General features: G+C 42.8%; 1 protein-coding gene across 1 annotated transcript; it reads left to right on the forward strand.

Annotated features, from left to right (window-relative positions):
• Nucleotides 1–3,586: 3,586 nt before the first annotated feature.
• LOC132830335 (TNF receptor-associated factor 4-like) lies at nucleotides 3,587–97,161 on the forward strand. The gene is made up of 7 exons (XM_060847951.1): nucleotides 3,587–3,935; nucleotides 67,905–67,956; nucleotides 84,886–84,990; nucleotides 86,017–86,178; nucleotides 87,807–87,968; nucleotides 91,826–91,981; nucleotides 95,048–97,161. Exons 1-7 carry the CDS (start codon nucleotides 3,736–3,738, stop codon nucleotides 95,678–95,680), a joined length of 1,470 nt encoding a protein of 489 aa, XP_060703934.1. The 5' UTR covers nucleotides 3,587–3,735; the 3' UTR covers nucleotides 95,681–97,161.
• Nucleotides 97,162–144,179: the final 47,018 nt, after the last annotated feature.

The raw sequence follows: 144,179 nt of genomic DNA on the forward strand, positions 1-144,179 counted from the left end.
CAATACTCTGATCAATAAAGGAAAGCATACCAAACGCCGCATACACTATCCTATCTACCTGTGATTCCACTTTCAAGGAGCTATGAACCTGCATTCCAAGGTCTCTTTGTTCAGCAACACTTCCTAGGACCTTACCATTAAGTATATAAGTCCTGCTAAGATTTGCTTTCCCAAAATGCAGCACCTCGCATTTATCTGAATTAAACTCCATCTGCCACTTTTCAGCCCATTGGCCCATCTGGTCCAGATCCTGTTGTAATCTGAGGTAACCTTCTTCGCTGTCCACTACACCTCCAATTTTAGTGTAATCTGCAAACGTACTAACTGTACCTCTTATGCTCGCATCAAAATCATTTATGTAAATGACAAAAAGTAGAGGAACCAGCACCGATCCTTGTGGCACTCCACTGGTTACAGGCCTCCAGTCTGAAAAACAACCCTCCACCACCATCCTCTGTCTTCTACTTTTGAGCCAGTTCTGTATCCTTGTTTCTAGAGCTTTTTGTCTTGCCCCCACCAGGAAGGGTGCAAGAGTGTCAAATTTCACATAATCACATCATATTATAATATTGAAGAAATGATGCACTTATTACTGTACTCTAATTATCTGAGGTATTACCTTGGAGAAAGCAACATAAAATGAAAAGCTTCTGGATAACTCAGAAAAGGCAGAGCTTGAAAATATTCCTTTTGTTGGCAGAGCTCAGATCATATATATAAGATATGTTACTTCTAGCAAGTGTAAAGCAGCCAGATTTTGAGTTTGACTAGTTTAGTTTTGGGTAGTATTCAGGATTGTTCGGCAAGTATTTTCCAATCATGAAATCACATCTACAGTAGGAATGCTGTGCATCCCGATGAAGAGCTTATGCTTGAAACATCGATTCTCCTACTCCTCAGATGCTGCCTGATTGGCTGTGCTTGTCCAGCACCACACTGTTTGACTATGATCTGTGCTGTGCTAATTTACAACACCAGCAGAACATGGTATTAATATGAACAGTTAGTTGTTGAGACATACAGCATATGTATGTGGTGTGACATCCACACTGACATTCATACACTTTGTGCTCATTTGTATGTTGGGCAAAATGTACCTTCAGTAGCATTTTATTCATAGAGCCTTTGGTACCCTGGTGCTTTCTTCATGGTAATATTTCAGCCAACTGGAATCTACTTGTCAACCAATCAGCACTGTCCTTTCTTTCCTTATTATGGTGATTATTTGAGACTTGGTATTTGTCCTGCTGCATGCAAACTAAAATACTCTGGTAGCTCTTATTTCTCTTTTCAGTAGGAAAAATGATGATGATACGAGGCAAACAGGGTGAAATGGGACAAATTAAGAACTGATGGGTGTATCTACCTGAATCATCAGACAACGCTTTCTCTGCTCTACAGTTTTCAAAAGGAGATACTGAACAACTTGGCACTCCCTTAGTATTGCCCTAAATATTCCATTTAGAGGAAGAGACTCAAACATCATAAGGCCAAAACCTTCTGACTCAACAGCAAGTGACAAAGTGAAGACCGCATCAAGTCCATGACTGCAGATGTGATCATTCACCTCCTTCCTATCATTTCTCACCTAAACACACAGATTTTATTTATTGATTCTTGAAGAAGAATCTATTGTGGGATTAAGGGAAAGAGTAGAGGAATGCGGTGACTTGGTTTTCTTTTTCAAAAAAAGTCAACACAGACCTGACGGGCCAAATGGCCCCGTCGTGTATTGTTCTGTTGTGTGATTCATCAAAGCCAATGCACAGCTTGTAACTTAAGTTGGAGATGAATCTATTATGCTTTAGATCATACTTTAAGCAGCTCCAATTGCCCATGAACCCACCTCAGGAATTTACAAGTCCAGGCCCTTGCTGCTTTGAACATGTTAGACAGACAAACGAAGAAACATCATGATGAAGTAATGAGCAATGCAGTACTAGGTCCCCTGGTGACTCCACATCAGTAACAGAAAGAAAACCGTCTACAAATAACACACGAGGAAAAGGCAGGAGATCTGTTTTTTTTAAAGCAGGAAATGCTCAGCGGGTCAGGCAGCATCTGTGGAATTGTTTGAACCTTACTAATAAAACTGCGATGTAAACCGTTGTCTACATGGTATAATTTTCAAAATATGATTGGGGTAGCTGTAGCAACAGCCACAATCTGATGATAACATTCCTGAGTATTATCTGATGAAACCCAATTTCCAGCCACGCCCTGTGCAGTGAATGGTTGTTGAACAGTCCCACCCTATCACGCAGTGCTCCAGATTTACATAAGAAGTTTCAGCCTTGTTTAATTGTACTCGGCCTTTTCGTATTTAAAGTGAGCCTGTTTGAAAAAGTGAAACGCTTGGGTTTTCCCTTTCAGTACAGCTCGATGTACTACATGCCGAGGTTCTAGTTTGAACTGTTTTCACTGACTCGGCTGTAATCAAAAATACCCCCTCCCTTCACTACCCTCAAATAGAGAGTTGGCTCCCAGTTGGATGGCAATATTTATGCTGTAGAGCTTCACTGTTTCCGATACCTTAAAGTGCTGAGTTGGAGTAATACAAATTAGCAAATCACATCGCTCCCTCAGAGGATAAGAAAGAATTTTGAACAAAAAAAACACACGCACAGCGGTCCCTTGATTCACCATGGTCAGCACACTGGATCTGCAGTCTCTCTCATGTTTATCAGCAGAAGGGACTGAATAGATATATCCGGTTAATGTACAGTAGTTTTGTTTCTTTAAAACAATATAAAGAGATTTGGGTTAACGAGTTGGCACTCAGCACTGTTCACAAAGGAATGGCTTATTAGAAAGAATCTTTTAACCTTCGTTAGTCTCTGTCTAGTTTCTGAGCAGGGTGAAAGTTCGGACCACAGCTGCCGTTTTCTCTCTCGCTTGCTCAATGTGGCAGGATATTCCTGGACAAGAAAGAGACTGTTTTTGTGCGCATTTAACTCCGGAACAAAGCCCCCGGCTGTCCTCTTGCTGACTAGACAAGTGAGGGACGAGTGTACAGATATATAGTTCTAATCCTTACACCACTTCCTCAACAGTGGATCAATCATGTATACAGCTCTGACTATTGTGAGTGCGTGAAGAGCAACTGAGGATGAGAAACTTGGGGAGGGACGTGTTTCTGTGATGAAAAAATGATGTATATCCCTCATACTTCCTCACGTTAAAATCTTGATCCATATAGAGAGAAAGGTGTGTGAACGCAGCGATCAGGATATATGCTGGTATAATCTATTTGAAGATAGATGTACATAAAACACACAGTTAATTAAATAAAGGTAAATACTTGATAGAAAAGGGAGATGATAGGTCTTTGTTGTTAAAATTTCAGTCTCATTTTTATGTGGAAAAATATTGCAACCCACCCCGTTTTGAATATATAAGATTTCAGATGGTTATAATGAATTTATAATAATTAATTTTTAAAATAACGAATTAATTCGGCCGGAAGGTTTGTGGAAGACTTGAAGTACAGTCTGAACTGTCACTAGGACCCAGTGCAGCAGTGGTGTTGGTGAATCTCCTCCCCTCTCTTAACACGTGAACCTTCCCCAGGAAAATCACCTCCAAACATCAACACAGCAGCGAGTTTCCTTCATTCAGAGCTAGCCAGACTGCGGGATAGAGCTCTGGAGTTGCCAGTTCGTGACTGGAGCCGGATGCAGTAATCTCAGCTTGGCTCAGAGACATTGTTTAGGGATTTGGTTTTGTTTTCAGTGAATGCTAACTGGCCGTCGGCGCACTTTTTCCACATCGCTTCGTCTCTTTCAAGCCATCATGCCGGGCTACGACTACAAGTTTCTGGAGAAGCCCAAGCGGCGCTTTCAGTGTCCCCTATGCAACAAGCCGATGCGGGAACCTGTACAAGTCTCGACCTGTGGTCATCGCTTCTGTGACACCTGCCTCCAGGAGTTTCTCAGGTAAAAACAAAAACTCGGGGGAAACTCCCGAAAACCGGGCAGTCAGCAATAAGTATTCACAATCCTCATCTTAATCTGTTTGTCGTAGGTTCAGTTCCCTGTGTCTAATACCTCAGGTGACAATAAAGCTAATTCAATTCAATTCAATTCAGGTATGTAAACTAATTTATATTTATAGAGAGGAGGGTGTGTGTAAATAAAACAAAGTTATATAAAAACGTACACCCTTTTTATATCCATATAGAGAGAAAGGTGTGTGAACGCAGCGATCAGGATATATGCTGGTATAATCTATTTGAAGATAGATGTACATAAAACACACAGTTAATTAAATAAAGGTAAATACTTGATAGAAAAGGGAGATGATAGGTCTTTGTTAGTTATTCCAGAATACAGGCACTAATTACCGGACAGAAAGTCTAGTCCTAATGACTTCGTCCGGAGGTCTGGTTAAATCTAGAGTTGGATTTTCAAGTGCTCTGTCCGTTTACAATCCCACCGATGCTCGCTGAGAGAAACACTGGATCTATCAGCGATTCATTGCATAGAAACGCAGCGCTCAAACACACCATTCGGTCCCCACCGGTCTTTCCACGCCACTCAACTTGATTCTAAAGTGGAATCTGTAAATGTGGGGTCCACCAATAGCAGCGGGGGTTGAATTTACACAGATTTTGTTTCTGTATCATTGACGGTTTTGATTTGGCCTTCACCAGAGCTCTGCCATTTTTTTAAAAAAAGAAACAACAATAATATTTTGAGGTTGGAGACAGTTGTGCTTTCCCTTTTAAGAGTGTGAGTGGGGCCCGGTGCTGGGAATATGAAGAGGGAATATCCCAGTCTCTCCAGCTCTGTCTGCAGGAACACTGCACTGTACTGTCCACCACCTTCCTGCAAACAGTACATCCTGCAACTCCTCCAGGACCTGTCCCTTCGCTTGGACCTGGAATTGTGGAAAACGATAAATGGCAGTCTGCAGTTTGTACGGAAACTTGGCCCAAATAAACCATTCATCTTCAAAGGGAAACGCACCACAAACTTGTGCAGCCTTAATTTTATTTGGAGTCCAGATTTTTAAAAAATCTAAGGTTTCAACTGGGTTTTGTTCTCTAACGAATCTGACTGTACATTATTAGCAACAAGAACTGTGTCCCTTATTGTCCAACTCGGGCCGGTCTAAGCATAAATGTCAATCACTGAAAAATAATTGAGGGAGATTACAATCTCTTTCTTTTTTAAAAAGAAAACCTGCCACTATACTGCCCATTTCCTTTTTAACTGTTCTGAACGCTGTCGAAATTGTTAATGATTCGCCCTGGGGCTAAACTCCAACCAGATTCGCTACTGGCGCCTGAGTCCATTGACACATCTCCCCGTGAACCCCCGTCATATCATCTTCACATCAGAGACTGTCGCCTGGTCCAGGTTCCTGAAAAAAAAGCCCTACACACGTTCTGTTTGCGTGTGTGTGCCCTTTTATAACCGCGACTGGCTTTCATCAATTATGTACAGTGCACAGCTTTGTGGATCAAGGCTGTCCAATTGCTTGCGTGTCTCTGGGTGTCTGTCTCTCTTTCTCCTCTCTTTTCCTCCACCTCTGGCTGGCTGTTTGTCTCTCTTTGGGTGGGTGCCTCTCTCCCCCCACCCCCCACCCCCAACCCCCAATCCCCAATCCCTTCCCTCCCTTGATGCCTGTTCCCCAGGCTGCCACTCCCCTGGGTGTCTCTCCCCATGTCTCTTCTCCCTCTGACTCTGTCCTTGGCTCTCTGCCTGTATATTTGTGAATGGCATTACTTAGTGCCTGATAGGAAAATCAGTTGTTAGCTTTAGCAGCACAGATTTCTGCTAGTTCCATGATCTACTGGTATATTTTCTGGCTTAAAATCTTGACGATCATTAAAATCCAGTATTCTTATGATTTGATTCTGATATATCTTTTCTGTTGTTAATTTACTCATGAAAGAATGTGAGGGAGAAAGTTAAATTGGCAATTACTTTTCTTTAGAGAAACGTACTGCTACATTTTATTCCCCAAATTTAGTGGATGAAGTTTCCTGTTGATAATCCTTGCCCTTAGTTTTTATCAGAAATGTATGAACAGCAAACGCAGAGCTGTCTCCTCAAGTAGCTGGCTTTGATGTAAATTATGTTCTGTACATAAAAGCAACAGAAATGGGCCGTCAATCTCGTCAGGCAGAGAAGTGAAGTGCTTGGAACAAATTAATCCTCTGAACAATGACTTTCTTTTGCTTCCTCCAGCATGCCGTTGAATAGTTATCGACAGTTTTTAAAATACAGCTTAAAGGATCTCAAACATTAACTCTTGCCTGTCCCCCTCACTGTGCCTGTCTAAATAGCTGTCAAAATCCAGCCACCATTTCCGTCAAATTGCATCAGCTTGTGAATGGGAAGGGAAAGAGAAGGTTTCACTTTGGTTGCTCTGAAACCAGATGTTTTTCTTCGTCATGAATGTAATGGAAATTAAATTGTATTCATAAAAATGGCAGGTTTCAAAGTCCTTCATTCACACAGTTTCAAACACCATTCATTCTGCAGAAGTGCACTCATTTCCAATTTTGTTTGGCTCAATTTCCCTATATTATAACAGTGGTAACACTTCATAAAGTACTTTTTTGTCTGTAGAACACTTTGAGATGTCCTGTGGTCATAAAAAGTGCAAAATAAATGTAATTTTTTTTTAACTGTCCCATCTTCAGAGATGTAGATCTAAATTGAGTACAACTTTTTGAAGATGCTAGAGATCTGAAATAAAGGAAAAGCAGAAAGCTTTGGAGAAACTCAGCAGATCTGTCAGTGTCTGTGGACAGAATCACAATTAACCATTTTATGACTTTCTGGTCTGATTCTCTATTATGAATAATGTCTTTCTGTTCAAAATATTGTTTGGCTTAGAAGTGCCCTTTAGATTCATGCAGTTCATATGAAAAATCAATGTCTATTCAATAGTTTTTTTCCCTAAAAAAAATGGAATTTCTGGACTAATGATGAGGATTTTGTTTGGAGGACTTGCTTTCTGTATGTAGTGAATTGCCAATACAGCCTTTGCAAAGTTGGGACACACTGGTAGCTTGGGCATGTCAAAATATCTGAACAGTCATTCCAAGGGAAAGAGTGAGTGCCACAGTTTAATACAACTAGCTGGATTATGAAAGGACATCATTCATTCATTCATTCATTCATTGCATTTATAGAAGGGATAGCATGGAGGCAGGGAGGGGAAAGGAGTGGTGGTGACAAATGTTGTACTCCATTCATGTCCCATCTCTCACTATCAGACAAAGGCAACGTGGAATGGGAGTGGAGCCAGTATTCAGTCAAGGAAGTAAAGGAAATTGAAGCAAGCGGCTTCAGTGCAATTTGACTGGAATCAGCCATTCTTCTCTTTGTCTGATGTTCTGTTATACTGGAATCTGTGCAACTGCTGCTGGCCTGGCTCCTAAGGCAGTAATTAATAAATAGCTTGAATAAAGTGAAGCATGAAATAAGTTTTAGTTTTGGAGCCAGTGGCAGCTTATAAATGGTGATGCATTTATATTTATTTATTATGAGCTAATGGACTAAATATAAATACTTACTAGTCTGGATATCTCAGTTCGAGCTTTGACCTGTAAATGTCAAGTTACAAGCCACTGCTTTCACAGAAGGTGCCTGCAGCTACAAGCAGCTGTTTGTCTATACTCTCCAAGGATTAAAATCTTTCCATAGTCGATATGCGCACCCGCTTATCTCTGCAACTAACCAATTTAAATTTATACATTTTTTTTGACCAGAGTAGTCGATGGTATGTGGAAAAAATATTGACCTGCTATTAATGATGGTTTGAGGCTGATTACCCATCACCTCACAATGATTTACAGTACGTCAGCAATCAGTTCAAATTCAATTTAAAAAGAAACATATTCTGACCCTCTTTGTAAGTGCACAGACTTAATTGATGGTCTTGCTGGTACATAGCCAGCTAAAATGGGGTGACATTTGCAGTACTGACAAGAAGTCAATCGGATACTTGGAGATGGTTTATTGGTTGTTTTTTAATTGAAGCTTTGCTGGGCTGATGGAAAGTTTTATAAATTGCATATGGGTATATGACTATTTTTGATCATTAGCTGTGACTTCTGAAGGCAACACCAAATGTGACTTTTAAGTCTTTGATCTGATAGATCTCCCTTTGGACCGTTGGGCAAATGGTCAATCATTTTGTTCAGTAAGCCTGAGGATTTCTATCAAAAAGTAGCCCTTGTGCCTTCAGCATATTGTGGTGAGAGCATGCTCGCAATCAAAGGCCAAATTGTTACATACTCAGCAATATACTGGGCACGCTCAATTTGTGTTAAACGCTGAGTTCTCACAGGGACATCTCAAGTTTTTATGCGTTTGATTTTATATTGAACTGAGACCCAGGCATGCTCAAATACCTGCCTGCATCCACTAGTAATATTGCTTTATTTTAGAAAGGCAAACAGCTTGGAAGGCCCATCGTTTAAGTAAATCTCTTTGGCAAATCCCAGCAAGGCTGCAGCTGGTATGCAAGTCCTTGGCTTCGGGAGCTGGTATCAGTGTCCGGGATATTGGCTCTGTACAAAAGTAGCTTCTTTTTAGTGAGACAAATTCTCCCAATGCCATGACTAATTGGATCATTAGCATTTCAGTAACATTTAGCCGCTATGTGTGAAACTTTGGTGTCTGCTTTTTGTGATAAACACCCAGCAAGATAATTATAGATCTGATCCTTGCAAAACTTGATTAGTATCTGGAGAGAGTATTTAGAGCTGTGTAACATTAGAGTACATTTCCAGTAGTTGCAGGCTGTGAATGCTGGTGAGAGCAATTTGAAATGATAGCTAGGATGATCATGGATCATTATCGCTGAAACATTGAATCCAATGAGCTTTTTCCTGAAATGCATTGATACCAATTCATTATGTACGCCTCATGACAATATTTCTCTTTCGGTGTTGAATGCAGTGAGGAGCGTAATTATTAGGTACCACTTCAAGATTCTTGCATGTAAATGTATATATGAAGTGACTCGTTTATTGAGTCATAGTGATGAGCTTGCCTAGTCATTATCAGGCATTAAATGCGACCAAGTGTATACTCCAACTTGATAGAAGAAGTTTTATAAGCCAATCATCTACCTTCACGAGTCAGGTGCAGTCTGAGTTGTGAGGAAGAAGGTGCTGTGTAAGTGTTAATACAGACAGGGAGATAATGCCCAGAATGTATTGAGAAATTCAGGCTTCATAGACAGGGGTCATAGAGATGTATAACATGGAAGTGGATCCTTCGGTCCAACTCATCCACGCTGAACAGAGATCCTAATCTCTTCCCATTTGCTAGCACTTGGCCCATATCCCTCTAAGCCCTTTCCTATTCATATACTCCTCCAAATGCCTTTTAAATGCTTTAATTGCACCAGCCTCCACCACTTACTCTGGCAGCTCATTCCAAAAAACACCACCCTCTGTGTGAAAAAAGTTGCCCCTTAGGTCCCTTTTATATTTTTCCCCTCTCGCTCTAAACCAATGCCCTAGTTCTGGACTCCCCCACTCCTATCCATGCCCCTCGTGATTTTATAAACTTCTATAAGGTCACCCCTCAGCCTCCGATGCTCCACAGAAAACAGCCGCGGCCAACCAGCCTCTCCCTCAAATCCTCCAACCCTGGCAACATCCTTGTAAATCTTTTCTGAACCCTTTCAAGTTTCACAACATCCTTCCAATCGGAAGGAGATCAGAACTGCATGCAATATTCCAACAGTGGCCTAACCAATGTCCTGTACAGCCGCAACATGACCTCCCAACTCCTGTACTCAATACTCTTAACTAATAGAGGAAAACATACCAAATGCCACCTTCACTATCCTATCTACCTGCGACTCTACTTTCAAGGAACTATGAACTTGCACTCCAAGGTCTCTTTGTTCAGCAACACGAAGTTCCCCAGAACCTTACCATTAAGTATATAAGTCCTGCTCTGATTTGCTTTCCAAAATGCAACACCTCATTTATCTAAATTAAACTCCATCTGTCACTTCTCAGCTCATTGGCCCATCTGATCAAGATCCCATGGTACTCTGAGGTAACCTTGAAGAAGTAACAAAGAGGATTGATGAGAACAGAGTGGTAAACGTAATCTGTGTGGACTTCAGTAAGGCATTCGACAAGGTTCCTCATGAGAGACTGCTTAGCAAGGTTAGAACTCACGGAATACAGGGAGAACTAGGCATTTGGATATGGAACTGGCTTGAAGGTAGAAGACAAAGGGTGTTGCTGGAGGGTTGCTTTTCAGACTGGAGGCCTGTGACCAGTGGAGTGCCACAAGGATCAGTGCTGGGTCTACAACTTTTCGTCATTTACATAAATGATTTGGAAGTGAGCATAGGAGGTATAGTTCGTAAGTTTGCAGATGACACCAACATTGGAGGTGTAGTGAACAGCGAAGGTGGTTACTTCGGAGTACAACGGGATCTTGATCAGATGGGCTAGTGGGCTGAGGAGTGGCAGATAGAGTTTAATTTAGATAAATGCAAGATTTTGCATTTTGGAAAAGCAAATCTTAGCCAGGACTTATACACCTTGGTGAGGATTTTGTTATATGTTGAATCGTTTTTGTGGTTATTGCTGATCTGAGGGTATCCAATGTTTTGCATGTTGCAAATCTAACCTCAGAAATGTAACCTGTTTCATAAATAATCATCCATATAAGTGTGAAAACACTGTAAAATTGGCTTTGTGATGTAATGTCAATTCTAATCATTTCTGTCAGCAATAGTTGTAATATTCCATGAACAAGTCCAGATAGGAATTCATCTGAGAGCTGTAGTGCCTTGGTTGGACAATCTGTTTTAATTGGTGTACATTCAATGGTGTTCAGTAGGTTTACCATTTATGTTCTATTTCAAAAAGCTGAGTGAGGGATAGTATTGGGGCCAATCTTAGTAATGTATCTATTTAGACTGAAACATTAGTTGTTTATATGCAGTCAAGTGAAACTCCCAATTAAACACCATTGATAACTCAATGTGGAAAGTTAAGCGTGCATGACACACTTTGTCTAGTCTATAAGTATACATTTTAAAAATAATATTGCGAAAGTCTGAGTAAAAACATTTGGGCAGGTGTTGGTGTGTGGTTCGGTCTGTAAAGCAACACTGTGCCAGTGAAAGCAAAATACTAAAAGCATCAGATTTGGAAATGAGCCAAAACATCGAGAGGATCTGCATTAGTGTTGCTGTTGACGCATGGTTTTGGTTTAGTTTAGTTTCTATCAATCTAAAAGTCACTGAAGGACAAGCTTGTTCTTGCAGGAGGTTTGCCTCCAGTCAGCTGGCCTCTGTGCTTCCTTAGCTCATTCAAGTGTGACATTCCTTTTAATTGGTGTTTATAGATTTTACTAGCAATTAAAAAAAATCATAGTAATTTACCCACCATCATATGTATTTACATTCAAGCTTTCAAATCAACTAACAATTTGTGTGGCATGTTTTCACATCAACCATCCTAAAACACTTACAGGAATGTTATCAAACAAAATGTGACACTGAGCTATTTGTAATGTTAGGGATAGTAACCTAAAGGTTGTTAAAAAGGTGGGTTTTAAGGTGTGTCTTAAAGGGAAAGAAATTGATACAGGGCTAATGGTTTAGGGAAGGAATTCCTGAGTTCGGGCTCAGGCTGTTGCACGTACAGGCACCAATTCTAGAGCAATGAAAATTGAAAGTGTACAGAAAGCACGTGTGTTTTACTTGATGATTTTTACATCGAGCAGGAGTTAAACCAAGGAGCTCACTGCATAAACTGGAGAACACCAATGGAAAAAGTAACTAGCTTTTTTTCTTCCATGTATAGCTTTATTTACACTTTACAAGCAGGGCAAGATCACATTCATCACTCTGGGTTCAAACTCAGAAGGAAGGAAGTTAAAGGTAGCAAAGACCAGGTGCCAGAACTGATGTTATTATTGACTGACATTGATATTGCTGGGCACTAAACTCTTAGCCCACGAGGTATTGGATTGGCCTATACATTAATGCAAAACTGATTGAACAGGGTTCAAGAGCAGACAAGGTACCTGTCTTTTTTTTGTAGATCGCTGTTAGTGGATGAGAAATAGGGCTGTGTTTTAGCATGGATCAACTACTTTCAGTTGAGCAGTAATTTATCCCCTTTGCAGTTAAAAAAAATGTGGCCTCACTTTGGGGCAAATATAACCTAATTGGATACACTCTGATATTACGATTTGGGGACAGGAAGGTGTTTGGTGTGTGGAAGTTTGGCCTTTAAAATGCTACGATGGCTAATATTGGCTTTACTGTATAAGTTGTTCCTTTCTTTCACCCCATGTAATGAATGCTGAATGTTTCCTTGTTTCCCTACAATTGGTGCACTGTCCTGTGGCAATCTAACGCGGCAGAGGGTGTGAGATTTTAATCTGCTGATTAAACATTCAAATGAGGGCCTTTAAATGTAATAAAAGCAAGATTCTAACTGTGAAGTCTGCTCAGAAGCGTTGGTGTAGGTTAAACTTTTTACAATATTCGCTACTGTAAATGTACTGTATTCTGACTGGTGGCAGCATTTTGCCATCACAACTGATTTAAAGCTTATTTAGCAGTGTGTTTTTGATTGAAATGCTTATTTAGCTTGTGGGAGCTGTGCAGCCTGTAGTTATTAATGGTTTTTAACCCACTGGCTCATTTGTCATCAGAGTCACTGTGCTGGTGGATGTGCCTGTTTGTGAGGCATTAACTTCAGCATGAAGCTGTGAGCTTTGAAGTTTTGTGGTCTGATTGAGAGCAGTGCTCAGTGCTGTGAAGGGAGTTGTTTTTGACTGGAAGCAAGACCTGTCCTGTCAATACAGAGACATGTCCAGAATGGTGGGTGGGTTCGTCATGCCAATCATTGTTCAGAAATTTCAACTCCCTTTTTTTAAAAGAAATACTCTTGCCTGCCTTGGCATTTTCGAGTACACTTTGCTATTCTATAACTGGTCCTGAAGTATGAGCTTGCCAACTCTGTCTCTTCTCCCATGACCCCGTCTCCTTTTTTGTTACAGAATGTTAGCCTGTAAATCTCACTTTGTTGATTACATTCACAACTGTGTTTGTTTTGCAGAGGTCTCCTTTGAGATAGCTGGGGCTTGAGCCATTACTGGTTTCCTGCAGGTTGGATTGATAAACAATTGATTGCTTGTTGCTGTTATGAAATTAGATTCCTCTTTTCAGAGACTTAATTGGAATTTAAAACTGACACCATCCAACAACTAGAACTTGTGTTAATAATATCACCTTTTACCAATAACCATCCTCTCATCATGCTCCACAAGAGTATTATACAATAAAATTAGAATCCAGTGAATTTAAAAATGGGAATGAGAATTGTGGGTGATAAAACATTGAGAGAACATTAGCCATGATCTCGTTGAATGGCCTACTCCTTCTCTGTTCTGGGTTCCAATTTTGGTTCACTGGGAACTGGTGTAGGTCAATGAACATAAGAATGATAAATGTTAAGGAACTTGGTGTGAATCAGGCCACTGGAAGAGTTTGGATGATCATGCTTGTGAAAGGTAGATAGAGTATGGGAGACCAGTCAGTGGTATATTGGGACCGTCAAGTCTGTAGGTATTGAAGGTTTAATGAAAATTTTGGCATTAGATAAGCTGAAGTAGGAGCACAGTTACAAAGGTGGTAATGGGTGGTCTGAGTGATTGTGCGGTCAGAAGCTCATCTTTGGGTGAGAAAGGACCCCTAAGTTGCAAATGAGTATGTTCAATCTCAGACTGTTGGCTGGGAGAAGGAAGACGTTGGTTGCTAGAGGGCAGCATCTTGGAGCTGACGCCAAAAACAATGGCTTCAGTCTTCCCAATATTTAATTGGAGAAAATGTCTATTCAGTAGTTGTTGAATGTCAGATAAGCAGTCTGATAATAAAACAGTAGAGTGAGAGAGTTGCGACAAGTGTCGAGGTCTAGCAGAGTGCACGGCAAAACAACCACCCACTGCTTTCAAATGATGTCATTTCAGATGTAGATGAAAAATAGGAAGAAGCTGAATATTAGATGCCTGTATGGAGGGGAGGGTGGTCACAGCAAAGATAATGAAGGAGAAGCTATTACTAATGATTCTCTGACGAGAGCTGAATCAGGCAAGAGCCATCCCATCCAGCCAACAACAGAGTAACATTGTAGGAGACACGTGGGTCAAAAGCTGCAGGCAGGCTAAAATGGACTATTGAGTATGTTGACCCTTGGCATAACCACATGGGATATGTGACTTTTGGTAAGAACTGTTTTGGTACTGTGGTAGGGAGAACCTTGATTGGACAGATTCAAACGGAGGGTGGAATCTCCTGGCAATGTGCCAGGACAAGTAAACTTTTGAAAGAAACATTCGATGAATGACAAATTTGTGTGACCACCTTGATTGTTGGGCGCTTCCATCTGTTCAACAAACTGTAAAGTGTGGTCTTGCACTGTGTTTTTAGATGATACATCAAAGACAGAGGGAACTTCTCCAGATTTCTTTTTAGCCCTCCTGTCCGTCAAATTCTGTCTCCAGGTTTCATCTCGTCCATGATTGATAGGGGCTGTATTGGGTTAGAGGTCTGGACAAATGAGGTAGTTGTTCTACCTGGACTTGCTTTACAGCAAGTGATGTCCAGGTGAGTCACACTAAGGAATCTCATTCTCCAGCACCCCAGCATGTTGTTTCAGGCAGCCTCAGTTACAGTGTGATATGCCCAGCCAACTGTTTTTCTCCTTATGGTGGGCAGTGGCGGTGACCATTTGTTCTCAGTAAGTGGGCTGCAACATGAGCCCTACTCGAGATGTTTTATTTCAGTATCATGAGGGATGGTCTTTGTTTATGAGCCCCTCGGGCCTTTCTTTTAACAGCACATTGACCTTTTGAGAGTTGTCTGCCATTCAAATCAATGTCAGCGTTTTATTATAGGATTAGAGGTGTTAATGGGTATCCAGTTTAAAGGGATTGTCTGCAAAAGCTCAGTGCCTACATCGTCTTCAGTTTTTACTGAAAGACTGCATGGAGGAAACAATTTACTCATCAGGAGGATTTAATTTTCAGGAAAATTTAACATGTCATTAACAATTGTTTTACCAAACTGAGTAAGGCACCCTAAGATCTGGCGAAGGGTCGCTGGACCTGAAACATGAACTTGGATTCTCTCTCCACAGATGCTGCTGCACCTGCAGAATTTCTCCAGCAATTTCTGTTTCTGTCTACGAACATCTCCAGTTCAACTCCTAACCTGGTTAGTTGTTTGTGATTGGGGATGGTAATGAGAGTTTGGCCACACTGCCCCCAGTGAGTTAAGGAGGGGAGAACCAGTGAAGAATTAGTGAGGTGGGGTGGTATTGAAACTGGGATATAGCCATGTCCTGCAGCTATTAAAGAGCATATCCCCAACTGCTGGAGCACGCAACTTAGCTCAATGCTCCCTGTGTCCCTGGAACCATAGGAACAGGAAGACTTGATACATTACAGGGCAGCTGGCAGAAAACTAGTGATTGGGGGAAAGAATAGAAGCTGTCGGTGCTCTGATTAATTATCTCTATTACATTTTTAAGTTTATTTGGAAAGGAAATACCGTAAGCTTGAAAGTGATTCGTGAAAAGTGATGTATTGGTAGATGATGATCTATTCATTGACTTCTGGCACCAATTTGTCTAACTTTTGTATTAAAAAGCTGTTTTAGTTGACAGTGTGATCAACCAATAAGGTTTTTTAATTGGATGTGGACATGTCTGGCTCGGCCAGCATTTATTGCCCATTCCCAATTGCCCAGAGGGCAGTTAAGAGGCAACCAAACGTTGCTGTGGGTCTGGTGTCACATGTAGGATAGACCAAGTTAGGATGGCAGTTTCCTTCCCTAAAGGGCACTAGTGGACCAGGTGGGTTTTTGTGACCGTCAATAGAAGTTACACCCTTAATTCCAGATTCTTTATTGAAAAATCAAATTCAACCATCTACCAGGGTGGGACTTGAACCGGGTCTCCAGCACTTTAGCTGAATGTCTGGATTAGTAGTCTAGCATTGCCTCCCTAAAGGTTGAGTGGGACTTTGTAGCCATGTGCAAGTTGATGAATATCCCACTTTTGTTTTGAAACAAGAAAAAAAGTGACTTTTCCAGACTATTTATATTAAAATTTGATTGTAGCATTGTATAATCATAACAGCTTTACTCCCTGCTTAGGATGAAGGTCAGGAGAGTTTTGAATGCTCACAAGTGCCTGAAAAACTTCAAGTGCAGTCGGGAATGTGATTATATACAAAGACAAGACATGGGTGCAAGAGTGCTTTTGCTTTGAAGCTTTGCTTTGGTCTTTGTTAAAATTCATTTTAAACTTTAAGAGGAAGTGTTAGTTGCTTTTGTGTTCGAATGATCCAGTGCATTAGAGGATTGCTTAAGCTGCAGACGTTATTGTAATATGTTCAATAGTCTACCTGAATAGAATAAGTCATTGATTAATAATTATCAAAGGTAAAATTAATAGGCCAGCGCATATGGATATTGAAACAAATTGCAGGCTAGTAAAAGTTTTAAAAAGTGCTAGTAAAGTGTTACAACCAGCTTTTACTTCTTTTAAAATTGGAGCATTGCCTTACATCTTCACTGTTGAAACAACAGCTGCAGTAAAAGTACACTCTTTTACAATTTGGTTCCTTTATTGTTGTTGACCTTGAATGTAAGTCAGCCTCTAGTTAAGCACCACAATCTACCCCATGTGAATGCAGGCTTGTATTTCCGAAAGGGAGTTGGTGGGTGGTGGGGGTATTTGAGAGGAATCCAGTAAAACCTTCCAATTTTTCTTATTTCGGGAGAGCTGCAGTTTTCAAAAGTGCCTTCTGGCCTGGTTTATTTTATTGCTGTGTACTGAGGTAACTCAGGCATCTTGTCAGTTTCTGCTGTTGTTGAATCACATCTTCAAGCTCAACAGCCATTTGCCTCTCTGGTGCACCATTTGTTTCTTCCTGTCTTGAACTACTGTTGAGGCCACAGTTATCTCATCAAGTAGTGAGGTATCTTCTGTTGCTTCCTTTCTCTGAGAATTGTACAGTGGAAATTATGGTCTTTAGGAGTATATTTCAGATCTATAATCTTGAAGTGTTGCAGCTGCATAACCATAATGTATTTGGTATTTTTGTAACACTACAGCACCTATCTATTATGCAGTTCATAAGTGGAAACAAATGAATAGGGTCGTTCATTTTATTGCAATTAGCCCACTTCTATGTGGTGAGGCCTGACCCTGCCATGAGACTTTGTGCCACACTACTATAGCTTTGTGAATGTTACCATTTCAGAATAGGGCTGTGGGCCAGCCCTGTTAGAAGAGGGTTAAGAGTTTCCTCTTGTGGAAGAGAGTCATTCTCTGTTCTGGAGAGTGTGATGCACCATATTTGCAGGAGGTTGAATCCTCAAAGGAGTGACTGAAAACAGGCATTTTAAGAGATTACATTTTTTTCTCTCACAAAGTTCTGCATTCCAACCTTGAATGTCATAGTATCATTTCACTTTCTAAGCTATTTTCAATTCTGCCAATGTGCCTAATAGACCCTGAGTACCTGATTTGGAGCATTATCTGTCATACCTTTGTGCTGACTGCTACAGTCATTGCTGATTTTAGTTTTAATGTTCTTACCAGAGTTTGAACCCTTAATTTCAGCTTTTAAAATGTTGATATATTCTCAGGAGTTAAACAAGTCATGGACTATGTCTTTTACTCTTACTCTTTTTCAAATTGAAGTGAGCTGGAAAATGTGGAGCCAAGAACAGTATAAACAGAGCCTCTCTGCTGCCTGCTCACAAGTGGATAAGTGATACTATATACTGTCTGCTCCTAATAATACCAACTGTTTTTGTGCCAAACAAAAGTCAAACTCTCCAATAAGTACAATTAAACAATGCAAGAAACGCAAGAAACTGGAGACTTAATTCATTCTTTTAAAAAACCTTCTAATTATTGGGTCAGAGCTTCTGAATGGGGGTTTAACCCTTTCTGCACCCCGCTGGCTACTTTTGCTGTATATGTCATGTAGTTTAGGACATTCTGCGGTAACTATAGAGTATGATGTAATTATGGTGAGGTATTCTTTAGGGTGGATACCTGATCTGACATCCATCCTTTAAAGCTTGAGAGCTGTTCCACACACAAAATAGGCTCTTGAAAGTTTAGTGCAGTAATATGAATGCAGAAGTACACTTTTTGTGTTTTGTTTAAAATTGATTTATTTCACGTTCTTGTTCACTGCCTTGGATGGCTATGTCTCCTTCTGAGTGTTGTGTTAGAGAGGGGAGCAGTGTGCAGGAGTAGACAAGAACCCCATTTATGCTCTTGGCTGACCCAGTAATCCAGTGCCTGATTATTGAGGCAGTCTACATCAGCTAATTGGAACCAGGCTGCCACAGTTGTTAATGATGCAACTGAGAGTTCAGATTCTTCCAAATTGTTCACATGAAATGTGGGTGTCACTGGGTAGGCCAGCCTTTATTGTCCGTTCATTGTTGCCTGTGAGAAGATGGTGGTGAACTGCTACCTTGAACCCTTAATTGCTCATGATAGCTCTACAAGCCAGTACCTTGATGAATAGAGTTCTGCAGTACTAACCATGGGAATTGAATTGTAAACTTCTGACATTGTGTAATGCAGGCCATTTGGCATATCAAGTCCACGTCACCCTCCGAAGAGCAGCCCACACAGACCTCACTCCCGATGCTATTTCTGTAACCTTGTAATCCCAATGGCTAATCCACTTAAGCGGCATATCTCTGGACTCCATTGGCAACTTCCTATGGCCAGTTCACCTAAACTGCACATCTTTGATCTGTGGGAGGAAACCATGGCACCCAGAGGAATCCCACAGAGGGAGAATGTGCAAATCCACACAGACATTTGCTTGAGGATGGAATTGAACCTGGGTTCCTGGAGCTGTGAGGCAGCAGTGCTAATCACTGAACCACTACCACCCTATTGATGCTGTAATTGAGGCTGCACAAACTAGAGCAATGTTAACTAAAGGCCTCTATAAGCCTTTGTCTTTTGTCAACTTGTAGCTGAGCTTTCGGTCAGAAGCAAAGAAACAAAAGGATGGTGAAGAAACCATACTCCGTATTGAGCAAACGGAGTCTCTACCCGTGTGTTATTCAGCGTCGAGGTATGGAGATTTGTCTTAACAAAAAGTGATTTGAAATTGGTATACTGCAGTTGCAGGGAATCAAAAATCTTAAAAAAAAGAACATGTTCAGCACTGTGACTTCACAACTAGGTAATGCTAGAAATGTAACTGGTTTTGACCAAGCGAAAGGGGAAAAGCTGGGAAGAAAGAAAGAAGGTGGGTGGGGGGGAGCGGTCAATTGAAGTCCCACAAGACAACTATCCTCTTTCTCTCACTCCTATCGAGAATCATCTTTGCTATCCTATCCTCTACATCTCTGGAACTATTCTGAGGCCTACAGAAAACTCCCAATAGGGTGATCTCTCCTTTCCTGTTTCTAACCTCCGCCCATACTACCTCAGTTGACGAGTCCCTAAACATCCTTTCTGCAACTGTAATACTGTCCTTGACCAACAATGTGGTGTAAGGCCAAAGGAGTGGTACTGAGATGAGTGAAGAAACAAAAGGTGTTTCTCAAGGAGATGTGAATGACAGACATCATTAATACCTGTCATTTGAAAAAGTAAAGAAAATAAGAGAGAGTTGAACAACACAAAATGGAGACAGAGGTTGCTAACAAAAACCATTGAATTGTCAACAGGAATAAAGGGATGGTAGCTAAATTTGCAGGTGGTTGAAAACATAATATTTATTTCTGAAAAGCTGAGCACAACAGAAGCATGGATTTCTCAGGCCAGACTGATAGGTCAGTAGTTTTATATCTTTTATGGAGATGGGCACTTGTTTTAAAAATTCCCTTCTCTAATCAGACAGCAGGTGTGGCTGACAGAGGCTGCTGGCAAAGTTCTGAGTTGGTGGCAAGTTTAAAATGTGGGCAGCTGCAAAGAAGCCTGATGAGCAGGTTCACTTCTCGAGTGTGGAGACGGCAGTTGTTACCAGTGCAGGCTGGCATGTGCCAGTGAAAGGCCACAAGAGTAACTGGGTTCAGAAAATGTTGAGACTGTTCTGTTGCATGTTCTCTGCTGTGACATATTCTACATGTGCTTCCATCTACATTGGTAATGGCTGGTATACTTTTATTTTTTACAACAAGCAGTTTCAGTATGATAGATTTCCCTGTGAGGAAGCTATGAACAAACAAATGAATTTGATTTCATTATGAACATCATGCTATTTCCTGCAGTCATGCTGCACTGGGAAATTAATTACCCTTCCCAATGGAATTTGGGGATAGGCAATAAATGCTGGTTTTGCCAACAATGCTTTCATCCCATGAACTAAATGTATTCTCATTAGTATGTAGGGAAGCACTGTGTTAATATATTTGTTTTTCAGAGTACTTATTTGAAAAACTATTATTATTGCAAGTTATCTATGCTTATTGATCCAATAACACATTGTTGGTTGGGGACGTGGTTATGTGCAGCTGACACTTTTGTTCATCGCCAAGTTTTAGCTGAATTAGACACAGTTTAGGAGTCACTTTGATTAAACCTCACAATGTACCTTGAACCCAGTCTCTGAGCACCCACTCATTGTGCATAAGTCAAGAAAGTTCTATGTGCAAACTTTCATACTTTCTCTTTCTTGGGCAAACAAATATGTCTGGCAAAAACAGGGTGTACTTAAAGGTGAGTCATCAAAATCTGTAAATTCCTGAATGTATGTAGGTGAACTGAAGCAATAATGTACCTTTTAATAATAACGTTAATATAGGTGGGATAGCAATAAGTAATATTGAACTAGGCAGCATGGACTGAGAAGATGTAGGAGGGCTGAAATCCTCAGTTTCCCTCTGAATTTTCAGACTAAGTAATCTGTGAAGTTCAGATATTTTCCTGCTTGTAGTAGTTTGAATTTTATGACACTCTGCTCTGATGCCGTTCAGGCGTTGACATAGATGATTGCATATTTAATTTGAAGTTATATTTAAGTTCAGAAGTGTGACACTTTTAATGGATAGATTAAAACTAAACTGCTGCATGTGTACAAATGTAAGCTTGATTTCAAGAGTTTTCCCAAATTTGGAATTTCTGTAGTGTGTGCAATGTTGCCTGATCCCACCTTGGCTATGGTAACATTTCTGTTGTTGACCTTGATGCTTTGGATCTAGCTCTTGGGTGCCAGCATTTCAACTGGTGTCAAGTGTTCCTTTCTCAACCATGGACCCAGGATAACAGCAAGCTATTGTAAACCTGCAGATCAGCAGTATTGGCGTTGATTCTCTCTTCCCATGTCACCCATCCTCACCTATAAAAACAGAAATTGCTGGAAAAGCTCAGCAGCTCTGGCAGCATCTGTGGAGAGAAATTAGAGTTCATGTTTTGTGTTGAGTGAGCCTTCCTCAGACCCGTTCCTCATCTGCTGTCTTGTCTGAAACACAGGACAAAGGTCCACAGGGGAAGCCTTGGGTTTGCAAACTCTGCTCAAGGAACTGGACGGTACTGTTAATGACAAGACTTCGTGACAGCGGAGATCCACTGTCTGTTTTCTGCCTCCCTAATTTATTTTTTATATATCACTGTTGATTTGAAAATAAATCCCTGCATGAGGAATAATAATCAAATTAGATTTAAATTTTTTCGCTGGAAGTGCCTCTGTATGCTTTCATTAAGTACACAGGTAGGGCAAGAAAGTTGAGTGGGGCCAGAAAATTCACTGAAGGGCAATTCTGGTTAACCTAATCTTTTGCATTACTTGGAAAGCAAGCCTGCACATCCATTCCAATTGTACTTGCCCATCCACGCCCCTCTCACACCCAGTGTCTGCATTGTTATTGCTTTGTTAGCATATGTGCATGACGTTATCATTTATTAAGGTTAGATTAGTTTATTGTATTCATCTGTTTGATTACTCAATGCACTAATCATTTCTTCATGTTTAGCAGTTTGTGGCTTTTTATTTTAACAGCTGAAGGGCGCCACTAACTATTGTTGTAATTCTTTACTGGTAGAACCATCAGGTGCTGCTTGCAATTTAATTCTACCCCAAACCCTGTGCCAAGCCCTCTGTAAGATTATTGCAAATCTGAAATATCATTTCTGTAAAGTTGTCTAATGCAGCTTTTGCAGAGAATCTAGCTTGGGGTTTATTGCCTGGATTTTAAGTAAATGAGTAAAGCCCAAAAACAAGAAGAGTTGGAACTGCTGGCAGTCTCGAGGGATGAAATGCTCCTGAGGCTAAAATGAAACAATGAGCTAATATCGTTGACCAACACAATAACAACGCATATTCCAGCTGTATCTGATCAGCATGGGCATTACGTTCCTTCTCTTGGGTGCTGCAGGCGGTGGGGATGAGAGAGACTGGTGGCAAGATTATTGAACTCACCTTGTCGGCTTTCTCACGTAATATTTCAGAAATTGTTAGTAATAGCAAGTTTATTACTTTTAAATTCTGGTACTTCAATTTTTTTAATTATGTCTCCCGCTGAGTAAGAAATGGATTGAAGCATGCGGAGATGTTTTTAATGATGAGATTCTAGATTGTTTACAGCTTCTCTTTTGAAGTCCCAAGTGGGGTATGTGCTTACAGAGCACTGTTAGGCAATGAATTTAGATTATAAAATGATTAAATTCAGAGTCTGTGTTCCTTTGCTACGAAATCACTGATGGCTGACAGCAGTTGCATTTCCAGTTTGGTTGCTTGGTGTGTCATTGATTTCAGTGAAAAATGGGAATGCTGTGAGCTGCAAAATTACATTCTTTGCTATTTAGATTTGGTTTTGTTTTCTTCAAAAGCCTCTTTGCTACCTGAACCCAGTCCAGTATGGCTTCCTTACCCAGTATCCTTCAACACAACTCCACATTGTGTGAACGTTCCTTTTCTTGTCTGAAAGCAACAATGACATCTGTTACTAACTAGTTACCAATATAGTTATTTTTGACACTGGCAAGTTATGGTCAGGAGTGGGTGGCATTGTGGATACCCAGTTTAGCATAACTCGGCTGTCATTGATAACCACACATATATAGGCAAGTGTTAAGGAGAGTGAACCCTAGCTGAATCTATTTACGTTCTGTCACGTCCTACAATAGTTAACTCAACTGTAGCGTGCAGCAGCTGAAGTTAGCGAGCTAAACATGGATGGAATCTTTTTAAAATTAAATACTTCTTGCTTGAAGTGACTCAATCCTGTAGTCAGAGAGACAGGAACCCTTAAGGCATTTAAGAACTGTATAGATGAACACCTGAAATGCTACAGCATACAAGGCCAGGTGGCTGGTGAATAGGCATAATAGATGGATGGGCTAAAGGGCTAATGTCAGTGCTATAAAACTCTGATTCAATGGGCCTTGCATTATGAGGTGAGAGATGTGCAAGTACCACATTTGAATGATCTACTTTTATGTAAATCAGTAATCTGAGTGTCAGGAAGGACATTACCATTCAGTGGCAGACCTGTCACCTTGCGCCAGAAGGTTGGGGTTCAAGTCTTGCTCTAGGTACCCATGTTGTAAAGGCTCATGATCTCCTGTATGACTTGGCAGTTTATGGATAAAATGTGACTTCCAGGCTACATCTGTCCTCTGGGATGAATGGAAGGGATTGCATGAGACTATTTGAGGAATGGTAAAGGAGTTCTCCAGACCAACTATCCTTGTACACCATCGTTAAGAGCTGACTGTCTGGTCAGTTCTCTCCTTTGCTGTGTATAAAGGAGTTGCGCTGTTGCTCTAACTGACTACTGTGAGCATGTGTTAAGTAGTTATTGTCAGTGTTTCTGAGTTCCTTAGAAAGGAGTATAATTGTGTTTATTCTGAACAGCATAAAAATGAAACTGCTGCACAAATTAGTCAGCTATGAGTTTAAATATTTGAGGTTTAAGAAGATAAACAGTTTCAAAAAAAAGAGCTGCTGTCGGTTAAGCAAGATACACTGTATTAAAGCTTGTGACAACTTACTTCTTTTGAAAATAATAGTGACGGAAATAACTTGGCTAACAAGACCGAACTAATCTGAACTTCAGAATAAACCATCTTTATCAAATGAGGTGACGGCTGTCAATCCAGGCATACTTGCCTCTCCCACAGAGCTGTGGGTTGATTGAGTGTTCAGAGTACTGCAGGCTCCAGCACACAGCACTCATTCTTTGAAGGATTAAGGGCAGAAAGAACATATCTGATGATTGACTTAAAGCTTACTCTTTGTTCAGTGAATCTCTCTTGAGTGGGGCAGGTTAGACTTCAGTCTAATAGGTCTATAGTGCCGGTTAACCTAGTTAAGCCTGGCTACTCCCATTCACGAGGATTGGGGATGTCAAATACATCCCATTATAAAGTTGGCTGACAGTTCTGTCGTTACAGTTGACAGATATGTGCAATGACATGGGACCATCTGGTTATCTGGGGGCAAACCACTTCCTGTCATTTGCAATTTGCTTCACCTCCTAAAAGACTGATAGGATTAATCAAGAGCTAAATTTTTTTTTAAGTCCGAACTGATATGGTCAAGGTCCATTTACACAAAAAAAAATTGGCAGCAGTTTTCTTGTGTCCATCAATGTAGATTCCAGCAGTTCAACTGTGCCTGTTGTTAATGAGAGTCTCAACAGAATAAAAGTTTATGCCAATCCTATCTGTATGTGCGGATGTGTGTTTACTGTATTATGATATCAAGTCCATGGGCAGAAATTGAGAATGGACGTGTCAACTAATTTCCTTCCTTACCCAGTGTTAGTAATCCCATTTGTGCTGCCAGTGTTGTTGCCCCTACTGAGCTTTAGATAAGTCAACCCTGGCAAGAGATTGGAACTAGTTATGGATCTGGTCACTTTCCTCCACAGGCTTCACAAAGGCTTTGAGGCCAGAATATTATCACAACCACTCTGAGAGCTGAAGTTGGGCTGAGTGTGGGGAGACAGGCAGACTGTGAAAATGGATGTGGGAGTGTTGGTGTGGGAGAGCAGTTGGCATAACTTAAAGATTGTTACAGCATGGAGATTGTTACAGGCTTTGGGCTTATGACCCCAGAATTCCACCTTGGGAAACACCGAACCTCATTCTGGGAATTTCTGCGCTACTCCTTGTCCCGCCAGCTGCCTCTTTCTGAACTGATTCATCAGGAGGGCTAATTTGACAGTAGAGGCAACACCTCAAAGCTAGGCCTGGTTTCGATTTCACAACTGAAGCAGAGTGCCTGCACTGTGACCATGGCTTGTCGATTACTGGAGTGGGCTTGTAATCCTTTGCCATTTTTCCACCACTACTTTTAAACGTGAGCTGTGATGACCTGTCTCGGATTCCACCTGAGATTTTATTGAAGTGCGTTTTCCTCATTCCAAAATAAAATTATGCTCATTCTTTTGTTTATCCTTCCATACCCATTGGAGCAAATATTAATCTTTTATTTTTAATCGAATGTGTTGGTCAGATCAAAAAACTGATCAGATGCACTTATGTCAAATCAGGCCTATGAGGAAGTAGACTGACTGACTGTTTTTAGCTTAGTGATTAGGTGTTAGGTCAACAAGTATGGATCTGATAAGTTCTGAGTTAGATAAGTCTAGTTGAGATTTTCTTTAAAGAAAACCTTCCATTTAGATAGCATCTTTTATGAGCTAAAGGGTGACCCAACATACCTTACAACCACTTAAATATAATTTGTGGGGGGGGGGGTCAGCAAGAGGACGATGTAGTGATCTTCCTTAAAGATAACACATCCGGCAGGGGCAACTTTAATAAAAAGCTTCTCCTTATTTTTAACCAGTGTTACATTTCATATAGTCTTGAATAATTCACCATCATGTGATTATGGAATGAATGCGTGATGATATTTGATGCCCAATCTACCTTGGAGACTGTTGATGCATTTTTATAAAGTCTAGGCCAAGCCAGTAGATCAGGTGCCTCATTGTAGTCGAGGATCCCTCGACTCTGCATCCTTGGGTTTTGTTAGACCTGGTGACATTGCTAACTTCCTACCAGGCTGAGTAAATTAAGAGATTACTTGTGCAGTTTACTTATCAAAGGAGACCATTGGTCGGTACCATCATTTGGGTGAATGGCTGCTTTCCCTCATTTTTGTTACCAACCAACAAAATTGGCATTCTTAATATTTCTTGTATTCAAATCTTTCCCCCACCAGTAATGAAAAAAATATATATAGTCCCTTTCTTTAATGGAGAAATTTTAGGTCCACTGCTGAACTTTAGGTTGTTTGGGGAATGGAGACAGATGTGGAAACCACTTTTTGAATATAAAGATCATGAATTAACTTATGGAAGCCAGTTGTAAATGTTATCTGACTGTTTTTACTGCAGGACAGAAACAGTGTGGGTGCAAGTTCAGTTTCTATTCTGAGGGTGTCAGTTCAGGCCCCATATATAAAAAGGGTGAATATACCTCCTGCCGACACATTTGAACAGACGGTTGGTGTCATAAATGTGCATCCGCACAGCACCAAAACCAAGTGTTGTGCTTATGTTGACACTCCCTTTTCAACTCACCAGCCCACTCTCTCTTCCCCATGCCAGCCAACTTATTGCTCTGTTCTCTGCTTTCTTGCTGTGTTCTTCCCTGTCCTTGGTGTGTACAAGGTCCATCCCAGCTCTTGCAGTTGTACTTTGTAATTCTCACACTCTTTTAACACTAGCTGCACACCTACACATTTCAAAGGCTGGTGAGCAGGGGTGGATTGGTGTCCTCAAAGCATTTTCACAATGATAATCTCCAATGTAGTCATGTTAGTACAGCGTTTCTGGTGGATTGTGGAGCATTGCAACTGCAAGTGCAGTGAATGCTCAACTGTATTGGCACTAATGCAGCCAAATAATAAACTAGTTACTATTCAAACGTATTACCTCTCAGCAAATTAGCTAAATGTATGGCAATGCCCAGGCTGACGTCTGACCTTTGCCTCCTACACTATCTCAACAAAGGTGAACATAAGCTCAAGGAGCAGCACCCCATCTTTCTATTAAGCATTTCACAGCAGTAGACGTGATATTGAGTTCAACAATTTCAGCTCATAACCTATGGCACAGAAAGTGCTGGAGAAACTCGGGTCTGGCAGCACCTTTGGAGAGAGAAACAAGAGTTAACATTTCAGCAATAATATGACTATATTTTGTAGCCCTTGTTCATATCCCCTGCTCCCCAGACCTGCCATCTGTTTGTTTAATTATGCCATCCCTCCCATCCCCCACCCATGGGCTCATACTTGTTTAAAACCCATTGCATTATCAAAGTTTGGCCACACCGATCCGATAAAAGGTCAATGATCTGAAATGTTAACTTTGTGTTCATCTCTCTAGTAGATGCTGCCAGACCTGCTGAGCTTTTTCGAGCATTTACTATTTCCTTTTCAGTTATTCATGGGAATGTTGAGTGTTCCTTGTTAGTCCTGATCCTTGCTCTTTAGCATTTGAGACATATAATACCTGGGTAGCAATGGATGAAGAACTCATTATGTATTAAAAAGATGAATTTTATAGGACTTCTCGCAGAGGCATCATGGCAGTATGCTTTTTACTGTACAGGATCCCTTGACATTTTAGCGCTACTTTATTTGCACCAGTCTTTTATAAATATGCATGTTTATATGTTTGGAATTGAATTGATTTTTTATGACTATTGTCATATTATCTTCACAATGATTCTTTTTGAAAATATGTGAAATATGGCAAATATTCTTCGTTCAATGACAGCACCATTATCATCACCCTGAAGGCATTGAGAGCAAGCTAATTCCACAAAGTAGATATGGCCCAGATCCCATATTTTACTACAGAAATTTAACATGCAGGTTCTGGTGTGATATTGAGGGATGAGCAGTTTTGAGCGCATGTGTAATAAGCTTTATATGTGTCTCAAAAGTAATTTTTAAAAGATGTTTCTCCATCCTGATCCTTCCCAATTGCAATATGAACTATTGTCTTTGAAATGTCTCCCAGAGCTGTTTCCTCCACTGTCCCATTGGATATTCTGTTTTTGTTTACACTGCATAAGGAGGTTATGCTGCAGCTGTACAGAGTGCTGGTGAGGGCACACCTGGAGTACTGTGTACAGTTTTGGGTCTCTTTACTTGCGAAAGGATGTACTGGTACTGGAGAGGGTGCAGAGGAAGTTCACTAGGTTGATTCTGGAGTTGACAGGGTTGACTTACGAGGGCGGATTGTGTAGACTGGGACTATACTTGTTGGTATTTAGAAGAATGGGAGGTGGGAATCATACAGAAACATATAAAATTATGAAAGGAATAGATAAGATAGAAGCAGGGAGGTTGTTTCCTTTGGCTGGTGAAACAAGAACTAGGGGGCATAGCCTCAAAATAAGGAGGGAGCAGATTTAGGACTGATTTGAGGCAGAAATACTTAACCCAAAGGGTTATGAATCTGTGGAATTCCCTCTCCAGTGAAGCAGTTCAGGCTACCTTGTTGAATGTTTTTAAGGCAAAGATGGATTTTTGAACAGTAAGGGAATTAAATGTTTTGGGAGTGGGCAGGTAACTGGAGCTGAGCCCACAAAAAGATCAGCCATGATCTTATTGAATGGTGGAGCAGGCCCAAAGGCCAAATGACCCAATCCTACTATTTCTTATGTTCACCATTCTTTGCATTAACAACCTTTTATTGCAATTGATCCAACGTTTGCCTTTCACCAGCATGAACCTGTGTCCTTTTCTGTTTCCATGACTGACTTTGAAGCAAAACTGTGGATTCACCTCTTTTGCTGTCTACTTATTATCTGGTCTAATCATTGACAACAGAAGTCACAGAAGCTCAAGATAACTAAGAGACAGCAATTGCTTCTGCTGTAATAGACAGAGACATGGGCCTATTTAAAAGATTAGCATAGTGTTTTTTAAAAAAGTGGCAAAGTCAGAGGTTGATAATCAGATGTCTGTCACTAAGTTTTACTGGCACTGAGACTTTTAATATTATCTTTTGGACTTCCTGTTGAAATTCTCATTTCTGTAAGTACTCTTTAGGTTTCATTTCGGCAGATTCCCATTGAAAATATTATGTAGCTCCTATTGATTCAAAATTGTGAATTTCAAATCGAATGCAGCAAAGTCTGTTACTGCTCAGCCTGCTGACCAGTTTAGCCTGGCAGTCTTCATTTAATGGAGCAAATATTTGCACAGCAGGAGGTCAAACTCTTGTTTTAATCAAATAATAGCTGGCACATGCTTGAACTTTCCAACTACTGACCATTAGCCTTCAGAGGCCAGTGAACCATTATCTAAATCATAGGTGCATGCAGAGTAAAGTTGCTGATGCAAAGCTAACTAAAATGAACGGGGGCAGTATCTAATGAAGAGTCATCTAGACTCAGAATGATAGCTTGCTCTCTCTCCATGTTTGACCCACTGTAATCTTCGGCATTTGTTGTTTTTCAGCACAGATTCCAGTATTTGTAATAATTTTGTTCCCAGTGTATTTGCTTTGGATTAAAGGACAGCCTAATAAATTAATTTGTGATTATTAATTGGTCCTATTACTTTTACAGAAGTCTGTCAGTTTGAAGCCTGTTACTGTGTATGAAATAAGAATTCTGATCCTCCTGGGAGAGATTTTACCACTGCACTTTTCTTATACTGCAACTTCTTAACTGCAGTACTGTTCATCATCAGAATATGACCCCTATCTCAAGATATTGTGGTTAGGTTTATTTTTCTGAATATGGTTGCTTTTGTGACCTCAACAGAAGTCTCAAAGTGTGTAATGTTTGGCCGAGTCAAAAGAATTTGCAAAATTTTGGCCTTTCAGGGTCTGCATTTAAATTAAGTTTTAAGAATCTAGTGCTACATCCTAATGTTCTTTTTTGAAAAAAATGTTGGCAGTCTCCTCCACTTTGCACTGAGCTTGCTCAATTTTAATGAGACTCTTGTCTAAGGTACAAATGGGAATAGAAGAACTAGGGCAAGATCGAAATCTGTCGTCAGTCCCATGAGCCTTCAAAGTTCACGTGCTGACCTCTGCTACCAGGGTAACCATTAATCCAATAGGTGCAAGTTAACCCAGGTGACATTGGGACTTGTTTTTCCCTGTGGCTTAATAGATTAAGGCCCGAATCACAGTGGTACTTACAGTACTCTGCTGTAGCTTAACTGAACCATCAGTCTCCCTTATAAATGTGGATTTAATCATGTGTAACATTGGATTAGGTTTGTCTTTAAACTGAGGCTTCTCATTCATTTGATATTCGAGGCTTGCTGGGAGTCTCTCATTTTGTGTGAACAAGTGAATTGAATTCGGATCCAAATTGAATTTGTGTCATCCTTGACATGGCCTACGGCTATTGTTTGTGCAAATCCTGTTTATGCAGAGAGGTCAAGGCAGGTCAGTTATCCAAAGAGATACTTCAGATGGCTGCTTAATGTGAGTAGAAGACCTTAAGAATACCATTTTCTTGTGACCTATTTCAAAGTAAGACCCAAGTTTAATTTTCCTGAATCACCTTTGACTGTTAACGCTGAAAGGATGTTTACATTCTTCCATCCTTCCCATTGTGCTAGCTTTAAATTCTGTTCTATTAAATGACCTGATTTAAAGTTGAATTGTGGGGCAGTGGTAGTGTCCCTACCCTGGCCAAGAGGCTAGGGTTCAGGTCCCACCTGCTCCAGAGGTGAGTAGTAATATCTTTGAACAGATTGATTTAGAAAAATAAGTTAAAGCTGAATTTATTGGCATTGGAACTGTAAGGGGCACGCTCATTATCCTGTGACATCACTGTAGAAGTGCCATGGGCAATGGTTGGTATCAAAGAACCTGGAACAATTCAAAGGATTTATCTTCAAATGTTTCCAAATCCATTCAGTTAAAATCCTAGGAATTGTGATGCGGATTGGTGAAGTAAATGCTGTCTTCAGCCTTTGCATGCACACTGATGTTAACAATGCAGACTTCCTGTTACACAGGTGGCAAGGGATCTGCTGGAATTATTAATTAGTTGTGATATTGTATACCTAATAGAACAAAAAAAGTAGAAACCATTTTTATTCATTTGTATTCTTCATACAGGCAACCTGGATTTGGGTGTTATTCTCACAGGAAACTAGTAAAGCTGGGTGTGAATGGGAAGGTCTCTTGCATTTTGAGTAGCCTGGACAGTTCATTACTTAAGTAATTCTGAATCATAGACTGTTGATAGGCTCAACTCTGGTTTTATACTTATTTTTAAACCAACTTGTTTCGAGATGTTATGACATATCTCTGGAGCAGATGGAGTTTGAATCTGGGCTTTTGGGCTTCAATATAGCGGCACTGCCACTGCACTGTTGCTAACCCTGTCAACATGTTATATGTTAGAGATAAGAGCTAAAGTGTCAGTATGCGTGTTTCAGTAGGGAATATCTCTTGGCTGCACATGATAAGCAGGAACCAGTATGGGCAGTCTAACCAGGGTCTGTTATATACTTGCCATTCTCATTTCTTCAGGCTTGCGATAGAATTATTCTAACATCTCCAACTTTTAGCAACAGATCAGTTGGTGCCGGCTCCTGTAAAGTGGCTTCACAGTCACATAGCAGTCCCCGTGTTAGCACCACAAGTTGACAGAATAAGGATCTTGCATGGTATTCTGCAACACTAGAATTTGGAAAAACTTGCTGAGTGGGCTCCTCACTGGGACATACTGGATACTAATCAGATGCAAATTATATAAAAAAACACGTTTTCTCAGTTGAGGGCCTTGTGTGGGAGGAATAAAATCTGTAGATGGTAAAACAATGTTGTTCAAGGTCTCCTCTCTGCTGGGGGAAGGCGGTGGCATAGTGTCACTAGATCATTACTCAAAGATCTAAGTTAATAATCTGAGGCTGTGGGTTCTAATTCTACTATTTCAGTTGGTGGAATTTATATCTCTGGATTGGAAAGCTAGTGTTTGACCATGAAACTATCTTTGATTTTCATAAAAATCCATCCAGTTCACTTATATCCTTTCTCGAGAAGGAAATCTGCTGTCTTTCCCTGGTCTGGCCTAACATTGACTCCAGACCTAACTGCAATGAGGTTGACTCTTCTCAGTTCTCTGAGATAATCTAGCAAGTTCGTTAGTTGAAGGGTAATTAAGGACAAACAGCGAATCCTGGCCTGGTTAATGAATCCCTGGTAGAACCCCAAAACCCAATTAAATGGTTTAAGCTTTCTCCAGGTCTTTTGTGTTTTGGTCCACAGGAATTATTATGCTGACCGTTTTTCTCAATGTATCCTTCTACTTCCAATTTCCTATCAGTAAAATCCCCTGTGCATTCAAATATAAATTTCTCCCAAAGTAACACAGTTGAGACTGGTGGGATTATGCTCGTTATATCTCTTTATGAGATTATGTCTCTCTTTGCTAAAGCCACCAGTTTTGTATTGAATTGCCAGGAGACAAGTTAGCCCTGAGAGGATTGTATTAGATGAGAATAGTCATCTGTCCCCTCGATGAAAACAATTTGCCTTGCAACTAAAATTCTAACAAATGCAAGATGCAATGTCAGTTGTCTCCCAGCCTTTAATTCTAGGTTTAGAGTGAAAGCAGAACAGTGGCTTCACATTGTCATTCTCTTCTATTTGGAGAGTCAGCATGCCTTATGGGACCAAGCTAAACTTAGTTGTGCAGTCCAATCTCTCCAGTGCAAGTTGGGCTGAGAAAATTTGTATTATTTACATAGTTTAAATTAATCATATTTTACTATGGGCTAGGCATAATTACTGAATGAGAAAGAAATCCATTTTTGATGGTAGACATGCTTTTTGCTAAAATAACTGTCTAATTTGTAGGCTGTGTCCAGCAATGCCACCTCATCACAGGAGAAAAGAACTTTCTCAAGAAGTAGCACAATTGAACTGTATATTGTTGAATACCATGTTGCTTTAGATTTAGCCATGCAAAATGTGCAAAGGATTCAGTGCTTAGCATTAGAAAGCAGGGGTACTTGATAACTGTAATTAGTTTTATTTAAAATGTGGGAACACCATTTTGAGCGCATGCTCCAAAGGGTGAGTTTGCAATATTTTCTCTGGTGTCTGTATATGAGATGGAGCAAGTGGCTGATAGAAACATGAGCTCCCTCCTGAAAAAATGCTTCCTATCATTATTTAGACTATTACTTTCATGGTGCACATGTTGTATTTATGATAATCAGGATTTCAGTGTGTTGGAAGAGCAATGAGAGATTTTTGTCATGGCTTCCATTAGAAGCTGAGGACAAACTCACCCCTCTCTTCAGAGATACCAATAAAAAAAATTACCATTTGAGTACCTTTATTTTAAATGTCTTATTTTTAAAAAAAATCAAGTGCACACTTTCTGACTTTGTGGATAACCGGAGTTTCAGAAGTCTCCATTTCAATGGACAAGCGTTCACAGCACCAAAACCATAACTGCTCCATCTAGTGCAAACTGGGAATATATATGGGGTCTCCACACTGGTAAAGCAGTAGGTGCTTGTGGCTAGGACACCTGGCTTAGGAACAATGTCTGGTGTGCCTCAGTTGGTAGCACTATTACCCCAAGTCAGTCGGTTGGGTTAAAATCATATGTCTGACATAGCTCAGAGTGTGTGCCGCACTGTTGAAGGTGCTGTCTTTCAAATGGGATGTTAATGTTCAGGCCCTGCCTGCTCTCTTGGGCGAGTATAAAAGATCTCAAGGTACTATTTTAAAGAAAAGGCAATGACTAGCTTTAGGGTTGTGGCCAACATTTACCTTCAAGCGCTACCACTAAAGTGAATGTCTGAGGATTATCAGATTATTGTTTCTGGGAGCTTGACATGTGCAAATTGATCCGACATTACAACAGTGACCAAATTTCAAATTGGTTTCAGTATGCTTTTAAGATATTCTGTGCATCAAAGGTGCTAAATGGATGCAAATCATTCATTCTTCCTGAAGGGGCAAGTATTATTCTTTTACTTTGTTGATGTGGAAGCGCTTGGAACTATCCATTGGATCAGCTTTGAACCATTAAGTGTGTCACTATCAGCATGGTTTGTGCTGAGTTGGCTGGATGGCTGGTTTCTGGTGCACAGTGCCTTCAGTGTAGGTTCAATTCCTGTACTGCTGAGGTGACCAGGAAGTTTCTGCCTTCTCAACCTCACTCCTCGTCTGAATCATGGTGATCCTCGGACTAAACTCACCACCAGTCATCTCACGTGCTCTATCTAATGAGAGAGCAGTCCTGTGGTTCTCTGGGACGAGGTGGGCTTTGAGAAAGTGAGGACTGCAGATGCTGGAGATCAGAATCAAGAGTGTGGTGCTGGAAAAGCACAGCAGGTCAGGCAGCATCTGAGGAGTGGGAGAATTGGGCTGATCCCTAATAAAGGGCTTTTGCCCAAAATGTCGATTCTCCTGCTCCTAGAATACCACCTGACCTGCTGTGCTCTCCAGCACCACACTCTCAACTAGGAGGTGCTTTACCTATTACCAAATGCAAACCAACATGTGTGGTCCTTTTGAGAACCCTGCTAATATAACAATCATAAGGTCCAAACAAACTTCAAAAAATCTCAACATAAGCAGTGCAACTAAGCACAACTCCAGCAAAAACAGTCCTTGAAGCTTGCACTACTATTCAGCATGATCCCGCTGAATTGCAGAGCTCCCACTATATCCCTGGAAAGTCTACCTCTGCCTGGAATATTAGCAACAGCCGAGTGCTTGCAACCCTCTGGTGGGATAGAGAATTCTGAATATCCAAGACCCAGGACTGCTTCAGTGAAAATGATCTGTCAGGAAATGTTCTGCTTGGATTTAAGGCACTAAACTTCCTGGGAATGGAATGAATAAAGATGGAAACCTAGAATATCATTGGACCCCACCTGAATTGAATGTGTGCCCACACTTGGTCTCTCACAGTGTAGTTTTGTAAAGATCGTCTGTCCGGTTTACTGCTGCTCCTAATTCATTAGTTCTTGGATGCTGGTATGAAAAATATCTTGTAGAGGTGAGCAGCAGGGATAATCCTATAGGTCAGTTTCCTCATTTTGTTCATAATGGGAGGACTGTGGAGTTCAAATGAGGGACAGTAATCTGTGAGATCCTATTATTTGTAGTCTTAGACAAAATTAATTTAGCAAAAATAAAAGCAAGGTTCTATTGTGTAATAAAATCAAGAGTGTGGTGCTGGAAAAGCACAGCATGTCAGGCAGCATCTGAGGACCTAGAAAATCAACATTTCGGGCAAAAGCCCTGCATCCACCGCCACATTCTTGACTCTAATCTCTAGCATCTGCAGTACTCCCTTTCACCTTCCCTGTATTGTGTAATAACTGTACACATCAGGATTAGATTTTGTTTTACTACTTCAGTTGTCCTTTTCTGGAGAGCAAGTTGGACTTTGGTCAATTGATACTTCAGATTTTCTCTTTTTTTTTTGTAAATGTTGACTGCTGCTGGTGTTCATAGATTCCCTACAGCGTGGAAACAGGCCCTTTGGCCCAACAAGTCCACATCGACCCTCCAAAGAGTATCCCACCCAAACCTATTACTCTACATTTACCCCTGACTAATGCACCTAATGTACACATCCCTGCACACTTTGGGCAATTTAGCATGGCCAATCCACCTGACCTGCACATCTTTGAATCGTGCGAGGAAACCCATGCAGACATGGGGAGAATGTGGAAACTCCACATAGACAATCGCTGGAGGCTATAATTGAACCTGGGTCCCTGGAGCTGTGAGGCACCAGTGCTAACCACTGAGCCATTGTGCCGTTCCTTAGTCATCTGTTTCTGTCCAGTTAAAAGTGCCTACCCAATTTGAAACCGTGGTGCTGGAAGAGCACAGCAGTTCAGGCAGCATCCAACGAGCAGCGAAATCGACCTTTCGGGCAAAAGCCCTTCATCAGGATAAAAGTGAGTAGACCACATCATTGTAACAGATTCTGATCCTGTTCTTTTCCCAACATCCCTAGACATGCACATCTTTCCAACAGACGTCACGGTGCAGCAATCAGGAGTCAGACCTCCTCTTTTCTTTGACTTTGCTCGTGGATTTAAGAAATTGAGCAGTCCCCTAGCTACTCAGCTCATAAAACCTTAAGGGTCACCTTGCTTTCAGAGAGTTGCCAGTGTAGTTTGCAAGACTGTGTTTGTAGATAGGTCAGTGTCATACTATGTGGTTAGGAGTGTTAATCAATAACAAATGAGTGAGAGTGCACATAACAGACACTGCTTCTTTTCTTTTCCACCCCCAACTGTTGTGTGCCTGAGGGCAGAGAGCAAAGTCCCAGCTGCTTCTGATACCAGAGTGCAGACTTTGGAAACCCACTAGTTTTTGATCTGGAGGTGTGCTTTGTTACAGGTACACATGCCTTTGTCAGGTTTATCTAAACAAAACAGAGGCTGTGAAAAGGAACATGTGCTGATTCAGTGCATTTTTGAACAAACTGGTTTCTCAAGTATACCCAGCTGGGCACCTCACCAGGTCAACAGAACGAAGAGGGCAAGCTGTTTTTCTGAGGGGGGAGAAAACCACTAATTTGTCAATTACTTCAAACACCGAAGGTAAACCTATGATAAAGAGCCAGTGTGGACCACCAGAAATTAATCCCACTTGTAGATTAATTGTTTTAAAATTAATTCATGTGATATAGGACTTTGCTGGCTAAGCCTGCATCTATTGAGAACCTCTAATTGATTTAAGATTCAAGCTGGCCTGGCAGCAGACAGAAAAAGGGTTAGCATTTGAATCCAATAAGACATCAGTTCTGATTAAAGAATAGTTGTAGACTGATATGAATTCTATTTCTCTCCTCTTAAATGCAGTTAGACCTGGGTTTTTTTTAACAACCCTCTGGCCAATTGGGGGCAAGCAATAAATGTTGGCCTTGCCAACAATGCCCACATTCCATGAATAAATGTTTCTCCAATGCTATGTTTTTGTTTCAGATTTCCAGTATCCTCAGTATTATATGTTATTTATAGTTGGCTACTGTTTTGCTATAGTATGGAGTCATATCTAGGCCAGGCCAGGTGAGGATGGCAGATTTCCTTCCTTAAAGATCATTAGTAAACCACAGGGGATTTTTAAAATGATTTGACTGTTGTTACACATAATTGTTGTTTTTTTTAAATTCCAGATTCTCATTACATTTGAGTTTTAACAATCTGCCACAATGATATTTGAACCTATTATTTCCAGAATACCACCTTGGGTTTATGGATTGCTATACCAGTCACATGACACACTGCTTCCCCCTGCCCACATTAGGCAAGTATTCCATCTGGCTGGTGGAGAGAATGTGCAGTTGTGTCAACCACTTCCAAGCTCATGGTGCAATTCATTATCCAATTTACAGAATACCTTTCTAAGTAGTACAGTGACTGGACCTCCGAGATTCTGACCACGTGATTATCTCCAAATGTTGAAAAGCTCCTGATTTTGTTTCTCAATGAAATGTGTCCTGCAGCATCAAATATCCAAGATGAAAGTGTCTAAACGCCTCCCCCCACCCCCCCACCGCCGCCAAACAATAGGACCATAGTAACTCATATCCATGGAATATTTTGGTCATTTTATTACCCGTCTGCACGTTCCCCAATAGGATGGCAATAGTCATCCAAGAGCACTCTCTATCTTCCCTCCCCTGAACTCATTTCATAAAGATTCCTGGGTGAGATCAGTTAACAAAAGTGTGATTGCATCAGTGATGATTTGATACTGGAACTGGCAAGCTTTTCCATTGGTGCTGAGTGGGGTGTGGGGGGGTGGGGGGCTCACTCTTAAAGATTCCATCCCTACGCCTTGACTGAGAAAGTGGAATTCCTGGCCCTGGTCAACGTGCTACTGATTTCTTGGATTGCCCATTGAGCTTTCATCAAAGTGCTTGTTGGTTCTGGCCTTCCTGTTCTCTGGTATAAGTGACTTGACCTGCACTGGCCCAGTGCAGGAGGATTTCCTAGCCCTGAAAGCTTTTGATCACCTGAAGGATCTGATTTTTGGATAAGTGAGATTGACCAATATTTCGAATGGACGTTGTAATGCATCAGAAGGCCCCATCAGCACGACTTCACTAGAGAGAGAAAAACAGATGTACCTGAACTCAAATTTACATAACCTTCTGCTTTGTAAGTTGGGCAATGCAGGTTGGGCAACAAGTGGAATGGGAGACTGGTCAGAGATGTAGATTTGATTCACTAGAAATTTGTCATTATATATATAATTGCTTTAATTTCTGAAAAGAGCTGCAAGGTTCTGAAAACTGGATACAACACCCTGATGTCGAAGATAATGAACTGGGTTTGGTTATTGAAGTGATGAGTAATGTGAGCCATGTATTGAAATAGCTTCTGGCACTTCTTTGAAGGTAATGTGCACATACTCCTTCAGCTGCTAAAGAATCTCCTTCTAATTTTGTTTTAGTCATAGAGTCATAGAGATGTACAGCATGGAAACAGACCCTTTGGTCTCACCCGTCCATGCCGACCAGATATCCCAACCCAATCTAGTCCCACCTGCCAGCACCTGGCCCATATCCCTCCAAACCCTTCCTGTTCATGTACTCATCCAAATGCCTCTTAAATATTGTAATTGTACCAGCCTCCACCACATCCTGGCAGCTTATTCCATACACGTACTACCCTCTGCATGAAAAAGTTGCACCTTTGGTCTCTTTTATATCTTTCCCCTCTCACTCTAAACCTATGCCCTCTATTTCTGGACTTCCCGATCATAGGGAAAAGACTTTGTCTATTTATCCTATCCATACCCCTCATAATTTTGTAAGCCTCTATAAGGTCACCCCTCAGCCTCCTACGCTCCAGGGAAAACAGCCCCAGCCTATTCAACCGCTCCCTATAGCCCAAATCATCCAACCCTGGCAACACTTTTGTAAATCTTTTCTGAACCCTTTCAAGTTTCACAACATCTTTCCGATAGAAAGGAGACCAGAATTGCATGCAATATTCCAACAGTGGCCTGACGAATGTCCTGTACAGCTGCAATGTTTTGAAACATCAGCATCAGTATGGGTTTTAAATTGGAATTGTATTTATTTATTTAATGCTGGAGAAAAACATTTCATCGAAGCTTTTTGTCTACCACTCATTGGGATGTGTCACAAGAATATCAATTCATGGGGAAAACCAATATTTATACTGCGTGAGAGGAGAGTGCTGATTGGTTGGCAAGTGGACTCTGACTGGTAGGGCATTTGCTGTACCCATGTACAGGATGTGCCCATTATTGCTAATTGATCATTCAAGGCCAGCCTTCATTATAATTTAAAACCAGACAGACACTCTGACTTGGTCAAGAAAAATTAAACAGAAGATGGTTGCCACCTCTTCTGCTGAGTTGAAACGGCACAATTTGTAGACATGTTCTTAGGGCACAGTGGTTAGCACTGCTGCTTCACAGCACCAGAGACCTGGGTTCAATTCTCGCCTCAGGGGACTGACTGTGTGGAGTTTGCACGTTCTCCCCGTGTCTGCGTGGGTTTCCTCCGGGTGCTTCGGTTTCCTCCCACAGTCCAAAGATGTGCGGGTCAGGTGAATTGGCCATGCTAAATTGCCCGTAGTGTTAGGTAAGGGGTAAATGTAGGTGTATGGGTGGGTTGTGCTTCGGCGGGTTGGTGTGGACTTGTTGGGCCGAAGGGCCTGTTTCCACACTGTAAGTCTAATCTAGTCTTAAAAAAAAAGTGCAGCGCCCTGCAAGCCTGACTAACAATCTTAAAGTGGTTGTTAGGTGAATTGGCTGGAAGATCATATCAAACAGTATGTCCTCTTGCCAAAAACAAAACAAATGCAGAAAATGCTGAAGAAACTCCGCAGCAGCATTTGTGAAGAGAGAAACCGATTTAATGGTTTGGGTCTCGTGATCCTCCTTCAGAACAAGCAAGCCACTGACTGTACCCCAATGAGTTCATGCCTTCTGGACTCATGACAGTGTATAACATGACATGTGATTCTGCAATTGGACAATGTTTGCTGGATGATCCTGAATATGCAAGGAATTACGCCATCAGTCATTTGGGCTTGTCAGGTGGTCTCTCTTGTGTGTGCTAGAAAGTGCATGTACTAATACATAGGGCCCTGTCCCTTGCAGACAGAAAGAACATGTACACACACTGTGCCTGTTTCGACTGTATAGGATACAGATTCATTTCCCAGGGCAATATCCTGACCAATCTGCCAAATTTAAACAAAGCCAGTCAGTTGACTGTCAGTCAGCATTAATGGTACGTTCTTCACGACAGTGCCTGTCCACTTGCTAACCAAAGCAGTGCCCTCCTCCCCTCTCGCAATATAAATATTAATTTTCCTCTTGAATTGGTATTCTTGCAAAAAGTCCTGAAGAGTACAAGACAAAAAGCTTGGACATAGTGTCTTTACAAAAGCATTGAAGTTTTGTAACAAATGACAATATTTGTAATTTTTAACAAGTATGTATGTCCACTCACCTCTGCCTTGCTGCTGCTTTTATTTAGTATCATCTATACTAAACTGCTCCCTTGACTGCAAAGACAACATACAGACTGGATTAAAGCTACCTGAGTGGCCACTTGCAAAGAGGTGAAAGAGTATGGCTAGGATTGTTTCACTTCTAAAATAATTTTACTAACATTTGCACTGAACTTCCGTGGGCATTCCTTTTCGTTTTCTCTCCATCTCTTTCAGTGATGGGGAGGGAAGAGTAAAGACTCCCAAGTGTTGAAGAAGTAAATCCTTCAGTGGCAGAGAAAGAAGGGACTGTTGAGAGCTGCTTCAGGCCTCTGTACATGTTGTCACAACTCCTTCATTTATTCTAGCGCACACAGTGAAGGGGTGGAACACAAGTGTAGCCTTTTGTGTGGCTGTTAGGGGTGGGGGGAGTGGTAGAGAAATCTAACCCATTGTATGGAGGTGTGTGTCATGAAAGGTATCCCTCCTCTGGTTGCTTGGAGCAAACTTGCTTCGGTGATGCACTTTATTTTAACTTTTGCTCAATAGAAATAATTGGATGAATGGAACACTTGCGTCATTACATGGGTGTTACCACTTACTGCCTGCAAGCTTTACTTTTATGTCTGCTGCTGGTCTGCAATGCAAGTAATGTGATTGAGGTGTCACTGAAGGCAGCCCTGCACCAAGTACTGGCTTGATACCTCAGCATTGGACCAGCAATATGGCAAATGGCTCCTTGGGGAAACTTGAAGCAGTTTCCACAGTTGTGAAAGCCTTGTTTTATTGGATGTCGGTGATGATAAGTTTAGTCAATCTCTGGTCAGTAAAGTCATTAGGTTCAAATTACTGACTTCACGAATTGGATTGATTTACAACCTGACCGTGATTGCAAATGCATAATCTCTTCATGTGTAACACAAACTTAGCATAAGCAAAGAACCCGCTGTGTTTTCTCATTGGCGAATGGGTTGAATACTGTTTTAAAAGCTGAAAGGTGACTTGCCATGAAAGAGTACACTGAGTATCAGCAGTTACCACTGGACCTTCCACAGGTCCCTTTAAATGAATCCGACAGGGACTGTATACCTCCTGTTCCAATGCCAGAGCTTATGCAGTAGGTTACTCTGAGCTGGACATGCACTAAAACACAAGGAGAAGCCAATAACCTGGAAAGGGAGAGTACAGGTATACAGTTTCTTTGGAATGACAGGAGGAGGTGGAGGAAACAGCAAGAATATCTTGGGCTGCAAATTCTCTTATTTTGTGCTAAATTCTATTTCTAAAACTGCAGGGAGAAAGAATCTTGAGAGAAAATATTGTATTTTGACAGCCAATTAATGTGATATTAGAAGCTTAGGAGCAACAAACTCCTGAGTCGCTTTCTTAATGCCACTTGATCTAGCAGCTTCCCAGCTCAGCTGGAAGCTTCCATTGATGTCTTTTATCTCAGTGCTGGCATGCACAGCTTTTGGAGATCCCTCACTTTCATTGTCGGTGTAGAGTTCTACCCCTTTCCCCAATTCAAGTGTGCAGCACAGAGGTAGGGGCACTCGAGGAAGCTATTACTTCATAGATTAAGGAGAGCAGAAGAGCACTGTGGATGTCTTTGAAGGTGAGCTCAAGGCCATTTGCTACAGCCTATACTGTCACGCTGGGGAATGTTTTTTTTTATTCCCCCAGCAGTTGGAGACCATCAAATGTTAAACCTCTACTTTGTGGTTGCATGCAAATTAATGCTGCAAAAAATAAAGTATCTTGTAGAAGATTTGTGATGGAATAATTCTGAATTGCTTCATATTGTGAAAGCTGTGTCTTCTCTCTCCTATCTCTGTAGCCTCTTAAGATAAAAATCAAATTCTAGTTAGTGCCAAGTAACTTAGTGTTTTAACATTTTATTCTAATCTGCTTTGTTCATGTACTGTGTAGAACTTTAATTAGTCATGATATTTGAATTATAGTTTGGAGGCATTGTACCATATAAAATTTGTTTAATGCATGCTGTGTTCTGTATGTATGCATGCATACTTCCAGAAGAGATTTTTGATTGAATAGGTACAGTTATATAAAAGGCCTTCAGATCCTAATGCCATTGTTTAGTTTTTTTAGTTTGACTTGTGCCTCTTTTGCGCTCTCTCTTGTTCTGTATTTGTCATTCTGACGGATGCCCTTTTCATACTTCATATGGCAATGGTTGAACTAGCCCCATGTGCCACCTAATTCTACTCATTGAATCTGACTTTCCACAGATGATATCAAGTGGCTATGAATCACTGAAAGAGATCCATCAATATACTTGCAAATTTTCCACAACCAAGCTTGGATTTCAGCACATTCCAAAAAACGCTGTTGCTTGAATTCTAGTGATGAATTGGGATGATCGCCAAGAATTCAACATCTTGCCCACTAGTTTCTGCAGTGGCACTGCCTATTTCTCAGAAACAGCCCAGTGTCTATTTGCCAACATCTGTGCTTGAGCTGTTGATTTTGGCAGCAGACTTTGCAGGCCTGCAGGTCTGCCATCACTATAAGGGCACACACTCTTAGATACTCACACACTCACGCAGGCCCTCTGTCTCATACACACGCTCTCTCATATGCACACAAATACACCCCATATACTCTCACCCATGTGCACATCCTCTCTCAGACTTATACGCCATCACATTCACATACACTTTACATTTCTCTCTCTCGCGCTCTCTGTCTCTCTCTCTCTCTCGCGCTCTCTGTCTCTCTCTCTCTCGCGCTCTCTGTCTCTCTCTCCCCTGCACACACATAAGTTAATAGGCTGAATTTGTACTTTTTTTAGACTAGACTGGCCCTTTGGCCCAGCAAGTCCACACCGACCCTCCGAAGAGTAACCCACTCAGACTCCTCTCCTTCTGACTAATGCATCTAACACCATGGGCAATTTAGCATGACCAATTCACCTGACCTGCATATTTATGGACTGTGGGCAGAAATCGGAGCACCCAGAGGAAACCCGTGCAGACACAGGGAGAATGTACACGCTCCACACAGACAGTTGCTCGAGGCAAGAATCAAACCTGGTGCTGTGAGGCAACAGTGCTAACCACTGAGCCACCGTACCGTGTGTTTGTGAAATTATATTTGCAGATAACTTCTATTTTGCTCAAAGAATGCACAACCTGCAGGCAGTTAATCTATGTAATATTTTGTAAATTCCACTTTGGGAATATAACCAGTTTAACCTCACACCTTTAATGCATTGTCTGAGCTGAGATGTCACTTTGTTTAAAAAAAACCTTAAGTTATCTTTAAGAATATGACTGAAAAGAAGTTCTGGAATTTATATATTAATGAACCCAAACCAACAACCCTTTCTAAAAGATGAAGGACTTAACAACAATCGAGGTTGTTTAATATATCATTTCAGTTGCATGACACTGTAATCTTTTGCTTTAAATTCTGTGTCTTATGATCCTGCTTCACAAGTACTTGATGAAGGAGCAACGCTCTGAAATATAAAGCTTCCAAATAAACCTGTTGGAGTATAATCTAGTGTTGTGTGATTTTTAACTTTGTCCACTCTAATCCAACACTGGCTTCTCCACATCATATAAGGAAGCTGTAATAAGTAACGTGAGCCCCGAGAGCTGGGAACACTACTGTCACTTTGATAGCTGCTTTCCTCAACTTGAACCAAATTGCCAAAGTAACGTGTTCAAGCTCTCTCTTATCTTGACCCCGTGCTGCTTTGAGTGTTGATCCCGATTTGGCACCGAGTTATTGTTCCATGTTCTCAAATAAACACTTGAGTGTCTCAGTCTTTCACACTTTCCCCTCAAATGTGTGAACTAGTCACTTAGAATGACACTTGCTGACCAAATGGTCTGCAAGTTATGTCTGGTTAATCACTGGAGAACTGAGTTTGCAAACTTACTGGCTTTGTTCACGAGGTTCACCCCTGCCTGTTTTTTCACTTTCACTGGTGCTAATTACCCATTTTTGTTTTTAACTTCCTTTTGTGAAAGACATAATAGTAAATTAGTAAAGCTGCTTCAGATGCTAGCTGGGGCTTTTACTTTGAATAAGAGCTCACAAATGATCCTTCTGGTAACTGTAATGGCAGTTTTGTCCTGTTATCTGCTTTTTACAATTCAATCTTAAAAAACACCATTTGTTCTGGTCTAATGGTAAGTGTCTTCAATGAGCAGTATAGCAAATATGAATCTAGTAGTAGCAGGTGGGAGGGAGGATCATTGGTATTCCCTGTAAGTTGAGCTCTTGCACTCAGAGCAACGCTCATTAAGTTGGACCCTGAGTCGGGTTCCTTCATAGTTTCATTCTGAACAAAATGTGCCTGAAGATGTGGGCAGAAACCTGGACCTGAATGGTATTTATGGACTGGTGATCCTTTTTAATCACCCCCTAGTTGCTTAGCAATGGGAAAAGACACCAGCATTGTGCCCAATACTGTTCCACGTGTGATGAAAACCGATCTTAACTGACTCCTAACATAAAAACATTTTTAAATAAAAGTAATAGGAGTAGGCCATACAGTTCCTCAAGCCTACTCTAACATTCAGTAAGCTCATAGCTTCTCGATTTCAGTCACCTACCGTCTCCATATTTTTCCTCCTGTCAATGTCAAATTAAATCTATCAATTACTTTCTTGAATATACTGAGAGAGCAACCAGGGTTTTCTGGGGTAGAGAATCTCAAAAGCACTCTATTGTCTGAGGAAGTTCTCTTCATCACAACTAAATGGCTAGGACCGCTGCTAGTCTTAGAATTTCCAGCCACTGTCTTGTATGTTTAATTTATTTTGGGAGAAAGTGAGGTCTGCAGATGCTGGAGATCAGAGCTGAAAATGTGTTGCTGGAAAAGCGCAGCAGGTCAGGCAGCATCCAAGGAACAGGAAATTCGACGTTTGGGGCATAAGCCCTTCATCACTTCCCCCTTTAGTACTGAGCTGAAATGTTTGTCTGAATTATATGCTCAGGTCCTGGAAAAGGACTTGAACCTCTGATCTTCTGACCTGTTTGAGAGTGCTAGCACTTGTGTTCCCTCTACTTTTTCCCTGCTAATAGACACACCCACAAGTCCACGTGCTTGCACATCATTCGCTGAGAGTGGAACCTCTTCAGAGGTGACCACCCAGCATGGAGGAAGCTTTGACTATCAATTCAATGATGTAAATCCAGATCTGTTTGCTATAGTGAATTATTGACCAGCGCAAAGACATGTGGCCCTTCATTATCTGACTCTGATGTTGCTTTCCAGTGCAAAATATCATGCAGATTTAGCATTTTGAAAGCAGTTCTGAATTGTAAATATTCTGTGTTTAGTGTTAACAGGCACGCAGCCAGCATCAGTGAGTAATCCGTCTCCAGTTGGCAGTGCTCCTTGTATGAAAGTGACTGACGCTGCAGATCCAACAATCTGCTGTGAAGTCCATCCATTTCAAAGAAATTACGAGAGGCCATCACTTTTCAATGCGCCGCCTCAGCCATATGTTGAGTGACAAGACCAGACCCTGAAGAAGGGTTACATCCGAAATGTTGACTTTTTTTTAAGATTAGATTACTTCGTGTGGAAACAGGCCCTTTGGCCCAACAGGTCCACACTGACCCGCCGAAGCGCAACCCACCCAGACCTATTCCCCTACATTTATCTCTTCACCTAACACTCCGGGCAATTTAGCATGGCCAATTCACCTGACCTGCACATTTTTGGACTGTGGGAGGAAACCGGAGCACCTGGAGGAAGCCCACGCAGACACGGGGAGAATGTGCAAACTCCACAAAATCAGTCTCCTGAGGCAGGAATTGAACCCAGGTCTCTGGCGCTGTGAGGCAGCAGTGCTAACCACTGTGCCACCATGCCACCCAAACTTCTTTGCCTCCTGATGCTGCCTGTCTTACTGTGGTCTTCCAGCCTCCTGCTTGTCTACCTTGGATTCCAGCATCTGTAGGTTTTTTTTGTGTCACATCATGTGAAGTCCAACGGTACAATGGCAATCAACACTTAACATAGAGTCAAATGGGTGGAGTAGAAGATGACACACTCTGTTGTTCTTGGAAGGTTATTTAGTCACTAAATGTGATGGAGCATTCGGTTTGATGATTTGAAACAAACAATCCTATATGCGCTAGTGTACAGTACAGCCCCAAGAAATTCCTTGCAATGTCCGCTATTCCTAGATTTGGGAATATTGTGTAATCTGCTTTTTGGTCTTATGGAGTTCAGCTTGCATACTTCAGAATAGAGCTTTGAAGATGCGGGTAATTTCACTGAAGGGATAAAACTAGGCTAATCACAAAAGCCATTTTGTCTGGAGATTTCATGTATATTTTTAGTTAAAATCAATTAATTTGTTCAATGTATTTGTGGAATATGATCTCATTTGAAGAAGTAGTGCCAGTTCACTCTTTTTAATGAGGTACCTACTTTAAATTTGGATCTAACTGTGTAGTACCTTTATGCTGGTGGCTTTTGCTCTATGTCTTGGCCCAGTGTTTCAGCCTGTCGTGCCTAATCCTTATATTTTTTTTCCTGCTTGTACTTAGCCAGATGCAAAGTTCTCGCTACTTTTTTGCCAGCGGCGGAACAGGATAGAAAGCGGGAGGAACGTACTATCTTACAGCAGCTTTCATGACCACCTGGTATCGCAAAACACTTTACAAGCAGCGAAGTACGTTTTGTGAAATGCAGGCGCTTTGCAGTGTAGGGGCCATCAACTGAAGCAGGTAACATGTTAGAAATAAAGTTTAAAAATCACACAACACCAAGTTATAGTCACTAGTTACCCAACGAAGGAACAGCACTCTGAAAGCTTGTACTTTCAAATAAACCTATTGGACTATAACCTGGCATTGAGATTTTTAACTTTGTCTGGCTCAGTCCAACACTGGCACCTCCATATTGTAGTAGGAATAGGTATTACCTTGGGTTCCAAAACTTGCCACTTTTTAGTAATGCATTAAAACTCCTATGAGAGATTCATTTTCCATTAAAGCGGTGAATAGATGAAGGGAGAGCTGAATTATAACATTGAAATATTGGACTGCCTGAACCACAACTGGTAGTCTGTTGCTCAGTCTAAACAAATTTCGTATTTTTTATCCATCTAACGATGTGGCTATGATGGCAAGGGTAGTAGTTTGTTGCTTGTTAGGCCTTTTCAGAGGGCACTTAAGAGTTGGGCTCATTGCTGTGGGTCTGGAGTCACAAGTCAACCAGACCAGGTAAAGACAGCAGATTTCCCTGTTTCAATATTAGGAAACCAGATGTTTTTATTCCCCCAAATCAATGATCTTTGAGCAATAGGGAGAGGCTGAATAGGCTGGGGCTTTTTTCTCTAGAGCACTGGAAGCTGAGGAGTGACCTTGCAGAAGTTTTTATAAAAGTCATGAGGGGCACAGATATGGTGAATAGTCTTTTTGCCAGGGTAAGGGAATCCAAAACTAGAAGGCATAGGTCTAAAGTGAGAGGGGAAAATTTAAAAGGGACCAGAGGGGCAATATTTTCACAGGATGGTGTGTGTATGGAATGAGCTACAGAGGGAGTGGTGGAAACTGGTACAATTACAATATTTAAAAGACATCTGGATGGGTATATGAATAGGAAGGGTTCAGAGAGATATGGGCCAATTGTTGGCAGATGGAACTAGGTTAATTTAAGATACCTGCTCGGCATGGTCGAGTTGGACCGAAAGGTCTGTTTCCATGTTGTACATCTATATGACTTTATTCGATGGTCACCATCAATGGGACTAGAATTATGTATTGAATGTGAATTCCACCAGTTGCAATGACTGGAGGGTGGCACGGATTTGGAATAACTATCCCCAGAGTATTACCCTTAACCTTCGGATTGCACATTGAGTGATGTTACGCTGTTTCTTCACATCTCTTTTAAGAAAGCCAAGGATCAGTTCTAGAATCCCTTCTGTTTGTCTTCCAAAACTAACTGGCTGTCTGTACGTTGTGTGCTTGTGAACACCCTTGGGATGTTTTGCTGTATTAAAGGTGCTATTTATGCAATTGTTGTTGGGGTGAACTTCAACAGGGAATTGAAGTCCCAAGTTTCTTTTCCAGAGCTGGAATTTTTTATTTCCCTTTCAAGTTGTAGTTTTCTGTTTTTCTATTCATGAATGGGGCATGAGTTTAAAATTAGTCCCATGCAATTTGGAAAACCATTCGGGATATGCCTTTTTACACACCGTCCCGTTGAAATCTGCAATTCCCTTCCTCAAGATGCTGGGTTTCGTGGAACTTTCAAGATCCAAATGGGCAGATTTTTCTCTGGATATCAAGGGAAATGCGGCTAAAGTCAGGATGAATTTGAGGTGAAAATCAGCCACGGTCTAACCTGGTAGTAAGGAACAGAAAAACTGCAGATGTTGAAATCTAAAGTAGACAGGCAGGAGGCTGGAAGGACGCAGCAAGCCAGGCAGCATCATAAGAGGTGCAGAAGTCGATGTTTCGGGTGTACACCTTCTGCACCTCCTTTTATGCTGCCTGGCTTGGTGTGTTCTTCCAGCCCCTGCCTGACTACTAATCTGATTGTGAATCAGGCTCAAGACACTGAGGGATTTCCCAATCCTTTGTTTCTTTTTAACAAACAAACTTCAGCCTCATGCCTGTAACGACCTCTCTTTTTGCCTGTTCTATTGTCTGTTGGTCTGTGTTTCTTAAACTAACAGTCCTATCTTTAAAGAATGAAAAAGCAATGACCAGGACCTGACTGAAAATGGAGGAATAAACCCATTAGTTACTAAGTACAGTCGTTTAAGATTCGAGCTGTTGTCACTTAACCTGTGAAGTGGGGTTGGGTTGCAGGGGATGTGGAAATGAAGCAGATACAAGGGCATTGGTGGCTTTGGCACTCTGTCCAGGGCTAGCAACTTGCACTGAAATGTCTGTCAATGTGCTTCTGTTACACACAAGAAGGCATGTTTTAAAAAAAATACACGCTCTTTTGCAAACTTGATGAAAAAGGTATTCTTATGTATTTGATTTTGCAGTCAAGGCAAAAGCTTTCTTTATTTAATTGGTGCTATTTTAATCCTGTTTCTAGGAAACCAGTCCCTGTGAACCAACTCCCTGCAGGTTAGCTTGTTATCCACTTCACCACTACCACCACCCCCCACATTAAATTATTTTGCCTAGAGTTTGTTGCAAACTCTCAGTTTTACATTGAGTTAGATCATTGTCTCTCTTGTAGCCCTGATATCCTGATAGGCAGGTTTTCCGTTATATTTGTGCATTTAAAGAATCTGCTCCAACAATCCCATTACTGATGTTCTGTGTACCTATTGTTTTCATACATGCAGTGCAAATCAGGTCAGGGGATTTGGGCAAGGTAGGTATCTCCATAAGATCCATAAAATGTTCCAGTTGGACTTCAGCTCATGGGAAGATTTGCTGTCAGTTTTTTTTCCTTACAGCCACCAGCATACAGTAATAGCCAATGTCTGAAATCAGTGACTTGGTGGGCTATTTGACTGCAAGAAGCATCACAGCCTGTTCCCCACACTTACCCTTTTCAGCAGGAGACACTGGAAGTCAAAAAACTGTGACAGTTTCAGAAAATGTGAAACTTAAAAACTGGAAAAGCCAGAAACCCTGATAAGATGTGCTCAATATGGGCTCTTCATTAAGATTCCAAAGTCATGATGTATTAAAAAGGAACAATATAAGGGCAGGTTGATCAAGTGGGTTTATGGAACAAAATTTGAAAAAAAATAAATTAACCACAAAATAAATTCAGTGACTTGTAAAAGTGCTTGATGAATAACAGATGGTTAAATTGTAGATATAATGAGGGTATGAGGAGCAGAAGGCGCTTCCGAAGTGAGAATATGAGATTAGCTGAAAGGGTGGAGGACAGGTAGAATAAGATGCGTCAATAATTAGGAAAGTGAATAGACTTTGGTAGCTCTGAACCTAGTTTAAAAGCAAAGGACATGAGTGCCAGCACAAGACCTCCCTGGATTGGAGTAAAAGAGAGGGTTAGTGCCTGGGGTGGGCAGCTCAAAGTTTGTGAAATCGCCGATTGCTGGGTCTTAACCCTACCCTGGGACTGAGAGTCACCCATTGTCCAATTACATGTTGTTGGCAACAACCCAAAATCCTGCTGAGAATCAGTCAACTTTGTAGTTTAATAATGTAATGCAATATGCCAATTTCTGGGTCAAATACTAAGAAAGTAGTCTTCTCCCCCAAGAAGCTCGCTATCAATACAGCTGAACAAAGAAAGGGATACAGTTGTCCCTACAGAAAGTTGATTGCAGAGCGACAGGGGACAATGACTATCATTTTAATGTGTTCTAAACCCAGCCTGTGTAGGTCACTGCAAGAGTGCAGCTTTACAGCTTTGATCTGTCTGCCTGCTCTTCTAGATGCAATTCAATGACAATTAGACAGGGTAAAAGTGCCCAGTTTTTATTCTGGACATATTTACAGCTTTACATCTTGACTTGCTGTACTGCCTGCTGCACAATTAGCTGGTTTCTGTATTCACCTTTAATTGGATTGTACACCTTCAGCCACTTAACCTCAATTGCTTGATGTTCTGATTTAGTAGGCTGAACAGAATGGGACAAAGCCTCCCCATTCTTCCTGATTGCTGCATTAACCCTCTGTCTGTTTTGACATGTTTGTATGCAGATCTGCGCCATCGCACCTTTTGTAATTGTGCTGTTGGGACCCATTAATCTTCTGAAACTTTCTCTAATGTACTGTTGCTATCAATCATTTCTCGGCATTAGCTGTGTGCAGGTCCCTGTAGGCATGGGGGTATTTCACAGAATCCACAAGTTGTAGGTTCTATTACTGAAGCAAACACTGCTGATAATTGAGTAATGTGTCATCAAAACCGTAGCAATTCTCGTTGTCGATTATTCCGATGCTCCATTTTCTGGATGTAGGTTGAACAAGCTTTCATGATTCTAGCTAGTTTCCAATAGTTTTAATTTTAAAAATATTTCAAGACTGAGCTTCGGAAGAGTAAAATCAACAAGCAAGAGGGTTTGTTTGGGTTGGTTGGACGCTGTGTTCCAACAGTAGAGTATTCTTTCAATTACTTTTCTCATGATCTCTAGAAACCTTTCCAAAAAAAAATCATTTGTGGCCTATGGGCATCGGTGGAAATGCCAGTATTTGTTGTCTATCCCTGATGTCCCTGGAAAAATCACACTGAACATTACTACAAAGTTCATCACTGATTATCAGGCTTAAAGCCATTGTAAGCAGTTCCCTGGGAATAAGAATGATGCCTACTCAGGGTCATAAGTTTTTCTCACTGGGTCTCCATGTCGCTGAAAGGGCCAATTCTTGTCTTAATCTATAGTTCTTTGGACACATGGGGCAAAGGGTTCCCCTCCTGCAGTGGGATCCTGAGTACAGGATTTGATTCTTTTTCTTCTATTCCTTGTTGTCATTCTGCCTCCACGTCATGCTGCTTTGACTCAAAGCATGATGCAACCTCATGGATGAGTTGTTCACACTTAGAATAAGTATTAGTAGCAAATTTGCCCTAATCATTAAGGTCATTGCTGCCATACTTCAGAGTTGCTCGGTAGCACTTCCTTTGTCCTTCCCTGGAACGCTGGCTATTTTAGAGATGAAAAACAGGTTCTGGTGGGGGGAGTTGAATTTTAGGTACCTGGACATTGTGTCTAGTCCATTGAGGTCTATTTTTGGATAGGTTTTGCCTGAAGGCTGTGAACCTGGCTTCAATAGGCCAGTAGTGCTTGTTCAGCAGGCCTCCTGTTGACATTTGACAATGCGGTTGAGGTATTTGGCTCATGAGGGTTCTCCAACAGTGTTCTGTGTTGCTGGTGCACAATCCTGGTCTCGCTGTAGTGCACAAGTGCTCTCTACACAAAGACCCTTATTGACCTGCAGAAGCTTTGTTGGCAACCTCTTCTTGGATAGCACTTACCAAACTCATGACTAATTTTATCTGGAAAGACAAGGGCAGCTTATGGGAACACCACCACCTGCAAGTTCCTTTCTAAGTTACTCACCATCCTGACTTGGAAATATGTTGCCATTCCTTCACTGTTGCTGTGTCAAAATCCTGGAACTCTCTCCCCAGTGGCATGGACTGAAGTGTTCAAGGTCAACAAGCGATGGGTAACAAATGAATTGGCCCAGTGAGTGATGCCCATGTCCTATGAAGAACTCTTTTCTTTCAAGAAAAATGCCATTTGTTGAAGACCAACTTGCTACTGTTAGCAAGTGTAAATTATCTTTGAACTATCCATATTTCCACATACAAGCTGTTGAATTTGGCCCATTGAATGATCTGGATTGCAATGTACCTGGGTTGGCAAGCTTGTTCCCACTGAGACAACAGGCAGATGTTAGCCATAAAACCTCACTAAAGGTGCCTTTTTTTTTAGCTTAACTCTGTTTTGCTTTTTATGCAGCTCACTGTAGAGAGTGAGCAAGTGGGAAAGTTGGAAGATTTGTTTAGATTAAATCATGGACTGTTGTAAATAAATGTGGAATGAGGTCGTGCTAAGCCTCTAACTCATCCCCCAAAAGCAAAGGCAATTGACAGCATTTCTAAATGATAAGTGCTGACATTTGAGAGAGAGAATTTGATATTCTCTAACTTTTTTTTCTCAATACAGTTTAATTTGTTTTCTGCTCTCTTTCCAATGTCAAAACAGTGGGAGAAAATATACTTGGAAACTTTACAGATGGAGCATTTGTCCAGCATCCGAGCTACTTGTCCTTTGCAAGCCTCCGCTCCAGTGCAGGAGAAATGTTCCATCCGTAGTTAATGGCAAATTGACAAATATGAGTCTGTCAACAATCACGTGAGCTGACCTATCCTTTAAAGCACTGATAGCAAGTGATGAACTTTTATAGTCATCTGAGTTCCATATGAAATTAGAGATTTTAAATCCACTTGTGGGCTGTAGGTGTCATTGGCTGGACTAGCATTGTCCTCCGCCTCCCCCTGCTCCTCCCCTTATGTTAATTTGTGTCTGAACTAATTCAGGGCATAAGGTGGTTTATAAATGTTTACTTTATTAGATTGGAGATGGGTCTGTATCAGAAAGTAATGATTCTGAGACCTTGAGGTGAATAAGGGACAAGATCCAGGTCTGTAATTCATTACACAATGAATTGGAAGAGCACCCAGCACTGATTTACATAGGTGATGCAAAGGATGGCATTTGTGGGTGCTGCAGAGTAAAGGCCATATCGTCATTGTGATACAAAAAGAAGCCCATTGAGTCTGCTCTCTATGATGCGAATCCAGTCACCCTATTCTCCCATTCAATCCTTTTATATCTCCCTCTATAAATAAGCCATCAGAAGAGTAATTAGAATATCTAACAAAATATCAAACTAAATGACATTTAACATTTTTAATGTTAATTGCAAGTCAAGTTAATTGCACTCAATTGCAAATTATTTCTCAGTGTGCTCATAAGGTTCTGTGATTGGAGGTACATAATTTCCTTTTAATGTCCCCAATTTTCCAAGCTCAAAGCTGTTACCTCCCTGTTGAGATACAGCTGTATAGCTGGCAATAACTCTTAATGCTTCCCTTAAATGGTCAATCTCCAGCTATAAGAATGGGCAGTGAAGGTCCACATATAAGTTGAATGTTGTGTCCCATTTATGAAATGTTCAAGATTCTGACATTAATTAGTTAAACACAACTATCATCCAAACAGCCAAATTCTGTTATGGCAGAAGCTGACTGTTTGGATGATATTATATTTAAGTTATTAATGTCAGAGTCTATGGTATGGCAGAATCTTGGGCTCTGGGATTAGACTGCAACAAGAAATAAATTATAATTATTGAAAAAGTTCTGGAAACTACAACTGCATCCAATTAAGAGTCAAAGCATATTTTATTTCCTCTGCTCAAGAGACTTTGAAGTGAAGAGTAGATTACAATTAATTTTGTTCTTGGATGTTGAACATATGAAACAAATGAAATAGGAACAGAAATAGGCCAATCAGCCCCATGGGTCTGCTCCATCATTCAATAAAATCATGGCTGGTCTGAATACTATATTCCCAATACCCTGATAATATTTGATTTTCTTGTCTAATAAGAATCTAAAATTCAATAACTCTAATTTCATTGCCTTCTGAGGCAGAAAGTTCTAAAGTCACAGCCCTTAGAGGAGGAGAAGTAAAATTCTACTTGTTTCAGTAAAAAAGTGACCCCTAATTTTTAAAGTATCCTCTAGTGCTGGGCTTGCCACAGGAGGAAACATCCCTTCCACATCCACCTTAGCAAGACATTTCAGGATCTTATATATTTCAATCCCATCATCTTATTTACAACAATATTCTTCGACTCTCCAGTTAAGTGAGCCCAAGCCTGTCCAACCTATCCTAACCTATACAATAACCTACTCATTCCAGGCATAAATCTCGTAAACCTCCTCTGAACCACTTCCAATGAATCTCTGTCCTTCCTGAAATGCTGGGATTAAAATTGTGCAAAATTACCCTGTAACTGAAGGGTAACATCCTTATTTTTGTTCTCTGTTCTTCTTGAGGTACTTTTATAGAGCGAGAAGGTGGCTCAATAGCCATAGCCACTTTACAATCATAGATTAATCATGTCATGATAAGAATGCTTTATTCTTTGATGGTTTCTCCGTTCTCGAAACATTTAAACAATGGGCATTGTGTTTTTTGGAGGGCATGGTGCAGGTTGGCACTGCAAAGGTCACATTACACATCCACAAATAAGGTTCAGTAAACCTATCTGCTTTAACGGCTTCTAAAAGGCATTCCTGCTCTCAATGTCCACTGTGGTGGTGGTAGCAGTGATAACAGTAGTGTGTATTTGTGGTTGAACATTGATAAGTCAGTTTCTTCATAATTTCTTCAGTTCTGATGAAGAATCACAGAACCCTAAATGTTAACTCTGCTTTTTCCCACAGATGCTGCCAGACCTGTTGAGTTTCTCCAGCAATTTCTGTTTTTTTGTTTCAGTTTCTTCAAATACTGGTGACATGATCTTCCTCCCTATGGGTTTAATGAAGGGATCCTCCTTCTCCCTGTTGGCCTGTAGGACATGAACACATGCAGTGAGGCAATTTCAAAATTGGAATAAGATCTGGAAGGGGTATGTCGAAAAAGCACTTGTGGCTTTTGGAAGATTGAGCTATAAGCTGATCAATAGAATTTCCATAAACCCTGGTATTCAGTCACTTTGTAGATAAATGTGCATTTTCAAGTAGCATCAGTTGTATCCCTCCATACACTAGTTTCTGTATTGAGTTACTAATTTAGTGTTTGAATATAAATCCAACAACAAATAGTAATGTCATTGAATATTGTGGAGGAACCTCTGGAATCTATGCTGTGTTAGAGATTTGCACCAGAGCCACCTCAAAAGGTAACCTTTTTAATGGGTTAGTGAATTGGTACTAGAAGTGGGAACTGATTAAATAAATGCTAGCTATGCTGTTGGCATGTATCCAACTCTCCACGGCTGATGGACATTTGCACGGGTAATTATGTTGAATTTGTGGCTGGGAACAGTTGGTCCAGTCTACTCACTTCTCAGGTTTTTTCTGAAGAACGGCAAAGGTGATTGGGCCTGAAGATATCCAGAAATATAAAGCGGCATTCAATGTCTTGGGTAGTGGTGGTGGGGGGTTGGAGGGGGGGGAGGGCGCGCTGTAGGCTTCTCAAAACAAATGTCACAGATACAGGTGAAGTAATTAATAAGACTTCACTTGGGGGACAGTTACACTATTGTGTTCCTGTTATGGATGAGTGCCCTTACTTAGAGATTGCTGCAAAATAAATTTAGGAATATTCCATGTTTGCAGGGTAGGTATTCATAAAAATTATTCAATACAAATCTTCACAATATTGAATACCTATTAGCTATTTGTTAGGGGCTTTAATTTACTTATAAAATTTCAGAAAGGATTTCTTTTAACTTTTTTTTAATTTAAGTGTGTTAATGAAACTCATAAATGAGGTATGATGAATCAGGAAGAACATCTAATTTAACAAGTGACAATCTATAATGTATTACAATGGTTATTAAACCCCCCTGTCTGTGCATGCTCATCACCATCATTTATCAATGACTGTTCTCTGTCCAAAAAGCTATTATTTTATTCCAACAGCTTTATTATTTTCCAATTGCATTGTCTGACTTCACGCAGTGATGATAGGTGATCTGTCCACATTGATAGATTTTCATTGTTACCTTAAAGGGAATGAAGCATGGTTTCTTTTTTTAAAAAAAAGTTAATGAAAATCATCTTCTTTACTCCACTCTCCTCCGGTGTATGTGTGTGTTTATATGTATTGTTCAGCTTCCTTAAGTTGTGTGTTGTTGCGTCTCATTAAAGAAATCCATTGCTGGCTGGTTATAGTTAATCTGTGCCTTGACACTTCCAGATCATGCGCATGTATTAATACTTTAAAGATTCGACAAAGTGATGATTATTGTGCCTGGAAATCCTATTCACACCTCCAAGTTGTAACGAGGCATCAAGATGTTAATGGGAGAACTCCAGCAGCAATGTCTCATATTTCTCCTAAACCCAATTTCACATTCTCCATTTTTATTTTCTTGCCTTCCTGCTGCTGCCTCCACATACAATTCTCTGGGTGCCATGTACTCTCCAGTGCTTTGTCCGTGTGGCTGTTCAGCAGAGATGAGGCATGTCACAGGCTTGTCTTGTGTTTGCCTGACCTTCACAAATGCATGTCCTCAGCAGAAGTGACTGGCTACTGATCTTCAATAGAATGGGGAGAGAACTGTCCCCACCAACATCAATCCAGCAGTCATGAGAACAAAGTAGTGTGATAAAATACAATAGGATCGAATTGGAATGATCATTATCTGTTAACCATCACTTCATTGAATATGCAAAAACAGTTCACTTTTGGCAATGTTTACCTTCCAGTAGCATGCACACTAAGCGTAATCTGTCAAATAGGTTGGTATCTCTCATAACGTTGTCAAGTTAATTCAATTATAATTCAGTCATCGCAACGCATTGTCCATTTTTCACTGTTTTTAAAAAAAAGCAACAAGTGCTTTTTGGAATCATTGTTAAGAACATATATTCTCATGAGAATTGCATAATACAGAGACTGTTACACAGTTTTGATAAAGGCCATCAAGCTGCATATCCTTATTCCTTACTTTCTAAGCAGGAATGATGGGAAACTTAGCCTCAGGCTTTGTTTGGTACATTAGTTAATTTTTGGAGTTTTGTGCTCTGCCAGAGGTGTATGAATTGGCTATTTGTATATTCATTAATCATTGTTCTTTCATGTTTATATGCCTACATTAATTTGCAGCAGCTGCCTGTCTGCCCAGTGGGCTAACGTTTGCTCATTCTGAAATTGATTCCAATTCTTTTTGATGATTGCCATCACTTTCTGATGTCAAGACATTGAACACAGTAATCTCAATGCAGTTTATTCTGCAACGGGAATTGGCTTTAACGCGATTGAAGAACTTAGACAGTTATTTGTAGACTGTTGAACTTTCTTTACCTGTATTGGCTGTAATGTGATTCTGGCCCCATTAATTTACATGGTGTGACTATTGCGCTGTTTTCTTACAATGCAAGATCACACCAGAGCAGAACTTGTGCGTTATATCAAAACCAACCATATATAGACTAAATGATTTTTCTAACTTCTGGGATATACCATTCACACCCTGAGCTCCATCTATTCTAACTTTTAAATAGTCAAACTTTTGTTATGCAGTGTGATGTAAAATGCCAGACAGAGTTATAAAAGGAATATGTCTTTGGCACCAGTGTAATTCCCACATCTGTCCAAAGTCTATAATTAGGAGAAATAAATCAAGGAGGATGGCTTGGGCGAAATGCAGAATGCGTTCTGCATCCAAAAATACCTCAATGAAGATGTGGCTGAAGAGACTAGTCCAAAGTAGTAGATAGAGTGTATATAAATGCACAAAGTTAATCCACTGCATCCTGTTCTACTAAAATCTTGCCTGCCTTCAGTTCCCTCTCACATCTCTACAGTGAGTCTCTTAAATAACTTCTTCTGGTGTTTTAAAATGTTTAAAATGGCTGTCCTGAAATTTGCAGTAAACCTGTTGATGAATTATTGCAGCTAGATCTTAAATTCACAACAAAAGCAAGAGACAAATTTATATCTTGACTATTTTTGAGGATACCAGCTGTACTGCAGTTCACTAAAGGGGCAAAACATGTTTCATACACATTGCTGTGCTGCTAATGTGGCAGTGTAGTATGGATTTATTCAAAGATATGAAGTCTTTTAAATGACTGGAAGCACTGTCTGTTGTATGGTTTTGGCAATTTTCTGGATGCCTGGGAATATATACAAAGCATCTCTGAAAAGCATGCTGATCGCTCCCATTAGCTGGATTACGCAGCTGTTTATTGCCATCTTCAATTCCATTTTGCTTTGCACTTATGGTCTTCAAACACTACAATAGTAATCTAAATGGTGCTCTTTGGTCAGAGTTGTGTCTCCACATCCTTTTCTCAATATTGTGGGAATCTGTACTGTCTCAAACTACAAAATGTGCTAAAACAAGTTGAGAATATCTGACTGTTCCCAACAGCTCTGACTTTTCTCAAGCTAGCTTCAGGTTCTTGATCATTCCTAGTTTGCTCTTGTATGAGTTGCGTTTTGCTTCAAAGCATGTTTGTTGGAACAGAGCTGCGTTGTGATATCAAGGAAAAGAGAGGGGATGTTAATAGTGTGGTGTTCAATGTGAATTTGTGCCTTTTGTGCTCTCCTAATCCCTGTTGGAGCTACGTCAGAGCTGGATTAAGTTTAAAATATTGCTTGCACTTAAAATGACCCATTACAGCTCACTGTTAGGACCCGTACAGGCCTTTTGAGCGATGTGTTAGAAAATTCCCTTTTCACCAGGAGCAGTGTATCCCAGTAAGGAGTTTGGAGTTTTGGATTGGCAATACCAATTATAATCTGGAGGCCCAAGATAATGCTCTGTGAATAAAAGTTCAAGTCCCATTTTAAAATCCATTAATAAATCTGAAATATAAAGCTGGTCGCAGTAATGGTGACCATGACAGCATTTATTTCTTCAAAAAAAAGCAATCTGGTTCCCTAATGTCCTTTAGGGAAGGAGATCCGCCATCCTTACCTTGGTCTGGCCTACATGTGACTCCAGACCCACAGCAATGTGACTGACTCTGAGCCACTCTCTGCAAAGGCCTGGGAATTCACTCCATTCAAAGACAATTGGGGCAATAGATGCAGCTCTTGCCAACAACTTACAAATCCTGTGGTAGAATACCAGGGGTGGAGGGAGAAAAGGTTTTGGTAGGGGTCATTTGAGGATTGGAGAAGACTAAGCTGGAAGTATGTCACAGGTCCATATGCCTCCCCATATGCCTCCTATTTTGGCAAGTTTCATTCTATTTCATGCTTCAATTGGAGTACAAATGTTGCAGTAGGGGCAAGTGAGCTTTACACCTTTCATTATAGCCTCAGCACAAGAGTGGTTAACTGCAGAAATGCTGTAGAAACACTGTTTGCAGACTGATGCGTTTTAAGGCTTCCAGTGAGGTACATTTTAGAGAACCTTGTTTGTGTACTTGGTACGGTAATATGACCATTTAGGACACCTCTTGACGTTTTGACTGGTTAACTGTCAAGGGCTAATCAATAAACAACATTATACTGACCCAACAGTTTATTTTAAGCAAAGGTAATTATGAGCCTAGGGCATCAATCTGCTGCTAAAACATGAAGTTCTTTTGTGGGTGCCCTTGAATAAAAGAGTACTGTTATGAGTATGCGCTTAATCGAATAGGCTCCAATAAAAATTTCATTTGGAGGATGGTAGGGCAGAAGGGGAACCATGATGCTGAATATTAAAACCTTTAACAGCTACATAGAAAAGATGCTGATTACTGAAATTGGTGATAGCATGTGGAATTAGGTTTAATTGTCAATCCAGACACTTGAAGCACTTGTCACGTCATTTGTAATGCTAACTGGATACAGTCATTGACAATGCAGCAGTGTTTGGCTTCCAATTTGGATTTAAACCACAGCAAGAGCTGGAGAAGTGTGGAAACTATCTCATTTGTCAAGCCAAACACAAATGAATAAATATTGCACATGAACTAACTGCCGATTAGCAATTAGCAACAGATTGATGTTCAGTAAACCTTCTAGTGATTGCATTGAAGGCCTAGTGGTGGAGATTTAACACTACTGCCACACTAATCAACCCAAGTATCGTGATGTCTTTCACTTAAACAAGCTAGAAATTATATGCAATCAAATACATTAGATGGAGTTTAATTTAGATAAATGTGAGGTGCTGCATTTTGGAAAGGCAAATCAGGGCAGAACTTATACAGTTAATGGTAAGGTCCTGGTGAGTGTTGCTGAATAAAGTGACCTTGGATTTGCAGGTTCATAGTTCCTTGAAAGTGGAGTCTCCGGTAGATGCGATAGTGAAGAAGGCATTTGGTATGCTTTTCTTTACAAATCAGAACATCGAATATAGGAGTTGGGGAGGTCATGTTACAGCTGTACAGGACATTGGTTAGCCCATTACTGAAATACTGCATGTAATTCTGGTTTCTCTGCTATGGGAAGGATGTTGTGAAAGTTGACTGGGTTCAGGAAAGATTTACAAGGATATAGCCAGGATTGGAGGGTATAAGCCATAGGAAGAGGCTGAATGGACTGGGCCTATTTTGCCTGGAGCATCGGAGGAGAGGTGACCTTTACAGAGATTTATAAAATCATGAGCAGGTAAATAGACATGGTCTTTTCCCCAAGGTGGGAGAGTCCAAAACTGGAGGACATAGGTTTTAGGTGAGAGGGGAAAGATTTAAAAGAGACTTAAGGGACAACTTTTTCATGCAGAAGGTGGAGCATGTACGGATTGACCTGGCAAAAGAAGTGGTAGAGGCTGGTACAATTGTAACATTTTAAAGGGCATCTGAATGGGTATATGAATAGGTTTTTGAGGCATATGGGCCAAATGCTGGCAAGTGGCACTAGATTGATTTCGGATATCGAGTTGGACACAGGGTCTGTTTCCGTTTTTCTTATGACTCTATATTCTCTGCATGTACATAACTTTGTTTAGAAAGTGAGAGATATTTTTTAGAAAATTATTTTCTTTTTAAAGGGAAATTGCTGTTTATGGAAAAGGAAGGCTAGGAGAAAATGCAGAGAGTGAGAGCAATTGAATGGCTGTCTCAAAGAGTCACCATTCACACAGTAGCCCAACTTGCCTCCTTTGCTGCAATACTCATACCAAGGCAGCAATGACATCTTCCAGTGCAGGCAACCATTGGTTTCCAATGAACAAATTATCTATAAACACTGAAAGACCTGTGGATGCTGTAAATCAGAAACAAAAAATAATTGCTGGAAAAGCTCAGCAGGTCTGACAGCATTTCAGCAACCTCAGCATTCTGAGAAAGAATCACTGGACCCGAAACATTTAACTTTCATTTCTCTCCACAGATGCTGCCAGACTGGCTGAGCTTTTAGTTGTGAATACATTATAAATGTATGGTGCCTTTAAAAAGACACAACCATGGGTGTTTCACAGGATTCTCATAAGGCAAAATGGGACACTGACCTGGATGAGCTATTGGGTCAGCTGACCAAAAACTTGATTCATTGTGCTTTCTTGACATGCAATGCGTTCTGAGGAAGGGCCACTTAACATTAACTCTTCTTTTTCTTAACAGACGTTGCCAGGCCTGCTGAGTTCCTCCAGCACTTTCTGTTTTTGATGCACTCTGGATGTTGGCTGTTGAAATAATTGAAATCAGTCACAAAATAGTACCTTAGTTTGCTCCCACAATCTGATAAACTCTATCCAATTGACTCCTTGCTTTTGTGTGCTGGAGTTCAAGTTCTACCTTGTACTTGAACCTGTCTGCACTTCTGATTTTTTTCTCTTCCTATTGCTGAAGGCACAGATTCACAGTTGAAGTGTGATTCCATAGTCTGAGGGCCCCAGCTACCATTGCTGTGTTAAGTGATTAGTGCTGAGTGAACTGAAAAGGCCAAGAGACTGTTCTGATGTGTTAGACTGAGTGTATGGGAGGGGTGGGTTAATTTTACAGCAGGCCTGAGTTAATCAATTGTTGGTATTCTGTCACTATATAATTAACTACTTTCACAAAATGAAGCCACTTGGGATAATGGAAGGAGGTCATAGCTACTGACAGCTGAAACAACACTTTTCTTTCCAATTCGGCGGAGCCCCATCTGCACTGGGGACGTAGACTCTTAATGAACAAGTTGCCTAAATTTGCTGATTCTGCACCAAGAGTATGTTAGCATAAAGACTCGTACAAACCTATTCTGCCACTTGGGAAATTGAATGTCAACAGTTTTTATTCCGTTTGTTGTCTGGAAGCACGAAATACATGTAATTTCTAATGCTGTTAATTTGTTTGTCTGTGTTCTGTTTGAACTGGATTTTGCAGTGAAATCCAGAGTCTTGTGGTGGTACACTGTAATGTGTAACCGACCAGCATCTGAGTCACAACAACTGAGAGTTCACCGGTTTGGCCCTTCCTCTTGAGTCGGTAGTTTCATTGTCCACCGTGGCTCTGACCACCAACTCTGTCAGTCTGTGAATCCGAAGGTTTTGTGAGCTGAAGTCCCACTTCAGAGAGGCAAGCAAGTTCACTGCACTCTCTCTTTTGCTTGGTCCAATTTCACTAGCCCCCCAGTGATCCAAAGGTGCTGTTCAAAAGAGGGAATGGACCTGAGGGGTAACATTTACACACATCCGTGGTTCGTATGTGGAATGAATTGCCAGATGAAGTGGTAGATGTAGGTACAGTTGCAATGTTTAAAAGACATTTGCACAGTTTACATGAATAGGTAAGGTTTAGAGGGGTATGCGTCGAATCCAGACAGGTGGGATTAGTTTAGTTTGGGAAACTTGGTCAGCATGTTGAGTTGGGCTGAAGGGTCTGTGCTATATGACTCGAACTCCGTGCCTTGGAGAGCACGTGAACGTTCAACCAGTGCTCTGCTCCATGTATCTCATTGCTGTTGATTTGTCTCCTTTCTCAATGCTGCACCATTTCAGTAAAGTACAGTGAACTGCCTGTTATCTGGTATGTAAGGGGGTTAGAGTTGCAGTAACGTGAGAAATACTTTATGAATGTCATAGATCATTGAAACAGTCTTGAATTCCAGCATAAGCACGTTGCAATTTTTAAAAATCTTTTTCCAGTTGTTCAAGTTTCCATTTTCTGCTTCAAAATCAGCGCGTTTTGTCTTTAGATGTTGCATGGAATTGTCTTGGGCAATTTAGTGGATTGATTGGTGAAAATGTTTGGAAATAATGTGATCACAAACTTAAATTGCTGTTACCGTAATTGCACCTATATGAGGGAGGGCAATAGATAGGGCTGCTACTGGTGGCTGGGAGAATTACTGCATGGCAGGTATTATATACACATGAACTGGGAACAACAAGTTCAAATAGATGCTTTTGAAGAAACATTTATAAAAATGGTAACTTTTCTATGAAGCATTTGCTGGTTGCTTTCAAATTCCAGCAGGAGTTGATTGTACATGGACTACAGAAGGCTTTAGGTCATCCTGGGTTTTAGTAAGATGTTGTGTACCCTTTCCTGTGGACTCTACCTGCCAGGTTCCTCACACTTGTTAATCCTTTATGGGATGTGCATGACTGAGAGCATGGTGTGAGGAGAATTTTGGACTTGGCTGTCCTTGGAATTATCTGTCCAACAGTGTCACAGGAATGGAGTGTATGTCTGATAGTGAGCAACGGTAACTGATATCTTTGCTAATATTTCAGTCATTGGTAACCTCTTAACTGTTAATCATAGGGAACTGTTATTGGCTGTTACAGTCAGTTTCCCTTCACCAGAGTCCATGTGCAGATCAAAGAAATGCATTGTTCTAATGCACTTAAGAATCACAAGCTGCTAACATTTGAAATTGTGAAAGACTGATCTTTTATTGTAGTCAGGTCCAGGAACTTGTATTTTTCATCTGCATTGGGGGCTTCCTAAAATGTCAAATAAAACCCATGTGCAACATGTTTCTGACTCTGCTGTCCTCTAACTGACTATTGTTAGTGAGGTATTTTCAAGTCTTGCCGTCCTCTTCTGTTTTGTTCTTGGATTTAATTGCCCGATGGATTCAATCTACAGTGAACCCATGCCATGCTGCTTGGTTTTTTTTTCTCTTTCTCCCCTCCCCATATCATTTAGTTTCCTCCCCCTCAGTTCCATCCTGACCTAACCTGAGATAGGATTCCATGAGGATTCAGCTCCTGTTCTGTGTGCTGTCCTAACTGCCTATTTTTCACATGTGAAGCTCAGCCTGAAATTTTACAGAATCACTGTAAATCGCCATAAATCACAGAATCAGTTGCACCACTGGAGGAGGCCATTCGTGTCATCGTGCCTCTGAATGAGTAATTCAACCAGTGCCAGTCTCCTGCCTCTTCCCCATAAAGATCCAATTCTCTCTTGGAGGTTTCGATTGACTCTGCTTCCACTACCCTCTCTGGTAGCACCTTAAATTTCTCAACCACTCACTGTGTGAAGAAGCTATTCCTCATGTCATGCTATTGCTTCTTTTGGTAATCACCTTAAATCTGTGCCCTTTTGTTGCCAATGCTCCAGTATTGGGAATAATTTCTCTCTGGTCACTGTGTTCTGAATCCCTCAGGGTTTGGGCACCACTCTCAAAATCTCTTCAAGCCCCATCCTTTCCGGTATATCTGAATCTTTGAAGTTCCTCATCCCTGGAACCAGAACTGGACACAGTACACTGGTTGATGTTGAATTTGTGTACAGCTTAATATAACTTCCTTGCTTTTATTCTGTATGTCTCTATGAATAAATTTGCAGCCAAGCCTGACCCTCCTTGCCTACTATTTGCACATTGGTATCAACTGATATTTACTGAGCAGAGCATAGGGAAAATGAGGAAGGCTCACTCGACCTGAAACATTAACTCTTGATTTCTCTCCACAGATGCCACTAGACCTGTTGACCTTGTCCAGCAATTTGTTTTTGTTTCTGATTTCCAGCAGCCTCTGTTCTTTGTGTTGTTTGGGGGGAAAATGTCTCCTGATAGGTGTTTCCCTCCTTTCTCCCAATTGTACCTGATCAATTCCAGTCTTCAGTTAGTGCCAACAGCGCATGTTAGAGTCTCAATAAGCTACCACCTTTGTGGGTAAGGCAAATAGGCAAATTGCAATTTATTTCTACTTCCAAGCAATATATGTTTGCAGCACAGTTGACAGAGGAGGCTTGTGAAGCTGCTAGAGCATTCAGCTACATGAAAGATTTACTGTTTCTCATCGGCCCAGTTAAACAGAACCGCTGTGTTTTAACAGTTGTTAAAAAGAATTGGCTCTGTGTACAAAACAAATGCTGATCGGTCTGAGGAAATAAAAGTACTGATTCTTTTAATCCTTATTTACTGAGATAGAATAAATAAAACTTAAATTTAAACATGAAAGTGTTTAACTCTGTACCAGCTCTGTTGACATCGCAGGAGTTTGCTGGATAAAGGAATAAGTGTTGTTGGAGAACAGATAATGACTGAGTGTAATCTGTAATTGTTAATGTTTTTAAATGTTGAATTACCAATATTTTACCTACCAGTCTATCTATTTTATTTATTTATGGGTCTTGAATGCCAGCATTTGTTGCCCATCCTATTTACCCTTAAACTGAAAGGCCATGTCTAGATCATTTTAGAGGCTGGTTCAGAGTCAACCACGTTGCTGTGGAGGCAGAATTGTGGTAGGACAGACCATTTAAGATGTTCAGATTTCCTTTCTATTAGGACTTTAAACAATTGATGGTTACCATTACTGACACTACAAAACTAACTTACAATAATTTTTATTTTTTCAAAATAAAAATAATTTAAGCTTCACTAGCTGCCAGTGAGAGAGTTGAACCCATGTCCCCAGAAGGTTTTTCTGGCTGTTTGGATCACTAGTCCGGTAACATTACCATTATATCATTGTCCCCAAAATGAAATAATCAAGTTCAAGTTGTACTCTTAAAAATGCACCAAATGTAGAATTTTGAGGCAGTACCCCAACAGGGAGAAAGTGAGGACTGCAGATGCTGGAGATCGGAGTTTAAAAATGTGTTGCTGCGGTTTTCCAGCAACGCATTTTTAAGCAGTACCCCAACACCTTTGGCTTGCAACTCTGTCCACTTTTTTGCAGGATTGAAACAATTCCTTGTGCGTTCTGAACTTTGCAATTGTTGCACTTCATGGCCTATTATTAATAACAACATCGCGGCTGAAAGTAAAAGAAAACTTGCTGATTCGGGCTTCCAGTGTGCTATTGGAACTTCAGAAAAGTTGGTACCTGCATCTGCAGAGGGTCAGGATGGTTTAGTGTACCCTACTAATTGGTATTATCACCAATAATACCAGCCCCACCAAGTCCTCTTCATCTCACAAAATATGAGGACGTAAGAAATGGAGATCAGAGTTAGCCATTTGGCCCCCCAAGCTGTCCTGATGTTTATAAATTCATGGTCAAAAAAAAATGTGGCGCTGGAAAAGCACAGCTGGTCAGGCCGTATCTGAGGAGTAGGAGAGTCGTTACGGTTCAAACATAAGCATGATGAAGAGCTTATGCTCGAAATGCCAACTTTCCTCCTCGGATGCTGCCTCAGCAGCTGTGCTTTTGCAATACCACATTTTATTACTCTGATATTCAGCTTCTGCAGTCCTCACTTTCTCCTAGTCTATAAATTCATGGCTGATTTGTCTCTCGCCTTGACTACACTTTTGCGTCAGCTGCTCCTCTCCCTTAAACCCTCCAATATTTCAAAAATCTGTCTACCTCCTCTTCCAGCCTCCACAATTCTAGGGTGGAGAATTCCAGACAGCCGCAATTATGAGCTAAGAAATTCCTTTGCATCTCTGTTTTACATGACTGCCCCCATATTCTGCAAATGTTCGTAGGTGAATGGGGCAGTGCTGTGTGGGGAAGAACCTGCCCCATTTACTAGCTATGCCTCTGACTTTTCTGCTGATCATGTTTCAAATCCTGCACAATCCTGGACGTTTTGACAACTCAAGAGGAAAATCTGACTGAGTTTGTTTATGTGGAGTAAGACTGTGTGCCCTGCAGCTCTACCTTTATGTTCTGCCAGACTGTGGGCTTCAGTGTAAAGATAAAACTGAATTTGATTTCTCATTTGGAAAGAATTTCTTGCTAAAGACTGTTTAAGAGATAGGAATTTCCTTTATTTCTACCCCCCCTCCTCCCCCCATAACAGGGTTTAGATTTGAGTGGACTTCAACAAAATGAATGTAATTCATTGGATGAAGTGCTTTAAGGCAGTGTATAAATGCAGTGTTATTATGTTAATGCTGTAGAGCCTGCCTTCATATACCTCATTGGTGTTAATGGTGGTTTGCAAAGAAATGCATGAAGGCACAATACAGCAGTCCTGTTAACTGTTGTACACTGTGTGTTTACAGTTCTTCTCTTTTTGTGTTTCAGTGAGGGCGTGTTTAAGTGTCCTGAAGACCAGCTCCCACTCGACTATGCGAAGGTAAATGACCACTGCAAATGCAAATTACCTTTTCCTCATAGAAACTTCTATTTTCCATTCACCAATTAGAGAGTCTGAATTACTAAGTGTAATTTTGCTGTAATTTATCTGCCTGTTCAGCACAGCTCCTGGTCTGTGAGGGCTCTTGTATTTGTGTTACCTCAGGGGTCCTGCTGCCTTTTGTCATCTTATTCTCCACGGCACTCAGCCACAGCTCTGGTAATTGTTGTAATGAGCATGCCTTCAGGCTGTTCGTCATCTTTACTCTTTATTGTGAGGCTTACAAAAAGCCTTTTCTTTGATGGTTGTCTTCCTGGTTGGCTATTGTGCTTTGTTGAATGAATAAAGCTGTTGCAGTTCTCTCTGCTTTCACCACTCAGTTTTCTGTGGTCCAAGGAACTGCTCTTTCTACATGCTTCTAGGTGGCAGGTTAGGGCTGCTATTTAGAAACACTGCAAAATGTCTCCAGTTCAACCCATGCACAGAAATGTTTCCAATGAGGAATGGTTATTAGAGAGCCAGCAGAGCCAATATTTACTTTCTGCTGCTTTTCTTATCCCTATTGGCACAGGACAATGACAGCCACTATTACACCCTAACCCTGCACAGATTGAGATGGGCTCCTATTAGTTCTGTGGAGTTGCATCACACAGCTGATGTAGTTACCTGACTTTTACAACTTTATAGCTCTTTTTTATATTCCAATTTGGACACTCATTTCCAATTCTTACATTCTGCCTTGGGCATTGTGCTTTGTTTTATTGTGAACAGAGTGGTTGTGACGATAGGAGTTTGAAATAATGTAAATAAAGGGGATGCTCTGATACTATAGCTATGGTCCGAGTTCTTCAATCCTTCTAGAAATCTGTACAAATATAATGAAATAGACTGTATGACAAGTGCATGAGCAGTTTGTTAAAATAGTCGCTTTTTGCTAAATTTTTGACTGCTATAATAAATGAATACCAGGTATTTGACCAGAAATTGAGAGAAGTTAAAGAACATTTTTTTTAAATGTAGTTTTTCCTTAATGAAATGTGACATTTCTAGTAGTTCAAAGTTGTCCTGTCACATTCCATTAACTATAGAGCAACAGCCGCATTTCCTCAAGATTTTATGTATTACCCACGAAATCCATTGTGTTTAAAAATACTTGGAATTAGGTTTTATTGTCACGTGTACTCAAGTACATGGATACAACAGTACATTGAGAAGTTTGCAATGTTTCAAGGTGCCATCTTAGTACAATGTTCCTAAGGAAAAAGTTATAAATAAGAAAAACAGTTGAAAGTTCGGAATTAGAGTCCTCCTTTCACCATAGAGCCATAGGCCTGCAGTCACTCCACACCAGGCTTTCTCCAGAAACCCTCAATCTTCACACATGCACGCACACACACACTGTGGTACTACAGCCAGGTAACAGGGCTTTAAACAACAATGCGTTTGACAACGGCGTTTCGTTTTCATTCTGTATCTTGTGTTTAATCTGTTAAAATCCAACTAAATAGCATCTGACTTTCAGTTAAAGACCCAGGCTCTACAGATTTATCTGACTAGGGAAATGGGCACTTGTCTTGGCTGATTGTAAGGGATTGAAGATGCTGTTTATTCTAAAGTTGCTGTCACCCAGTGTTGTGGTGCCAAAAGGGCCTGCGATTGAAATCACTTCTCATTCATTCTGTTAGTAGATTGAAAAATTAGCACAATGAATGTGGTTATTTGTCAATAGGTGCTTGAATGCACTTTGTGATATTGCTTTCCTTTTTCCATCTGAGCTGGCAATGAAATCCCAACATGGGGCGAGGTGCTGGGAAATGTGGCTATTTTTATTTTGTACTATTTCTATTATTGCAGATGTTATTTCTTCTCCTTTTTGTCCTCCCTTTACCTCTTTAATCTCTAGACATCAGAAGCATTTGTTCTAAGGGGCAATTTTAAAGAAAAGTCTTTTCAGATTGAACATCTGAGGTTTACAGTGTTAAAACGTTTAGCTTCCCCACTCTGCTTTCTAAGCTGTAAGTCTTTGTTTGCGAACTCTAGCCTTAGCTTTTCTGTAGACTTTGAAAAAAGTGAGGAATTAGGATTTTAATGTTTCCTAATGTTTTAACCAGGTGCATCCATGGATTGCATTTCTACTCTATTCAGCTTGCATTTGAGCATTTCAGTGAAAGCAAGAACAACAATGGAACACTGAAACACTTAGCTGAGGCAAGCTTTCTTAAACACAGACTCCCAAGCAAATACAAAATGCCATAACTGCTGAAACCTGTGATTTAGAATAGAATATACTGGAAGCACTCTCTGAAAAGATAAATAATAGAAGTTACTATTATCAATCAGTTTAGACCAGTACTTTAGATCAAATGATCTTTCCATTGTAATCATTGATTGTGTCGTAGAATTTCTTAAAATTATCAGTTAGCGTGAGCTGCCTTAAGACCATAAGATGTAGCAGCAGAAGTAGGCCATTCAACCCATTGAGTCTGCTCCACTATTCAATGCAATCTTGGTTGATCTGATAACCCTCAACTCCACTTTCCTGCATTTTCCCCAGAACACTCGATTTACTTACTGATTAAAAATCTGTCTATCTCAGCCTTTAATATACTTAACAACCCAGCCTTGACAGTCATCTGTGATAAAGAATTCCACACATTCACCACTCTGACAGAAGGAAGCCCTCCATGTCTCTGTCTTAATTTCAGAGAGTTTAAGATTAGAGTTCGCATTTATGTCCTCTGGCCCTAGACTTCCACAAAAGGAGAAAACCTTTCAGCATCAACCCTGTCAAACCCCCTTAGAAAATCTTTTTATGTCTTAGATGGGTCCTTGTTTTGGAGTTGCGTTAAAAAGGGCGTATTCACTTTTTTTTTGCTGTGATTTCAGATGGAAAAGGCTGCATCTGTTTGAGTAAGACACCAGAATATTCCTCATTAGATCTCTGCTGTCTACTGAGGCAGCTGTTACAAACCTGGGGCAGGAGGGTGGTGCTTCAACTGCCCTTGATGGTCTGAGAAAGGAGTAGATAGAGAAACATGAGTTAGTAATTGAGCCCCTTCAGCTGGTTCTGTCATTCAGTCGGGTGAAGTGCTTATGCCCAAAACATTGATTCTCAAACTCCTTGGATGCTGCCTGACCTCCTGTGCTTTTCCACTGCCTCTCTTTTCGATTTTGACGTCCAATATCTGTAGTCCTAATTTTTTCCCATTCACTCGGATGGTCTAATCCTCCTTGACTAAAACAAAACACAGCAATCCCACATTTGGAATTTCTAATTGCCAGCATTTATAGCTTTTTGAGTGAAGAAAGTTCAAAGTTTGTGCGAAGATTTGTAGCTCGGGTGCTTGTTGTAGTGGTTCTGTTCGCCGAGCTGGAAGTTTTGGTTGCAAACTTTTCGTCCCCTGGCTAGGAGACATCATCAGTGCTCTGGAGCCTCCGAGAAGCGCTTCTTTGATGTTTCTTCCGGCATTTATAGTGGTACCACTATAAATGCCGGAAGCAACATCAAAGAAGCGCTTTGCAGGAGGCTCCAGAGCACTGATGATGTCTCCTAGCCAGGGGACGAAAAGTTTGCAACCAAAACTTCCAGCTCGGCGAACAGAACCACTACAGTGAAGAAAGTTCTGTACCTAGGTAATGGACATCTAGGAACCACAGTTGATACTTAATTTCTTTCTAGCCCCAATCTTTTTTTAATATTCATTCTTAGGGTGTGGGCAACACTTGGAAGGCCAGCATTCATTAACTATCAGTAATTGTCCTCCAGTGGCCTCGCACATCAGTCAGAGTACAGGTAAGATTGAGCCCCATTGCTAAGAGTCTGGAGTCACATGCAGGTCAGACCAGTTAGGATTCGCAGATTTCATAGAACATAGAAAAGTGCAGCACAGAATAGGCCCTTTGACCCACAATGTTGTACCAAGGATTATTCCTAATCTAAAATAAAATAACCTAATCTACGCTTGTCTAGCAGTCACTTAAATGTCCCTAATGACTCTGCTTCCACCACCACTGCTGGCAACACATTCCATGCATTCACAACTCTGTGTAAAGAACCTACCTCTGACATCTCCTCTATACCTTCCGCCTAATATCTTAAAACTATGACCCCTTATGCCAGTCAATCCTACCCTGGCTGTTGATTCTATCCATGCCTCTCATTAGCTTGTATACGTCGATCAGGTCACCTCTCTTCCTCCTTCTCTCCAGAGAGAAAAGTCTGAGCTTATTCAACCTCTCTTTATAAGACAAGCCCTCCAGTCCAGGCAGCATCCTGGTAAACCTTCTTTGCACCCTCTCCAAAGCCTCTGTATCTTTCCTATAATAGGGCAACCAGAACTGGACACGAATATTCCAGGTGTAGTCACACCAGGGACAGTCACACCAGGGACTTGTAGAGCTGCAGCAAAACCTTGTGGCTCTTAAATTCGATCCCCTGTTAATGAAACACAAAACACCATGTGCTTTCTTAACAACCCTATTCACTTGAGTGGCAACTTTGAGGGATCTGTGCACTTGACCACCAAGATGTCTCTGTTCCTCCACACTGTCAAGAATCCTGTCTTTAATCTTATATTCAGCATTCAAGTTCGACCTTCCAAAATACATCACTTCGCATTTATCCAGGTTGAACTCCATCTGCCATTTCTCTGCCCAGCTCTGGAGCCTGTCTATGTCGTGTTGCAGCCTGCAATAGCCCTCGATACTATTAACGGCACTTCCAACCTTTGTGTCATCAGCAAATTTACTAATTCACCCTTCAACCTCCTCATCCAAGTCATTTATAAAAAACTACAAAGAGCAGAGCCCTGCAGGACACCATTCACCACTGGCTTCCAGGCAGAATACTTTCCATCTACAACCACTCTCTGCCTTCTGTCAGCCAACCAATCCTGAATCCATTTCTTTCCCTTACGTACAATTGGTGAATAAAGTGGGTTTTCACAACAATCCAAAAGCTTCACGGTCACCAATGCCCAAACTAGTTTTTTTTAATCCAGATTTTTTTATTAAGTTAGTTTTAAATTCCCTAGCTTCAGTGGTGGGATTTGAACTTGTGTCTCTAGGGTACAGCCCAGTTCTCTGGTTTCCTAGTCCAGTGACATTGCCGCCTCCACCCAGTAGTGGTTGTCCAAGAAGTTTCTGTGACAAATCTATTGCTATTTTCTAGTGCCATGCAATCCATCTCTGAGATGAACGTGCAATTCGCCATGAAGCCATTTCCCAAATGTCTTTGTCTACTGCTGTCCAATATTATAGTGTTGACAAATTGGCCATGATGGAGTGCAGAAACTGATCGTAAGGTAATATATCCTAGCTAGCAACTCTGCTGTCCCATATGGAGCCATATAGTTTGCCAGTAAACACTGTCCAAGCTATAAGTACGCATGTGTTTCAAATCGTGAGAGGTTTTTGATAGATAAGCAGGGGAACCTTTCCATTGGTGGGTGTGCCAGTAACTAAAGGATTTTAAGGCAATTGCAAAAGAGCCAATGAAGGGGATGAATTTTTTTATTTGTTCTGAGAGTTAGGATCTGGAATGTATTATTTCAGTTCCTAGCCTGTAACAGCAGTGGTGGATCATCCACTTCTGGCACCAAGAAGGGAGAGCAGTCAGTGACGTTTCCTGCTGCTGATTGTGGGGCCCTCCGAAGTGAGAATGTGGAGATTGGGTGAAGGCAAGGTTCCATCCAGCTTTGCTGCCCCCAATAAGCCAACTTTCTGCTAAGAATTAATGTCTAGCCTGGCAACATAGTGAGAAGTGCAAATTGGGGGTGGTTCCTGAAACACATTATAGCATCCGCTGGTAGCGTGGCTTCAGAAGAGGTGGAAATGGGCAGTATGTTAGAAGTCATGAAGAACTGAATTTACTCACATATCTCACTGAACTTTTAGGTGCATGTAGTGATCTTTGATAACCCTTCATGTGTCACTTCCCTCGTCCGTGTGTGTGTGTGTGTGTGTGTGTGTGTGTGTCCCTGTCCCTGTCCTGATTTAGGATGAATAGGATAGTCTTGGTTTCCTTTGTTTTTACATCAAATGCAACCTGTCCCCACATTTCCGTTCTGGCCCTGAATGCATTTGTTCTTCAGTCACTAGAGACAATAAGGTTTCGGTTGAGGTTCCAGTACATTTCAACAGGAAAAACCACAGTCTGCTCAGTAAATGCTTTCTGGAGGCTTGGCTAAAGAAACTGCTGCAGCAGCAAATCACTACTGAGCCACAAATCGCAAGGAAATGGGACGAAAGCAAAGAATCAGTGTGTGAATGATGCGACTGTCTTTCCACATTGGATCTCTTGTGGAAAAAGCAGATTTTGCTAGTTGTTTCCATCATTGTTTGGCACAAAGTCTGATTTGTGTGAAAATGAAATCTGTCTGCTTATTCCCTTGATAGTGAGGCAAAAACATTTAAATTCTTCTCTTGTTGTTGCTGTGGTGGGGATGAGTGGCTCCATGATGCTGGTGTGCAAGTTAATTGGAAACCCCATGCTGGGTCAAAATAATTGCCAAGGAGAGGGTTTAGATATTAAAAATCATTTCTTCATCTACCTTGGCTTTTCCCAATGGGCCTGTTAGTCAGCTGAGCATCAAGTGTATCATTGATGGAGAGCTGTCCGCAGCTAACAGGCTACCCATCCTCTTTCATCTTTCCCTACACCACGAAACCAGCTCTTCAGATTTTATCTTTGTGAAAGGTGCTTTTTCTTTTTAATGTCAGGATGGCTCAAAGAATATCACAAAGCAATGACATACTTCCTTTTTGTGGATTTGTTATTTTTGTAATGTAGGGAATGGGATGCACAAACAACAACAAAATGGGTACGGGCACGAGTCAGTTATTCCCTCAAACTATTCTGCCAATCACTGAGAACTTAACTGCTCAGGTAACAACCAAACATTGCCCAATATTCCTTTATACTGGTGGTTAACGATAATATATCAATCTCAGACTTAAATTTAAGAACTGATTTTGCGTCAATCGCTGTTTGTGGAAGAGAGTATAAACTTCCACTGTCTCCGTCTAAAGAAATGTTTCCTATTTCACTGCTGAAGGCTTAAAATGTTGTCAAAATGTTTGTTATTCTAGTTTCCCCAATCTCCCAATCTATTCTATTGGTTTACCGTTATAAACAACCAAATCACCCCTTAATCATCTAATTGATTCTAGATTATTTATTGTCTCAATCAAGTTTGATCCTTGGTGCTCATGTAAGTGAACAAGATGTCTCACTTTGTGATCTTTTCTGTTTACTTGAAAGGGCAGGCTGCCCTTGGTCGAATGTCTTACTCAAAGAGCAATTTCTGATTGTGTAGAGTCTGCCCAGAAACTGTGCTGTTAATCCAGTTTTAATGGTATTGTATGAGAGGTGTTGTGTCAAGCCCATTGTCGATATGTCTTTGAGAGATGTGCTCATGATATCATTGCATGTAAACTGAGGATATAAAATTTCCTACTCCATCTTCCCTCCAATCTCTTGCAACATAGGACCATGGTTCCAGCAGAGTACCATGTTGTAAACTAGTGATGTAACATTAGCTCAGATACTTATGTGCCTGATGAATTGAGGTAGGTAATAGGTAGTTGTCATAGAATCACGGAGATATACAGCATGGAAATAGACGCTACGGTCCAACCTGTCCATGCCGATCAGATATCCCAACCCAATCTAGTCCCACCTGCCGGCAGGTAATAAATCCCCAGGACCTGATCAGGTATACCCGTGAACTCTATGGGAAGCTAGAGAAGTGATTGCTGGGCTTCTTGTTGAGATATTTGTATCATCGATAGTCACGGGTGAGGTGCCAGAAGATTGGAGGTTGGCAAATGTGGTGCCACTGTTTAAGAAGGGTGGTAAAGACAAGCCCGGGAACTATAGACCGGTGAGCCTGACCGCAGTAGTGGGCAAGTTGTTGGAGGGAATCCCAAGGGACAGGGTGTACCTGTATTTGGAAAGGCAAGGACAGATTAGGGATAGTCAACATGGCTTTGTGCGTGGGAAATCATGTCTCACAAACTTGATTGAGTTTTTTGAAGAATGATAAGGGCAGAGCAGTAGATGTGATCTATATGGACTTCAGTAAGGTGTTTGACAAGGATTCCCATGGGAGACTGATTAGCAAAGTTAGATCTCAAGGAATAAAGGGAGAACTAGCCATTTGGATACAGAACTGGCTCAAAGGTAGAAGACAGAGGGTGGTGGTGGATGTTGTTTTTCAGACTGGAGGCCTGTGACCAGTGGAGTACCACAAGGATCGGTGCTGGGCCCTCTACTTTTTGCCATTTACAGAAATGATTTGGATGTGAGCATGAGAGGTTCAGTTAGTAAGTTTGCAGATGACACCAAAATTGGAGGTGTAGTGTACAGCGAAGAGGGTTACCTCAGATTATAATAGGATCTTGACCAGATGGGCTAATGGGTTGAGAAGTGGCAGATGGAGTTTAATTCAGATGAATACGAGGTGCTGCATTTTAGGAAAGCAAATCTTAGCACGACTTATACACTTACTGGTAAGGTCCTAGGGAGTGTTGCTGAACAAAGAGACCTTGGAGTGCAGGTTCATAGCTCCTTGAAAGTGGAATCGCAGGTAGATAGGATAGTGAAGGAGGCATTTGGTATGCTTTCCTTTATTGGTCAGAGTATTGAGTACAGGAGTTGGGAGGTCATGTTGCAGCTGTACAGGACATTGGTTAGGCTACTGTTGGAATATTGCATGCAGTTCTGCATGCAGTTCTGGTCTCCTTCCAATGGGAAAGATGTTGTGAAACTTGAAAGGGTTCAGAAAAGATTTACAAAGATGTTGCCAGGGTTGGAAGATTTGAGCTATAGGGAGAGGCTGAGCAGGTTAGGGCTGTTTTCCCTGGAGCGTCGGAGGCTGGGGGGTGACCTTATAGAGGTTGAGGGGCATGGATAGGATAAATAGACAAAGTCTTTCCCCTGGGATTGTGGAGTCCAGAACTAGAGGGCATAGGTTTAGGGTGAGAAGGGAAAGATATAAAAGAGACCTAAGGGGCAACTTTTTCATGCAGAGAGTGGTATGTGTATGGAATGAACTGCCAGAGGATGTGGTGGAGGCTGGTACAATTGCAACATTTAAGAGGCATTTGGCTGAGTATATGAATAGGAAGGGTATGGAGGGACATGTCTGTTTGATTCTTAAATACCACGATATCCATTTCTATTTACTTATTTTCCTGGAGACAACATGAATGTTGCCATATCAAGTAAAACTCCCTGTAGGAAGCATCCTCAACTAAGTGAAAGAATCCAAGCCTTTGCAGTGTGGTTAGCAACTACTTAATTCAGCAGCTGGGTTTTCATGTCTCATTCCAAGGAGACAGCAAGCTCATCAATGCACTATGCTAAATCATTTGAGCTAAAGTAGCTTTGTCATCTGTGAGTCTTTAATGTGCCTTAAGCCTGGAGCTTCCTGACTTGATGACAAATGCTGAGTCAAATTGTTCCCTTAGACAACCAGTGCAAACCAGCAACTCGTTCCTTAGAGAGGCATAAGGTGGCCATTCAGCTCCTCAAGTCTGTTCTACTACCCACTTAGATCAAGACTGATTGATTTACATCTGACTGACTTTCAATCCATATCCCACGCTGCTCCTACCTGATAACCCCCCGTCATTTTCCATTTCTACAGCCATTTATGGGCAAGGAGGATCCATTCCCCTTGAAAAACCACAAGAACATGCTGTTTTCCAGTAGACACTGGGAAAGGTTCTTGATGTTTAGCTGTTCAGCATTGGTAATTCTTTTGTTGCCTCCTCAGCACCAAGTTGCAGCCCCACGAACTCTCTCTGCATTTGTCTGTGAATTGTCTATTGTACAGTCCTCATTTCTACCAGTGAAATGATGGTCTTCATCAGATCCACTTCCCACAAACCTCCAAGAATTCAAATCACTAAACTCAATTATAAAAGTGCATTGTGAGTAGTTGAACTTTGGACAAAACAGTATCTTTCAATAGTGGCCAAGTTAAGAAGCCTAAACAGCTGAGGAACCTACCACAAACACTATAAATAAAACCATTATCGTCCACTTTAGAATTGAACGCAAGCAATATAACTAAACCCTTTTCCACTGCCAACAGTTCCTTTCAGTTTTTTTTTATTTGATTCGGATGGAACTCCTCATTTTGGTCTGACCAGTCCTCCGCTTGACTCTAAATTACAGACAGCTTTATTCAAATGGATGTCAAAGCTCTGTATCTGGTCTGCTGCCCCAGCTTTCCACAGTTACTATTCTGGTCTTTGAGTGAGTGGCATCAGTTTTGATGCTATTCTTGTGTGCTGGAAAGTGAGATGTACGCTTGGGAGTGTGTTGGATCAGTTACCTCATCCCTTCACAGCAGACCAATCAGTGGAGTTCTGGGTCAGTTCCATGTGGCTGCATGGTGTAACATGTTCTTAACTCTTTGTGGTGTTGAAGGCCTCTTGTGGTTAAACTGATGCCTGTGATTGTGAGGCAGGTGGAGGCTTTTGATAGCTTTTCTTTCTCAAACATTGGCATAATTGCCTTTAACTGGGGTGTGTAGGTTAGATGGATTAACCATGGGAAATGCAGGGTGTCAGGGATAGGGTGAGGGGTGGCTGGGATGCTCTTCAGAGGGTTGGTGTGAATTCGATGGGTCAAATTTCCTGCATCCAAATTTTAGGGATTCTTTTGTTCTAACCCACACATTCGGTGACTAAGCATTAAACGGATTTGATGTCGCAAAGATGCTGATGTTTGTTTTCAAAACTCTGCCACTTTCTCTTTTCTGTCCGGCTGCTGTTTTAGTTTAACCTCCCAGTTGGTTTCTGCCAAGTGTATCTGTAGTATAAATACTTGAATGTCAAAGAGTTCAAAGTGTACAATGAAGATGTTGCCTTCAGGTAACATGACAAACTTCAGAGTACAGAAGCTCAGATCTCGCACCAGCTTTGAGCTATTGTAAATGCAGCCGTGTAGTGTAGCTGCCTATATGTAAATAATACTGCCAGAGTAACAACCTTAGTATCCTGCTGAGTAAAACTCTGAGATGACATGGGTATTTTATCTTGCTAACCTTTTGAACCTTGATCTTTGTTGCCAATGATTCTGTTCATTCATAATTATGGGAGCTGTGAAATGTCTGAGACCAGAGAGAATGTGGGGTTCTGTCAGGGCAGCCTTGCATGAAGTTTTGCTTTTAGTCATTTACTGGATGTTTTAGATTAGATTAGATTAGATTACTTACAGTGTGGAAACAGGCCCTTCGGCCCAACAAGTCCACACCGACCCGCCGAAGCGCAACCCACCCATACCCCTACATTTACCCCTTTACCTAACACTACGGGAAATTTAGCATGGCCAATTCACCTGACCCGCACATCTTTGGACTGTGGGAGGAAACCGGAGCACCCGGAGGAAACCCATGCAGACACGGGGAGAACGTGCAAACTCCACACAGTCTGTCGCCTGAGTCGGGAATTGAACCCGGGTCTCAGGCGCTGTGAGGCAGCAGTGCTAACCACTGTGCCACCGTGCCGCCCAAATGTGCACAATTCCTAATTGCTCTTGATAAGATGGTATTGAGCCACCTTTCTGAATACAACTGAATTGCTTATTAGGACGATTAAAAGTCAATTGCATTGCCATTGTAGGTGCTGATGAAGGGTTATGCCTGAAACGTCGACTGTTTTGCTCCTCAGATGCTGCCTAACCTGCTGTACTTTTATCCAACGCTACACTTCATTGACTCTGGAGTTGCATATGGGCCAGACTGGACAAAGACAGCAGATTTCCTTCTTTATTAAATGTTTTTAACAAACGTTTGGATTTCCATGGTCACCACTGTAATTCATTTCCCCAGCTGTCATGAAGAAATTTCAGTTGCAGCCTCCAGATCATTAGCCAGGCCTAGCAGTATAATTACGTAGTGTTGTCCCTCTTATCTTTGAGATAAAATTGATAGAATTTGCACTTGATGCCTCAGTCATTAGCTAGATGTACTGGAATGGTGAGGAGGCTTTTCTTGGGTGTTTGATTTTCCCTCCCCCTTGCTTTGCATTAAACACCCAACCAAGATCAGTGAAAACATTGCTTTGGAACAGGCCCCAACTCCTCAAGCCTTACAAGGCTTCAATTTGACCTGGTTCTCCTTTTGTCTGAATCTCTCACACAATTGGTAATTTAGACCTGCTGTTCTGGCCATGTTACAATAATGTAAGGGATGATGTACTGACTTTACAAGATTACATTGCAAGCAATAACAGTGCACGGCTTTAATTTGCATCAGGTTCAAATTTAAACCTACTTTTACATTGATTCAATTGAAGTCCTGTTTGCTACAAGGACTAAACCTTGGTGATTAAGCAACAGGAACAGAATTTAAATGACGTTGAATATGTTTGTATTCTAAAAGTGCAATGTGAATTTGGGTTTGGGTTATGAGTTCCAAGCATGCTATTATTTGCTGATCTTTCTCTCCTCTTCCCCTATTGATGTATCATTTGTTTGTTTTTGCTATTATAATGGCATTAAGGCAGATCATTTAGCTTGTGAATATCACCCTGAGCTGCTGAATTGGATTGATGTTAAAATATCTGTGATTTCTAGTGTATTAAATAAACAATGGCACTGGTTCATCTTCCAGTGTCAGGCTGAATTATTGCCTAGTTTCTTGAATCTAGCTGTAGACTGTGCTCTTTGTATTTCTTAAACAGTTACGTTTATTTTGTTAAGAGCAATTAATCTGTAATCTTCAGGCTGTCCTATGCATTTTCATCAGCTGTTCAGTGACTATTAAAAAAAAACCCCAACAAGTATCCGTCATATTTCTGACAGCTTTGCCTGCATTTTAATTCAGTGTGTCTCCTTGTATTGGTGGGAATGCCACTTAATTACCTGTATAAGCCAACCAGTCTGTGGATTCACTCAGTTGATGGTTTTAACTGGTGAGGCCACAGAGTGGTAGGTGGAAGCAGTGCCTCAGGCAGTACTGCAACATTTAGACCAGGAGATTGCGGGTTAGATTTCTGACCTATTCTGAATTAGGGTTCAAGATTCCTAGAGTGTGGAAACAGACCCTTCGGCCCAACAAGGCCACACCGACCCTCCGAGCAACCCATCCAGACCCATTCCCCTACATTTACCCCTGACTAATGCAGCTAACACTATGGGCAATTTAGCATGGAAAATTCACCTAACCTGCACATCTTTGGACTGTGGGAGGAAACCCATGCAGACACTGGAAGAATGTGCAAACTCCACACAGACAGTGGTATGTGAATTGGTGATGGGGCAAATAGTCTCCATGAGGCAACTGGCCTCCAGCTGATCTTTCTTTACTCAGTGATTCATGCTGGAACAAGAGGCTTTGTTGGACACTTGGCAAATGTTGGAACAGCTCCGTAGTGATAGCCCACTAGGCAGAAATGCTCTCCTCACACTGGTTGTCTGAACTTTGTACCAAACTTCATAAACAAAGGTATGTTCAACTGTGCTAGAACCCCTGAACAAAAAGCTGGCATCTTTAGGAACCTGTTGCAGTGAGATTCTAAAAGATCAAGCTGGTTTAATGTGTGTGGAGTATGGGGGTAGGGGGATGCAGGAAGTGGGGGGATGCTCATTGTACTCTTGATTTCAACATTTTTGACACTGCAGAATGTGTATCAGTGGTTGACAGTTCCATTAGTAAGTGAGCCAATTTATCATAGACTTTGCCATGCTTGCATACGCTCAAACCTACCAGATACCTGGGGTGGTGTTTGACTGTCCAGGTAATGAGTCTGGTGAAGAAATGAGTTAAGAGAAAGGAAATAAAAGTCACATTTCATATTGAAATTGCAGTCCTCCTTCAACATCATTGCTCACTGCTCCTTCTTAGTCATGGTTGATTGTATCTCAAAATGGCTCATGTACAATAACTCATTCCACTGTGGAGTGACGGTACAGCTTTAATCCAGAGAGAGCTCACTATTACTGCTTTGAACTTCTGACTAGCCTTGAAAGGGAACAAGAACTGTCTCTCAGTAAAACTCTACACAGGGTTGCCAACCCTTCAGAACTGGCCTGGAGTCTCCAGCAATTGAAAATTTAATCTTTCTGTTTGTTATAAAAATATTGGACATGTAAAATGCTATTTAAATTGGTGGTATGGGGTGGCAGTGAGGATGGTATGTTGATTGGTGGGAGGGTGGGACTGGGCAGTGAAGGCAAGAGATCACATGATGAATCCTTTTGGAATGTGTCCAACCAGAACTGAGAGGTTTACATGTGCAAGTTGGGATCAACCGGTCTCCAAACTAGAGCCTTACTTTCTTCCATTTGGGAGCAAAGATGAGGAGAGAAACATTTCAAGCAAAAACACGAAAAAGTTAAAACCTAAGTCAATGCTGTTAAAAGGACAGTTCACAAAAAAGATGTCCACTGTCTGGTAGTGTCAAGATAAATTCCAAATGGCTCAAATTGAATATTGCAAGGCTTGTTCACAGCTCACTCATCATTGATTTTATGTAGTTACTTTTAGAATTGCACATTTGGAGTCATAGTTAAATTGATATTGAGCGAGTCTGACAGACTTTAAGTTCTAAACTGAATTGGTTTACGTTTTGCAGGAAAGGAGGGAGGAGGCCATTTGCCCACTGAGCCATTGTCAGCTCTTCAGAGCTGTCCACTTGGCCACATTCACCTGCCCTTTGCTCACCAGCGTCTAACTTGGCGAAGTACATCCCCTTTCTAGAAAGCTACCTGAGTATGAATGAGATTTTAATGTCCTAACAACCCTCTTGTGTGAACTAAAAGTATCGTTTTGTAAACTCTGCCCCCTTGCTATTTTTATGATCTTAAACTTCTGTATTCCATCTGTCCTACATACCTGAAGGAGAAACTGCAAATCATCTTCTGGCGCAAACTTAAATTAAGTTCAAGTCCTTCTGTACTTAGCATTTTACTTTTCTATTTCTCCATTATCCAGAAAATGACAATAAGCCTTCCTAATTTATGATGGATTTAAACCCCACCTGAACTCTGTTTTATGGTTTTCTGGTGACTTTGCCAGTAAACCCTTATGTCTTTATTTGTTTAAAATTATTCTTTGTTGTCGTCTTGTTGCAAACAGCCTTATTTATTGCACCAGCTTTTAATACCAATCTTGCTTGGAGTTTATTACTCCAAAATAGCAGCTCAAGCACTGCATAATAAAGTTTATTATCATGGTCAAATTATAATGCAGTTTGTTCAAACCATTTGTTGTATAATTGGGGTTGTGGTGATTTTTAATGAGCACTTTTCCAAGTTAATTTATCACATGGGGAGTGCCAAAAGAAATCACAAGTTGCAGGGAATCTTTCATCATTGAGGAATGATGGCAAAAAATGCAGTAGGCATCTCATTGACATAGTTGAGATGTACAGCACTTTGAACCCATTTCAGCCAAGTGATCCTTGGTAGACACTGGGGGATTCCTACATCTATCTTGGAGCACCTCACCAAACAGGAAGTTGGTTTTCATTGGGGTGGAGTATCAGCCACAGAGAACGTGCAGAAGGAGTTCGTAGGGCGGGGGTGTGGGGGCTGTGACTTATGTAGCTAAAAGGCAAGTCCAGCTTTCATGTAACAGATGGCTTGCACATGTACTGCACGTGGCCAGAGGATTTTGAAACCTTGGCACTGCAACAAAACTGCAACTATTTCATATAATTTGTGATCTCAGTGAAACCATCACCCCTTGAAAAGCAGGCAAACAGTAAAATGGCCTTGAAATTTACGTTTCATCTGGGGTGTGGTTGTAACCATCCAGCTCTTAGTAAAATTGTCTGCTACTCAAATCTTTCCTCTTGAAACAATTCATTTTAAAATGTCTGTATAAAGCAAAAAAAAATCATGTGCTATGATTCTATCACGCTGAAAGTGTCTTGTCTTTTAACCTGTTGAAACGCAACCAAAGATATAGCACCATCAAACATTTTAAATATTCACAGGATTACTTCCATGTTTCAACTTAACTTCCATATTTCATACTTTCTTTAAGAAGATTTTAAACATCAGAAAATATTAGACTTTTGTATTCAGCAGCTTTGCTGTATATGGTAACATTCTACAAATAGCACTTGAGGTAATTTCATGTTGTCTAAGGGGTTTATATTCCCAGAATATAGTAGAATAATTAATTTCCAATGATCATTACGGAACCATTAAAATCCAGAATGGGCAGGTGAGGTTTGTTCAGGTCTGCTGTGCACGGCACTGTTTCTGCCAATGCTGCACTCCCTTAGTGCTGCACTTGAAGGGTCCTAACTAGATTATCCTTTCTGTAAGTACTAGGGTGGAAACTTTAGAGCCGCTACTCTTTATATTTGGAAGTAAGAATACTACCAAGTGACCCAAAATAATTAATGCTTTTTATTTTTGTGTCTTGGTGCCGATCTTGAGAGTTGAAATGAGGAAGTGTTTGAAAATGACTGTGTTACTTTCACCGTCGAGAGTGTGGTATTAGAAAAGCGCAGCAGGTCAGGCAGTATCCGAAGGGCAGGAGAATTGATGTTTCAGGCATAAGCCCTTCATCATCAGGAACATCACTTCTCCCGCTCCTCAGATGCTGCTTGACCTCCTGTGCTTTTCCAATACCACCCTCTCGACTCTGATCTCCAACATCTGCAGCTCTCACTTTCTCCTCCCTATGTTGCTTTCACCACCTGACAATAAGTATTTCAGAACAGACAGGCCCAGAGTCAATCTCTAGAGAGTTAGTGCATCTCCGTCTGGAAAGTGATGGACCACCCTGGGCTAATTCTGCCACCAAATAATTTCAAAAAAAAATTTAATAAGTCTTTGCTCAATTATTTGTAATTTTTGAATCTATTTGCTTGTTGTATTTATTATTAATAATCCATTCTTTGAGTCACCAGAAAATTATTTTATTAATTGAGGTAAAGTTTAATGTACTTGCTTTGCAGATCTATCCTGATCCAGAGCTGGAAGCCCAGATCCTGGCTGTGCCTATTCGCTGCATTCACAGTGAGGAGGGCTGCAGATGGACAGGGCAGATTAAACAGCTCCAGGTTAGTCTTTTTGCTGTACTGTGCTATATTGTGGAATGAACACTTAAGGCTAGGCTATCACTCATACATATGATATATTATTGAATTTTAATTGAAGAAAATTTCAATGGGTTGTGTAATTATTTGTCCCTTGGTCTTCCATGGATTTGTTGACAAGGGCAGCACTGTTTGTAACTCACCCCAGTCAGCCTTGAACAACATGGCCATTTTAGAAGGCATTGAAATGTCAACTATATTACTTTGGACCTGGAGTCACAATGTAGTCCAGACCAAGTAAAGACAAGAGATTGCTTTCCGTAAAAGCCATTAACAAACTAATTGCCCTTTTATGGCAATGCTGTGGATCTTAGTTTCATGGCTACCATTACTGGGACTAGCAATCTATTCTGGAATATCATCAATGCTGAACAATTGAATACTTCTCCAATTTGACTAATTGTCAACAATTGTTTGTAGATTTAGCTGCAGAGAGAGTTCCTAGCCTCCATCTCAACAATGCATCTCAAATACTCATGACCTGCATCCCACCTTGCTGTACTGTCTTCTACAATAATGGGCCTTGAATTATCATTTTATTTGGTGCTTGAGCCAAATAACATACCAGTAGGTGCTGGACTGAGACCAACAACTTGTAGTTGTTGCAGATCTGTATTCCATCAGTACTCTGGGAGTAATGTATTCCAATAATAAGCATTGGGTATTGTTTTGGTATTTCAGTAAAATTGTTCTCAGTCCCTGCCAACTAACTATTGGGGAGATTCTTTTCAGGACTCACAATGTCAATTTTCTCCCATCTCCCCTCTGTCTGTGGAGTTATGGTGGGCATAATATGCTGGGTGCTTTATGATCCGGTCACTATTATCTTTGTGTAAAGCATTGACTGTAAGCGCAGTGGTCAGATGTAGGAACATGTTAACCTGAAAGCAGCAGTTACTAACTGCTAACCCAAAGCACCATGTGGGGAATCAACTGTGGACTGACCATTTCCATTTTTTTTTGTTTTGTTCTCTGGTTTGCATTTTGCAGATCCACCTTTCGACATGCCCGTTCAATGTGATCCCATGTCCAAATCGTTGCACAATCAAGTTGAGCCGCAGGGACCTGGCAGAACATCTTCAACACGACTGCCCAAAACGTCGAGTCAAGTGTGAATACTGTGGCAGTGACTTCACTGGAGAAGGTTACGAGGTGAGGGCACTAGGTCAGCATGGTGTGGAAAACACTGACAAACTGTGAGGCATAGCATCAACCACTCTGATTACACCATGATCACTTGTTAAAGCAGAAAGTACCTTGCATATACTTGGATAAAGAAAGAATAGTGCTTCTCAAATCCATATCAACGGAATGAGCATCTACCATTAGTCATAAACTGTGGAAGTAAAGAACGCTCATTGAATCAAAAAGCAGAATAATGAAACGTTATTTTAAACAAAAAAATGCAAAGTTTTATGTTTTGCATGTCATGTAACTGTTAAGATCACATGGTTAATATCATTGCTTGTTTGTTTCTGTATCAGGAATGCAAATAGCCACATCTGGATTCCAAATTAATCATGTAGATAACAGCTCACCTTTGGGAGAGCATTGACCCAGTCTGGCCTGCTGGAGAGACAATTTGTCTGCATTGAGATTCATTTTATATTATAGCTATTGACTCATGGTAGCTCTAGCTTGATACTCCACTCAGCTAGACAATCGAAGATCAAAAGTATTTCACAAAACTCCTGCAAAAGTGCAAGCTGTTTCACTTTGTATGTTCGTTGCTTCTGAGTGTGTGAGTTTGTATAGGTGTGTGTGAGAGAGAGGGAGGGTGGCAAGTGGGTGAGAGTGTGAGAGTGCACTATTGCTGCTTTTGATAGCTAAATTCATAGTAAAGCATCTGTTGTCAAGCAGGACTAAATGGTTGTAACTGCTTGCCTTACTTGAATACAGTGTGACTTTATGGATTAAGCTTTGTAAACACTTGATCCAGCTATGTCCCTTTGGTGCTGTACGTAACTCCAAGTTCTTTGCCAGTGTTAAAGATACACTCAGTAATGACAGCAATGAGAGAAAGAAAGCTAAATGGAGCAGTCCATTGATCTCGATCTTTCATTTTCAGTACAGTCATGAAACAAAGTGACCTTGTTTTCTGCTTTCTGAATCTATTAAACTTCCTATGAAATGATTTTCTCTTTAGAAGAGGATATTTAACTTCAGTAGTTACATGTGGCCAGTATTTCCACTGCTGGTAACCCTGCTATTTATGGCAAAATGACATTGTCAATGAGATAACATTAGTGTGGTATTAATTTCTTTTGGCTCTGACCAGAGGAAATGGTTGTATAATTTCCTGACCTAAACCAGATTTTCTCTGTTGAAGATATGCGATCGATCATTTTAAAGGAGCCTGAAGTGGCTGTGCCTCTTTGAAAGACTCCAGAAGATCTTTCCCTAGTTGTGTGCTTTGTGTAGCTGTACTGCCTGCTAGTAACTAGAGATGGCTTACATCATATCAGCTCAGGCAGACAGTCAAGGTGAAAGGCCAGTGCCCAACCCATTGGAGTATGGTATTCTATCTGATATGATCACTTGCACATTCTGTCTTGTTTAACTGCTTGAAATGGTATATGGCTGATTTACTGTTCAGGAAGTTGGCTAGAAACATGGATCATGACATCCTTGCCCTTTTACAGCTCACAAGCTAATCCGTAGTTCTGTTTGTTATTAATCTGGAGATGGGGGGAAGGAAACATTGGAGAAACTCCGTTTTCTCTCTTTTTATTAATGCATCAGAAATGAGATTGCACTCACGTGGCTACTTTGTCCCACAGAATCACCAAGGGATTTGTCCTCAGGAGAGCGTGTACTGTGAAAACAAATGTGGGGCCAGGATGATGCGGCGTCTACTGTCACAACATTGCCTTACAGACTGTCCAAAGCGCACACAGCCCTGCAAATTCTGTGGCAAGGAGTTTGTGTTCGACACAATACAGGTTGGTTCCCTATCTCCCCTTGCCGCCTTTTTGTGAGACCAAAGAGTTGGGCTCAGATTCTGAAGGTGAGTGACAGACATGTCAAAGCACCCAAAAAGCATGAAATCATTGTGTTTATTTTACTCACTCACTCGTGGGATGTAGGCGATGCTGGCTGGACCATCCATATTGTGCCTTAAGGTGGTGGTGACCTGATGCTTTGAACTGCTGCAGCAGTGGTGTGACCCACCATTGTGGTTCTCCTCAATTAGAGAGGGAATTCCAGAAATTTGATTCAGCTACTGTAAAGGAACAATGATATATTTCCAAGTGAAGATAGTGAGTGGCTTGGAGAGGAACTTGCAGTGGTGACATTCCCATATGTTTATTACCCATGTCCTTCCAGATGGAGGTGGTCATGGGATTGGAAGGGGCTGTCTTGTCAATAGAAACAGCAGTATGCACTGAGTTTCGCTGCTGGAGGAGTGGATGTTTATTGATGTGGTGCCAATAAATTAGGCTGCTTTGTCCTGGGTGGGGTCAATCTTCTTGAGTACTGTTGGAACTACACCCATCCAGGCAATTGGGGAGTATTCCATCACCTTCCTGACTTGTGCCAGGGTGAACTAGACACAGATCCCAACATAGGAGTTTGGATAGGATAAATAGACAAAGTCTCTTCCCTAGGGTGAGGGGAACGTGAGGACTGCAGATGCTGGAGATCAGAGCTGAAAAATGTGTTGCTGGAAAAGCGCAGCAGGTCAGGCAGCATCCATGGAGTAGGAGAATCGACATTTCGGCCATAAGCCCTTCTTCAGGAATGAGGAAGGTGTGCCAAGCAGGCTAAGATAAAAGTTAGGGAGAAGGGACTTGGGGAGGGGCGTTGGAAACGCGATACGTGGAAGGAGGTTAAGGTGAGGGTGATAGGCCGGAGCGGGGGGTGGGGGCGGAGAGGTTGGGAAGAAGATTGCAGGTCAAGAAGGTGGTGCTGAGTCCGAGGATTGGGACTGAGATAAGGTGGGGTGAGGGGAAATGAGGAAGCTGGAGAAATCTGCATTCATCCCTTGTGGTTGGAGGGTTCCTAGGCAGAAAATGGGGTGCTCTTCCTCCAGGCGTTGTGTTGCCATGGTCTGGCGATGGAGGAGGCCAAGGACCTGCATGTCCTTGATGGAGTGGGAGGGGGAGTTAAAGTGGTCCGCCACGGGGCGGTTGGGTTGGTTTGGTTGGTGCGAGTGTCCCAGAGGTGTTCTCTGAAATGTTCCGCAAGTAGGCGGCCTGTCTCCCCAATGTAGAGGAGGCCACATCGGGTGCAGCGGATGCAGTAAATGATGTGTGTGGAGGTGCAGGTGAATTTGTGACGGATATGGAAGGATCCCTTGGGGCCTTGGAGGGAAGTAAGGGGGGAGGTCTGGACACAAGCGGATGAGATGCGGTGGAGAGCATCGTCAACCACATCTGAGGGGAAATTGTGGTCTTTGAAGAAGGAGGCCATCTGGGTTGTTCGGTTTTGGAATTGGTCCTCCTGGGATCAGCTGTGGCGGAGGCGAAGGAATTGGGAATATGGGATGGCAGGGGGGTAGGGTGGGAGGAGTTGTAATCTAGGTAGCTGTGGGAGTCGGTCGGTTTATAGTAAATATCCGTGTTGAATCGGTCACCTGAGATAGAAATGGAGATGTCTAGGAAGGGGAGAGAGGAGTCTGAGATGGTCCAGGTAAATTTGAGGTCGGGGTGGAAGATGTTAGTAAAGTGGATGAACTATTCAACACTTTAACATCTCCTCCACGTCCCGCACTTCTGCCCTTGAACCCAGCCCTCCAATCGCCACCAGGACAGAACCCCGCTGGTCCTCACCTACCACCCCACCAACCTCCAGATACATCGTATCATCCTTCGTCATTTCTGCCACCTCCAAACGGACCCCACCACCAGGGATATATTTCCCTCCCCTTCCCTATCAGCGTTCCGGAAAGACCACTCCCTCTGCGACTCCCTCGTTAGGTCCACACCCCCTACCAACCCAACCTCCACTCCCGGCACCTTCCCCTGCAACTGCAAGAAATGCAAAACTTGCGCCGACACCTCCCCCCCCTTATTTCTCTCCAAGGCCCCAAGGGATCCTTCCATATCCATCACAAATTCACCCGCACCTCCACACACATCATTTACTGCATCCGCTGCACCCAATGTGGCCTCCTCTACATTGGGGAGACAGGCCGCCTACTTGCGGAACATTTCAGAGAACACCTCTGGGACACTCGCACCAGCCAAACCAACCGCCCCGTGGCGGAACACTTTGACTCCCCCTCCCACTCTGTCAAGGACATGCAGGCCCTTGGCCTCCTCCATCGCCAGACCATGGCAACATGACGCCTGGAGGAAGAGCACCTCCTCTTCCGCCTAGGAACCCTCCAACCACAAGGGATGAATGCAGATTTCTCCAACTTCCTCATTTTCCCCTCCCCCCCACCTTATCTCAGTCCCAACCCTTGGACTCAGCACCACCTTCTTGACCTGCAATCTTCTTCCTGACCTCTCCGCCCCTACCCCCCTCTCCAGCCTATCACCCTCACCTTAACCTCCTTCCACCTATTGCATTCCCAACGCCCCTCCCCCAAGTCCCTCCTCCCTAACTTTTATCTTAGCCTGCTTGGCACACCTTCCTCATTCCTGAAGAAGGGCTTATGCTCAAAATGTCGATTCTCCTACTCCTTGGATGCTGCCTGACTTGCGCTTTTCCAGCAACACATTTTTCAGCTCTGGGGTGGGGAGGGAGTCCAGAACTAGAGGGCATAGGTTTAGGGTGAGTGGAGAAAGATATAAAAGAGACCTAAGGGCAACTTTTTCACACATGGTGGTGCGTGCATGGAATGAGCTGCCAGAGGAAGTGGTGGAGGCTAGTATAATTGCAACATTTAAAAGGTATCCAGATAGGTGTATGAATAGGAAGGATTTGGAGGGATATGGGCCGGATGTTGGCAGGTGGGACTATCTGGTCGGCATGGATGTGTTGGACCGAAGCGCCTGTTTCCGTGCTGTACATCTCTATGACTGAGTCCAAGTCATTTAGAGAATGAAATGAGTCTGATTGAAGCTGATATTGTATAACTCCGTAGGCAGTGCAGATCTAGGGCTGAATGCAGGTACAGCCAACAATCAGGAAAGCAAATGATGTTATGAGGGGGTTGAAGTACACTAAGTGTTTTGCAGTTGGACAGAACTTTGAGACTGCATTAGGCATATAGTGTGTAGTGTTAGTTCCCTTGTTTAAACAAAAATATACTTACATTGGAGGCAGTGCAGTGAATGTTTGCAAAGTTTGTTCCTGGCTTCTCCTATGATGGGAAGCAAAGTAAATTTGAGTCTAAATTCACGTAGATGTAGCAAAATGAGAAGCAATCTCATTCCGATCTTATTTATTTTGAAGGGGCTTAGCAGACTAGACACTGAGACTGAGTTTCTACAGAGTGATGAACAAGGAGCATAGTCTCTAGATAGGGAAACTGGTGGGGGGCACCATTTAGGACTGAGATGAAGTCTCATCATTCGAAGGGTTTAGAGTCTTTCACATACTCCACCCTAGGGGTGGGGGGTGGTTGTGAGTACTCCATTATTGCCTATGTCTGAGGCCTGGATAGACAGAGCTTTGATCTTTCGGGGGAACTGAGGGATATGGGGAATGAGCAGGAAAATGACACTGATGCCAAAGCTCAGCCAGGATCATGTTGAATGGCGGTGCAGGCTTACAGTGCTGAGTGGTGTACTCATTCTTGTATTGCTTAACCTGCTGTGGCAATATAAAACCCATTATGGTCACAGTATAAACAGTGAGATTTATTTCTAACTGATTCAGTCTGAGTCTTGTTTTCAATCTGTTTTAGAACCACCAATATCAATGTCCACGGTACCCAGTCGTTTGCCCCAACCAGTGTGGAGTATCAAACATTGCCAGGGAAGATCTTGCCAATCATCTGAGGGACAACTGCAATACTGCTATGGTACTATGCCCCTTTAAGGATGCTGGCTGCAAACACCGGGTAAGAACTGACATGAGCCCTTAGCTTCAGGAACTGCAAACACTTTGTTCTTCACTGACTATGGCAGGAGTTGTGAAGAGTATGTCTCTGATTTTGTGTGGTGGGGAACCTTCTCTTTTTCTGTCACTGTGTGTGTGTCAGCTTTGACTCCCATGTATCCATGTGAGCAGAAGCTATTTCTAGACCAGTCGAATTTTTACACTACCCTTTTTGTTCATCTCGTTTTAATTATGGCAATTTCTGTTTGAAACCAGATGACTCTCCAACCGTCAATTACCCAAAACACATCAAAGAGATCCGATTACCGCTTTTATGTTTTTAAAAAAAACCCATTCAGATTCATTTTCTGAGCTCATTAAGTTAAGCACTGTTAATGCAATAGGATTGAATGTTTTTGATTCCCTAACCCTGAGGTTAGCAATCCCACAATCCTGTGTCCCAATGCAGATGATTTCTATGGAGGCCTGGCTGGGCTTTTCTCACAGAACCAGCTGGAATGCTAGTTGTTTCCGATTTCTAGATTCCACCGTTCTTTTGTTGTTTTCTTTTGGTTTAATGCCAGCTGGGGTTGGTTCATAAAGGTGACCTGGGCAAGTTTTGGGCGGCATTACATTGGGCAATGTGGCATCCTCTGTTTTGATTCAAAGTTGGCTGGCCAGGCTGTGGGTTTGTTGGGGTTTGTTAGGGTTTGGAGAGATGGATGGGGGTTGGAGTTGTGATAACCAAACTGGTAAGGGGTGTTGAGATGATTTGTCAAGCGATGGAAAGGAGTTATGGGCACAAAAGGGATTGACACTTGTGATGATGTGGTCTCCCTGGGTCTTTTTGCCAATTCGTCAGCTCATTCCACCCACAAGGGAGCTGTCCTGTGGCAGCAGATAATCTAAAGAGATGCACATTCCCTGACAATGAACCTTAGTGGCTGACTGACCATGTACTGGCTGGGTCTAATCTGATAAAACTCCACTCTTACCCTTTGAATCCCAGTTGATCCTCTGGCCTAATGAGTTCTAATGAAAGGGGAACTTTGAGTTCTGAAGCCATTCCTATGCCCCCTTGCACCTTAATTAAATGCCCCGCCTGGTTTAATTGAAAACTTTCACCTTTGTCAGCCCAAAATTCAAACACAAAGGGACACGGGCTATTTGATTGAACTCTGTCCTTTTCTACTCTCCTAGTCCTTCAAACAAGAACAAGGAAGGGGGTTTTTAGGCGGACAAAAGCTTGATCTTCCTCAGTACCCCCATCCCCACCCTCTGGTGTCTGAGAGTACACTCTGGCCTTGTCTTTTCAGTTGGGAATAATTTCTTCCAGACATGCATTATCCCCAGAAGCTTTCTGCTTTCAATGTGCTCACAAGCTGAAATGCTCTTCAACTCTGGGCTATGACATCGTCAAGGTTACACAGTCTGAAACTGTTAATTTATTTGGTGGAAATTTTATTCTTAAGTGCCGCTCAAGTGAACACAACCTGCAGTCAGTCATGTGTGTAATGGGGTTGTCAAAGTTCACAGCTGACTGCCCGAAAGGAAAACCTTTTGATAATAAGTCTTGATAAGCTGGAGGGGGGTGGGGGGGTGCGGGGCGCAGGGTGCAGTGGTGGTTAGTGAAAGGTTGGGAAGGCTGAACAACTATATTTTATAAAATTATTAATAATCAGAGTGCCTTCTGAGCATGGAGCAGTGACATGGAGAATTGAGAATGTTCAAATTAAGACAGTGAAGGAAGCCATAGGTTGTGTGTTAGTGAATGCGTCTCCATGTTAGCAGGATTGAAAAGGGAATGCTCCAATTAATATTGATTTCTCAGTCGGCGTTGTCAATCCAAGTATTGGATTTGAGCTGTATGCCATGGTGTTTTAACCAATAGATGAATTGCAAATACATAGAGGATTTTTTGTTTGTTTTAAATGCAACAAGGAGATGATAGTTACTTTATCTTTTCCAGAAGCTGAACAGGGAGGTTTGTCTAATGTAGAATTATTCGCTATTTTATAAGTGATGCTTTAAGTTTGAGATTCCCTGATGATTTTGTGAAGCAGATATCCTACTCTGTGCTGAACTGAACCAGACGCACTTGGTTTGACCCTGGTGCCAAGGTAACTCCTGAAGTTGATCAGTGAATCTTGTCTATGAACACTCGCTGTTGCTGCTGAGCTGTGTGGCTTAAACTGGCCTCAGGCCTTGTTCTTTGGAGAGCGGTGCACCCACTGTTAAGTAAATAAACTCTTTGTTGTCTAGAATCTGTGAGATACTATAAAAATGTTTCTGTATGGTGATGTGGTACTATACATTTTAGACCTAAGAACGTTAGAAATAGAAGCAGGAGACTGTATGGTTTTTCTCACATGCTTATCATCTAGCAAGGTTATGACTGGTCTGACTATTGCCTCAATTCTACTTTCCTGCCTATTCTTTCCCCTCCATCACATTCCATTTCACACCAACCAGCTTAGGCTCCCTTGTACTACCTCCACCTTGAATATATTCAATGATCCAACCTGCATTGCCATCTAGAAGAGAATGCCTGAAGACAGCGAGTCCCTGATAGGAGCAGTTCCTCAAAGCTATTTTAAACAAGAATTACCTTATTTTGAATCTTTGCTCCCTTGTTGACCCCACATGGGGAAAAGAACCTCTAGGCCCCTCAGAATTGTTACAGGTTTCAATAAGATTACCTTCAAGAACTTGGAATAAGTCCAAACTTTCCATGTTAGTCAGCCACTTTTATTTGCAGGGATCAGCCCAGTGAACCTTCTCTGAACCCTTCCAATGCAGATATCCCACTCCCTCCCCAACTAAAGGCAATTTCTTGAAAAATATTTTTGGCCAATATTGGGGGCTGTGATTGGGCTGTTCACAACATATCGTGTCAACAGGAAATCACTGGAAATGAGGGCAGAAGATTGGAAGGAAGAATGATGGAATGATATTGGCTTTAATTACAAGTTTTGTCATTTTTGCATACAAAAGAAACTCTGCCTTTTGCAAGTTCAAGCAAGAATGTGAACTGCAAGAATGCTGGCCCCAGATATCCTGCTAAATGATCTTTTGTCTTCTCTTCCAGTGCCACAAGATTGCGATGAGCAGACACATTGATGAAAATATGAAGGTTCACCTGAACATCATGTGTAATCTTGTGAATCGTCAGCGCCAGGATATCTTGGAGCTGAGGCGGGAAGTGGAGGAGCTGTCAGTCGGCAGTGACGGTGTCCTCATCTGGAAAATAACCGACTACGTGCGTAAGATGCAGGAGGCCAAACTGCGCAACAACTATGAGTTTTTTAGCCCTCCGTTTTATACCCACCGATATGGTTACAAGCTGCAAGTGTCAGCCTTTCTCAATGGAAATGGGAGCGGGGAGGGCACCCACTTGTCGGTCTATATCCGGGTGCTGCCAGGTGAATATGATAACCTGCTCGAGTGGCCCTTCTCCTATAAGGTGACCTTCTCCATTATGGATCAGAGTGACCCGTCTCTTTCAAAACCGCAGCACATCACCGAAACCTTCACCCCTGACCCCAACTGGAAGAACTTCCAGAAGCCCGTCAACTCCAGGAACTCCATGGATGAAAGCACACTTGGGTTTGGATATCCCAAATTCATTTCTCATGAAGAGATCAAGAAGAGGAATTACATCCGAGACAATTCAATCTTCATCAGAGCTTCTGTCGAGATCCCTCAAAAGATTCTAGCATGAACGTGGACCAGAAGGAAATAGTCAACTTTACTCCTCCTTTAGCATCAGAAGCTTTGTTTTATACACATGCGTATATATTGTGATACAAATGAGTTGCTCAAGAACCAAAATTTCCGAGGTACTTTTGGGGTTTCTCCACTGTGCACTATGAACATTGCCTACTGTGCATGCATACATTGGCATGATATTCAGATACTGGGTCTGCCCACATCAGGGAGACAAAGAATACCTCTAAGGATTTTTATTTTTAAACTGTGTATGTCTGTATTGATTTGCCCATGTTTCAGTGTCTGTGGTCACTGTTTTGGAGCAGTCTGATTCTCATCTGGGAACATTGCGGGCTGCATGGTCCCAAGACATCATTCAGCCTGATCAATATTCCCATGTTATACGATTGGTTCGAAAACTTGAGACAAGTGGTAAGAGAAGAGATGGGAAGACAAAGGTGTATTTGTGTTCAGAAGGCAACAATTTCAGACAGCTTATGCCCTGGTCCAAGGGCAGGTGTAATGAGGTGCAGATTCTAAAGAGTTTGGACAAGATCAGTGTCCATTTGCAGGGACTGGATGCAAGTTCTTTCTCAATAAGTAATGGCCAACCAGACAGAGGATTAACTCCAGGCTGACTCCAATGCTGCCAAAAGAGTTTAAGTCTTTGTCTATGTACTGTAACTTAAGCTGGTCAATGTTGGCCTCTCAGGTGATCAAATGTAACCCAGTCCTTAGTATTAATGACCATTAAACTAATTTTGGAGAGAAAAGTGCTACCGAGGTCCACTGCAGAAATAAAATGGGAGTATTTGTAACCACCTTACAGTCTGCCTTTTGAAACCAAGTGGGAGAGAAGCATGTGAGGGAGAGGGTAGGAGACACTTTTAATAAAATAATTCCATGAAAAGTGACATTTCATTGGGAAATATTAGGCTCTTTATGTTGCTATTCTGGCCATTGCTAATTGTTGAGAAGTAATCGTTAAAATGCTTTTTAATAAACGAAGGCATGTGCAATAAGTAAATGCCAGGATTCAAAGATGTGAATAATCAAAAGTTGCTAATATATAACGGTAATGTCAAAAGTCTGTCTTTTTCCTTTATTTTTCTCTCTTCCTCTCTCCTCCCTCCTTGTTGCTCTCTCCCAGAAGTTGGAATCTTTTGCTATGTTCGAACCTTACCAGGTGCAAACTGTTTCTATGTCAACGTCCATGTTCACTGATTTTGAAAACAGAAGAATTTTCTACAACTGTATATTTTAAATAAAGCTACATCTAGGACTTTAACTGTTTTGTAGTAGAATAGAGACTTAAATGTTTTTTGTAACAAACATCAATGAAAACCTGGAAAAATCTCAATGGCATGTTAATGTAATTCCATTTTATTAGTCAGTTAAATCCATTTGGAATTTTTGGAAGTAATCTTCTGCTTTACTTGATTCCTGTGTGTAATTTCCTTCTAAAGCTATTTATTTTTTAGCTCTGTTGTTGATGTAGATGTGTTTGAAAGCCAGAACAAAAGATGATTCTGTACATTGTCCTTTTTCAAAATAAAATGTGTATTCATACAAAGCTTTGTTTTAGCTATTGTTCTTGCTTGATTAATCAGTTATTTTGTACTTGTTACGAAGAAAGAGTTGGTGCCAGGACTAAAAAAGACTATTGCGATTATGCCGCAACTTTCGTAACTGGAAATGTTCCAAAGTGCTTGACAGTCTGGGAAGTACTTTTCGAAACATAGTACTTGTTTTAATGCAGCTATCAACCTGACAGCCAAAGACCTAAACAACTTTTTGATGACCAGATATTTTAATGATGTTAGTTGAGTGATTGAATATTGATCAGGATACGGGAAAAACACCACTCGCTGTCCTGTGAATGCAGCCACTGGGCTGCTTTGATATGTAGTCAGGAGCCTCTGTTTAAGTGTCTTGTTCAAAAGGCATCATACCCATTGGTATACACATTTATACAAACATCATTGGGATAGCACTTGTTCAACACTGCCCTAGGTTTCGGCCCCTAAATATACATGCTCAAGTCTCCAGATTGGAACTTGAAAACAGGACATTAGACTTGAATGCCACCGATGTATGAATCTGAACAGTTATCCTTCATGTTTGTGCAACTGTGAGGTTGCAACACCATTAATCCCAGTTGTGTCTTCTCATGATATGCACTTTGCAGTAGAAATCTCTCAGCAGTCAGGTGTATTGACCCTGGCTGTTGCTTTATGCCTTCCATTTTAAAATATATAGCGGTAGATGAGTGATGCTGTTGAGAAATAAATTTTCCTCTGACGGTTTAGAAAGTTTTGATATTTTGACCTGATGTAAAAGTTGTCAGGTCTCGATAGAGAATAGAAAAATGGCATTATTGGAACAGAAACATCCCTGATGTGAAGGGTTAAATGGAGCAAATTGCTGAGGTTGTGGCAGGCTCTAGAACGTGGAGGAAGTGATTGATATTGACGACATGTTTTCCCCTGTCAATAAGCCTCTTAAAATGCAGACAGTGTTCAGCCCAGTGAAACTGCCTGGAGATTTCAATACTGCATCTACTTCTGTTGAAAGTAATTCCTCTATGAATGACAAGGCAAGAACAGTCCACTGTTATATCCTCAGCACATCCAATAACTCCTGTCTCAAATCAATTAAGTTGCAGTGGTTTCTGTTTAATCCATTGCAATTCCATCTGGGCTGATTTGAATGATGCTTAATCCCAATGCACAGATGGTGACTTGCATCATGCTGGTGATGCAAAGGTTAAAGAGACTTTCTGCTGCAGGGTTTCACTGGTTTAAACAGGAAGGCCCATGTTTTCTATTACTGAATCGCCTTACTTCATTGACTGACAGTTAAATATCTTGACTTTCTCTGATCAGAATGGGTTGCTGACCTTTTTTATTTCTAACATCTCTGCAACACTGTCCATCTCAGCACCCAGTATCTATGTGGCTGATCTTCTCATGTGAGACAACAATTTATTTATTTCATGTCTTAAGCAATAAAAGATGCTTCACCAGAGCACTATTGTAGAAAAAATACAGCAAGACACAGCAGGAGATGTTAAGTAGTCAAGTAAAAGCCCAAATCAAAGAAATTAGGTATTAGGGTGTGTTTAAAGGATGAAGGTAAGGTACAAGTATATTCCAGGGTTTGGGACCTAGGCAAATAAGGGTGAAATGGTGGAGCTATTATCATTCTTATTGCATGAGAGGCTGGAATTAGAGGAGCACAGAGATTTCAGAAGAGTATGGGGCTGAAGAGGGTTTCAGACAAGAAGAGCCAGTTGGGGGAGGATTTCAAATCCAGGACACAAATGTCTTTTACTTAACTGGGAGCCGATGTAGGCCAGTGAGCATAGGTACAGGGCATCAGATCCAGTCTCAGTGAAGATATGGGCAACAGATGTTTAGGTGACCTCAGGCGTGGAGACGAATGTGAGGCACCAGCCAGCAGTGTGTTGGGAGAGTAGACTCTGGAGGTAATAAGAATTGAATGTCAGCAACACTGGTTGCCTCCTATCCACAGCTAGTCTCTTTATCTGACACCTGGAAATTGTGTGAACTGACCTTGGGCTGTTGCATTTTTAATTTCCTCTCCAAATGGGATCAACAAGAAGAAAAAAGCCATTCGACCCATGAAGATGATCTATAGCACTATCCTTCAGTTTGAATTCTGTAGAAGCCTATATTCCATTATAATAATTTATGCATTTAAATGAGGCGCTGTTTTAACATCACTGGAGTGCAACACTTCAACTTTTCGAATCCCTTCTCTGAAGTATGGCCTTTTACACTGTGATAATTGTCATTCTTCTCTGTACCCTCCTAAGTTCCTTCTGCAAGTAACCAATATTTGACTGTCAGGAAATGAGTATCGATAGACAAAGTCTTTCTTTTACCTGGGATCAGGGAGTCCAGAACTAGAGGGCATAGGTTTAGGGTGAGAGGGGAAAGATATAAAAGAGACCTAAGGGGCAACTTTTTCACGCAGAGGGTCGTACGTGTACGGAATGAGCTGCCAGAGGATGTGGTGGAGGCTGGTACAATTGCAACATTTAAGAGGCATTTGGATGGGTATATGAATAGGAAGGGTTTGGAGGGATATGGGCTAGGTGCCGGCAGGTGGGACTAGATTGGGTTTGGATATCTGGTCGGAATGGACGGGTTGGACCGAAGGGTCTGTTTCTATGATTCTCTATGATTCTATGACATGTCTGTTGTGATCTCTGTGAACTATTGCTCAGTGGCTGCTCCATGTTCTTTAGTGTAAAAATGCATGATGCGATACTAGCAATGAATAATGCTTGCAACTACCTTTGCTGTAGGATCTGTCATGTTTATGTAGTGTACTTATTTTCACATGACCATAATTTGGAGAGAAACAGTGACTAGCGTACAATTATTTTAATCGTTCAAATCGTGGTTATTTGCTGACGGCTGTTCCCTGTACTTGGTCAAGGCAGAAACTGGTCTGCAACCATCCATCTGACCCCTTCACCTGCAGTCGGTCGGACAAACTTTTTCCCTTGCTTCACCCACCAGCAATAATTAAACTAGAGATCCTTCTAGATGATGTACCTTTTTGGATTTACATTGCCATTTGAGATTTAAATCAAAATCACTCCCTGTGATTCACTTTGCTCTATTATAAAGTAGCCCATCAGCAGCTACATTAGTAGTTGTGAAAGCTTGTTATATTGAGTAAGATCATCTCGCGATGTAATGCAGTATGACACCAAGGTTGGAAGGTGGGTGCCTCTCTACCCAGTGTACAACAGGGCCAAGTAACTCCACACTACATCCAGCTGTTGAAAATAACTCTGCTGAAGATTTATTATTGCTAATCCCCAGGGATGTTGCTTGTGGGACTTCAGCTACAGTAAAATTATTGAGTGGAGGACTGGTGATGAAGAGATACTGTCTCCACCTCTAGGCCAGAGCTTCAGTTTTGTTTTTATTATTTCAAAAATATATTTTATTTGTAAAACTATCTTTGTATGCCACTGTACAGAACCAAACTGAGTATGCATGTCATAAAACCAAACAAACATTGGAATGTGACTCTATCCAGCAAACAAATCAAAGGTATTTGTTACTTGTAGAAGAATTTATTTACAAATATTTGAGGCATTGGGAGGGTCCGATAAATGAATGGAGCCCCATTTGACTTCAGCTGAAAGACCTCAGGCAATGGTCTTTCCCCACTGCACCTTGACAGTAGCTGCCCCAAGATTTAGCACATCCCTCAGCACGTAGTCTTTACCTTGGGACGTGCCAGTCTGGAACAGTCAGTTGAGGTCAACTCCTTGTTCTGGAAGACTGAAAAAATTTCAGGCAGACCAAAGAGCATCATATACCGAGTTGATGGTCCTCCAGGCGCAGAAGATGTTTGTCTCAGCGAGCGACCGGGGGAATAGACCTTAGAACACCAGAGTCCTGCATTATGGAACTACTTCGGATGAACCTCTTAAAAACCAAGATCTAGGTTTGAGTCCCATACTGGGGACCTGTCCGCCATAGGAAGAGTACTTGGAATGTGGCAAAGCCTGTTGATTAGCAGCCTGCAAGTCCTTTCAATAATCCTGATGGTAGATGAAATAACTCCCCAGAGGACGGTCTCCTGTCACCAAGTCCCCCTGTATTTATATGTGGAGAGTCCTTGACACTGATCCAGCTCCCTCAGAGTCAGCGCTCGCAGAGAACCGAACCTCTGACACTCCTTTATTTTTTACTTCTCCCTTTTGTTCCCACACTCCTGCCTGACAGCAGTAGTGCTTATTTATCCTCAGCACCCATGTCACATGTGTGCAGGTGTCAGACAAAGTGAGAAATAACAAGTGTGTAAATCTTTATTTTTATTCCACCACCAGAAAGAAAGTAAACACCCGAGCAGCCAGTGTGACTCTCCTTTTTTTTTCCTGTGCTTTTTTTTCTTTTTTATTTCCTTTGTTTTCAGCTCCCTCAGAGTCCGTTTTCAGACAGAACACGATGTCTGACATTCCTAGTCCCCTGGCTACTTTTAAAAAAAATTTTTATTTACCCCCACACTCCTGCCTAACTGTGGTAATGCTTATATTTTCCCTAGCACCCATGCTGTGTGTGAGCAGGTGAGAGACACAGTGAGAGACACAAGGTGCACGAATCTTTATTCAGTTTCCACCACCAGGAAGAAAGGAAACACCTGGGCCAGTGACCAGCAGTGCCCTTCACATCAAAGGGCAGTGCTGGACGCTCCTTTTTTTTTCTTTTTTCTCTTTATTTTCTTCTTTTTCTTTCTTTTTTTTCTCTTTTAAACCCCCACACTACCACCTAACTGAGGTAGTGCTTATTTTTTCCCCAGCACCCATGGTGTGTGTGTGTGTGTGTGTGTGTGTGTGTGTGTGTGTGTGTGTGTGTGTGTAGGTGTGAGACACAGTGAGAGACACAAAGTGCAAAAATCTTTATTCAATTTCCACCACCAGGAAGATAGAAAAACACCTGGGTGGCCAGTGACAAGCAGTGCCCTTCACATCAAAGGGCAATGCTGTGTGATCAAATACTCCTTTTTTTTTTGGTCTTTTTTTTTAATTTAACCCCTACACTACCGCCTAACTACGGTAGTGCTTATTTTCCCCAGCACCCATGGTGTGTGTGTGCAGCTGTGAGACACAGTGAGAGACAAAGTGCACAAATCTTTATTTAATTTCCACCACCAGGAAAAATAGGAAAACACCCGAGTGGCCTGTGTCAAGCAGTGCCCTTCACATCAAAGGGCAATGCTGTGTGATCAAAACAGTGAAGGGGAGGGCAGGGACTAAATCAAAATAGAGTTGGAGGGGGAAATGATGCACTCCACTCCCTGCGGCACCCACCTCTCCCTGAACAACTCCAGGGTGTTGGTGGACACCGCGTGCTCCTTCTCCAAGGACACCCGGGCCCTAACGTAACCGCGGAAGAGGGGCAGGCAGTCGGCCCTAACGACCCCCTCCACGGCCCGCTGCCTGGACCTGTTTATGGCCAGTTTGGCCAGGCCCAGGAGCAGACCCACGAGGAGGTCTTCAGACCTGCCCTCCCTCCTCCGCACCGGGTGCCCGAAGATCAGGAGCATGGGACTGAAGTGCAACCAAAAGCAGAGGAGAAGGTTTTTCAGAAAATCAAAAAGGGAGTGCAAACGCCCACACCCAACATACACATGGTCCACGGACTCCACAGCGCCACAGAACAAGCAGTTGGGCTGGGAGTCCGTGAACCACCGCAATCTGCGGTTGCAGGGGACTGCTGCGTGCAACACCCTCCACCCCAGATCCCCGAGAGAAAGGGGGAGGACTCCTGCGTAGAGGGCCCTCCACTGGGGATCCCCACCGCCCGGTGGCAAATGGGCACGCCAGGGCGTGTCCGGGCGGTGGATGAGGGAGAAGAGGTGGACGGTGTGCAGCAGCAGTCGATATAGGACACACCTTTTAACGTCCTTGAACGGGACAAAGTTAAAATTACGGAGGCGGCTCAGGTTGTGGGGCACAGGCTCCCGCGGGAAGTACGGGACCTTGGGGCCAATGTGAAATTCCGTCCGGGCAGGAGTGAGCGCGGACGGGATCCCACCGCACACCTGAGCGTCCTCCAACTGGTGCACTACGTCGGGTCCGAGCACCGCCGTTTTAAGGCGTCGGATGCCGGTGGCCACGTACCGGACGTCTACCGCTGCCCTGCTCGCTATGTCTTGCGGCAACGTCCAGCCCAGGCCCCCGGCACCCAGCACGTCCCCGACCCTGGTCACCCTCGCCGCCACGGCCCTCCCCTCCGACAGCCACTCGAACCCGCGAGCACGGAGGTGCGGATTCCTGAGCAACGGCTCCCTGACGACAGCCGCTACTCCTGCCGGAGGGTAGGCGCGACGCGATTCGACCGTGTTCCAGACAGTGATCAGGTCCTGGTAAAAGACAGGCAGCACCTTGAGGGCGACCTCCAAACCGTCACGGTCGACGAACAAGAGCTGCGTGTCGTAGTTGAGGTTACGTACCTGGCGGAAAAAATACGTCGCCAGGGCGCACCACCTAGGAGGAGGCTCGACGTAAAGGTATCGCTGCAAGGTCTGAAGGCGGAAGGTCGCGACCTGGGTGCGGACGCACACCAGCGACTGACCGCCCTCCTCAATGGGGAGACTCAGAACCTGCGCAGCGACCCAGTGCATCTTTTTGTCCCAGAAGAAGTCGACCAACGTTCTCTGGATGTCAGCGACAAAGCCAGGAGGAGGGACCAAAGTGACCAGCCGGTACCACAGCATGGCAGCCACCAGCTGGTTTATGACCAGCACTCGGCTCCTGTAAGATAGCACTCGGAGCAGTCCTGTCCAGCGGCCTAGGCGAGCCGAGACTTTGGCCTCCAGCTCCTGCCAGTTGGCCGGCCAGGATTCCTCGGTCGGGCTGAGGTAGACCCCCAGGTAGACGAGATGGGTGGTACTCCAGCTGAACCCCCGGAACTCCTCCGGCAGGGAATCCACCCGCCACGGACCCACCAGTAGCCCAGAACATTTGGCCCAGTTGATCCTGGCGGAAGACGCCGCCGAGTACACGGCCTGGCACTCGCGCATCCTCCCCAGGTCAGCCGGGTCGGTGAAAGTGAGGAGCACGTCGTCGGCGTAGGCCGAGAGGACCACCCCCGCGCCCGCGCCGCGCAGAACCAGCCCCGACAACCTCCTCCGCAAGAGGCGCAGGAAAGGCTCCACGCACAGGGAATACAGCTGGCCGGACAGGGGGCAGCCTTGACGCACTCCTCTCCCGAAGCGAAGGGGCGCCGTCAGGGACCCGTTAACTTTAACCAGACACTCTGCGGCGGCGTACAAAAGTCGGATCCGGGCGACGAACTGCGTCCCGAACCCGAATGCCCGCAGAGTCCCGAGCAGGTACTCGTGATCGACCCTGTCGAACGCCTTCTCCTGGTCGAGAGACAGGAAGGCGCTCGGCAGACCAGCCCGTCGACAGAAATGGATCAGGTCCCGGACCAGATGGACGTTGTCTTGTATCCTCCGGCCCGGGACCGTGTAGGACTGGTCCGGGTGAATCATGTGGGCCAGCACGGAAGCCAGGCGAGAAGACAACACCCTGGCGAAGATTTTGTAGTCCGTGCTGAGGAGGGAGACCGGACGCCAGTTCTTCAACGAACGAAGGTCCCCCTTCTTTGGCAGCAGGACGATGACCGCCCTGCGCCAAGAAAGGGGCAGCTCTCTGGCATTTAGACACTCCCCCAGGACCTGTGCGTAGTCGCTCCCCAGGACGTCCCAGAACGCCCTGAAGAACTCCACAGTCAGCCCGTCCAGCCCCGGGGATTTGCCCCTCGAGAGCCGGTCGAGGGCGCCGGTCAGCTCCTCTAAGGTGACAGGAGCGTCGAGCCTTCCGGCGTCCTCCGGGCTGAGCTGCGGCAGGTCCTCCCACAGAACTCTGCGAGCATCCTCGCTGGACGGATCCGGAGAGAACAGGGCCGTGTAATAGGATCGGACGTGGGCCCTGATACCCTCCGGATCCGAGACGAGGGACCCGTCGTCGGCCAGCAGCACAAGGAGCTGCTGACGGGTGCTGCGCCTTTTTTCCAGCGAGTAGAAGAAGGGGGAACCGCGGTCCAGGTCCTGGAGGAGCTGGAGCCGCGACCTCACGTACGCGCCCCGAGCCCCGACGAGCTGCAGGTCCCGGAGCGCGGCCTTCTTCTCTTCGTACACCCCGCGCAGGGCCGGGTCCGCGTCGGGCTGACCGAGGCGTGACTCCAGGTCGAGCATCTCCCTCTCCAACTCCCCGATCCTGGATTTCCGCCTCTTCGTCGACCCCCTCGCGTACTCCTGACAGAAGACGCGGACGTGAGCCTTGCCCACGTCCCACCATAGCCTCAGGGAGGGGAAGCTTCCCTGCTTCCTTCTCCAGCCGGCCCAGAAACGACGAAACGAGTCCCGGAACCGCTCGTCCTCCAGCAGCAGGTTGTTAAAGTGCCAGTACGCGGAGCCCAACCTGGCGCCGAACGGAAGGAGTTCCGCCCACACCAGGTGATGGTCCGTGCACGACACCTGCCGCGTGGAGGCCTTCGGAAAACAGGAGGCGTACGCCCACGAAACGTACAGGCGGTCGATTCTGGACGCTCCGACCCCAGGCCTCACGAAGGTGAAGGCGATGGAGTCAGGATGGAGATTCCGCCAGACGTCCACCAGGTCCAAGGACTTGACCAAGTCCCCCAACCTCCTCCCCGACGCCGAACTCGTGCGGGCACCGCCGTGGTCCCTGTCCTCGAGGACGCAGTTAAAATCTCCCCCGAGGACGACGCACTGGTTCTCGTCGATGGAAGCGAGATGAGCGGACACTTCTTCGAAGAAGCTCGCTTGCCTCGGCCCGGCCAGGGGAGCGTAGACGTTCACCAAGTGAAGCACCGCGCCCCCCAGCCGAACCGTCAGGTGAAGCAAACGGCCTGGCACTGGCTCCCTGACCCCCAAGATCTCCGGCTGAAAATGCGGGGCCAACAAGATAGCCACCCCGCCAGATCTGCGGGTGAGGTGACTCATGTAGACCCCCCCTCGCCACTCCAGGAGCCAGGTGGCTTCGTCTCCCGGGGTAGTGTGGGTTTCTTGCAGGAAGCACACCGCATACCTCCCGTCCCGAAGGACCGAGAGGGTCTGGAATCTGCGCTGTGACTCCCTGCTGCCGTTGATGTTGAGGCTGGCTATAGTTGTCTCCATGTTGGGAGTATAGTGCAACCACCACCAGTACACACAGTTAAACTATGTACATATTTACTGGGAGGACGAGAGAGGGGCACAGAAGTCCCTCGCCCTCACCAGGAGTGCTCCCAGGAAGTTCCTGACTCGCTTTCGCTCATTGACGTCAAGCCCGGGCGCCTGGCGCGCAGCGTGGGCCGACCAGTAGACTCTTTCGAAGGAGCTCCAGCGGTCGAGCGCCAGTTGGGCTCTATCCCGGCGACTCCGAGTTTCCTCGACAAATTCCCGGAGTTCCTCGAGGGGGATGAGGGGGAGATCGGTGGGGGGCACCTGGGACTCGAAAATCTCGCTGGAGACGGACTCCGCGTCGTCCCCGGTGTCCGCCACCGATCCAGAACCCTCCTCCGGGAGGTCACCTTCGGTCACCGACCCCTCCCCCACCGAGAGGATGGGGGCTGGTCCGGCACCGCCAACTGGCCTCAAACCTCCAGTGACCCCACCCCCAGGGTCACCTTCAGTCCCTTCCTCGGCGCACCCCTTCCCGGAACGCCCCGAGTTCGGGTCGCCGGGCGGCAGAGGCTCGGGGCCCCGCTCCTCTCCCGACACCGGGAAGCCCGGCTCCTCGGGGAAAAGGTCCTCCCCCAGGGCCAAGGCCCCCGGAAAAACAGTCTGGGAGGGAGGAGCGAGGATAACACCTTCCTCGCCTCCACCGCTCGACGACCCAGCAGTGAATAAAAATCTGTCGCCTGCACCATGGCCCGTGTTGTTATTAAAATCCTCCCCAGGGGCTGGAGGAGTTATGGCGGTGGAAGGCCCGGCTGTCGCCCCTGGGGGTTTGGGCAGGTCAGGCCATGGTGCAGGACAGTGGGGAGACACCGTCGGCTCATCCCCTGGAGAGAGGCAGTGCCACCGGCGCGCTGATGGGATTTCTCCCCCCTCCAAGGGCCAGTGCCTCTTCCCCAGAGAGACAGGGGGGAATTTATGAGCCTTCTCCTCCCCGCCCGCCTTGGTGGTCATGGGGCCCGAGGTCCCTCCCCCCCGCCTTTCCTGGAATACGATTGGCTGGGGGAAGGCAGGGGGCGTGGCCAGGGTGGGGAGGGTCAGCTGTGTCACTTCCTGCCCCGCCCCTGGTATATCAGGTGATGGCGGGCGGGGCAGGGGCCCAGTTCCCTCTCCGGGGCCCAGAGACACGGTCGCTGCAGGAAGTGGAGCAGCGATGGTTCCCCTCAGGTTAGTGTCAAGGGGTGTATGGGTGGGGCGGGGCTCGGTCTCCGGAGGAGGGGTTGAAGCCTCAGGTGTTTCTGTAACGGGGTCGGGTTTGGGGTCAGTGGGGCCAGGATCAGGTACGGGTTTGGGGGTTCGGGGGTCAGGGTTCCCGCGCCGGGGTGACGCTGGCACGGCCGCAGGGGCATTGTCGTGCCGGGGCGGGGCAGGTCGTGGGTTACGTGGAGGGGAAGGGGAAGGGGAAGGGGATGGGGATAGGGTGGTCTCCCCGTGGGCGGGCTTGACGCGTTGCGTCTTCCTGAGCGCCTTCCGTTCGGTCGGACGCTCACCCCCCTCCCTGCCAGAGGCTGAGGCATTGGGAGCCTCCGGCTTAGCCCCCGGTGCCGGGGCTTGTGGTGTTGACTTTGGGGGAGGGGGAGTGGGTGCGGCGGCACCACCCACAGCCGTTGGTGTGGGCTGGGCAGCCTTCTGGGTGGGGCAGTTCTTTCTAATGTGCCCCACCTCACGGCACAGGTGGCACCGCACGCCGTCCGCCGTCCAGAAGGCGCGGTATGCCGCGCCCTCGTGGAGGACAGTGAACGAGCCCTCCGTGACCTCCTCCCGGGCCAGGCAAATAAACACCTGGCGTCGGAAGGAGTACACGTGACGGAGGGTGGGGTCCTTAAGACCGAGCAGGAGCGGTTGAACACCTGACCGGATCTCCCCCAAGGTGTTGAGGTGGGGAAGAAGGAGCTCGCTGGCAATGAAGGGCGGGACGTTGGAGATCACGACTCTCTGGGCCGTGACCTCCAAAGGGTTGACTGGCAAATATGTCCCGCCCACAGTGAGCCCCCTCTCCACGGCCAGGTGGACCGCCTGCTCGGTCTTAAGAAAGAAGACGGCCTTCCCGTACATGCGGGCCGCAGCGACGATGGCCAGTGGGCCGACCACACTAGCCATGGCCTTACTGCAGGCCTCGATGGTCATGTTGGGATGGGGATAGGCCTTGACCCCCAGGCGTTTGGTCAGGTGCCTGAAGGGGGATGCGGTTGCGGCCGGGGTTGGGCCAGCCGAGCCCAAGGCAGCGGCTACCCCGGCGTAGGTCCGGCTGGGCCCTGCGACCTTCGGGCTCGCCATACTCCGTCGGCCCCCGGCAGCAGCGGTGGAGGTGGGCCTCTGGCAGTAGTCGCGGTGGAGTCCTTGGGGAGGTGCCCGAGGCCAGTCACCCGAGGCGAGTCCTAGGCAGCGGTGGTGGAGGCAGGCCTCAGGCAAGTCCTCGGCAGGCCCTCAGTTGCAGTGTTGGGGGCAGGCCTGTTGGGGGGGTCCCCAAGACAAGTCCCAGGCAGCCCCAAAATTATGTCCTGGGCAGCAGCGGTGGAGGTGGACCTCAGGTCACAGCAGTGGTGGAGGCTGCGGGGAGTGGCCTCAGGCAAGTCCCAGGCTGCAGTGGTGGAGGCAGGCCTCTGGCGAGTCCCAGGCAGGCCCTCAGTTGGGGAGGGACTCCCAGGCAAGTCCCAGGCAGCGCTGGTGGAGGCAGGCCTCTGGCTGCAGCAGAAGTTGAGGCAGGCCTCTGGCGAGTCCCAGGCTGGCCCTTGGTCCCAGCAGTGGAGGTAGGCCTCAGGTCACACCAGTGGAGGAGGTTGTGGGAAGGAGCCTCAGGCTGCAGTGGTGGAGGCAGGCCCAGGCAGGGTCCCAGAGACCAGCAGTGGGAGTGGGCCCCAGGTCAGCTCAAACACAGGGCCCAGAACACACAGCTCTCACCTCCTTCCTCCACCTCCTCCTTGTTCTTCTCTCTTCTCCTACAGGCACAACACTGCCACTGGTCCAACTCTTAACAGGCAAAACACCCGAGAGGCCTGTGACGAGCAGTGCCCTTCACATCAAAGGGCAGTGCTGGACGCTCCTTTTTTTTTCTTTTTTCTCTTTATTTTCTTCTTTTTTCTTTTTCTTTCTTTCTTTTCTCTTTTAAACCCCCACACTACCACCTAACTGAGGTAGTGCTTATTTTTTCCCCAGCACCCATGGTGTGTGTGTGTGTGTGTGTGTGTGTGTGTGTGTGTGTGCAGGTGTGAGACACAGTGAGAGACACAAAGTGCAAAAATCTTTATTCAATTTCCACCACCAGGAAGATAGAAAAACACCCGGGTGGCCAGTGACAAGCAGTGCCCTTCACATCAAAGGGCAATGCTGTGTGATCAAATACTCCTTTTTTTTTCTTTTTTGTTTTTTTCTTTTTTTTTTCTTTTACTGCGGTAGTGCTTATTATTTTTAACCCCAGCACCCATGGTGTGTGTGTGTGTGTGTGTGCAGGTGTGAGACACAGTGAGAGACACAAAGTGCAAAAATCTTTATTCAATTTCCACCACCAGGAAGATAGAAAAACACCCGGGTGGCCAGTGACAAGCAGTGCCCTTCACATCAAAGGGCAATGCTGTGTGATCAAATACTCCTTTTTATATGTCGGCCAGGACTCCCTGACTGGACCTGACTTTATGAGGTCCATCTGTCTGACCTTGTTACAGCGATAGTAAGGCAGAGTGTTTCCTGGTCAGCTACTCTACAGAAGGCAATGACAAAATAGTGCAGCACATTACCCAGAAGGATGCACCAATCTGTTTGAAGTCATTGGTCCAAATCTCGGTAGTAAAGATGGATCAAAAGACAGACAATATCATTCAATGTCAAGGGGTGATGATTAGATTCTCATCGACATTTATGTGGTTGGAATATTACTTGCCAGCTATCAGCCCAAGCCTGAATATTGGCCAAACTTTCCTGCATACAGACATGTATCAGTATCATTGACATATTCAGTACCTGAGGAGTCGTGAATGGTGCTGAACACTGTGCAGTCATCAATGAACATCCCCACATCTGACCGTATGATAGAGGGAAGAATTATTGATGAAGCAGCTGAAGATGGTTCAGCGAAGGAGACTACCCTGAGAAACTGCTGCAGAAATGTCCTGGGATTGAGATGATTGACCACTAACAACATAGCCATCTTCCTTTGGAGCCAGATATGATTCCAGCTAGCGGAGAATTCTGCTTCGGATTCCCATTAATTCAACAGTTTTACTCTGGCCTCCATCAAATGCTGCCTTATGTCCAGAGGAGCCACTCTTACAGTCTCCTGGAATTGAACAGTTTTTTTTAGACCGTGACAAATGAGACTTGGAGATGTGTGATGAAGACAACAACTCCTGGAGATTACAGCAGGTCAGGCATCCCCCATGGAGAGAGAGAGCAAGCTAACATTTTGAGTCAAGGTGCCCCTTCAACAGAGCTGAAGTGAAATGTGGCGGGACAGCATTTATGCTCCAGTTTGAGGGGGGTGGGGGCACTCGGGTTAGGGTGCTAGTGGAGAAAAGGTGTTAGTCTTTTACGTTAAATGGTTGGAATGTGAGAATAGCAGAACAATAGTGTGTCTCCTGCCAGACTGACAAGGACAGTAAGTGGCACTTTACAGCCTCCCGAACGTAATATTGAGTTCAACACCTTTAAATTGTGGGTGAACATAAGGAGTGCAGGTGCTGGAGATTAGAGTTGAGATGTGGTGCTGGAAAAGCACAGCAGGTCAGGCAGCATCCGAGGAGCAGGAGAGTTGACGTTTCGGGAATTTCGTTTTGCTTGAAACATCAATTCTCCTGCTCCTTGAATGCTGCCTGACCCGCTGTGCCTTTCCAGCACCACACTCCCAGTCTTTAAATTGTGAACCATTCTATTTCCTGTCTTTTAGCTTGTTATCATGTCCTCCCCTCCCCTCTCCAACCCAATGGGACTGTCTGTACTTTCATGTCTGGCAGGAGATACGCCTTGTTCAGTTATTCTCACTTTTCAATCACTTAATCTGAACTATCAACATTTTTTTCTCCATCAGCATCCTACACCCACTAACCCCAGCTACACCCTTCCCCCCCCCCAAAGCTCAGGGGCGAAAATGCTGATTCCTCCAGGCTTTATTTCAGCTCTGATGAAGTGACATCTAGACTCAAAACATTAACTTGCTCTCTCTCCATGGATGCTGCCTGACCGGCTGTGATCGCCAGCAATTTGTTCTCTTCCAAGCAGATTCCAGCGTCTGCAGTAGTGTGTTCCTACTTGGAGATGTGTGGGCCCGGTGAAACTAATCCTGTTACCCTGCTCCTAGTCACGGATACATGACTTTAGGACAATGAAAGTACACGTCCAAAAGAAAACTTACGAATTAGATTGAAAAGTATTTGGGATATTGGATTGAGAAGGCAAATCCATTGTCAGAACCTTAGTAGACTTAAGGAATTACTCTGAGCCTGTTCAGAGTGACATGAGATAAGTCACTAATTGCATTTTTAGCATTTCAAAAACACAAAATTGTGGTAGGTTAACAATAGCAAGACTTGAGATAAAGTTTAAAGCTTATCAGGATGGCTCTATTGATGTTTCAGAGATAAACTGTGTGTCACCTTGAACACTGAAAGCCAGAAAGGTGCCAGGTTTGAGTGGAGTCTGCACTGATTGAGCTTCTAGATAAACAGTGTTTCTCCACTGCTTTTGGAATCCTGGAGAATGGGTGCAGCTGCCATTATCACACTCTCTCACTGACTTTATTGATTATAATGACTCTGTATTGACTATTTACTATCATAGAGTTGTAAAGCACAGAAAGGGGCCAATGCAATCTTCGAAACGCAATCTACTTAGGCACAGAATCAGCAGAGGTGTAATGACGTGAATGGCCTCCATCTGACTTCATCATTCTGTTCAAATCCATCTATGACCTCATGCCTCACTATCCTTCTCTGTAATCTCCTCTAGCCTCTCATTATAATGGCTCCATTACTGGGGACAGTGCCTTCAGTTGCCTCAGTCCTAAGTTCTGGAATACCCTGCTTGTATTTTCACTGTCTGTTGTTTTCTTCTTTTAAAACCGTTCTTGTAGCCCACTTTGAGCTTTTGGTCATTCAGCCTCATAGAACATTACAGAGCAGTACAGGCCCTTTGGCCTTCGATGTTGCATTGACATGTCTTGATGTACATCACACTTTAGTTCATAATGTGAAGCACAATTGAGACTTCTGTTATATTAAAGCACTACATAAACATACAGTATTCTTGTTATTCTAGCCATTCTATGATAAACCCAGATAAAGCTTGACCCCAGCCAGAATATTGTCAGGTTCTAGGCAGTTTTTCAGTGAGGGATTCCCATTATGTGGGTAAACTAAAGAAACAAGAGCAGATTTGATTGGGTTTTCTGAAATCACGAATGGAAAATTTGTCAGCACGATGGCTTCGTGGTCAGCACTGCTACCTCACAGCGCTAGGGACCCAGGTTCAATCCCAGCTTCAGGCAGCTCTCTGTGTGGAAACTTCCATGTTCTCCCTGTTTGTGCATGGATTTCCTTCCACAATTCAAAGATGTGCAGGTTACAGGAATCGGGTAGAGGAGTGAGTCTGGTGGGATGCTCTCCAAAGAGTCAGTGTGGACTTGTTGGGCTGAATGGCTTGTTTCCATTCTATGAAAATCAAAAAAAAAGGTCAGCTCTTTGCAGGTATTAGGATGACATTAACTGGTAAAAATCTCCTCTTAGTGGTCTCAAAAGCATCAAGCACACTTATAAACATAAAATGTCCTGTTTCAAACTAGTTTGACTTGCTTAGCAGAATGATAGAAATGAGTCATTACAAGGAAGTCAAACAAAATTCCTTGGTATTGCATTTTAAAGAGCAGTGATCTTCCTGGCTTAGTTGGTAAAGGCCACACCAAAGTGGGCAAAGCCGATAGATTTTGAAGGATCCTTTTCTGCTGCATCAGCTGGTCGCACCTGGGAACTATATTCCCCCATCCACAAGATGCACTGCAGCAACTGCACAAAGCTTCCTGCGCCGCACCTTCACCATCTGGAAAGACAAGGGCAGCAGGTACATGGGAACGCCACCCCCACCGGCATGTTCCCCTCCAAGCTACCCCTCACCATCCTGCCTTGGAAACATATCACCGTTCCTTCATTGTCCCTGGGTGGAAATCCTGGAATTCCCTCCCCAATGGTATTCATAGCACATGGACTGCAGTGGTTCACGAAGGTAGCTCCCCACTACATTCTCAAGGGTAATTAACAAATGCTGGGTTTGCCTATGTGCTTACATCCCAAGAGTCAACAGAAAAATGTATAGACATGCTACACAAAGCCTCTGTGTCCTCAGGTTAAAAGGCAGACATATTTGCCAATATTTCTTGTTCTGGTCACTGTTCAAATGATCCCCAACAAAATTATGGTTGCTATAATACTCTGCTGATGTCAACTGTAATTAAATATATTCCGGGAGGCTTCACTCTCCAACCACTGGTCACCCAACGCATCCATCCTTGTGACACACTGTTTTCTGACATCAGTTAGGAAAAGAAGACATTGATCCCACAATAATATGATGCTTGACTGTCGACTGATTGCTACCCACCCCATCAGTTTCAGCATTTTTATGAAGTAGTTTAGAGAAAACTTCGTAGAAAAAGAAACAGTCTATTTTGAAGTGTTTTTTTCTCCAGTGTTGCTCATGGCCATGTTCTGGGAACTGAAGTTCAATTCCTGCAGATTCCAGGCCAACCAACAACACTAGCTCACTGAGCTTGATTTGAATTTCATCTCTGGGTTGTTAGATTGTGGGTTGAAATCCCAATCAGGACTGAAGCAGACTTTTTTTCCCTTTTACTCTACCTAGAAAAAGTCAGCATTTGTTGCCTAACTGCCCTGGAACTGAGTTTGCGAGGCTTAATCAAGGGGCAGTCAAGAACAATGCTCTGTCTAGGTTTTTTTTTGCCACTGCAGAGACCTCTGAGGTCCACATGCAGCACAAGCAGAAACCAAAGTGTCAGTACACTGCGTTACACTGAAACTCCAAATGGCTCCGAGGATTGAGAATTAACCGTATTGCTGTGGATCGGGTCAGACGTAAATGGGTCAGATCTAGGTGGGATTTGAACTTGAGTCCTCAAAATATTATCTTCTGTCTTTTTTGTTAATTTAGTGGCATACCACTATGTTGCTACCTCTCCCCAGTTTGGACGAGCTACAAAGTACAGATTGAAAGAACCCTTTGGCTGAATCATTAACTTGAGATCCTGACAGCTGACTGTTAGAAGTGCTAGGCTAGAGCTCTCATATTAGCATGGCCAAAACCTTAATGCTTATTTCTTCTGTTCATAGATGTCACATCTTTCTGTGTGCATAATGGCTACCACTGCTTAAGGACATTAATTATACTTCAAAGTAACTGTGCAAGTGGCTCTGTGAGATGGTGCTGAGAAGTGCTCTAATTCTTGTATTAATATATGCCTTTCTTCTTGGCCTGCAAGTACTTATTGTTTGAGTTCAGACATGAAGATTAGTCATAAGTGCCCCTCCAGAACTTGAGCAGAAACATCTCAGCTCACACTGCAGTCTCGTATTGAGAGAGATGGAAAGTAGTCAAGGGTCTTTCAAGTGAGATGTTAAACCAAAGCCCCATCTGACCTCCCAGTTGGTGCAAAACGTCCTGATTTTGAAGCTGAGTAAGAGATTCCATCCTATTGTGTTGATCAATATTTATCCCCCAATCACATCATGGTTTGTGCTATGTGGAAATAAACTGTTGATTTCTGAAATTACAGCAGGGACTTGTGACAATGCTGCCCTTTTAACAAAGTTATTTTGTCTATTTGGTTTTTTTCAAGAGGGGTTGTAAAGGCAGAGGTGCTGAAATGTCTGGAAGTGGCTGCTTTCAACAAAGGTAGGAGAGTGGACAGTTCTCCCAGCTCAGGTTTTTTGTCAGTTTGGTTTGTTTTAGCAGGCAGTCAGAACCTACTGGTAGCAGGGAAGCAGCTACAGCGAAACAAGGTTCTATGCTTCGATGGATGTTTCTTGCGTGAACCTTCTCTCTGAAATCTCTCCTGTCTATAAGAACCTGTGTTTGAATTTACCTTTTGCCAAGGAGTGTACTTATGTGATGTTGCAGGGATTGGAGCAGCTCCTTCATAAGTTGCAATATTGTGTTGGTTGGCTTTCAAATAGTTAAGCTATTTTAAAATCTGTTTTCCTTTTGTTCATATTTCAACCATCATGTGTAAATAAATTCTGTTTTCCTTATAGCTGGGAGGTTTGACCGGCTGCAACACTCCTGGAGTATCCACTTTACATCTGCCTTTTTAAAATAAAAAATGTGTAAGTCTGGGTTTAAGAAGGGCGGTAAAGACAAGCCAGGGAACTATAGACCGGTGAGCCTGACCTCAGAGATGGGCAAGTTGTTGGAGGGAATCCTGAGGGACAGGATGTACATGTATTTGGAAAGGCAAGGACTGATTAGGGATAGTCAACATGGCTTTGTGCATGGGAAATCATGTCTCACAGACTTGATTGAGTGTTTTGAAGAAGTAACAAAGAGGATTGATGAGGGCAGATCAGTGGATGTGATCTATATGGACTTCAGTAAGGCGTTCAACAAGGTTCCCCATGGGAGACTAGTGAGCAAGGTTAGATCTCATGGAATACAGGGAGAACTAGCCATTTGGATACAGAACTGGCTCAAGGTAGAAGACAGAGGGTAGTGGTGGAGGGTTATTTTTCAGACTGGAGGCCTGTGACCAGTGGAGTGCCACAAGGATCGGTGATGGGTCCTCTACTTTTTGTCATTTACATAAATGATTTGGATGTGAGCATAAGAGGTACAGTTAATAAGTTTGCAGATGACACCAAAATTGGAGGTGTAGTGGACAGTGAAGAGGGTTACCTCAGTATACAACAGGATCTGGACCAGATGGGCCAATGGGCTGAGAAGTGGCAGATGGAGTTTAATTCAGATAAATGTGAGGTGCTGCATTTTGGGAAAGCAAATCTTAGCAGGACTTATACACTTAATGGTAAGGTCCTAGGGAGTGTTGCTGAACAAAGAGACCTTGGAGTGCAGCTTCATTGCTCCTAGAAAGTGGAGTCACAGGTAGATAGGATAGTGAAGAAGGCATTTGGTATGTTTTCCTTTATCGATCAGAGTATTGAGTACAGGAGTTGGGAGGCCATGTTGCGGCTGTACAGGACATTGGTTAGGCCACTGTTGGAATATTGCATGCAATTCTGGTCTCCTTCCTATTGGAAAGATGTTGTGAAATTTGAAAGGGTTCAGAAAAGATTTACATGGAATTTGCCAGGGTTGGAGGATTTGAGCTATAGGGAGAGGCTGAACAGGCTGAGGCTGTTTTCCCTGGAGTGTCGGAGGCTGAGCGGTGACCTTATAGAGGTTTACAAAATTATGAGGGGCATGGATAGGATAAATAGACACAGTCTTTTCCCTGGAGTGGGGGAGTCCAGAATTAGAGGGCATAGGTTTAGGGTGAGAGGGGAAAATATAAAAGAGACCTAAGGGGCAACTTTTTCACACAGAGGGAGGTATATGCATGGAATGAGCTGCCAGAGGAAGTGGTGGAGGCTGGTACAATTGCAACATTTAAGAGGCATTTGGATGGGTATATGAATAGGAAGGGTTTGGAGGGATATGGGCTGGGTGCTGGCAGGTGGGATTAGATTGGGTTTGGATATCTGGTCGGCATGGACGGGTTGGACCATAGGGTCTGTTTCCATGCTGTACATCTCTATGACTCTATGATTCTATGGGCTGCCTTCTTAAACGTTTTGAGGAGGTCTGGCCTGGTCTACACTTCAAAAAGCATTATACTTAAGAGTGTGTCAATAACTGTGTTCATGTTAATGGAAGTTCTCCTTCCCTCTTTCCTTGTTCTTTTTCTCTTCCTTTCCTTCCTCTCTCCCAGTATTGAAATTCATATCTCTTTCTCATCTATCCTTAGTAACTATCCCTGTTACCAGCATTTTACCTCATACCGGATCCCATTCAACGACCTCCCTGTTGCTCAATCACCTTCAGTGGGACCCATTTCAACACCGTCTCAATTTTCAAATTCTCGTCCATGTTATCAAATTACTCAATGTCCTTTCCCTCTGCTGTCCACATTATGCAATTTCCGCCAGCATTACAGCTTCCCAAGGTTTCTGCATTCTGTCATTGCTAACCTCTTTGAGACGGTTACTAGCAGGAGAGACTAGATTGGGTTGGGATATCTGGTCGGCAAGAATGAGTTGGATTGAAGGGTCTGTTTCCATGCTGTACACCGCTATGACTCTGTGACTTTATAATTTCCTGATTTTAATTGGGCAACATGCCCAAGCCCAATGTCTAAGCTTTGGAATCCCTTCCCTAAAGGTGGCACATATCAGTGCAGATTGCCATTGTTAAAATATTGTTTTTAAAGCCAACTGCTGGCTTCAGGAATAAAAATGTACATCACCCGACATCACTTACAGATGACGCAACGACGTTTCCACAATGTGAGTCCTTTTTAATGTGATTGGCATGTTTGTAAAATATTTGTGGCACTTCTTACATTTTCTTTCTCAGGGGTTGACAAATAGAGTTTTAAACAAAATGAAAGGTGAACATCACTTGTCATGAGCAAGCCTTATTATGTTCACATGAAAGTAATACCTTCACCACATCAAAAGGGTGAATCAAGGATTTTCTCTGTTACTTCCTGCCCAGGTACAGTCTCCAATATGTTGAATATCTGACTCCAATGGAGATTTATAGAGAACATCAGAAGACAGCTGTGGAATACAGGGAAAATTCCATGATAGTTTCACATAATCTTTCTCACCAAGTGGCATAAGTCTGAAATTTTTCTAATTCTCTTTTGAGTGTTCTGTTTATACAACAGGCGCTTGTTAGAAAACATGGAAAGAATCATTTGAATAAGTTAGGCAAATGTTGGAATGGGAGCTATATTCATTAAGGAAACAAATGCTTCTCTGTATCCCAATAAACTGAACAAATAGTTCTTTAAGCTGTTTCCATGTTGGTTGTGGCACTCTTTCAGTGCTGTACGATTCCGATTCTCATAACCAGTCAGCAACCCCTGGGAAAATTTGTATACTTGTGAACTCTTGCCAACAGGAAGCCTTGGTAATGAAAGAAATGTCCTTGTCCTTCGCTTTGGTTTAGTAGTAGCATTATCGTCTATTTGCCAACTGTGGGTTCAAACACTGCACTGTTCGAGATGCTGACTTTCAGACAAAACGGTCAACTCAAGACCTCTGAGGTGGAAATAAAGGATATTGTGCATTACATGAAGTAGAGCTTCTCATTTATCCCTCAACCCACATCGCAAAAAAAACAGTTTGCTGACTTTTTCCCTCAAGGTTTTGTATGGCTTGAGGTGTGCATCCTGTGCCTACAATGAATTGCACAGGATATCCTATATAAAACAGATGATACAGTCCAACTGCTCCATGCAGTCACTACAGCCTCGTTAATGTTCTCCTTATCTAACTCAAACATTTTAACCATTTATTCCCCTCTCCTTCAAATGTTTGCTTAGCTTTCCCTTAAATGTAACTGTACTAATCACTTAAACCTACCCCTGTGCTAACAACTCTCACATTCTCACCGCTCTCTGGGTAAGGACATTTCTTCAGAATTCCTTACTGGCTTTCTTGATGATTATTTTATGTTGTTGGCCTCCAGTTAGGCTCTTCTCTATGAGAGGAAACATTCTCTGTCAAAGCCTTCCATAATTTTAAGTACCTCAAGCTTCTTTTTTCAATTTCAAAAAGACCTAGTCTTCTCAGTCAATCCTTTCCTGATACATTTCTCCATGTATTTCTGGTGTCATCTTTGTAAAGCTTGTCTGAACCTTCTCCAGCCTGTCTGTATCCTCTCCATAACATAATGACCAGAATTGTACACATAATGTCTGTGCTTTTCACTGCTGGCCCTTGAGAAATAAAGCCTAGAGCTTAATTTTTTTAATGCCCTTGCTAATCTGTGGCGCAACTGTTAGTGTCTTTTGGTAACCTGGGATCGCTTTCATCCTTCCTAGAGTTGCATTTCCAAACAGCAAATGATCTCCTTATCCTTCTTACCAACATGTGCTGCCTCATATTGATCTATGCTAAACTGTGTTTCCCAATCTTCGAGTTTATTAATGTCATCTTGTAATTTGCTCCAATCCTCCTTAATATGGACTACCCACCCAACTCCTCAAATATTGTCTCACCCCTAAATTTACAAAAATGTAAACAGTGACTACATTTCCAAATTCATCCATTAGCTGGAAGCTGCTTTGGGTGTCCTAAAGTCAATGTAAAGGTTTGTTACTTCTTTAGTATATCCTGATACATTTAGCTTCTGTACTCCCTGTCACACAAGTTTGGATGAGGAAGTCTGAATGATGAAAGTTAGTGCAGAGTTTCTCAAGTGTTTAAGCAACGTCAGTGCTTTGTTAGGTTAATGTGAATTCACTAATAATGCATTCAATACGTCCCAGGAGTTTGCATTACATTTCTTTACACAGCGGGTTGTGAGTTCATGGAATGCCCTGCCAGTAGCAGTGGTGAACTCTCCTTCTTTATGGTCATTTAAGCGGGCATTGGATAGGCATTTGGAAGTTATTGGGCTAGTGTAGGTTAGGTAGGATTCGGTCGGCGCAACATCGAGGGCCGAAGGGCCTGTACTGCGCTGTATCTTTCTATGTTCTATGTTCTAAGATGAAATGGCAGTAATAAAGTAAAGGAAGATTTCAATTTTATGAATTGGACTTAAGAGTTTGTTTTTGTACAATTCAACTCGATGCACGGTGGCACAGTGGTTAGCACTGCTGCCTCACAGCGCCAGGGACCTGGGTTCGATTCCCGCCTCAGGCGACTGACTGTGTGGAGTTTGCACGTTCTCCCCGTGTCTGCGTGGGTTTCCTCCGGGTGCTCCGGTTTCCTCCCACAGTCCAAAGATGTGCGGGTCAGGTGAATTGGCCATGCTAAATTGCCCGTAGTGTTAGGTAAGGGGTAAATGTAGGGGTATGGGTGGGTTGTCGCTTCGGCGGGTCGGTGTGGACTTGTTGGGCCGAAGGGCCTGTTTCCACACTGTAAGTAATCTAATCTAATCTAAAAAAAAAGATTCTATAACTTATTGTTAAAAGAGGGACCCAAATTTTCAAATCACTTTTCTTTTTTTTATAGACATTTTTATTGGAAACTTAACATTTTTACGAGTTTACAAAAATAAACAAAAACCTCAAGTACAAACATTGATAAACAATTAAATCTTAAATAATTAATAACCAAAATTTAACAAAAGAAAAATACCGAGAGAAAAAAAACCAAAACTCAACCAAATACTAATCTAACCTACAACTAACCAGAGTGTATAATTAAGTCTCTTACATTATTCAACTAAGAGAAAGAAAAAAAAAACAACGGATAACACAGAAATTGGACCGTGAGATACATGCTCAGAATGTGTTAACATCAAATGTAACAAAACCCGTATTTGTGCGGGATTCTTCTCCCAAGAGGTCCCGGAGCAGCCAGGTTCACAATCTCAATTAAATAAAAGCCCTTGTTAGGATGGCCGAAATATCTGTACTTATATAATTCAAAAAGGGCTGCCATATTTTATGAAATAATTCGGTCTTTCGGTGCACCATATTTGTAAGGAAGTCAGGAGGAATACATTCCATAATTAATCTGTGCCAATTTGAAAGTCCAGGGGGGCCCTCAGCCACCCAGTTTACCAAAATATTTTCCTTGCACAGAAAGAGAGAATAGAAAATAATCTCTTCCCGTGCATATCCAAGGAGAGATACAGGGTCCACTTTAATTTCCGTTCCTAAAATTTCTGTCAGGGTACTTGCTACTTTAGTCCAGTATCTACGGATCTTATGACAGGCCCACAGGCAATGTACAAGAGTGCCCACCTCTATTTTACATTTGGGACACATTGGAGATGCTCCTGCCTTAAATTTTGCTAATTGAGCCGGTGCTATATGGGCCCTATGAAGTATCTTCAGCTGGATAGCCTGAGTTCTGTTGCAGATGGTGATTCTCCTGGCGTTTTCCCAAATGTCATTCCACGTTTCTATAGAGAATTCTAGTCCCAAATCCTGATCCCATGTTTTAAGCAGATTGTCCATATCTCCCGATACTTCATCATGTAATAAATGATAAATAGTGCTGACGGAAGATACCCCCATTGGTCGTAGCACTCTACATTCTCTATCTGATTTATAAGGACTATCTAATAACGTAGTCTTCTTCTGTATATAGTCTCGAATTTGGAAGTATCAAAAGAGGTCTCCATTAGGTAATTCGAATTTCTGACGCAGCTATTCAAAAGACATCAGGACCCCTTCTTTAAATAGGTCCCCTAAACATGAGATACCCCTGGATCTCCAGAGTTTAAAAGTGGCATCTGTAAACCCCAGTTGAAATCCCCATGCTCCCACTATCGGCGCATAGGGGGATGTTTTATGTGAGTTGCCCTCATTTTGCCGCATTATATTCCAAGCTTTAATTGTGTTTAGTATTATAGGGTTTTTACAGTGATCCGTAATGATTTTCCTCTTGTCTGAAAATAAAAGGTTAATAAGTGGGCATCTTACTTGAGAAGCCTCGATGTCCAGCCAGATTGATTGCGGGTCAGACAAGACCCAAGCAGCTATGTAACTTAATAGGGAACTTAACTGATATTTCCTAAAATCTGGGAAGTCCAATCCTCTCCTTGCCTGTGGAAGCTGTAGCTTCTTCAGCTTAATGATTCCAGATAAAGGAACCCAACCAGCCATATAATTTACGTGGTGCCAGCCTTGCAGCATCACCGGGAGCATTCTCATAGGGTATAAGAGACGGGGCAGGACATTCATTTTAATTAGTGCTATTCTACCTAGCCAGGAAATTGGAAGGTCTCCCCATCGCTGGAGGTCCTGCCTTATCCTTTCCAGTAAATGCACAAAGTTAGCCTTGTATAACTGACCAAATACTGGGGCAATAAAAATGCCTAAATATAAGAAACCCTCCAGGGACCACCGAAAGGGAAAGTGGGATCCGTCCTCTAAGTGGGGTATCATAGCAAGGCCACCCATTGGCATAGCCTCCGATTTTGAGAAATGAATTTTATAGCCTGAGAATGCACTAAATGTTTTAATAGCTTGGATTAAGCGAGGCACGGTCATCAGAGGATTACTGAGGAATAGAAGAACATCATCTGCATACAGGGTAATTTTGCATTTACCTGTACCAATCCTCGGGGCCGTTATATTAGGATCAGCCTGTATAGCTTCTGCTAGTGGCTCAATTATTAGCATAAATAACAATGGCGAGAGAGGACATCCCTGACGGCAGCCCCTGTCCACACTGAAGCTATCTGAGCCTAATCCATGGTAACCACAACTGCTTTGGGATCACTATACAGTGTTGAGACCCAATTGGTAAACACCTTTCCAAAGCCAAACCTTTCCAATGTAATAAACAAATACGACCATTCAACCCTATCGAATGCCTTTTTCGTGTCTAATGAGACTACTACTCCTGGTATCTTTCCCTGATGGCAGGCTTGAATCATATTCAAAACCCTTCTAATATTATTGGATGATCTACGGCCCTTAGTAAACCCCGTCTGATCCTCCTTTATGATATGTGGCAATACCCTTTCTAGTCTCATTGATAACATTTTAGAAAGGATTTTAAAATCTACATTTAGCAAGGATATTGGTCTGTATGACACGCAATCTTCTGCGTCCTTTCCTTTTTTGAGGATAAGAGAGATATTTGCCTCTTTCAGCGAAGGCGGGAGACAGCCCTGACTGTATGAATAGTTATACATGTCCATAAGTGGACCAGCCAATATTCCTGTAAATTCTTTATAGAATTCAGCTTGAAAGCCAACTGGGCCAGGTGCCTTACCGCTCTGAAGTTGCCTGATTGCGTCAAGTATTTCTTGGACTGTTAGGGGAGCATTTAAGACCGATACCTGTTCCGGAGTTAGGTCCGGAAAGGTCAAATTTTTAAAAAATGATTACATCCTCCTAGTCCTGTCTTCACAATCCTGTGATTTATATAAATCAGAATAAAATTTTCTAAAGATTGCGTTAATCCTTTTATGATCAAGAGTCAAAATACCCGTATTTTCCTTGATAGACGTGATAGTTTGAGGGGCCTTTTTTTTCTTTGAAAGAAATGCTAAGTATCTACCCGGTTTGTTGCCAAATTCATATAACCTTTGTTTTGTAAATAATATTTCCCTCTTAGCCGTTTGGGTAAGCATGGTGTTTAGAGCTGTCCTAAGGGCCGTAATCCTTTGCAATTTGATAATAGAAGGTCTTTCAGCGCATGCTGTTTCAGCTGCTTTTAAGCGAGCTTCGAGCAGACACTGTTGTTCTCCCTTTAATTTTTTCTGGGTCGCTGAGTATGAGATGATCAAACCTCGCGGGTAAGCTTTGATGGTCTCCCACATCATTGATGGGTTGCTAGCCGTACCTGAATTAATTTCTAAAAAAGATTTAAATTCTTGAGAGGAGTACTTTACAAATTTACTATCTTTTATCAGGAAGGGGTCCATACGCCAATGCCGAGGGGATGTCCCATTGTTCCTCGCCTTGATTTCCATATATACAGCAGCGTGATCAGAAATTGCTATACTACCTATTTTACAGGATGATATGGAATGTTAAAAAATTGAGGGGGCAAAAGTCATATCAATTCTGGTATGAAATGTGGATTGGAGTAAAAAGAAAAATCTCTGCCCTGTAGATGAAGGCATCTCCATACATCTACTAATCCTAATTCTTTGTTCAGATCCACCAATTGTCTAGATCTGGGAGATACTCCTGCAGTACTCTTGGGAATCCTATCTATTTCCAGATCCATAATGCAATTAAAGTCTCCCCCTATAATTGTATGATGGGCACCGAGAACCATCAATTTTGAGAAGGCTTCCATTATAAGTTTAAAAGGATGTGCCGGGGGGGAGGGCAATACAAATTTAAAATCCCATATTCCTCTCCATTTATAAGGGCTTTAATCAGAATATATCGTCCAGATTCATCTTTTATCTGTTTTAGGATTTTGAGAGGGAAATTCTTCCGAATAAGAATAACAACTCGCCTGCTTTTTGAGCTAAAAGAAGTAAAAAAAGGCCTGATCAAATCCACCCTGTCGTAATTTCAAGTGTTCTTTATCCAATAAGTGTGTCTCCTGTAGGAGAGCTATATCAACCCTTTCTTTCTTGAGGTTTGATAATACTTTCCTCCTTTTGATTGGTGAATTACTCCCCTTGACATTCCAGGTGCACCACTTAACTGACTGATCAACCATAATCGTCCGGGCAAATCCGAGACCCCTCGGGAGGGGAAACCCTATCCAGAACATTCCGAGCATAGAGCATATAAAATTCACAAAAATAAAGGCTCTGTAATACACTCACATCAGTATAATAAAAAACTATTTCTAAATAAAAAAAATATAAAACGTATTTAAATGGAGATTTTCCCCCTTGTTCCTGGGGGTATCACTTCCTTTCCAAAGGTCCATCGTATCCTCTCCCAACCAGAGCCCCACCCTTGACCCAGGCGCTCCTCAATAGGGTGAGGAAAATTCAAATATACTACAGAGCTAGAGTTAACAGTGAGCACCCTAACCCCACCCCCCCCCCCATCCACACCAACACCTGGATATATTTGGTAATGTTAATACCATATATAACTATAAAATTACAACCTCAACAAGTAATAATTAAATACAATAATACAAAATAACAAGGGAAAACAACCCCACTCCTAGAGACAGAAATAAAACAGGATAAGGAAACACCTCCCCCCACCAACATTAACTAGACCCCCCCAGCCTATATATATATATAGAATAATTAAAAAAACCAAGGGGGGAGAGAAAATCGTGAAGTAGAGAACAAATAAATAAATCCCACTCCCCACCCCCAAGATAATATTAAACAGTAAGGTAAAAAAAGAAAAGGGGGGGATATAAACCGGAGTGGGGGGAAGGCAAACCAACATCCATTATCTCTTACAATTTATCTAAGAGAGTCCAAAAATTCCTTAGCCTTTTCCGGTGATCCGAAGTTATACACGGATCCTTCATCCTACAGCGTCGCTGGGTAGCGTAAGGAGTACTGAATATTTAAGTCCCTTAAACTCTTCTTCGCTTCATCGAATGCCTTCCTCTTTCGGACCAGAGCTGGGGAAAAGTCCTGGAATAACATGATCTTGGAACCTTTATAGATCATGGCTTGGGGATCTTTTCCAAGATTTCTAGATGCTTCTAGGAGTATCTGCCTCTCCTTATAACTCTGCAGCCGGAACAGGACCGGGCGGGGACGCTGGTTCGGGCCGGTCCGCGTATTGCAACCCGATAGGCCCATTCCACCCTTACCTGGCCTGATCCAGCCTCCAGATTTAAAAGCTGTGACAGCCACTGCTCGAGGAACACTGTAAGCTGGCCGCCTTCTTACCGTTCGGGAAGGCCCAGCAAACGAATATTTTTTGACGACCTCGATTGTCGAGGTCATCAATGTGGTTCTCTAAAGTCCGGACTCTCTGTCCGAGAGTCTGGACTCGATCCACGGCTGATTGCAGTGTAGTTTCGGAGGTCGCGGCCTTTAGCTCCGCCCCTCTGACTCGGCGCTCGATTTCCTTAATGTCTCGGTCGTGCTTTTGTAGCACGGCTGAGAGTGAGTCCCATCGACTTCAGGATTCTTCAATCAAAGCGTCGATCTTCGCATCCAGTTTAGAGATGATTTCCACAAGGCTCGCCACCGTAGGTAAGTCCCCCGGGGCGGCTGCGGACGCCTCTGCTGCAGCTGGAGAGGGTGGTGGAGGGGTTCCTGCTTGCTGAGAGCTGCGGGCTCCCTTCCCTTTAGTCATTTTTACTGAAGATTAAATTGTTTAAATTCAATACTAAACAACTAATTGGATTAAACAGCTATTTTAAATGACTTGGTGAGTGTGGTAGGGGTGGGTGACCCACTTTGCCCAAGTCTTGGGAGGAGCACTGTAGACTCAGACTTGCTGGGTCGCCGCCATCTTGGATCCCCCAAATCACTTTTCTTTAATGTAAGCAACAGTCACATATTTTAAGACTTACTTCAATTGATCATCTTCAACCTGGCAGGCAAGGGAGCACTAACATATCAGCATGACCCAGTGATGATCATACAAGCACTTTATCTCCTTCACTCAGTGAGGCAAAAGGTTGCTGATAGCATAGGCACCTGAGTTCGATTCCAGCCTTGGGCGACTGGCTATGTGGAATTTGTACATTTCAACCCGTGTCCGCGTGGATTGCCTCCGACTGCTCTGGCTTCCTCCCACAATCCAAGAAGCGGCATCATGGCTCAATGGTTAGCACTGCTACCTCACAGTGCCAGGGTTCGATTCCAGCCTCAGCCGACTGTCTGTGTAGAATTTGCGCATTCTCCCCGTGTCTGCATTAGTTTCCTCCATGTGCTCTGGTTTCCTCCCACAGTCCAAAAGACGTGCAGATTAGATGAATTGGCCATGCTAAATTGCCCATAGTGTCCCGGGATGTGTAGGTTAGGAGCATTAGTCAGGAATAAATGTAAAGTAAGGGGTAGGGGAATGGGTTTGGGTGGAATACTCTTCAGAAAGTCAGTGTTGGGCTGAAGGGTCTGTTTCCACACTGTTGGGATTCTATTTTAAAAAATGCAGTCTAGTTGGTTTAGCCATGGGAAATGAGGATTACAAGGATAGGCTAGGGGGAGGATGGTCTTTGGAGGGTCAGTGTGGACTTGATGGCCTGCTTCCAGATTATGATTCTGATAGATCTTACAACGTTTTGCCTGAGGACAATGCACAATATGTGTATAGCCCTTTCCTGCTTCCCATTCATCTGAAGGCCTCTAATTATTATACTTACAAATCTTCTCAAAACTTACTTAAGCTTTCATTCTAGATTCACCCACTTACTCCGAAAGTATCTGTGCTGAAAGGGGCAGGTGATATGATTTATGACTTAAAAATAAATTATAATGAATGCCAACAGCTATCTCCACCCTCAGGGAGGAACAGCTTGATGTACATAATAGGCTGGATGCAATCCATACAACGAAAAGACTGACTAGCAATTGGAAGTAGAGATCACCAAATCCTTTAGATTGGTGATTTTCAAAAGTGAAGGAGATATTCAAAAGTGAAGGAGATTTTTCATTGATTCAATGAATGGGGTAAGATGGACATAATGGAAATAAGGCCATAAGATAAACCAGAAACAATACCACAAATTACTGGAAAAGCTCTGCACGCCTGGCAGCAACTGTGGAGAGAATCAGAGCTAAAGTTTCGGATCGAGTGACCTTCTTCAGGATATGAGGCAAATCATGTCCTGGTGGCGAGTGGGTCGACATTTATATTCCTCATTATAAAAAGGTGCACAGATATAATCTAACACGATATCCTTGATTATCTGATTCCATCTTTAGTAGAACAGTAGACAATAATCATGGTCTACATTGGGAAGAAGAAGCAGCAGTCTTTCTGGGGTAAAGGTCTTGCTCTCACAAATGATAGACAACCAGGAAATAGAGGAATTAGTATTCTTGATGTGGGATGGAATGATAGTGAAAACATCCAATGATTTTTATTTCATTTTGTCTCAAAGTATATTCTTAATGAGCTTCAGGGAGATCAAAGATGGCGGCGACTCAGCAAGTCTGAGTCTACAGAGCCCTTCCCAAAACCTGGGAAAAGTGGGTTTCCTGCCCCCACCACACTTGCCAAACCACCCAAAAAATTTTTTTAATCTTAATTAGCTGCTGAATATTATATTTAAACAGTCTAATACTGAGTGGATAATGAGTAAATCAAAGGGACCCCGCAGCGCTCAGAAAACAAAGACCCCTCCCCCACCCTCCTCTCCTCCGGCTGCAGCTGATGTAAAAACAGGCCTTATAGGGATGATTGCCAGATTGGAATCGACACTCGTCAATTTCATCGCAGAATCCCGACAGAGATGGAATGCATTCGAAGAAAAGCTGCAGAAACAGAATCACTCTATTGAGGAATTACAGGGCCGAGTGGAGGGGGCGGAACTAAAGGCCACGACCTCCGAGGCTGTAGCTCAAACAGCTGCAGAACAGGTGCGAACCCTCGAGCAGAGAATCAGGGCCTTTGAAATCTACATGGATGATATTGACAACAGAAATCGGAGAAAGAATATTCAGTTGCTGGGCCTTCAAGAACAAGAAGGGAAAGGACAGTTAGCAGTATTTCTGGAGCGATGGCTGCCCCAGCTTTTAAACCTGGGGGCTGAAACTGACCGGGTAAGGGTGGAGTGGGCCTACCGGGTCGCAGTACGCGGATCTGGCCCAAACCAGCGCCCACGTCCGGTCCTGTTCCGGCTGCAGAGTTATAGGGAGAGGCAGATACTCCTGGATGCCTCCAGAAAGCTTGGAAAGGATCCTAAAGCTATGATTCATGAAGGATCCAAGATTATGTTATTTCAGGACTTCTCCCCGGCTTTGGCACGAAGAAGGAAGGCGTTTGATGAGGTGAAGAAATGTTTAAGGGACTTAGATATTCAATACACCTTACGCTACCCAGCGATGTTATGCTTTACCCACGAAGGATCCGAGTATAATTTTAGATCATCGGAAGAGGCCAAGAAACTTTTAGACTCGGTTAAATAAATCGTAAGAGACAATTTATGTTGGCTTGCCTCTCCCACACTCCGTGGGGAGAAATGGATACTTTATTCTACTTTACTTTTGCCTCTGGGAGCGGGGTTGTCTTCCTTGCTATGTTATTATACTTAACTGTAATCTGTTGGAGTTGTAATTTTATAGTTATGTGTGTTTGTACGTGGCATTGATGCTAGCAGATATACTCAGGTATGGGTGGGGAGGGGTGGGGGTGCGGCGCTCACTGTTAACTCTAGCTCGGTATTATATCTAAATCCTATTAAGGAGCGCCCGGGTTGAGGGTGGGACACTGTTTGGGAGAGGATATGGTGGAACGTTGGAAAGGTAGTAAGGCCCCCTGAGAACAAGGGGGAAGATCTCCATTCAAACATGTTTAATTTTTTTTTGTTCTTATTGTTTGGAAATAACTTCCTTTTTATCATACTGTTATGAGTGTAGTAGAGAACATTTTCTCTTATTTGAAGGATGTAAGCGACTCAACTATACACTCTGGATGATTGTGGATTAGTTGAATTTTGATGATTATATATTTAAGATCTATTTTTATATTAATGTTTGTGCTTGAAAATTCTGCTTATTTTTGTAAATTTGTCAAAATGTTAAATTCCCAATAAAAATATCTATTAAAAAAAAATGAGCTTCAATGCTGTGTTAAATAACAAAATATATAAGATAATACAATGACCACAAAGGGAATGGGAATATTACTGCATATTAATCTAAGTTGCCTAATGAAGAAGATGGAGTACATTGTATCTCTTCACTATATTACAGCTTCTGATATAGCACAAAGAAAGACTTCTGTGAGTTAAAATGTTGATTTTTACCATTTTAGTCATCACAGTCAAATTCATAATTGAGCTGAGATAGACATTTCATGTTTGGAAGAGAAAGTTTCATTCTCCGATAGTCGATATACTCTTGCAATGTGGTTTTGTGCCCTTGTCCAATGGTTTGGGTTCAAATTAGACAAGTTGAGGAGAGAGCAAGGCCAAGAACTATCTTGAGGCTTGGGCTTCTTTATAAATCTGTTTCTACATCTTCATCAGAAATATAAATGGCTCAAATCTTACTGTTATATTGTTGAAAGAATGTACCATGAAATTTACCAGCCACTGGTAGGTGGACTAGAATAGAATTCCTACAATGTGAAAACAGGCCATTTGGCCCAACAAGTCCACACCAATCCTCTGAAGAATACCCCAACAAGACCCCTCCCCCTCCCCCTGTATTTTCCGTGCCTAACATACCTAACCTACACATCCCTGGACACTATGGATAATTCAATATGGCCAATCCACCTAACCTGCACATCCTTGGACTGTGGGAACAAACTGGACCACCCAGTGGACACAGGGAGAATGTATAACTCCACCTGAGGGTGGAATCAATCCCAGATCTCTGGCACTGAGAGACAGCAGTGTTAACCACTGAGCCATCATACTGCCCTTCACATGACTCTCTGTACATGCTTCTAACATCTTCATTTTCTCACTAGTTTCTAACTCCATCACCCTGTGCTATTTATACCCAGTGAAGAGCATCTCTGTGACTCCAGAGATTGCTGCAGAGTCAAAAGGTCCTTAAACAACAGGTATACATGAAACAAGGCTTCCATTTGTTTACTTGAAATTAAATAGTTTCTAAATTGTGGAAGGTGGAAGACTAATAAGAGAAATATTGGAGTAGACAAGTCCAGAACTAACAAAGGTATGAGTCTGAGTTTGAGTGGTAACGTTGTTACGATAGAACAGACATATGGTGTTTTATAAATTAAATAGGAAGAAACAGAAAGCTACATGAATATTTCATTGATGTAGAGTCTTATTCCACCTTTCCAAAATACGCAAATGGCCTTATGCACATTACAGTTATCTCAAAATGCAGTTGCTGGTATGGAAGTGAATGTGACATGTAAATGAAGCTCTACCAGGGAACATTGCAATCAGGAGAGTTGGTAATTTACTTTTCTCTTTTAGACTGGTATCTGAGATTTATCAATGGATCAGTCTACACTATTCACGTGTATTTTCTCCTGCAGTTTGCTTGACCTTTTAAAAGTATTCTACTTTTACCTTGAGTTTCTCAATTTAAAAATCTGCGTAGCTATGTGAATTCACAAAGAGAACAAAGTCTGCCTGGCTGTGGAGTCAAGCAGCATAGCAACAGAACTTAATATATAGAAGAACCTCTACTGCGTTCTGAATGTAAATTGGGGCCAGCAAACATTGGCATTTTTTGCAGCAAGACTTCTAATCTATCAACCATATGTACAATTACTTTGGCTCAGAGGTTTGACATTTCTGGCTGACACCAAGCATTTTATGTGCACAAATCATTCAGAATCTGCCTTCTGAAGTGTAGCACAATGAAAACTTCTTAATGGAAAGTGTTGTGAGCAAAATGCTAATGCAGGAGATCATTTTAACCATGAGTGAGGTTGTTTTCTGGAATGATCTTTTAACAGCCCAGGTTAAAGCTGTTCTTTACATGTCTATACTATGGACTCAAAGTTTGATGCCTCCAATTGTGAATTAGAGCCCTGAGCTTGAAATTAAATGTTCATCTCTGGACACTCTGTTGAAGCAAGCTATTACACTTTGTAGTTGTATTGGCAGAAACATTCATTTGGCAAAAGCCTGGAGGCTAAGACCATGATGTAATTCAACTGTTGATGTGCCAGTTTATAGGCTTACAGTGCAGACTTTATTCCTTTCTGATCTTGTGAATAGAAACTTCACTATCTCTAACCGGTACTGCAATAAATAGAAAACAATGAGGCCACAAACAATTTGGAATGTGACCAGACTCCCATGTGCTTTGGTTGTGGTGACTGAAGTTGGTGGGGAACTTTCACCATTGCCTCACTGACAAAACTTTAAGTCCAACCTGAATCTATTCATTTTCCTGTAACTTGTGCTCTTCATGTCCTATGAACCTACAACCCTACCTCTCAAACTTGCTTATTCTAGTCCGTAATTACCTGAAGGGGCTTGGCAGGAGGATGTTTCCATTGTGGGGTTGTCCAAAGCAAGGGGCACTGTTTACAAATAAAAGAAAACTCTCATTTAAGGTGGAGACATGGCGGCATTTCTTCTTTCAGAGGGTTGGTGGTCTTTGGAATTCTTCGTCCACAGACAGCAGCGGAGGCTGGGTCATTGACTGCATTTATAGCAGCATTGATCCTGATTTATGGAGGACAGACAGGAAAATGGAGTTGAATTCACAATCAGTAGAGTCAACACCTAATGAATGAAGAGCAGGTTTGATGGGACGATTAGCCTCTTCCTGCTCTTATGATTTCTTATGATCTTATGATCTGGACACACTTGTTAAAACCCATGATTTAATCTGATCTATTGGTCCATTGTCTTAATATCCTCTAAGCGTTTCAGTAGAACATTTTGTTTGATAATGCTCTCACCTTGGAATGTTGACCTACATTACAGGTGTATATAACTCAGGATCAAGTGTGTGTGAATATTTATGTCCTCATCATATCAACCTTGCTGCCCAGAAACCGAAATGGTTTTGATTCGGTGTGGAGTTTTGTTCTTCTATCAGAAGCAAACTTTATTGTCCAGGAGCTGAAAAAAACTGGGACAAGTAAAGCAATACCTCTTTGTTCCGGGATTGCAATGTTGAATGCAAGGAGGACTGATCGACTGCTGTCCAACCCCAATGGGAGCACTCAGTGACTCCTGTGTTAGGAACTGAAGTGCTTCTGCAATTAGAAAAGCAAAAATAGAGCATGAGAAAGGACTTGCCAACAGGATTATGGAGAAGGTATTTTATAAGTACATTAAAAAGAAGAGGTAAGAATAAGGCCGGTTAGGGGGGAGCTTATGTGTGAAACTGTAGGATATTGAATGAATACTTCTCTATGGTCTTCTCTCTGGAAAAGGAGAATGTAGGTACAGAATTCAGAAAAAAAGGGATTGTGAGGAACTTGCACAGCTTAACATAGAAAATAAGGAGGCTCTGTCAGACATAATAAACAGGCAAATCCCTAGGCCACGATGAAATGTATCCCAGGATGCTATGGGAGGTGAGGCAGGAAATTGTTCGGGCTCTGACACAAGTTTTTAATTCCTCTCTGGCCATGGGGAGATGTCTCAGAGGACTGGAGGATGGTTAATGTGGTTCCACTTTTCAAGGGAGATTCTAGAGATGGACCAGGAAATTGCTGATTGGTGAGTCTCACGTCAGTGATAGGAAAACTATTGGAGAAAATTCTGAAGGAGTGAATGAATAGTTACTTGGAAAGGCATGTGTCAATTAGAGATAGTCAGCACGGTTTTCTCAGAGGGAGATCATGCCTAACAAATCTGTGGGAATATTTTGAAAATATGATCATACGTGTGGATGAGGGAAGTTCAGTTGATGATGTTTGTATGGATTTTAGCAAAGCTGTTGATAAGTTTCCAAATGGGCGACTGACTGGGAAGGTTAAAGCTCATGGAATTGAGGGTAACTTGGGGAGATGGGTCAGAAACAGACTTTTTTGAGTGACTGGAGGCCAGTATCCAGAAGTGTATCACAAGGATCAGTACTGGGAATCTTATTGTTTGTTATATACATAAATGATATAGATGAAAATGTGGGAGAATGTTAAGGAAATTTGTAGATGACTCCAAGATTGATAGAATGACTAATAGCTAAGAAGTTGGTTGTAGGTTACAGGAAGATATAGATGGATTGGTCAGATTGGCAGAGCAATGGCAGACGGTATAAGTGATAAGTGTGATAAGTGTGAGATGATGCACTTTGGAAGAAAAAAGATGAGGGAGTGTTTAAAGAATGGAGTGACACTGGGTAGCATAGAGGAACAGATGCTTCTTGGGGAAATTATTGAACTATAATTGAGCTATAAGGAGAGAAGATTGAGATGTGAGGGTTATAAGGGGTTTGGACAGGGTGTGGCCTATTGTTTCCTGCTTGCATATTTATGTGTGGAAACATTTTTGGAGTTGTTTATATCCAAACAATATATTCCCCTTGGTTGAGTTCTCAGAGGCACAGTTTTAGGGTAAAGGATGGAAGGTTCAGAGAGGATTTGGGAAAAACCTTTTTCGTTCACTGGGTAGTGGGAAGCTGGAATGCAAGGCCTAGGAAGGTAGTGAAGGCTGGAAACCTTAAAAAATTATTTTCAAAATATTTGGATGAGTACTTCAAACACCATAGCATCCAAGGATATGGGACAAGTGCAGGAAATTGGACATGCACACTTCTCGTGGTAGTTATGTCGCACAGACTCAATGGGCTGAAGGGCCTTTTCTATGCTGTATGAATCTATGAATCTATGAATTTCAAAGATATTTGGACAAGTATGTGAATAGGAAAGGTTTGGATGGATATTAGCAGGCAAGTAGGACTAGTTTTGTTTGGGAAACTTGGTTGGCATGGAGAGTTGGACCAAAGGGTCTGTTTCCATTCTGTATGACTCTGAGTATGACTTCTGTAAAAATGGATCCTTTGAGGTGAAACATACAGGGCCAATAACAAAAACTCAACTACTGTTGTCAATATCTCACCTGGTGATAAAACAATTCCAAAAAATGTTTCTACGCATAACTATGCAAGCAGGAAGTTATTCACTATTGGCCACACAAAGGTTTATTTACGAAACTCAGATGTAGATAAATCTTTTTGAAAGTGTCATTGCTGTACATACCTTTCTATTCAAAGTCACTCATGTAATCAGGTGATATCACCACTGTCGACCTGGAATGATATGGTGGAATTATCGTTATAAAATTTGATAATGAGTTTCGTATTGTGCACAGGGACACTGCACGTGGTACACATTTCAATATTGGACAAGCTAACCCCTACTCCACCTCATGTGGTAAAGGTAGTTGATAGCGTCTTTAGTTAATGATCCACTTCAGACTTCCAATTTCCTGCCTGTCTCTCAGCAACCTGTGCTGGGTGGTGTCAACTAAGGTGTCACTGGCCCAGTTCTGCAAAATATGTATTGCCATATAATGAACACAAAGGTGAGGCAACACAATAACTGCTTACTTGGCTGGAATCAATTACATTCCTTTTCAGCTATTCATAATTAGGTTGTATCCTGTCACATGATTATAAATGAAAGAATGTTACACTTGGGCAAACCTAGTCAAAGATTTGGAAAATCTGCAGGCCACAACTTTCCAAAATTTTCAGACTTTCCAATCAGACTATTACCATCTCTGACACCTGGATTATTGCCATCTCTGACACCCGGAGTATTGCCATCTCTGACACCCAGAGTATTGCCATCTCTGACACCCAGAGTATTGCCATCTCTAACACCCGGAGTATTGCCATCTCTGACACCCGGAGTATTGCCATCTCTGATACCCAGAGTATTGCCATCTCTGACACCCAGAGTTTTGCCATCTCTGACACCCGGAGTATTGCCATCTCTAACACCCAGAGTATTGCCATCTCTAACACCCAAAGTTTTGCCATCTCTGACACCCGGAGTATTGTCACCTCTAATACCTGGAGTATTGTCACCTCTACCACCTGGAATATTGCCATCCCTGACACCCAGAGTATTGCCACATCTAACACCCGGAGTATTGTCACCTCTACCACCTGGAATATTGCCATCTCTGACACCCAGAGTATTGCCACCTCTAATACCCGGAGTATTGTCACCTCTACCACCTGGAATATTGCCATCTCTGACACCCAGAGTATTGCCACCTTTAACATCCGGAGTATTGTCACCTCTACCACCTGGAATATTGCCATCTCTGACACCCAGAGTATTGCCAAGGTTGTATTGAGTAAGCGAACCTCCTAAATATGTCTCAATATAATCCCTGGTATATCATGATTGGCAGTGACCTGAAATGTTTCCAGAAACAATTTGAAATTTATTTTGAGAACAGAAATATAGCCAGAACAATGGTTTGTGGTTGCTAAGGACCCATTTATTGTGTCTGCAGCCCCTTCTTGTGTTAATTGGAATTGTGGGTTGTTTACACATTGTTGTACAAGGGCATAAAGATCTGAAAGGGTTAATACTGAGGGGTGCCTTAAGCACCTTCACTATAATGATGTTATAGGGACTTACAGCAAGAACAGCCTGGAATCTCAAAGAAATAAGACCTACCCATCAACTCTGTAACAGTATCTATCACATCAATGTGACGTGTAGATAGTTGCTGACAGGAACTACATCGCGTTTAAGTTAAGAGCCTTTTCATATTTCTCAAGTAAGTGGTTTTCCTGTAGCATACCAATCCAAGTCACTCCCTACCCTTAAAGAGGTTGGTTGCAGCGATGCTGAGCATGACTATAGACACGAGCTGAAAATGTGCTGCTGGTTAAAGCACAGCAGGTTAGGCAGCATCCAAGGAACAGGAAATTCGACGTTCCTGATGAAGGGCTCTGGCCCAAAACGTCGAATTTCCTGTTCCTTGGATGCTGCTTAACCTGCTGTGCTTTAACCAGCAACACATTTTCAGCTCTGATCTCCAGCATCTGCAGACCTCACTTTTTACTCCATGACTATAGACAGCTTTATACAACATGGTGGACTGTGATGAGGACCACTCCTGCTAAACATGTGGCTGATCCTTTAAAAGAAAAATTCCATAAATCTATATTAATGTTATAGTTTGTCTGATGAGCTCAATGGTCAGTGCACTGCTGAGCAACCATAAGTGCACTGGGACATTCAGGGAAAGATATCCCGATGGTTAAATTCCCAGTCTGAAGTGAGTTAACTGACCACAACTAGAGGTGGCCTTTGGAATGCAATATTTGGCCTCAAGGTGCTTGCCCAATAAGGGAAGAACAATCCTGTCCTTTATTACTATCCAATGAGCTGTATAGTGCATTATTGTTTGTCTGTGAGAGGCAGAGGGGTCTAGATAATGTAGAAATTTGATTCCGGTTGGATCTGTAATTTCTTGCCTCATCACCCAGGCCCGGTGATGACTGTGAGCAGTGTAACAATGTGGTGAGAGTGCTGTCGATGTAATTCTAGACCACAGCGAGCAAAGGAAGAGCATTGAAAAGCTGGGGAGCAAGATTTTTTGAATCATACACTGGTTACAGCACCGAAGGAGGCCATTTGGTCTGTCATATCCCTGCTGCTTCTCTGCAAAAACTCAGCTGGTCCCTTACCTGTTCTGCAGAGCGTAGCATATTTCTCCCACTTCAGATAATGATCCAAATCACTTCTGAAATTTTAAAATATACAGGAATGGCTGTAACTTTGTAAATTAACTGTTTAATGGCCAAGGATACAATTTTCATGCCAAAATACAGCCATTTGTTTCAGTCAGATTTCGACACTCTTATTCTGTTTCTAAGCAGGAAGGAATTACCCAAAACGAAAGTTCCACTTTTCCAGAATTCAACTTAAACGTGTGTCTGTAAAAGAAATAAATGAAGCATATCATTAAGAAAACGTTGGTGTGCAGCATTTGGGAACCGGACAGAGCTGTTCAAATGATCAATTATAAGATGTGCATTTACAGAAATGGAAGCCATTAATCAGTGGTTTGAATTTGAATTGTCGCCATGAACGTAAGCAGTAATGAATGCAAATGGCCATTCTTATCAACTCCTCAAAAGAGAATGACTTATTCGAAATGAGCTAAAGTTAATACACAGTCAGATTCAACCCGACACAATTTATTTTAAATTGTTTCTTCTAAAGAGCAGAAACTGTGTTTTCCATCTAGGGCCGACAGCTTCAGTGGAATCTTTCATCTTTGGGTAATGTCACAATGTTTTCTGTGTTGTTAGCAGCCTCTGCAAGGAATTTGGCCTTTATCTATTTTCAAAGATTTATTAATGGCTTCAACTGAAAAGTGCCAGTGAAAGAACACAAGGATGAGAATAATTCCCCCCTTCCCCAGTTCTCTCCCTGCTGGATTATTCGGATATTGGCTGACCTCATACCTTGTCCATGTTATTTATGTGAGTTTTGGCAATGGTGTTAGAAAGCCACAGGAGGCATGTGGGTTAAGCCTGATTTTGCTCTTTCCCACTTAGCAAGGGGAGTGGATAGTGACTGTGAGCAGAGATGGAGCTAATATTCCCATTCCTCACACAGCGACAGTCCGACCATGTTACCGCATTTGCTATCCTGCCCCAGATCAACTAACTATGAGACCATGGGTCAAATGCAGATCACCCAGTCTGTAACCTCCCCCCACCTTACCCCAGTTCCAAACTTCCAAGTCAGCACTGCCCTCATGACCTGTCCTACCCGCCAATCTCCCTTTCCATCTATCCGCTCCACCCTCCTCTCTGACCTATCACCTTCATCCCCACCCCCATTCACCTATTGTATTCTTTGCTACCTTCTCCCCAGCCCCGCCCTACCCCCACTTATCTCTCCATCCTGAAGGCTCCATGCCTCCATTTTTGATGAAGTGCTTTTGCCCAAAACATCGATTTTCCTGCTTCTCGGATGCTGCCTGACCTGCTGTGCTTTTCCAGCACCGCTCTAATCTAAACTAAGGCTCATTTTTGAACAGAATCAATGTTCATCCAGGAAGACGTTCATTCGCCTCAAAGGCTGAAGTCAATCTCAGAAGCAAATAGCAACTTTTCACTTCCTGCTAAATGGAAAAAAGTTGCCCCTTCATATCATTTTGAAGAGTTTTTGGGGAAGGCTTTATATCTTGTACGTTCGTTCTGCAAATAAACTGTGCAGGATTTGATTTGTAACACATTCAGTGGGCCTTTCGCCAACAACGTCTGTCTTGCAGTGAACTGCTTGGCCATACTGGAGATAACATTGCTTATTATCATGAGATCTATACAAAGGAAACTGGAATCTAATTTGTTGTGGAAATATTCAGGATGATCTCTCCTGGGTTAAGGCTCTGATGCAAAGGTCACAGATCTGAAATATTAACTCTGTTTCTCTTTCCGTAGTGGAACATTTAGGTTCCTGCATTGTAAATGACTGTAAGCACGTTAATTTGGCTCCGAAAATGGAAATTCCTTCCTTTAAAAAATACAATTCAATAAGACACTGAGCAGTACAGAGGATAAACCCGGCCTGGACTTTTTGTGAGTTCTGCGTAAAACAAGTTAGACTTGAAAATTGCATGTCAAGAGTGTGGTGCTGGAAAAGCACAGCAGGTCAGGCAGCATCGGAGGAGCAGGAGAATCGACGTTCCGGGCATAAACTGATAATGAAGGGATTATGTGCAAAACATCGACTTTCCTGCTCCTTGGATGCTGCCTGAGCGGCTGTGCTTTTCCAGTACCCGACACTCGACTCTAATCTCCAGCATCTGCAGTCCTCATTCTCTCCTCCTTAAAAATTGCATGTTAGCTTTCAGGCATACCCCAAGTTATTTTTAAACTCTTGTTTGTGTCTACGTCTGAGAGAAATTTATTTTTAAAACCATTTGCAAGCAGAGTGAAGCAGCTTTTGACATGCCAGTGAGTACACTTCCCAGACATCTGTTTACCAAGTATGGCGAGTGATTTGAACATGATTGGTACCCCATGCAGAGCACAGCTGGAACTGCAAACAACCATTCTGGTCAATGATACTGACTTGTGCAATAGTTAAACATCTCATTTGAGCTTCAAAAGAATCCGGATGAATGTTTGGCAGATTTCCTTTAGTTAAGGAGACAGTGTAATAGTGACTGCATCTCCAATGGTCTTGTTTGAAGCCACAATGGGTACAGAGACTAACATTATAAAGTCATAGAGTTGGACAGCATGGAAACAGACCCTTCAGGCCTACCTGTCCATAACAAACAGACATCCCAATCTGACCTAGCCCCATTTGCCACCACTTAGCCCATTTCCCTCTAAACCCTTCCTATTCATATACCCATCCAGATGCCTTTGAAATGCTGTAATTGTATAAGCCTCCACCACTTCCTCTGGCAGCTCCATTCATACATGCACCATCCTCTGCGTGAAAATGTTACCCCTTAGGTCCTTCTTAAATTTTTCCCCTCTCACCTTAAACCTATGTCATCTAGTTTTGGACTCCCCTACATTGGGAAAAAAGATCTGGGTTTTTCACCCTATTCATGCCCCTCATGATTTTATCAATGTCTATAAAGTCACCCCTGAGCCTCTGATGCTCCAAGGATAATAGCCCCAGCCTATGCAGCCTCTCCCAGCAGCTCAAACCTTCCAGTCCTGGCAACATCCTTGTAAATTGTTCCTGCACCCTTTCAGGTTTAACAACACCTTTCCTGTAGAAGTTGAATCTGTGTTGACCTGATGAGACAGGATATTTGCCGACAGGAACTTCTTGTTTCTTAACCAAGACAGGTTTATGCTTTCTCTTCACAATAAATGTCCTAGAATCATTTTATCTATTCTTGGTATTTCTCACACATCGAATGAAGAAATGCTGAGGCAGGAGTTACAGCAGCAGCTGTAGAAAGAAAAGGACATTGTTATGTAAGAGTCTGACAGGGTTAACGTGAAGGAGAGCATTAAGCTCTGGCCTATATGATGGTGTCCCATGGACTTTGCAAGGATGGGATGCAGGTAGGAAGTCAACGGCAGTCTCCACAATCCATCCAGGGGCTGGGACATGGTCAGTCAGCTGTTTGGCGTTGTCAGGGCCAAGGGTCTGTACCTCTACAATCTGGGGAGTGAGCCATGGTTAATCCTGAGTGCAACTAGTCCAGGGATTCATAGCACATCAGTCAGAGAGCTGCTCAATCATCAGTTTGGGACTTTCTGTCTAAATCAGTCAAAGGCCCTGGGGGTTTGCCATTAAAATTCATGGAGGGGCCACTGCTGCGGGAGGGAAATCCCTGAACTCAACATTGAGCCCTGGAGGCTAGAAAGTGCCTAAATGGAAAATGAAAGAAAAGGACATTGTTTTCTAAGGGTCTGACAGGGTTAACATGAAGGAGTGCATTAAGCTCTGGCCAATATGATGGGGTCCCATGGACTTTGCAGGGATGGGGTGCGGGTGGGAAGTCAAGGGCAGTCTCCACGATCCTTCAGTTTGCTGGAGCACTGTAGCAGGTCAAGGATGAAAATGTGAGCCTGAAAACCAAGATGGTTTGTTGAAATATTCCAACAGACAGAGTGAAGGTGTTCCACAAAGTGGCCACCCAGTCTGTGTTTGGTCTGGCCAATGTAGAGGATTGTGAGCAGCGAGTATGGGAGATGAGATTGTGTGATGAACAAGTAGAGTCCTGCTTTGCTTGAACAGCTTTGACAATGTCACAAAAACCCCTGTTATTTCCAGATCTATCAAGGACCTCATCTCCCTTGGAGATTTCCCTTCCACATCTTGCCATCTCATAGTTTCCCAACAACACACACAGCCCACTGCTACCTCCTTCCCAAAATCCACAAACAGCACTATCCTGGCAAACACATCATTTCTGTCTGTTCCTGTTTCTGAATGTATTTCTTACAATCTTGGTTCTATTTTATCCCCTTTGTTCAGTCTCTTCCCACTCAACGTTTATGATGCTTCTGATGCTTTAGACATATCCTGTTTATTTTTCCATCTTCCCAATGTGGTTGACAAGACCGTCAGTTTGGTCCAACTGCACTTCCCCTCCCTCCCAATATGGTCAGCTTCTCTCACCTTCTGCACCACCGATCTTCACATTTAAAGGATGGTCCTTTGTCATTTCCATCAGAAAATGGCATTACCAAACACATCTTCCCCTTCCCTCCACAGTCAGTATTCCACAGGGATCATTCCCTCTTTGATATCCTCATTCACTCGTCCAACATTCCTAATATTTCTTCATCCCCACCACCATCACAGAAGGTATATCACTGGCCATTTCACCTCCTTTTTCCTCACTATCCAAGACCCCAAACACACTTTCCAGGTGAAGCAGCAATTTGCTTACACTTCTTTCAATTCAGTCTACTGTACTCACTGCTCAAAATGCACCTTTCTTGATATTTTCAAGACGAAATGCAGACTGGGGGACTGCTTTGAGGACTACCTTGGTCTGTCTGTAAGAGGAACCCTGACCTTCCAGTTGCTGGCTATTTCAGTACACCATCTAGCTCCTATGTTAGTGTTTTCATCCTAGCCCTGCTGTGGTGTTCCTGTAAAACTCAATGCAAGCTGGAGGAACAATGCTACACATTCTGCTTAAGCACCTTACAGCTTTGACAACTCAACTTTGAACTCAACAATGGCAGCAATGTCCTCCATTTTGATAACAATGACATCCTTTAACTCCATCTTCCCCCTCCACACGCGCGCACACACACGCTCTGCATCGGTTCTGTCTTGCTTGTGTCTTGTTGGTTTGGATCTCAGCAGAGAGGATCCATTTTTTCCCTTTCGCACTTCTCATTTACACCTATATTACATCTCTATCATTCCTTTGCCACCATTAGCACTCTCTTTGTCTTTTGATCTGGGCACCCATGCCTTCTGTTCCACTCGCTCCTCGTCCTACTCCATCAGCAGGAGAAAAGCCAGCCCCTTTTAAAGAAGAATTATATCAAGCTCGAAACGTTAACTCTGTCTCTTTCTCCATAGAAGCTGCCAAACAGAACTGCTGAGCTTCTCCAGCACTTCCTGTTTTTGCCTCTGGAATAATAGTCCAATGATGTTACCATTACACTATTACCTCCCTGTTAGTTCTACTCATGGAAATAATTAAAGAAGATACTCAAGATATTAAAAACCGAAAAAATCTGCTGATCCTGTAAATCAGAAACAAAAACTGTGGAAGGGTCATCAGACCTGAAACATTAACTCTGATTTCTCTTCACAGATGCTACCAGACCTACTGAGCTTTTCCAACAACTTCTGTTTTTGATACTCAAGGTATTCTTGAGTTATGCATCCCAAATCCGTTTTGCTGTTACATTAGATTACTTACAGTGTGGAAACAGGCCCTTCGGCCCAACAAGTTCACACCGACCCGCCGAAGCGCAACCCACCCATACCCCTACATTTACCCCTTACCTAACACTACGGGCAATTTAGCATGGCCAATTCACCTGACCCGCACATCTTTGGAATGTGGGAGGAAACCGGAGCACCCGGAGGAAATCCACGCAGACACAGGGAGAATGTGCAAACTCCACACAGTCAGTCGCCTGAGTCAGGAATTGAACCCAGGTCCCTGGCGCTGTGAGGCAGCAGTGCTAGCCACTGTGCCACCGTGCCGCCCACTTTCACTTTCGCCTTATCTTCCCTCTGCCATATCAGCCTGTACCATTTGCCTCGGTTTAGTACTAAGAACCGAATTTGGCGATGATGGTGAAGTGCCTGGTGGTAAGTGCCTGGTGAGATGCCTTTTCTCTACACCTGCCAAATTTGTGAAGTGTTTTCTGAAGGGACATTGATTGGGCTTCATTGAAGTCAGGTTGAGGTTAGGAGTTAGGAAATGATTGTGTTATCTCAACAAAAAGGTGTAGTGTATTTTGTGCTGAGATGTTTCTGTCCTTCTTAAGTTTGAGTTTGATTTATTGTTATCATATGTACCAAAATACAGTGAAAATTGCTGTTTTGTGTGCTATACAGGCAGATTGTACTGTACAAAGTGCATTACAGTGCAGAATACAGTGTTACAGCCACAAAGAAAGTGCAGAGAGAGAGAGCAATATTAACATTGGAGAGGTACATTCAAATGTCTAATAACAGTGGGGAAGAAGCTGTTCTTGAATCTGTGTATATGTGCATTGTATATTTTCTGTCCAATGGAAGAGAGTGGAAGAAAGTATAACCGGAGTGGGAGGGGTCTTTGATTATGTTGGTTGTTTTCCCGAGGTGGCTGGAAGTATAGATGGAGTGGATGGATGGGAGGCTGGTTTGTGTGATGGACTGGGCTGTGTTCATGATTCTACAGTTCCTTGTGATCTTAGGAAGAGCAAATGTCATACCGCACTGTGATGCACCAAGATTGGATGCTTATCATAGTGCATCTATAAAGATAGCTAAGAGTCCTTGTGGACATGCCAAACTTCTTTAGCCTCCTGAAGAAATAGAGATGTTGTGTTTTCCTGATCGTCGTGTCAGCTTAGGTAGACCAGGACAAGTACCTGGTTATCATAATTCCCAGGAATTTGATGCTCTGCACCATCTCCACCCTCAGCACCATTGATACAGAGTGCCATGCCCTCCACCTCCCGATGTCAATGACCAGCTCCTTCATTTTGCTGACATT

The sequence above is a fragment of the Hemiscyllium ocellatum genome, chromosome 31 (assembly GCF_020745735.1).
Source record: "Hemiscyllium ocellatum isolate sHemOce1 chromosome 31, sHemOce1.pat.X.cur, whole genome shotgun sequence".
NCBI lineage: Eukaryota > Metazoa > Chordata > Chondrichthyes > Orectolobiformes > Hemiscylliidae > Hemiscyllium > Hemiscyllium ocellatum.

What these genes read in the sequence shown, in the direction of transcription:
- LOC132830335 (XM_060847951.1), top strand. Translation starts at nt 3,736, where the DNA reads ATGCTAACTGGCCGTCGGCGCACTTTTTCCACATCGCTTCGTCTCTTT. An exon ending in TCCCACTCGACTATGCGAAG is followed by an intron (nt 67,957 to 84,885) that starts GTAAATGACCAC and finishes CTTGCTTTGCAG; the next exon opens with ATCTATCCTGATCCAGAGCT. An exon ending in TCACTGGAGAAGGTTACGAG is followed by an intron (nt 86,179 to 87,806) that starts GTGAGGGCACTA and finishes TTTGTCCCACAG; the next exon opens with AATCACCAAGGGATTTGTCC.